Consider the following 133,969-nt stretch of genomic DNA (forward strand, 5'->3'; position numbering starts at 1 on the left):
AAAGCTCGTCCACAGAGCGCAGTCGTACGAGCACTCCATCTGCACCTGCCACTGTTGCACACGAGGTGTCCCCCTATCGAGCAGCTAGTGGAAAGCGTCAGCAAGCTGTGTTGCAGATGATGTGTTTGGGCGACAGACACACCGCCGAGGTGCTGGCCGAGTACTTGAAGCAACAAACTGAGTCATGGCTGGGCAGTGTACATCTTGAGGCAGGCAAGGTAGTTAGCGATAATGGCCGTAATTTTGTGGCAGCCATAGCCCTTTCAAAACTCAGCCACATACCTTGCTTGGCTCACACCTTGAACCTGGTGGTGCAGTGCTTCCTGAAAAATTATCCGGAGTTAACAGTCCTGCTCCAGAAGGTGCGAAGACTGTGCGCGCACATCCGCCGGTCGCCTGTACACTCTGTTCGTATGCTGAAGCTGCAGCGATTGCTCCACCTTCCCAACCACCGCCTCATTATCGACATTGCAACAAGGTGGAACTCCACCCTGCACATGGTGGAGCGGCTGTGCGAGCAGAGGCAGGCCATAATGCATTTGTGGGAGGATACACGGCCAGGCACTTTGAGAGCAGACATGGAGTTGACAGGTGTGCAGTGGTCGAAGCTGAAAGACCTCTGTAAAGTCCTTCAGTGTTTTGAGGAATGCACACGGCTGGTAAGAGCAGACGACGCCATCCTAAGCATGAGCATCCCACTTATGCGTCTGCTCATGCAAACTTTGACGCACCTTAAGGAGCAGGCGTCTGCAGCCAATGTTGACGAGGAGGAAGAGGTGGAGGGAATCCTTGATGACATTCAGCCATTGTCTGCTCAGGGACCTCTCCTGGACGAGTTAGAGGAAGAAGAGGAGGAGGAGGATGATGATGGGGATGATTACTTAGGGGAGGAGGATGCATCTCGTGGGGCAAGTGAAAATGTTGGCGTGGCAAGGTCTGGTACAGGGTTTGTGCGTGACTGGAGGGATGTGGATTTGCCAGAAAGTGCTCCTCCAACCAGCACTCGCAGTGCATCATTGACACCAGGAACATTGGCCCACATGTCAGATTATGCCTTGCGGATCCTAAAAAGAGACTCCCGCATTGCCAAAATGATGAACGATGACGACTACTGGTTGGCCAGCATCCTGGATCCACTCTATAAAGGCAAATTACAAAACATCATGCCACAGGAGAACTTTGACCTAATATTGGCTAATAAACAAGCAACTCTGGTAAATCGGTTGCTTGAGGCATTCCCAGCACATAGCAGCGGTGATGGTTCTCACACGAGCCGTACGGGCCGGGGGCAGATTGGCAGAGGTGTTCATGGTGCACACAGCAGAAGTGTCATTGGAGATAATGGTTTCATGATAATGTTGTGGACTGATTTTTCAAGTACCGCTCACACAACTGGTAATACAGCATCGATGGAAAGTGACAGGAGACAGCAGTTGTCAACTATGGTTACAAACTACTTTTCCTCCCATATTGATGTTCTCCCACACAGGTCATTCTCCTTTGACTATTGGGCCGCTAAACTGGACACCTGGCCTGAATTGGCACAATATGCCTTACAGCAGCTCGTTTGCTCAGCTGCAAGTGTGCTATCGTAAAGAGTCTTCAGTGCAGCTGGATCAATCCTGACAGAAAGAAGGACCCGTCTGTCAACCCAAAATGTGGATGATCTAACCTTCATTAAAATGAACCATGCATTGGTTTCCAAGGATTTTGTCCCACCTTCCCCTGATGACACATAGGGTGACAGAAAAATGGCTTGATTTGGTCCACCTCTTCCTGGGACTTGACCTATTTCGCCTTTTGCATCAGCTGAATGTCCAACATCAACATATGCCACTTTCTAAAACTCCCTAACTGTGCTGCCTCCCCCCCCCATGGCCGGGGACACCACCTAGCGCACGACACCGTGCGAGTGCCGTTGCCCTGGACAGGTGGGTAGGCCGACTCATGGGCACGGGCACTGGCACAGGGTCCCTCATAGTGCAATCAAGTGTCTCTGACGGTGGTGGTGCACACCCGCCGTCAGACACACTGCCGTTCTATGAGGGGCCCAGTGCCAGTACCGACGCCCATGAGTGGGCCCCCCTTGCTTGGGCAGGGCCCCAGCATTTGCAATCTTTACCTCTCCCTGCTCCTCCGCTGTGTAGTCTGGGCCGTCAAATCCATACTGTGCCTGACACCGTCTGAGCCTGCCTCCTGATGTATAGACATATATTTTGAATGTGTACGCTATCCATACATGTTATCGGGGGATACAGTACCCTTTCTCACCTTTGTGCAATCACGTGCAAGCCATACTGGGCCTAACACTGTCTGAGCCTGCCTCCTGATGTATAGACATATCTTTTGAATGTGTACGCTATCCATACATGTTATCCGGGGATACGGTACCCTTTCTCACCTTTGTGCAATCACGTGCAAGCCATACTGGGCCTAACACCGTCTGAGCCTGCCTCCTGATGTATAGACATATCTTTTGAATGTGTACGCTATCCATACATGTTGTCCGGGGATACGGTACCCTATCTCACCTTTGTGCAATCACTTGCAAGCCATACTGGGCCTTACACCGTCTGAGCCTGCCTCCTGATGTATAGACATATCTTTTGAATGTGTACGCTATCCATACATGTTATCCGGGGATACGGTACACTTTCTCACCTTTGTGCAATCACGTGCAAGCCATACTGGGCCTAACACCGTCTGAGCCTGCCTCCTGATATATAGACATATCTTTTGAATGTGTACGCTATCCATACATGTTATCCGGGGATACGGTGCCCTTTCTCACCTTTGTGCAATCACTTGCAAGCCATACTGGGCCTAACACCGTCTGAGCCTGCCTCCTGATGTATAGACATATCTTTTGAATGTATACGCTATCCATACTGTCATGGTCACGTGTGTCAGGACGCAGATGATGTTGCAAGGCGAACCCATAACACACGTGACCCTGGATACACCGCCTCCAGTGGGGCAAATTTAAATAATAAAGCATGCAGGTGGATACGCCGCCTCCACCTGGCGGATTTAGGTATTACACGCCATGCATACATATATCTGGAAACACCGCCTCCAGTAAGGCGCATTTAAATAATAAGGGGGAAACCTGGGAAACTTTAACAATGGTGGGCCCTGCAATAGGGAAAAGGGAATTGGAGACCTCCTGAGCTCCCCTGAGCCAGTGTCCCTGCACTCCTAACGTTCCCTATGCCGGTTTCGCACCGGGCGCCGCACGCGTACCTCAACGCCCTAGCTCGCCCTGACCCTAAACCCTCACTAGGGAATGGGTCAGTGCGGAGACTAATCCCACCACTGCACTAATAACACACATGAGGAAAGAGACAATACAGGGGAAACACCACTTAGCTTTGCTCTGTTGCGTGCGCTCCTAGCAACAGAGCCCACCACCTGCGTGCATCTTCTCCTCCACCCTGATCCATCACATAACTGGATCCGTCACCATCGTGCAGCCTGGGAGCAGAGTCCATCACCACTTGCAGCAGTCCAGTACACAGAGTCCCAAGATGAGTCCAGCCTCTGCCAAGAATCCAAGCATGCTCGAGCCCAGTTCTCAGCAACCAAGTCGAACATGCTGAGTGCAACTCTCTTCCTAGTCGCCACTCCTCTAAGCCATGCCCGCACTTCCCGCCGACACCACAAACTGCGACTCCACCAAGCCATGCCAGTCCTTCCTGCAGACACCATTAGCTGGCACTCATCCTCTCTGGCTGACTGCGCTGGACTCCTATCCCGCTCCATCCTTCCACCAGGCTCTCCAACAACTCAGAAAGAAATATCACCAGCGGTGAGTGAACCCCCTAAGCACACCTTTATAGGGAGTCACACCTGATCCCTAATTAAGTGAACATTAACCTAAACCTATGGTGCGATACCGCTAACCACCACCGGGGACAGTCAAAACACCTTTGAACTCAACCAAAGTAAAAAAAGTTCACTTTGTGCTTTTAATACCGCCAGATCCAACTCTGGATCATGACACATACATGTTATCCGGGGATACGGTACCCTTTCTCACCTTTGTGCAATCACTTGCAAGCCATACTGGGCCTAACACCGTCTGAGCCTGCCTCCTGATGTATAGACATATCTTTTGAATGTGTACGCTATCCATACATGTTATCCGGGGATACGGTACCCTTTCTCAGCTTTGTGCAATCACGTGTAATCCATACTGGGCGTGAGAACGGCTGGCGAGCTGTTAAGCAAGCTACAGCACCTGTGGTTTGCACACGTAAGTTTTTCATTTTTTCAGGAATGACGGTTAGGCCTAATTCCAGAACTGCGGTTGACCTGCACTTAGTGGGAAATCATCGTTCGCGAGTAATAATTGTAATCAGTGATCCCTATCACTAACGTTGTTCAGCGGGTTATCTGCACCTGTAAGCGACAAACGCTGGCATTTTCAGCGTAGCGCACATGCAGCCACGTACATGTGAGGGCATGACACACCAGTTATTGGCCAATCTCATGTGCCAGAGCCTCACATGTCCCTCTGGTAAGCCGGACTCGGACCGCGGGGCATGACGGAGTCTCGTTCGTAACGGAATTAAGCTTGCAATGTGTGCATCTGTTCTGTAGCTGGCATGGTTGAGGTTGCCCGTGTTGAGTCAAATTATGCCGTAGGCTCCACTCCTGGTGGTGCCCTTCTGGACATTCCTTTAAGGTTCAGCTTTGCAACCATACTGCCCACGTAAAACAAACACTTTGCCTTCATGAACGCTGTTTGGAGGGTCATGACTTGTGGGAATAACGCCGCCCAATCAGTTAACCTGCTAGAGAGATCGTTCGTTGCTCCCAAGCATGACATCACACTCCCTAGGAGGAAGGTAATGCCACTGTGTCGACCGTACTCCTGGGGGCGACACAAGTGCACTGATGCCCATCCACTGCTCGATGAATCTGCTGGTACATTGACCCAGACCACTACATTCCCCTCGCACGCTACACGGCCTGAATCTGACCCTGATGAAACTCAGGTTACCCTTCCCATATACAGTTCCATCTTACACGGTGACAAAGAGGAAGCTGCAGATGAAAGTGCAGGTTCGGCCCACCCGCCATCAGACACAACACCGGGGCCCTGTGCCAGTGCCGTCGCCAACGAGTGGGCCCCCCCTGCTTGCTCAGGATCACAGCACTTGCAAGGTTGAAATACTGTGCAGTGAGATGGAAGATGGGGACGACGAGGAGTCCAGACTAGTACAGGGATTCCCTAGCGAGGAGACTTATTTGATTGTTTTCAATGTTGGGACAGCAATTTTTGGGGAGCACTATACTCTGGAGAATGATAGATGGGGCCCACCATACACTGGAACATTCCAAAGGTGGACATCAGACACTGGAGCAGCATTTACAGGGCCCATTATACACTAGAGCATTAGAAATGGGGCCCATTATGTTTGGAGCATTATTTGGGCCCATAAGACAGTGGAGCTTCATCCATGGGGACCAACATATACTGTAGCATTATGTGGAGCTCATCATATACTGTTTCAAACATTATATGGGACCAATGATTCTGTATGGAGAAATAGATGGGCCTCATCATGAGATGTAAAAAGTGAAGTATTTTTCATTGTACTATACCGCTATTTCTCTGCCGTATCGGAGCATGATGAGTTGTGCTATGTGTTAAAGGGACGCTCTTTCGCCCAGGGCACATGAAAACCTGGAGCCAGCCCTACCCCCCACAACTTTAGCCAAATAACCCCCATTTTTCAGTGCGTAACTTGTATTATGAAGTTAATTAAGGTTGACAAGCTTAAGTAAGAAGAATTGATGCTTTTGGCATTCAAATGAGCACTGTAGGTGTGTTTCCTGTCCTCCTCTCACTGCCGACTTTTATTCCCCATTGACTTACTTTGGGTTTCGTGTTTCGGGACGACCCCGACTTTTCCCTATAATCGGCCGATCTTGCTCGACCTGACTTTTGGAAAAGTTGGGTTTCACGAAACGAAACTCGACCCTAAAAAAACCAAAAGTCGCTCAACTCTAATCATGAGTGATTGACCTACTTGGCCTTTTGGTGTTAAAGAACCACACACATAGCAGAATCTGTTCAGATGATTCATACACTGTCGGGGCATTTTTCTTCTTTAAATCAGATCAAACAGTAGAGAAAGCTGAGTTCAATGGTGGTGACAAACTAAAAAAATATGATGAGCCGACTGACTATATGTAGATATTTTACCAGAGCTGACAGAGGCAGCTTGTCTTTAGAACTGATTTTAGGTAATCTGGTAGATAACTGTATAAAGTTGTGAGGTAAACGGGTCAGCATATTCCTTACAGATGAACATTTGCAGACAGGCAGTTTCTCAGTGTGATATCGGTTGCTTTCAGCTTCTCTCTCTGTGGAGACCCTCACCCAGTTACACCTCAGTGGCTGAGCTGTTTTCTTCCATCTGAGGTGACTTGTCCTCCCAGAAATGCAATGAAAATCCTCTCACAGTGGCAGCTGTCTGCTGTCTTCCTTTATATCTCCCTGTGGCAGGGCTCAGATCTCTGTAGAGGCCTGTCTCCTGTCTGAGTCTCACATACCATTCCTTGCTGCCATCACCATCCTTTTCTGACTGACATCTTTCCGCCTCATAAGTTAGCTCCTCCCCATAGCATGTGACTTTCCGAAAAGCATTGATTGACTGCACTATCAATACTCCTTCCGAAAAAAACTCACCAAAATATTTACTGATGTCGCCCCTGTAAGAAAATTCACAATTAAGTAAGATAAGCAAAGAAATGGGAATCACATAGGAAAAACCAAAAACATTGAAAATGCAGAAATAACGTAATTAAAAAAAATACTTCTATCGCAGAAACTTTATGTGATAGAGCAAAACTAAGCATATTTTTGGAATCAGCACCTCTATCACCATAAAACAGACATATTACCTTTGATGATGATTTTTTTGTGTTGACCAGTGTAATAGTCTAATTTCAATAAATTTGGGTCAAACATATAAGGAAAAAAATCATCATTCTCAAAATAACTCTTCTTTTAAGAAATTGTTGCATAACAACACCATCCACATGTCCTATTGGGCTGTAAGATATTTTTGAATTTCTTCCCATACTTTGTTCACCTCTTCAGTAGTCACTTAAAGAACCACCAAGTATGAGTAGCCACCATGCTGGGAGGCCTGGCTATGCATTACATTCCTTTGTATGTGTGCTGCTTATTACTACAGATGTGGTCCTCTTGGCAGACGATTTCCACTCAATGATGAAGGACCACATTGTCCATGTAAAAACCTTCCCCTCAGTTGGCGTTGCTAAGCTTAGAAAACTTATTTTTATAACTTGCTTAGTGATTTTTGAGTTAATAGAGGGGTAATGTATCCATTTCTGGAGGACCAGTGTCCTGTCCTGCATTCCACAAATAAACTTTTGATCTTGTAATGCTTTATCTATCCTGCAATGGTGCTGTAGGGAAATGAAAAACCTACTGCAAAGTTTCACCAGATATTACAACTGTTCAATGACTAAGGAATTTTCTAACACGAAAAAACCTTTTATGAAGCCATGCATAGAAAGTCAACAGCCAATGGTCATTCGGCTAACAGCCATGTCTCCAGAATTGTCTAAGAATTTGTTTTTTTGACAATAAAGAGGTATAGATTACATCAATAAATCTTGTGGAATTGCAAAAGAAAAGTTCTAACAAGGAAAGATTTTATGAATTCCATAGGTTTGGTCTACTCATGGTCTTCCGCTGTCCCTATACGTGATACGGATATAGATAGTTATCTGCTGAACAAATATGCCTGCTTAACAGAGTGTCTAAGTGTTTTAAAATGGGAGCGAGCCGCTGCCAGACACCTATCGCTGAAAACAAAAGAATTGGACATTAAAATTCCAACAGTTTATTTTGCTTTATATTTTTGAAATTTTCCTAAAAACTAAACAATATTGTATTTCAGTAACTCAAAGCTACTGAACATGTTAGTGAAGTAATACTTTTACTTTTTGTAATACTTTTCGATATAGAGAAAAGAAATATGATGTCATTGGAATCACTGAAACTTGGTGGGACAATACACATGATTGGAATACAAGGCTAGAAGGAAACAACTTGGGATGAGCGATATTGCCCGATATCATATCAGAAATTCCGATTTCCGATATCAATGCAAGTCAATGGGAGAAAAAAATCGGAATTACAAAATGACCACTACAGTGCTATATAATGGATAAAATGGAGGGGAAACACCTCAGGATAATGGGGAAGGTGTTTGCAGAGGCAGAGGAGCAAAAAAATTGCTAGAAAAATGCACAGAGCGAAAGCTGTAGCAGGAAAACATCTTAACAGCGGTGTTTTTTCTTTGGGTTAGGATTAGTTGGGGTAGGGTTAGGGTTTATGGTTAGTAGGGTGAGGGTAAGGGTTAGGGGCTAGGGATAGTTAGGGTTAGTGATTTTACATTATTAAATTAAAACTGCCGGTGGTGGTGTCAATATGCCCTTTGACTGACATGTGTCCGCGTTCAGCTCACCTTGCTTTCCAGAGAGTTTCCAGGAGCACCACGTGGAGGAACGGATACACTCCCTTCAAACCATGCTTAGTCTTCTTCTTCTGATTATATTACTGTTATTCAGTAATTCTGCATATTGATATTCTGCTTTTGGTTCATGTACATCTGCTCCTACTGCTTCCTAAACCTCTGTCTATGGTTATCCTGCTATTGGCTGGTCACAGAATGTCCCAAACCCAGAGTAAATACGCAGAAGTAACAGTAGGCACAGGAACTTGAGAGAACTAGCTGGTGAGTCAGGATCCCATATAGGCAGCAGAAATCAGCATAAGAGCCAATGGAACTAACGGGCACCAGCTGATGTTACCGGAGGCCAATAACTAAGCAGGAGGTAACCTGTGCCAGAATGCACCACCAAGGACCAGCAGACGTTACTGGAACTCGGATACCACAAAGGAGGGACCTAAGCCATTGACTCTACTGGGAACCAGCTGACGTTACTGGAACCCTGATAAGCTAAAGAAGGTAAAAGTGCCAGTGGCTGTACTGGGCAACAGCTGACACAACTGTAGCCTGGATACCACAATGTAGTAGTGACATAAGCCAAAAGCACTGCTGAGAAGCCCAAAAAAACCCCACAAAGACGCAAGTTCAAGAGCAAAAACACAGGAGTCCGGGGACATCTCCATCTGTCTTCTTGTCTTGGATCTTCTGCATCTGTCTTCCTGTCTTGGGTCTTCTGCATATGTCTTCCTGTCTTGGGTCTTCTACCGGAGTAATGTCTTCTCGGCAGAAGGTGCAAGAGCCACATTTGCCCCGCAACCCGGACACAGTCTTCTTTACTCTGCAGTTGCAGCAGGGGAGGAGGAGGGCCTACTGGCACTGTCGAGACCAGCCTTGAGCGCCAGGTCCCGGAGTCCACGTAGGGGGCTCCTACACTGCTGACAGCACGAATAACAGCAAACTGAGCCGGAATGATGTACGGCGGGGCGTGGAACAGTGCAGCGGACACAACCGTGTAACAGCGAGCGTTGTCGAAACACGGTTTGGAGCAGGAGGTACCTGTGCCCTTGGGCACTCCCGAGAACCAGCTGGCGATGCTGGAACTCGGTTTACCCCTCGGAGCAGGCACCTGTGTCCGCACTTCACTGCCAGGAAACAGCCGGCGTGGCTGGATCCCGCATCTTGTGCTTCTGCCTATAGGTGTTTGGCATCTGTCGTCCTTTTTTTCCACTTTTGTCTAACGAGGTACAGCTGGCGTTACTGTTGCCCAGAAACACAGCATGCTGTGAAATTGGCAGTCACGGAAATGGGCACTAGCTGGCGGTATTAGAGCCCAGAAACACGGCATGCTGTGAAATCAGCAGTCACGGAAATGGGCACTTGCTGGCGGTACTAGAGACCAGAAACATGGCATTCTGTGAAATAAGCAGTCACAGAAATGGGCACTAGCTGGCGGTACTAGAGCCCAGAAACACGGGATGCTGTGAAATTAACAGTCACGGAAATGGGCACTTGCTGGCGGTACTAGAGCCCAGAAACATGGCATGCTGTGAAATAAGCAGTCACGGAAATGGGCACTAGCTGGCGGTACTAGAGCCCATGGAAAACAGTATGAGGTGAAAGAGTCAGTCACAGAACCAGGAGCTAGATGTTGGTAGTAGAGGCCAGAGCACTGGCATAACAGATGACGCTGTGTGCAACATAGGCACATGACAGAGCATGCATACTGCTACCAACCATGCATGTAACCTGTCTACTCTGGCCCAGGGCAGCAAAAGTCACCAGAAATCCAGGCCTGGTTCATTTTTAGGAATGTAAGCCGGTCCACATTTGCAGCGGATAGTCTGGTACGTTGGTCTGTTAGTACATTGCCAGCTGCACTAAAGACACGTTCAGAAATCACACTGGCACCAGGACAAGCCAGGACCTCCAAGGCATACTGGCTAAGCTCGGGCTATGCATCTAATTTGGAGACCCAAAACTTGAAGGGGGCAGATCAATCCTGAAGCACACTGACAGGGGTGGAGAGGTATTGTGCCACCATGTCACGGTAACGTTGCCCTCTAGTGCGTTGCACTGTCTGTGCTGATGGTGCCCGAACTGTTTGCGGGTTCAGAAACCGTTGGAACAGGTTGGGTATACTGAACCTGTCAGTAGCAGATGTACTGCTTCTGCTACCGGCTTCTGAACGGATTCCGCTGGGCCCAGGACGCACTGAGGTGCCTGCTAGTGCACTCGCATCACTGCTATGCGGTGGAAAAGAGTACATGAGTGAATTAACCAGTGCATCTTGGTACTCCTGCATTTTACGCGCCCGGTTCAATGGGGTAATTAGGCTTTGAAGGCTGTCCCGGTAACGTGGATCTAAGAGGGTGGCCACCCAGTAGTCATTTGTGTGGAGAATACGAGCCACGCGTGGGTTGTTTCTCAGACACTGCAGCATGAAGTCACTCATGTGCTGAAGGCTGCCAACTGGCCATGCATCGCTGTCACCAGCTGGAGGAATGTGCTCTGGCTGCTCTGCATCACCCCATCCACGCTCTATCTGGTGACTACTAGTAGAGCTCTGTGTACTTTCCTCCTCTGACTCATCCTCATAGTCCTCCTCATCCTCCTCGCTTGCTGTGTCCTGCCTGGACCTTTGTGAGGCACCCACAGAGCTTTGTACCAACCGGGCCGAAGAAGATTGCCTGGTTGGTCCAAGTGTCTCATCATACTCCTCCTCATCCAGAGAAACCTCATCCCTTAGTCCTTTAAGTGATGATTCTATAAGGCATATAAGGGGAATAGTCAGGCTGAGTAGGGCAACATCCACGCTCACCATCAGAGTGGAGTCCTCGAAGCACTTCAAAATGGTGCATATGTTCTTAATGGATGCCCACTCTGTGGTTGTAAAGTGGGAGGGCTGAGATGTGTGTCGCCTACTTTGCGCCTGCTGCAGCTGCAACTCCATAATTGCAGGTTGCTGCTCACACAACCTCCGCAGCATATGCAAAGTCGAATTCCACCTGGTGGGGAGGTCAACAATGATGCGGTGCTCGGGCAGGCCCAATCTGTGCTGCATGGCTGAAAGGCGCGATGCAGCCATGCTTGAACGCCGCAAATGAGAGCACTCGTATCTGACTTTGTGGAGCAGCTGCTCAAGGTCAGGATAGTTCCTAAGGAAACTCTACACCACCAAGTTTCGGACATGGGCAAGGCATGGAATGTGAGTCAGACCACCTAGGCCCAGAGCCGTGACCAGGTTTAGGTCCTTGTCACACATCACCATACTTGGCTGGAGGTTGAGCGGCGCAAGCCACATGTCGCTCTGCTCCTTGAGCGTGTTCCACAGCTCGGTTGCGGTGTGGCTAACATCACCCAGATAAACCAATTTCAACACGGCCTGTTGATGTTTGGCCGATGCAGTGCTGAAATTGGTTGTTGTGGTACGTCTGGGTGCAGGCAAGTCTGACAAGGAGTATGAGGAGGAGTCAATTTGTACAGAGGAGAGGCCTGCAATCCGTGGAGTTGGCAGGACCCGCGCACTTGCACTGTCTACTTTAGTTCCAGGCTCAACTACATTTACCCAATGGGCGGTGATGGAAATGTAGCGTCCCTGGCCATGCTGACTGGTCCACTCGTCGGTGGTCAGGTGGACCTTGCTACTAACTGCATTTTGTAGCGCATGCTTAATTTTACGCTCCACATGCTGTTGTAGGGCGGGGACGGCTTGCCTGCTGAAGTAGAAGCGGCTGGGAACGCTGTATTGTGGGATTGCAAACCCCAACATATCGATAAAGGCTGGCTTGCTCACCAGCCAGAAGGGTAGCATTTCCACTGCAAGCAGTTTGGCAATGCGAGAATTCATTCCCTGTGCTCGTGGGTGGTTTGCCGAGTACGGGCGCCGTTTCTCCCACTCCTGTGTGACACATGGCTGCACACTGGTTTGGGAGTGTGAGGATGCCAGCGATTGGGATGCTGATGCTGACGAAGTACAGACAGTGTGCCGCCGCACAACACTGCCTGCAGATGCACCCTGGCATTCTGGCGAGGAAGCGTGAGCAGCTGTTTGCGAGCTGCAGTAAGAGGTGGCCGCTGTGGCTGAAGAGGTGGAAGGTGGGGAACCAGCTGCCGGTGGCGAATCATCTTGGGTGTGATGCTGCCACTCCACAGGGTGCCCCTTCCTGACATGCGTCAACATATTGGTGATATTAAGGTTGCTGACGTTCTTCCCTCTCCGCACAGTTTGTCGACAAAGCTTGCATCTGACTACTGTAACGTCATCTGCAACTTGGTCAAAAAAGGCCCATGCACCACAACTCTTGGGCGCACCCCTTGTGTTTTTTAAAAGAGCCCTGCTCCTAACGGGTGCTGAAGTTGAGGGAGCCGACAACCAATTTTTCCCTCTTCCTCTCCCACGTGGACGGCCACGCTGCGCCACACCTGCAAGCTCTTCCTCTGAGCTATCCCCACTTGCTTGCTGCCCCTCAGCATGCCATGATGGGTCAAGGACCTCGTCATCCAATACACTTTCATCAGCAGAAACTGGCAGCTGAGTTTCATCATCTGCTGACTGGGGTCTGGTCACTGTGGGCACTCGCCCACCCTCCACTTCTTCCTCAGACGGACACAGTGGTTGCGCATCTGTGCACACTACCTCTTCTTCAGCTGCAGGAGTGCTGTCTGGATGGCACACAGATTCCAAGCCAACAGATTCTGAGAAGAGGATTAAGGTTGGCTCCTGACCCTCTGAATGTCTGGGCAATTTAGTGGGCGGTGAAGAGCAGATGGGTGCTGCTCTTCAGTGGCCTGACCCGATGTGGTGGAGAGGTCCTGGGAGGATGCTGTGCTCATTGAGGTGGATTCCTCAGCTGCCATCCAACCAACAATGGCTTCTACTTGATCCTCTCTTATCAGCCTATGGCCCTGCGCTCCTAACAAGCTGCGAATAAATGACTGCTGCCGGGTGAAAGTAGGTGCTGAGTGACTTGGGCCTGCTGCTTGCTCTGGATGTGCACCATGTCTAGCTGCTGATGCACCTCTTCCGCTGCCGCCGCAGGGACGTCCCTTACTCCCTGCCTTCTTCATCTCTATCGATGGATTCAGAACGGCAAGAAAGTAATTATTAGAAATTAGTGTGCTTATTCCTGTAGCACTACAAACAGGTATAAGAAACACTAATGGCACTGTATGATGATGGTGTGTCTGCTACACTTTATTTGAATCTAGTGTGGCCTACACAAAGAGTAACGTGTGTTTGTGGTATGGGTGTACACGTTACGGTCGGATGTCACAGCGCAGTAAATGACACTGCTGTGATACCAAAAGAAAAAAGGATTCTCCGGGACTGGGCCAGGTGCTCTTTGGCACCAGCCACAGAGGTTGTTTGGGTCCCTCACAGCACAATCCCTATATAGTGTTTAACTTTTAGGAAAAAATAGGGGAAGGGGATTTAAGGGATGAAAAGAAAAGGCAGTGAGACACACACCACACAGTGCTGCAGCAAGAGGAGCTGCAGCAGCTGCAGTGAATGTGTTCTGCACTGTCTCACTAAGCAACTCACTGAGAGCCTGCACAGCACAAAAAATGAAACTGAGCGGGGTCAGTGAGGAAAAAGACTGCTTCTGTAACACACTGGGGCTGCTACAGTTACTGAAAAACAATTTGTATCGCTATTAGATCCGAGATCTCTCCCTATGTCCAACAGCAACCTATCCCTATCTGCTTTCACAGTAGAGTGAGGCTAAAATGGCAGGCGCAGCCTTTTATACTGCCTGATCACACCATCCAGCTAGCCAATCACAGCGCAGCCCCTAGCTAGCAAGTTTGGACGCCTCCTACCAAGCTTAGGGGAGTTACACAACGTTGTCAGCTATTCTTCAGCTCCTGATTGGCTCCAAGGAGCGCTCAGAGGCTGAAGGATTATGGAATTTCCGATATGTAAAAAATATCGGAATCGGAAATCGAAATTCCGATATCACAAATATTGGGCCGATTTCCGATATTTCAATATCGGAAAGCTCATCCCTAGATACAACTTATTTGCAAGAAACAGACTTGATAAACGAGGAGGAGGTGTCGCATTGAATGTTAGAAACGCGTATATCTGCACAGAGATTGAACCTTCAGAGACTGGGAGTTCCGTGGAAACTGTTTGGGTAAGAATACAAGGACAGAACAATGGAAAGGACACCATTGTAGGCATTTACTACAGGCCGCCTGTGCAAGCTGAAGATATGGATGAACTCTTTATGCATCAAATGACCGAGTTCTCCAAAAATATGACAGTTGTCATGGGAGATTTCAACTATCCAGATATTTGTTGGGAATCTCTCTCAGGCAAAACTAACAGGTCAAGGAAATTCTTATCCTCTCTTGCTGACAACTTTATCTTCCAAAAGGTAGGGAAGAAAACAAGGGGAACTGCTACCTTGGATCTAAATCCTTATAAACAGGGAGGAAATGGTTGAGGAGGTAAAAGTGGCTGGGACCCTAGGAGGTAGCGACCATGCTATTTTAGAATTTTGGATAACTAGAGGAGGAAGACCTGTGAAGACTCAGACGTCAAAGTTAGATTTCAGAAAGGCAGATTTTAAGGGATTCAGAAAGAGAATTGGAGGGATTCAATGGCTGGATATCCTTAAGGACAAAAATGTCCAGGAAGGATGGGAAATCTTGAAAAATGAAATTCTCAAAGCACAATTATTAACAATTCCGAAAAAAGGGAAGAATAGGAAGCATTTAAGGAAACCAGGATGGATGAACACAGAACTTAAGCACATGCTAAAAAGGAAGAAAGAAATGTTTATAAAAATGGAAAAAGGGAGGCATATCTAAAGAAGAATATAATGCTGTCTGCAGAACATGCAGGGCACAAATCAGATTATCCAAAGCTGACAATGAATTGAGGCTTGCAAGACATGTCAAAAGCAATAATAAAGGATTTTGGGGATATGTCAAAAGTAAAAGAAAAGTCAAAGATAATATAGGATTTTTACAGGATGAAAATGATGAAATGGTAAGACAGGATGTTGAGAAGGCCGAACTTTTAAATTCCTATTTTGCATCTGTTTTCTCTCAGAAAGGAAAAGTAACATCAACTGTTCTTCACTGTCCTATTAAGGGAATAGAAGAATCCAGGATATCCATAAACAAAGATAGTGAAGAAACACTTAGCTAACCTAAATGAATTCAAGTCTCCAGGTCCAGATGAATTACACCCCAGAGTACTGAAGGAGATAGCAGAAGAAATTTTTGAACCCCTCTCAATAATCTTTGAAAATTCTTGGAGAACAGGAGAAGTCCCAAAGACTGGAGAAGAGCAAATGTTGTTCCTATCTTCAAAAAGTGGAAGAAGGCGGACCCAGGCTACTATAGGCCGGTGAGTCTGACTTCTATACCAGGAAAGACCTTTGAACAAATTATTAAACAACATGCATGTCAGTACCTGGATAAGAATGAAGTGATTAAACAGAGTCAGCATGGGTTTGTAACTAATAAGTCATGTCAGACTAACTTAATTTCCTTCTATGACAGAATCACTGATTGGGTGGATCAGGGAAATGCTGTAGATATAGTATATCTTGACTTCAGCAAAGCATTTGACAAAGTATCTCACGGAATCCTTATTGAAAAAAATGACTAAGTATGGAATGGACAAGGCAACTGTTAGGTGGATTCATAACTGGCTTAGTGATCGGACCCAAACAGTGGTCGTAAATGGCTGCACATCCAGTTGGAAGAATGTCTCAAGTGGGGTTCCACAGGGCTCTGTCCTGGGCCCTGTATTGTTCAACAACTTTATCAACTATTTAGATGAAGGAATTGAGGGTAAACTGATTAAATTTGCTGATGACACAAAGCTAGGAGGGATAGCTAATACTAGAGAAGAGAGAGAGGATTCAAGAAGATATAAATAAACTGGAGCAGTGGGCAGCAACTAACAGAATGGTTTTTTAACAGGGAGAAATGCAAAGTTCTACATCTGGGCAATAAAAATGAAAAAAGCATATACAGAATGGGAGGAATAGGGCTAAGCAACAGCACATGTGAAAAAGACTTGGGTATACTAATAGATCACAGACTGAATATGAGTCAACAGTGTGATGCAGCAGCAAAAAAGGCAAATGCAATTCTAGGATGTATTAACAGAAGCATACAGTCTAGATCACATGAAGTCATAATTGCCCTCTACTCCTCTTTGGTCAGACCTCATCTGGAATATTGTGTCCAGTTTTGGGCACCACATTTTAAAAAAGACATCAGCAAACTGGAGCAAGTTCAGAAAAGAGCGACCAGAATGGTGACCGGTCTGCAAACCATGTCTTATGAGGAAAGGTTGCAGGATTTGGGAATGTTTAGCTTGCAAAAGAGAAGACTGAGAGGAGACTTTTTAGCTGTCTACAAATATCTCAAGGGCTGTCACACTGAAGACGGATCATCTTTATTCTCATTTGCACAAGGAAAGACTAGAAGCAATGGGATGAAACTGAATGGGAGGAGGCACAGATTAGATATTAGAAAAAACTTTTTGACAGTTAGAGTGATCAATGAGTGGAACAGGCTGCCACGAGAGGTGGTGAGTTCTGCTTCAATAGAGGTCTTCAAACAGAGGCTGGACAGATATCTGTCTGGGATGATTTAGTGAATCCTGCTTTGAGCAGGGGGTTGGACCAGATGGCCAAGGAGGTCCCTTCCAACTCTACGGTTCTATGATTCTATGATTCTATGATCCCCAACCCTGAGCCAGATTACCAAAGTACCTGTTGCTTTAAGTAAAATTGTGGTTCTTATGGTAAACTGTAAGTATCTTTCTATGGAAAATACATTAAACTTATTCCAGTTTGGACTGTCTCCAATTGTTTTAATTCAACCCTGTAAAAGATTGTGTTAGTCAGCAATTTTACATTTAGCGTAATTATACAAGAGTTATTGTGGCGCCCCCAGGAGTATGGTCGCCACAGTGGCATTACCTTCCTCCTAGGGAGTGTGATGTCATGCCTGGAAGCAATGAAGGGTCTCTCTAGCAGTTAATCAATACACACAACACAGTTCCCACTCCAGGCCAGCAGAGGGAGCTCTGAACCAAAACTGGGGGAAGAGCTGCTCTCTGGGTGCCAGGAAGGGAAAAAAGTAGTTAGGTCTGTGAGGAGGGCGAAGTGTGTGGACGTGAGGAGAAGAGCGGGGAGATTGAGCAGAGAATTGAGGCTCATTCCCAGCTAGAGCGCATGAACTGGAGCCTGGTCTCCAAGGTTGTATGGATACTGACACCATAACTGGAGTTAGGCTTAATTCCATTAAAGGGGTTATTTGATGAAAACAAGTAATTAGCTTTCCACAGGTTAGGAAAGTGATAACTTACTGATCCGTGGAAACCAACCATTAGAAGCCATACCGATCAGAAGAAGGGGGAACTAATTTCCCTGACAGGGCATTTTTATTCTCATTTTCAAATGGAATGGCAGGTCATCTGATCTCAGCTCCATTACAGGGATAGCCAGTGATATTATACACAGGAGCGCTCTATATATTGTATAATGTACAGGTAATACAGGGATGACCAGTGCCATTGCAAGCAGGAGCTCTGTATATAGTGTCAGTGTACAGGTAATGTAGTGATCACTGTAGACGTTATACACGGGAACTCTGTATATAGTGTCAGTATACAGGAAATACATTAATCACCAGTGAAATTATACACAGAAGTTCTGCATATAGTGTCAGTGTACAGGTAATACAGGGATCACCAGTCACATTATATACAAGAGCTCTGTATATAGCATCAGTGTACAGGTAATACAGTGCTCACCGGTAACATTATACACAGGAGCTCTGTATATAGTGTCAGTGTACAGGTAATACAGGGATCACCAGTCACATTATATACAAGAGCTCTGTATATAGCATCAGTGTACAGGTAATACAGTGCTCACCGGTAACATTATACACAGGAGCTCTGTATATAGTGTCAGTGTGCAGGTAATACAGTGATCACCAGTGACATTATACACAGGAACTCTGCATATAGTGTCAGTGTACAGGTAATACAGGGATCACCAGTCACATTATACACAAGAGCTCTGTATATAGCGTCAGTGTACAGGTAATACAGTGCTCACCGGTGACATTATACACAGGAGCTCTGTATATAGTGTCAGTGTACAGGTAATACAGTGCTCACCGGTGACATTATTCACAGGAGCTCTGTATATAGTGTCAGTGTACAGGTAATACACTGATCACTGAAGACGTTATACTTGGGAACTCTGTATATAGTGTCAGTATACAGGAAATACAGTAATCACCAGTGAAATTATACACAGAAGCTCTGAGTATAGTATCAGTGTACAGGTAATACAGTGCTCACCGGTGACATTACATATAGTGTCAATGTAGGGGCAGCACGGCAGCTCAGTGGTTAGCATTGCAGGGCTCGAGTCTTGGGTTCACATCCCACCAAGGACAACATCTGCAAAGCGTTTGTTTGTTCTCCCCATATTTGCGTGGGTTTCATCCAGGTTCTGCAGTTTCCTCCCACATTCCAAAGTCATACTGATAGGGAATTTAGATTGTGAGCGCCATCAGGGACAGGGATGATAATGTCTGTAAAGCACTGTGGAATATGTTTGCGCTATATAAATTAACCCCTTAGTGATGGAGCCAAATTTTAAAAATCTGACCAGTGTCACTTTATGTGGTAATAACTCTGGAATACTTCGACAAATTCCAGTGATTTTGAGAATGTTTTTTCGTGACAAATTATACTTTTTGATAATGGTAAATTTAGGTCGATATGTTTTGTGTTTATTTATAAAGAATATCAGAAATTTGACAAAAATGTAAAAAAATAGCAATTTTCAAACTTTGAATGATTATCCCTTTAATCCAAATGGTCATACCATAGCAAAACAATAATAAATAATATTTCCCACATGTCTGCTTTACATCAGCACCATTTGTAAAATGTATTTTATTTTGTTAATAAAGTCCGTGGAACCTCATTTAAGAGTCTCAAACACAGGACTAGCCAGATCTTCCTCCAGGGAAGGACCCAGCCAAGGGGTGGCTCCTTTCGGAAACCACCATTACCACCATATTAAGTGGCCCTTTAAGTCAATATCCAGCTCTTTACGAGTTTACAGATATGACAAGGGAAATACCAAGGCTATCCATCCACAGACAGCTGTTTCGGGGTGTTGCCCCTCATCAGTGTGGAGTAGGATTCTGGCTAGGTTGGAGCAATGCCTAGTAGACCAACATCACGAAACAATCACTGACCTCAGGGAGACCAGTCAAAGAAAACACTGCGGCAGCCGGCAAAGGCGCTCAATCAGTGAAATCCTATGTGCAATGCTCCCTGGGAAATACGAATATGCAAATAAAGTCCGTGGAGCCTCATTTAAGAGTCTCAAACACGGGACTAGCCAGATCTTCCTCCAGGGAAGGACCCATCCAAGGGGTGGCTCCTTTCGGAAACCACCATTACCACCATATTAAGTGGCCCTTTAAGTCAATATCCAGCTCTTTACGAGTTTACAGATATGACAAGGGAAATACCAAGGCCAGGTATCCATCCACACACAGCTGTTTCGGGGTGTTGCCCCTCATCAGTGTGGAGTAGGATTCTGGCTAGGTTGGAGCAATTCCTAGTAGACCAACATCACGAAGCAATCACTGACCTCATGGAGACCAGTCAAAGAAAACACTGCGGCAGCCGGCAAAGGGAGCTCAATCAGTGAAATCCTAGGTGCAATGCTCCCTAATCCAAATGGTCATACCATAGCAAAACAATAATAAATAATATTTCCCACATGTCAGCTTTACATCAGCACCATTTGTAAAATGCTATTTTATTTTGTTAGCATTTTAGGAGGTTTAAAAATGTAGCAGCAATTTTTTTACTTTTTCAAAGAAATTTACAAAATTATTTTTTTAAGGACCTATCCAGGTTTGAAGTGACTTTAGGGGTCCTATGTATAGGAAAAACCCCAAAAGTGATACTATTTTAAAAACCGCATCCCCTGACATACTGAAAGGTAGTTTATTAACCCCTCAGGTGCTTTTCAGGAATTAAGACAAAGTGGCATTATAGGAAAGAAATAGTTGATTTTTACCATCTAAACGTCGCTGACTATTGAACATGCCGCTATAGCCGGAAGACTCTAAAGCCGCTATTTGCTCATGAATTGCCATGTCAAACATCAGGAACACATAATCATGATCTCAGGGTGCCAATGGGGATAAAGAGGGAGAAACCACACTGTTTTAAACATTTATATGATATAGTCACTATTGACATCAGAATCTAAGGGGTTAAACAGATATGGACGGTGACAACAATGATCGTTTGTGATACAGCAAGTTGTCAGCTATGGTGTACAGTCGACAGCTGCTGGATTGTCACCTGTATGGGGATGATATTCTCTTATATCTCAGGTCAGTTAAAAGACGTATTGACAGTCATTAAGAGGTTAAAAATTATTATTATAGTGTACAGATAATACAGGGATCCCCGGTGACATTATACACAGGAGCCATGTATATAGTGTCAGTGTACAGGTAATACAGTGATCAAAAGTGACACTATACACAGAAGCTTTTATTTTTGGTGTATAGTGTACAGGTTGTCATGATCCAGGACGGGATTTCGCTTTGACCCGTCCTGGTTAGACTATGGGTTAATTGTGCTGCCTCTCTCTGGCAGAAGGAGGCTATTTAGTGTTCACTGGACCTGGGTCCGGTGTCAGTTATACTCCTGCCCTCGGCTGAGTTAAGTGACCTCTTGTATACGTGTGCCTTGTGCCTGATATCTTGCTTGCTTGTTCGGTTGTGATCTGGTTCTGTCCCTGTTACGAGTTCTGCCTGACCCTCTTGTACTGCGCTACCTCTCGTGTATGACTCTCTGCTTGTCACCCGACTTCTCTCTGCTTGTCCCCTTGGTACCACGTCGCCCTCTTGTGTATGACCTTTGGCTTTGTCTGATTACCCGTCTGTTTGTCCCTCCTGTACCTCGTTTGCCCGTACTGCTGTGACCTCTGTTTTGCCTGACTCTGAGTTGTTGTATGGTGTCCTGTCATATCTGAAAGCAGGACGCTAAGCCCCGCCCCCTTGCAGTCACATGACCATAGGTCCCGTGCAGATTATTCAGTTTCAGTGTCCGCAGGTCCTGTGCTTCTTTACCTTCCAGCGCTGACTGGACCCTAACACTATTAGCCTGAAGCACGCATGGTCACCTCTGCTGCCCTGCTCCACAGGTATCTTTTAGCACTGCTTCTGTTCTCAGGACACGCGCACTGGCTCTATGAGCAAGTGCAGTGCGGTGTCTCTGACATTATACTGTAACTGACCCATACCATTTTTTTCTCTGCTCCCATTCACCTGTGTGTGTGATGGATCCTATGCATGCTCTTTCTGAGCAGGTTAAGCATCTGACGCAGATGTCTCAGAAACTCTTTGGAGAACAAAGAGTCCTGGCTCAGTCTCAGCAGCTGATCGCCGACACTGTGCAGGGGGTTCTTTCATTGGGGGCTCGGGATGTTACATTAATTTCCCCTGAGTCTCCAGTGAAGTTACCAGATACCTTTTCTGGAGATAAAAATGACTTCAGAGTTTTCAAGGAGGGCTGTAAGCTTTTTTTTTCCTTAAGACCACACTCTTCTGGGGATGAAAGTCAGAGAGTGGGGGTCATTATGTCTCTGTTAAGGGGAGCCCCCCAAGCTTAGGCTTTCTCCCTTCCTACCACGGCCCCTGAGCGTATGACTGTGGATGCATTTTTTGAGGCCCTGGGGCATATTTATGATGAGCCTGATCGGGTGCGTATGGCTGAGGACAGGCTGATGAATGTTTGCCAGGGGAAACACTCAGCCAAGTGGTTTTGCTCAGAGTTCAGACGCTGGGCTGCTGAGGTCTGCTGGAACGACGCCGTTCTCCGGGGGTTGTTCCGTAGAGGCCTGTCTGAGCATCTGAAAGACGCCTTGGCTCTCCACCCCCCACCTGATGCCCTGGAGGAAGCTATGACACAGGCCGTCCGAATGGATCGCAGGTTACGGGCAAGGGGAGTGATACAAACCGAGACATCATTATTCTCCCAAGGAAGGGGAGCCAGTTCTTCATTGAAAATCACGGAGATGGGAACCATCAACCTTAAGGAGGAAGAAAGGAGACAACGGCACGTGAGAAAATGCTGTGTTCCCAGTGGCGAGTCTGGACATTGGAAAAAGGATTGCCCCTCCCGGCCACTAACCAACAAGCGACTGAGCCCGGGTGATTATCGTGGAGGTCACCCAGGCTCTCAGGTACCCTTTTCTGCATTTTCTAAAATGTCATTGCAAGTGGAACTTTGTTGTGGGAGTGTCTCCACATCCACTTCTGCCTTCGTGGATTGCGGTTCATCACTGAACTTTATTGACTCTGACTTGGTGGCCAGGTGTAAGTTAGGGACAGTTAGGTTGGAGACTCCGATTCACCTTGTTGCTATTGACAAAACACCACTGGTTAAAAATGACATTGTGTTTTGTACTGAAGAGTTTCTCCTTAAAGTGAGTTCCTTACACCAGGAACGTATTTCATGTTTTGTAATGAACAACCTGCCTGCGGGACTGGTGTTGGGGTTCCCCTGGTTACATCTGCATAATCCTGTGATTAATTGGGAATCTCGGGATATTGTTAAATGGGGTCCCTATTGCTCTGAGAAATGTGTTGTTTCTGTGTCTGTGTCGTCCGTGGGTCTAGAAGGCATTCCGGAGTGCCTGATAGATTATACAGACGTTTTCTCCGAAAAAGAGGCTGAGGTTTTACCACCACACCGCCCATTTGATTGTGCCATTGACCTGGTTCCAGGTGCTAAATTGCCCAAAGCCCGCCTGTATAACCTCTCGGGTCCGGAACGGGCTGCGATGAAGGAATATATTCCCGAGAGCCTCCGTAAGGGACATATTCGTCCTTCTGTTTCTCCTGTGGCGGCAGGGTTCTTTTTTGTAAAAAAAAAAGACGGTGGTTTGCGCCCATGCCTCGATTTTCGTGAGTTAAATAAAATAACTGTGAGGAATACTTATCCCCTTCCACTTATTCCTGATTTATACAATCAGTTATCCGGAGCTAAGTGGTTTTCGAAATTAGATCTACGGGGAGCGTATAACCTTATCCGAGTCCAGGACGGAGATGAGTGGAAGACTGCTTTTCTCACTACTGAAGGGTTGTTTGAAAATTTGGTCATGCCCTTCGGCCTGACCAACGCTCCAGCAGTCTTCCAAAATTTCATAAATCATGTGTTCTCCGATTTGATTGGATGTTTTATGGTGGTGTATTTGGATGACATTTTAATCTACTGCCTGATAAACAGGCTCACATTGGTCATGTTCGGACAGTTCTCCAAAGGCTCAGGGAGAACTGTCTTTTTGCTAAACTTGAAAAATGTTTATTTTTCGTTCAGGAACTGTCCTTTCTGGGGTTCATCGTGTCTGCTGAAGGGTATCGCATGGATCCTAATAAGGTGCAGGCCATTCTCGAGTGGGTTCAACCGTGTGATTTGAAGGGTCTGCAACGTTTCCTAGGGTTCGCTAATTATTATTGGAAATTTATAAGGGGGTTCTCACAGGTGGTTAAACCCCTCACGGACATGACTCAGGGGCCGATATCAAGAATTGGTCAACCGCAGCGGTAGCGGCATTTCAGTTTTTGAAAAAATGTTTCATGTCGGCCCCGGTTCTTATTCAACCGGACCCCTCTGAACCATTTATTGTTGAGGTAGACGCCTCAGAGGTGGGGGTGGGGGCGGTATTGTCCCAGGGACCCGCCACTTTGACCAATTTAAGACCTTGCGCCTTTTTCTCAAAGAAGTTCTCCCCTGCGGAGAGAAACTATGATGTGGGGAATCGGGAACTTCTGGCCGTAAAGTTGGCCTTTGAAGAATGGAGGCATTTTTTGGAGGGGGCTGTTCATCCTATAACGGTAATCACGGACCACAAAAACCTAGCTTACATTGAGTCAGCTAAAAGGTTGACTCCCAGACAGGCTAGATGGTCACTTTTTTTTTCCCGATTCAACTTCTCGATCACTTTTCGACCAGGATCCAAGAATATCAGAGCGGATGCGTTGTCACTAGTGTTGAGCTTTCCGATACCGCAAGTATCGGGTATCGGCCGATATTTGCCGTATCGGAATTCCGATACCGAGTACCGATACTTTTTTCGTATCGGATACCGGAATCGGAAGTCCAAAATGCAATGAGCCACTTTTGTGGCTCTGATTGGCTGCCGAAATGACGTCATCATGATGCGCTGTCTGTGCGCATCATGATGTGCCGTCAGTTCGGGCCTTCGGGGGGGCTGTGCCGACTGTCCGGGGGTCTGTGCCAGCCTGCCGGTGGTCTGTGCAGGCTCCGGGGGTCTGTGCCGGCCTGCCGGGGGGATGTGCCGGCCTGCCGGTGGTCTGTGCAGGCTCCGGGGGTCTGTGCCGGCCTGCCGGGGGGCTGTGCCGGCCTGCCGGTGGTCTGTGCAGGCTCCGGGGGGCTGTGCCGGCCTGCCGGGGGGCAGTGCCGGCCTGCCAGTAGTCTGTGCAGGCTCCGGTGGTCTGTGCCGGCCTGCCGGAGGGCGGTGCAGGCATCGTCCGATGGGACTACAAGTCCCATCGGGCGATGCCTGCTACCATGGCAGTGATTGACACATTAGCCAATGATGGGACAGTAGAAGTCCCACCATCCGGCTAATGTGTTGAATGTAAAAAAAAAAAAAAATTACATGCTACATACATGCTACATACATGCTACATACATGCTACATACATACAACATGCATACTACATATATACTACATGTAACCTACATGCAACATGCATACTACATACATGCTACATACTACATGCATGCTACATACATGCTACATACATACTACATACATAACACATATATACTACATGCATGCAACATGCATACTACATATATACTATATATACTACATGTAACATACATACTACATATATACTACATGCTACATACATGCTACATACTACATACATGCTACATACTACATACATGCTACATACTACATACATAATACATATATACTACATGCATGCAACATACATACAACATATATACTACATGCATACTACATATATACTACATGCTACATACATGCAACATACACACTACATACATGCTACATACATACTACATACATAATACATATATACTACATGCATGCAACATACAACATATATACTACATGCATGCAGCATGCATACTACATATATACTATATATACTACATGTAACATACATACTACATATATACTACATGCTACATACATGCTACATACTACATACATGCTACATACTACATACATAATACATATATACTACATGCATGCAACATACATACAACATATATACTACATGCATACTACATATATACTATATATACTACATGTAACATACATACTACATATATACTACATGCTACATAAATGCAACATACATACTACATTCATGCTACATACATACAGCTCCAGGAATACAATGACGGAAGGTAGGTATCCTTCCGCACTGTATTCCTCCACCACTTTAAAAAAAAAAAAAAAAGTCCCTAGTCTCACTTTATGCCATTGCTGCGTGGGAATTTCCCACGCAGCAATAGCATAAAGTGAGACTAGGGACTTTTTTTTTTTTTTTAAAGTGGTGGAGGAATACAGTGCGGAAGGATACCTACCTTCCGTCGTTGTATTCCTGGAGCTGGTAGAGAACGGTAGCATCAGCTGATGCTGCTGTTCTCCACGCAAGATGGACGTGGGACCCTCGTGGACTTCTGCAGATCAGGGTAAGTATATTGGTGTTTTTTTATTTTGATATTTATTCCTCAAGGGGACAATGGCTTCGGGGATCAAAGTGACAAGTGACGGTGAGTATGTACGCTATGTTATATGTACTGTATGTCTATATGTATGTATTGTATGTAGTATATATGTATGTTGCATGCATGTAGTATATATGCAGTATATATGTAGTATGCATGTTGTATGCATGTGGTATATATGTAGTATGTATGTAGCATGCATGTAGTATGTAGCATGTATGTAGTATGTATGTTGCATGTATGTAGCATGTAGTGTGTATGTATGTAGCATGTATGTAGTATGTATGTTGCATGTATGTAGCATGTAGTGTGTATGTTGCATGTATGTAGCATGTAGTATATATGTAGTATGTATGTTACATGTAGTATATATGTAGTATGCATGTTGCATGCATGTAGTATATATGTTGTATGCATGTTGCATGCATGTAGTATATATGTATTATGTATGTAGTATGTATGTAGCATGTATGTAGTATGTATGTTGCATGTATGTAGCATGCAGTATATATGTAGTATGTATGTTACATGTAGTATATATAGTATATATGTAGTATGCATGTTGCATGCATGTAGTATATATGTTGTATGTATGTTGCATGCATGTAGTATATATGTATTATGTATGTAGTATGTATGTAGCATGTATGTAGTATGTATGTTGCATGTATGTAGCATGTAGTATATATGTAGTATGTATGTTACATGTAGTATATATAGTATATATGTAGTATGCATGTTGCATGCATGTAGTATATATGTTTTATGTATGTTGCATGCATGTAGTATATATGTATTATGTATGTAGTATGTACGTAGCATGTATGTAGTATGTATGTTGCATGTATGTAGCATGTAGTATATATGTAGTAAGTATGTTACATGTAGTATATATGTAGTATGCATGTTGCATGCATGTAGTATATATGTTGTATGTATGTTGCATGCATGTAGTATATATGCATTATGTATGTAGTATGTAGCATGTATGTAGCATGTAGTATATATGTAGTATGTATGTTACATGTAGTATATATAATATATATGTAGTATGCATGTTGCATGCATGTAGTATATATGTTGTATGTATGTTGCATGCATGTAGTATATATGTATTATGTATGTAGTATGTAGCATGTATGTAGCATGCATGTAGTATATAGCATGTATGTAGTATGCATGTTGCATGTAGTATATATGTAGTATGTATGTTACATGTAGTATATATGTAGTATGCATGTTGTATGTATGTAGCATGTAATTTTTATTTTTTTTTTTACATTCAACACATTAGCCGGATGATGGGACTACTACTGTCCCATCATTGGCTAATATGTCAATCACTGTCATGGTAGCAGGCATCGCCCGATGGGACTTGTAGTCCCATCAGACGATGCCTGCACAGACCCCCGGAGCCTGCACAGCCCACCGGCAGGCCGGCACAGCCCCCCGGCAGGCCGGCACAGACCACCGGAGCCTGCACAGCTCCCCGGCAGGCCGGCACAGCTTCCCGGCAGGCCGGCACAGACCCCTGGAGCCTGCACAGACCACCGGCAGGCCGGCACAGCCCCCCGGCAGGCTGGCACAGACCACCGGAGCTTGCACAGACCACCGGCAGGCCGGCACAGCCCCCCGGCAGGCCTGCACAGACCACCGGCAGGCCGGCACAGCCCACCGGGAGGCCTGCACAGACCACCGGAGCCTGCACAGACCACCGGCAGGCCTGCACAGACCACCGGAGCCTGCACAGACCCCCCGGCAGGCCGGCACAGCCCCCCGAAAGGCCCGTACAGACCCCAGAGAGGCTGTACAAGGCAAAAATAGGGTTTTTCTTATTCCGATACCGGAAGTCCCATAGACTTGAATGGGACTTCCGGTATCGGAATCGGCGATACCCGATATTTTTTTTAGATCGGCCGATACCATCCGATACGATACTTTTAAGTATCGGACGGTATCGCTCAACACTAGTTATCACACAGTCGAGATCCGGTGTCCCCCCCGGAACCTCCATCCTCCATTCTTCAGCCTGGGGTGGTGGTGGCAGAGGTTTCTAATGTGTTGGAACGGGAGATTCGAGAAGCCCAGGCTCTTGCACCTCCAGCTAAGCCGGTGGATAAACTTTTTGTGCCAGCTCAGTTTCGTCTCAAGGTCCTCCAGGAGTTCCATGACTCAGTTCTGGGTGGACATCCAGGGATCTCAGCGACCCGGAAGGCCATTGCTAGAATATTCTGGTGGTCTTCTTTAGCCTCTGATGTTGGGGAGTATGTGTCTGCGTGTGAGGTTTGTGCCCGTGCGAAAACTCCCCATAACCGGCCGGCCGGGGAATTGGTACCACTGCCAATTCCTGAGAGACCATGGACTCATCTGTCCATGGATTTCATCACCAACCTTCCCCCTTCCAAGGGTAATACCGTGGTCTGGGTCGTAGTGGACAGGTTTAGTAAGCAGGCACATTTTGTACCTTTGGCAGCTCTACCTAATGCGGAAATATTGTCCAGATTGTTTGTGGAGCATGTGGTGCGGTTGCATGGGGTACCCCTGAATGTGGTGTCTGATAGGGGAGTGCAATTTGTGTCCAGATTTTGGAGAGCTTTTTGTAGGAGGTTGGGTATTGGTCTGTCCTTTTCATCCGCCTACCATCCAGAGACTAATGGGCAGACTGAGCGGACCAATCAGTCTCTGGAGCAAATTCTGCGTTGTTTGACCTCCGCCCGACAGGATGACTGGTGTTCTGTGTTACCATTGGCTGAGTTTGCATTTAACAACTGCACTAACCAGTCTACGGGTACATCTCCATTTTTTTGCAATTATGGGTTTCATCCTCATTTTGCAGAATTTTCCCGCTTGAATTCTGGGTGTCCTGGGGTGGATGAGACGATCCAGCGGTTGGTGGTGGTATGGCGGGAGGTCCAGAATAATATTACGAAGGCCCAGGACAAATTTAAATTTTTTGCGGACAAAAAACGATCCGTGGGTCCAGTGTTTCAGGTTGGGGATAAGGTATGGTTATCCACCAAAAATATAAGGCTCAAGGTCCCCTCTGCGAAGCTTGGACCCAAGTTTATAGGTCCCTATGTAATTACCGAAGCAGTTAACCCGGTGGCTTTTCGGTTGAGTCTTCCGCCATCTCTAAGGATCCCTAATGTTTTTCATAAGGCCCTTTTGAAACCTGTGAGGTCCGGTGGGGAGGGATCATCATCTTCCCCGACACCAGTTTTGGTAGATGGGCAGGCTGAGTACGAGGTGGAACGAATTGTCGACTCCAGGTTGGTCCGTCGCGCCCTTCAGTATCTGATACATTGGAAGGGCTACGGTCCTGAGGAACGCTCGTGGGTTCCTACTCGATCATTTCATGCGGATCGGTTGATCCGAGCCTTTCACGCCAAGTACCCTGAGAGACCTGGGGGTCCGGTGGCCCCCCCATTGAGAGGAGGGTACTGTCATGATCCAGGACGGGATTTCGCTTTGACCCATCCTGGTTAGACTATGGGTTAATTGTGCTGCCTCTCTCTGGCAGAAGGAGGCTATTTAGTGCTCACTGGACCTGGGTCCGGTGTCAGTTATACTCCTGCCCTCGGCTGAGTTAAGTGACCTCTTGTATACGTGTGCCTTGTGCCTGATATCTTGCTTGCTTGTTCGGTTGTGATCTGGTTCTGTCCCTGTTACGAGTTCTGCCTGACCCTCTTGTACTGCGCTACCTCTTGTGTATGACCTTTGGCTTTGTCTGACTACCCGTCTGTTTGTCCCTCCTGTACCTCGTTTGCCCGTACTGCTGTGACCTCTGTTTTGCCTGACTCTGAGTTGTTGTGTGGTGTCCTGTCCTATCTGAAAACAGGATGCTAAGCCGCGCCCCCTTGCAGTCACATGACCATAGGTCCCGTGCCAGATTATTCAGTTTCACTGTCCGCAGGTCCCGTGCTTCTTTACCTTCCAGCACTGACTGGACCCTAACACTATTAGCCTGAAGCACGTATGGTCACCTCTGCTGCCCTGCTCCACAGGTATCTTTTAGCACTGCTTCTGTTCTCAGGACACACGCACTGGCTCTATGAGCAAGTGCAGTGCGGTGTCTCTGACATTGGTAATACGGTGATCACCAGTGACAATATACACAGGAGCTCTGTATATAGTGTCTGCATTCAGGTAATAAAGGGATCACCTGTGACATTATTCACAGGAGCTCTGTATATACTGTCAGTATACAGGTAATACAGTAATCACCAGTGAAATTATACTCGAAAGATCTGTATATAGTGTCAGTGTACAGGTAAAACACTGACTCACCAGTTGTTAGGGCTGGCGGAACGCAACAAATTATAAAATAATAGTAGGTGCGTTCGCAGCCCGGGGTCCACCGTGCAGAGGTGGTACACTGCTGCTAGGTAATGGTGGAAGAATAGAGCGTTGTAAAAACAGTCACACGTAGGTTACGTCACCCAATGTGAACAGGTGCGAACTCTGTTAATGCACAGAGTCGCACAACCGCTAAACATAGATGCCGGAGCCTGTTTAGCTCACAGAGCCCGGCCTAAAGAGCGCACAGTGTACGGCCACAGAACTCTACCCCAAGGACACGGGGTTAGAGTCCTTCTAGGCCCACTGAGCGCGCGGCGTCGCTGTCGCGAGCGCCGCTATAGATGCTGGCTATGAAGTGGAGCACGTGCACTGAGGCGTGCCGAGTCCCTGGTGAGGGCTGATGCCTGACTCAACCTCTGTCCTACCTACACCTAAGCCTGGATGCTAGCGGGCTAGGCTGCACAACACATGCGTACCAAGGGTAGGGGTTTCTTAATGAGTCATTCACCAGAGACATTCATAGATGCATTCATCACTCACTCCACATAGTCTGTAAATACAGTCTTATCCTAGCGCATGGCCGAGCGGCCATGCAAATCTTTTATAGCCTTGAGTGTCCGGGACCTTCCTTGCTTCTCGGATGGGCCAATCCGAACACGAGCAGGACCTGAGCACATGACCTTCAATCTCCAATGGGAGATCACTCCACGGGTATGCTCAGTGGCCTGACATGGGGACTTAGTCCCTGGAGAATCTTGCTGCTGAGCAGCATGTATTGCCATAGATGTGCCAGAGGTAGCAACAGCAAGCAAACCCATGGAGCTGGTCTGGGCAGAGCACCTGGACCGACGAGTTTGCTGAGCAACCTCCTCTTTGGCTGGAGAGGAATGGGAGACCGCTGGAAGTAAGGCTCGGGATTCTCGCTGTGCAGCGACAGAAATCTGACATCCTTCATCTTTGCTTTTCTTTTTAATCCAGCGCAGACTGCCATCACTCCTTTCAGCCAGGACTCATCTCTGCAGCATCTGACTTCTTTTACTCTTGCACTGATTAGAAGAACTTCACCTTCATATTAAATGGTGTAAATTTCATTTAGAAGTGGAAGGGTTAATGTGCTCAGTTGGGAGCTATTGGTAGCTTTCCTGCATCAGGGCTTTAAGCTGTGCACTGTTAGCCACTCCCATCTCCCAAATACAGTAATCTGGGATCTGGCTAGCACTCATTGCCAGAGGAGCTTTTGTTGCATGGCTGGAGGCTGTTAGCAGTTATTATTGGATACGATGTTTGGTGGATTTATCAGTGACTGTTGCTACGTTTTGAAAGTGTGTTAAATCCTTTTCTTCTCCTACTTTGATTTAACCCCAACCTCCACTTCCTGGTACATTCCTCTGTTGTATACAGTGGGGCAAAAAAGTATTTAGTCAGTCAGCAATAGTGCAAGTTCCACCACTTAAAAAGATGAGAGGCGTCTGTAATTTACATCATAGGTAGACCTCAACTATGGGAGACAAACTGAGAAAAAAAAATCCAGAAAATCACATTGTCTGTTTTTTTTTCATTTTATTTGCATATTATGGTGGAAAATAAGTATTTGGTCAGAAACAAAATTTCATCTCAATACTTTGTGATATATCCTTTGTTGGCAATGACAGAGGTCAAACGTTTTCTGTAAGTCTTCACAAGGTTGCCACACACTGTTGTTGGTATGTTGGCCCATTCCTCCATGCAGATCTCCTCTAGAGCAGTGATGTTTTTGGCTTTTCGCTTGGCAACACGGACTTTCAACTCCCTCCAAAGGTTTTCTATAGGGTTGAGATCTGGAGACTGGCTAGGCCACTCCAGGACCTTGAAATGCTTCTTACGAAGCCACTCCTTCGTTGCCCTGGCGGTGTGCTTTGGATCATTGTCATGTTGAAAGACCCAGCCACGTTTCATCTGCAATGCCCTTGCTGATGGAAGGAGGTTTGCACTCAAAATCTCATGATACATGGCCCCATTCATTCTTTCATGTACCCGGATCAGTCGTCCTGGCCCCTTTGCAGAGAAACAGCCCCAAAGCATGATGTTTCCACCACCATGCTTTACAGTAGGTATGGTGTTTGATGGATGCAACTCAGTATTCTTTTTCCTCCAAACACGACAAGTTGTGTTTCTACCAAACAGTTCCAGTTTGGTTTCATCAGACCATAGGACATTCTCCCAAAACTCCTCTGGATCATCCAAATGCTCTCTAGCAAACTGCAGACGGGCCCGGACATGTACAGGCTTAAGCAGTGGGACACGTCTGGCACTGCAGGATCTGAGTCCATGGTGGCATAGTGTGTTACTTATGGTAGGCCTTGTTACATTGGTCCCAGCTCTCTGCAGTTCATTCACTAGGTCCCCCCGCGTGATTCTGGGATTTTTGCTCACCGTTCTTGTGATCATTCTGACCCCACGGGGTGGGATTTTGCGTGGAGCACCAGATCGAGGGAGATTATCAGTGGTCTTGTATGTCTTCCATTTTCTAATTATTTCTCCCACAGTTGATTTCTTCACTCCAAGCTGGTTGGCTATTGCAGATTCAGTCTTCCCAGCCTGGTGCAGGGCTACAATTTTGTTTCTGGTGTCCTTTGACAGCTCTTTGGTCTTCACCATAGTGGAGTTTGGAGTCAGACTGTTTGAGGGTGTGCACAGGTGTCTTTTTATACTGATAACAAGTTTAAACAGGTGCCATTACTACAGGTAATGAGTGGAGGAAAGAGGAGACTCTTAAAGAAGAAGTTACAGGTCTGTGAGAGCCAGAAATCTTGATTGCTTGTTTCTGACCAAATACTTATTTTCCACCATAATATGCAAATAAAATGAAAAAAAAACAGACAATGTGATTTTCTGGATTTTTTTTTCTCAGTTTGTCTCCCATAGTTGAGGTCTACCTATGATGTAAATTACAGACGCCTCTCATCTTTTTAAGTGGTGGAACTTGCACTATTGCTGACTGACTAAATACTTTTTTGCCCCACTGTATGTGAGTATATTTGTATGTTTGATTTTTTTTTACCCCTGTTCATATTACCTTGTTAGTCTGGTTGGTGTATTACAGTACACTACTACTTTCTTCTTCCCTGGGTGGGGGAAGGGTACAGATTGAGGGAGGATTCAGCATCTAAGAAAAGGTACATCAGAAGTAATCCGGGTAACAGGGCAAGCTGAGCCACCCCTTATCATTAGGGAGAGCAAAGGAGACCCTGGTCCAGTGACATCCATCAACAGAGTCGTTACATTTACATTTAGAGTTTGTGACCGTTACCTCTGACTTTCGGTCGGTCATGTGATGCTTTGAATCTGCTTTGTTCACCCAGAAAGTTATAAAAGACAATATTGGTTGCAGCACTGGTACAGATGTAAAATAATGTGTGTTTGACATATTAAAATTTTACATCACTTGGACACAAATTAAACGTATGTTTTTTTTTTTGCTTTTTTATGATGTAGTATGGTGTTAGTGATTTGTCTCAAATGGATCAACTAATCAGATTCACAAACTTTGATGAGTTTTCTTTAAAAAATGCAGCAAATTTGACTTGGGTAGAATTTGTACATCTCTGTAACTTAGGTTAGTTCCTAACACATTTTGACAAACTACTGTAAAATATTTTATTGATTTATGTTACTTGCCCTGGATGTTTGCATTCCTCTCATGCCTATATGAGATGTGAGAGCTCAGCAGTAATTCTGCACTATGAGCTGCGGGGAGGGGTGAGCATAAGACAAATACAAAAGGACGGGTGAGCCGAGTTCTTCTTCTAAGGGAAAGGTGATATGAGTTTAGTGTCAGGTAATAACTATAGTTCCTTTGGTAAAGGTAAAACATTTACATAGCAGACACAAATCTAGGGGAATATGTACAGTATGAGGCTTACAGATTCGAAACCTACCACAGCCAAAATACCTTAGGGCTCTATAGGACGTCCTGCAGGATTGTAAGGATGCACTGTGTAGGTGTACTAACTTTTCATAATACTAGATGGAAATATTGCATCTATTGGAGTAAACATATTTTAGCGTGTAATTAGATTCAATTTTATTTTCAAGGATTCTTTGAAACAAGCAAATTTGAAAATCTGCGAATAGCGTGAATCTACAAAAATAGCCTACCTCATTTTACACATTCCAGAAGATTGCATTATCCAGAGATGGCTCACATATACTTCTCAATAATGCCCAGCAACTAGCATACTAGCCTCTGGACACTACACTGACAGACACAGCAAACCTTCTTGCCACAGCTTGCATTGATGTGCCATCCTGGATGAGCTGCACTACCTGAGACACTTGTGTGGGTTGTAGAGTCCGTCTCATGCTACAACGAGTGTGAAAGCACAACCAACATTCAAAAGTGACCAAAACATCAGTCAGAAAGCATTGGTACTGAGATGTGGTCTGTGATCCCCACCTGCAGAACCACTCCTTTATTGAGGGTGTCTTGATAATTGGCAATAATTTCCATCTGTTGTCTATTCCATTTGCATAACAGCATATGAAATTGATTGTCAATCAGTGTTGCTACCTAAGTGGACAGTTTGATTTCACAGAACCTTGATTTACTTGGAGTTATATTCTGTTGTTTAAGGCTATGTGCACATGTGTAGAATTCCTGCGGATTTTATGCATTTTTGCAGTGTTTTTTTGCTGTGATAACGCTGCCTGTGAAAATGCATAAAATAAGCAACCCATTGTATTCAATGGCATTCCGCACATGCTGTGCTAATGCTGCCTATTTTTCTGTGGCGGAATCACACCGCGGAAAAATACGGAACATGCTCATTCTTTTTGCTGAATTGCGGGAACTTCACACAAGTAGGAATGCATTTTTCCGCTTACTTTCCTCATGTGGCTATGCCCACCATGTGCAAAGTAAGCGGAAACGCTCCTCCAGGCCCTGGGTACCATACCCCTGTAAAAAGTAGAATTAAAATTAAAAATCGTGATATTCTCACCTTCCGGTGTCCCCCCTCAGCGTTCCCAGGCCTCAACGATGCTCCTGATCAGTCCCGTTCCCAGCGATGCCTTGCAACAATGACCTGTGATGACGCAGCAATCTCGCGAGATGCTATGTCATCTGGGGTCATTGTCGCAAGGCATCGCTGGGAACAGGACTTGCCGGGAGCTGCGTAGGTAGCCTAAATAGTAAAAAGTTGGTCACACTCGTCAAATACTATGTTTGACGAGTGTGACCAACCTGTCAATCAGTTTTCCAAGTGATGCTACAGATCGCTTGGAAAATGCTAGCATTCTGCAAGCTAATTATTCTTGGAAAACTCTAGTTTTTCATGGGAATTATGCATGCGGATTTCTCGTATTTCCCGCCGCAGGGAGTTGCGGAATTGCCGCGGAAATTTCCGCGGCAATTCCGCACGTGTGCGCATAGCATCAGTGGTCCCTTTATTTTTTTGAGCAGTGTATTTGGAAAAATTTGACAAAACTGGTAAATTCTAATATTTGCTCATCTCTAATATACATATTGCAATGAGTGAAAGCTTTGATTGTTCGGTAGTCGGCAAAGTAATTGGAGATGGGACAAAAATTGTGATTTTCCTAGTTCCAATTAAATGGAATGTGTCAACAGAAACTTATCTATAGTTTAAACCAGGTTTTTATGTTTATTCTTTTTATTTAATTGTATTAGTCTTTATTTAGTTCCTCATATTATATTTAATACAAAATCAGCAATATTGCAATTTTCACACTGGCCACTAAGCCTTAAGCTAGAATCTAGTAAATTTCCAGTTCTAATCAGCAGCCACATTCACATAGGCTGCAAAAGATTGGCCCTGTCTCCTTGAATTCTACAAAAAAGTTTCAAAATTATGCTCTAATCTGGCAAAAGTCAATGTGAATGAAGAAGCAGAAGGTGAGCTGTGAAATTACTGGTTGGGAATTGTGCATCTTATGTTATCTAATGTTTATCAGTCATTGTAGAGGAGGAAGGAGAGGAGGTGAGCTGTGACATCACCTGTTGTGCATGGCCGATATTTAGTTTTCTATGTTGGAATCTATTTCGTTTTGACCATCCGCCATCTTGTTGTGGTTTTCTGGCTGCTGGTCTTTTTCCTCTGGTGCTGGGTTTGTCTTGGGTCTGGTGATTGTATCATCCTTTATTACCCAGCACATGCCTCCCAGTCCTTGCTGGACAACAGCGTTAATCCGCTAGAGTTCTGGCTAGGAGCTTTGATGGCATTCTGTGTTTGATATCACGCAGTTCTGGGATCTCTAGTTCTGCCTGCTTTGTTTTTTTAGTTTTCCTTTCGTTTCTGCAGCTTCCTCTATTTTCCTACTAGGAGGTTTCCTGTTTTTTGTTCCCAGTCCCTAGTTCGTTTTAGGGATCCCCTTCCCCCCTACCTTTAGGTCTTCATTTGAGTTTAGCCTAGGAAACCACAAGGAATAGGTTGCCCCATCGTAGGGCTTCAGCCTAGTCCAAGTGCAGGGTCAGCTTCTCCCCCTTCTGTCCTAGTCCTGAGTTGCAGATCCATAACAATCTACTGTGTATAGATATGTTATCAGTCATTGATCAGGGGGTGGAGGTGAGCTGAGTCAGTGGCCTGAGTGAAAGTTGAAACATTCATCCATTGATAATCTTTTTATGACTATGGAAACATGTGATGGTGTCTCCGCGGCTCTTGATTTACATGTTTTTGCATATTTCCCATAAGGGATGGGGGCAATGCTCTAGCATCACTGCGTTGAGAAACATGTGATGGTGTCTCCGCAGTGTTGGATGTTGATCTCCATGAGTTCATTCATCCTCATTTTTCACAGTCTTCTACTAGGCATTGCTCCTACTAGCCAGTTTCCTACTCCACACTGATGAGGGGCAATACCCCGAAACATCTGTCTGTGGATGGATACCATGTTTTGGCATAGGTGGTTTCCTTCATTGGAGACTGCCCTTCCCGTGGTTGTTCCCTCCCGGGGAAATACCTGGCTAGTCATTGCTTGCGTTGAGAAACATGTGATGGTGTCTCCGCGGCTTCTGTTTTGCATATATTTACATATTTCCCATAAGGGTGGGGGCATTGCCCTAGAATCACTGCGTTGAGAAACGTGATGGTGTCTCCGCAGTGTTCGATGTTGATCTCCATGAGTTCATTCATCCTCATTTTTCACAGTCTTCTACTAGACATTGCTCCTACTAGCCAGTTTCCTACTCCACACTGATGAAGGGCAATACCCCAAAACAGCTGTCTGTGGATGGATACCATGTTTTGGCATAGGTGGTTTCCTTCATTGGAGACTGCCCTTCCCGTGGTTGTTCCTTCCCGGTGAAAGACCTGGCTTGTCATTGCTTGCGCTGAGAAACATGTGATGGTGTCTCCGCGGCTCTTGATTTACATGTTTTTGCATATTTCCCATAAGGGATGGGGGCATTGCTCTAGCATCACTGCGTTGAGAAACATGTGATGGTGTCTCCGCAGTGTTGGATGTTGATCTCCATGAGTTCACTCATCCTCATTTTTCACAGTCTTTTACTAGGCATTGCTCCTACTAGCCAGTTTCCTACTCCACACTGATGAGGGGCAATACCCCGAAACAGCTGTCTGTGGATGGATACCATGTTTTGGCATAGGTGGTTTCCTTCATTGGAAACTGTCCTTCCCGTGGTTGTTCCTTCCCGGTGAAAGACCTGGCTAGTCATTGCTTGCGTTGAGAAACATGTGATGGTGTCTCCGCGGCTCTTGATTTATATGGAATATTTCATGTTTGCGCTTTCATTTTTTTCATAACATTTATATTTTTCCTTTAAAAGATATAGGAGGGCTTCATTTTTTTTGTGGGCCGAGTTGTAGGTTTGAATTTCATTATTATTTTTACTATATAAGTTTTTGAAACAAGAGAACAAAATCCAAGTGGGATGAAATAGTGAAAAATCTGCAATTCCACCTTTGGTTTTTGTGTTTTCTTTTAATTGTCGTTCTTTGTGTGAGAAACATGACCTGGAAACGTGATTGTACTCATCAGTATGATTATGGCAATACCAAACATATATCAATTTTTTTATCACTAAAATGATGGAAAAAAATCTGAACATTGTAAAAAAAAAATGTTTTGCTTTTTGTCACCATTTTCCGAGACCCATAATATTTTTATTTTTCTGTTAATAAAAATGAGTAAGGGTGTGCTTTTTGCAAGGTGAGCACACCCTTACTCATATACATGCAATGAATGTTAACTTTTTTTCTTGCAATCACACAATATGACATGCAGAATGCAAAGTAGGGACTATATACAGATGAGTATGTGAACATAGCACCACACAAAAAAGCCCCGCCCACAGCCCCACCCACAGCCCCAACAACAGGCCGCCCTGGAGCACGAGAATCTCATTAACTGAAAACTGCAAATAAAGATTAAGCAGCAACCACAAGACGGATTCCATCAACCAAGGTATAATTTTAATCAGTATAACAGTGCCAACCAGACACTGCCTGTAGTTTACTCAGCACAATCATGCTCACAGGTTCCCTTTAAGCAACGATGTAAAGAAGAGTAGGCCAAAATTTCTCCAGAAGAATGTGAGAGACTGATAAAATCATGCAGAAAATCCTTACTTCCAACTATTGCATCTATAGGGTGTTTCTATAAGCTACTGATTCATAGAGTGTAATGAATTTTTCACAACCAACTTCTGCATTTTCTATTACTTTTTTTATTTTTACTAAATCATGACAGAGTGAATTTTGACATGTCTTGTTGTTGATCTAACACTGGATTTACCTATTTCTAAGACCTCCTAAGTACCAAATGCTTTTTTTGCTGTTATAACTTGGATATATTAAAATGTAAAATTCAGATGGAGTGTACTTAGTTTTTCTCATGACTGTATCATAGCGGGCAGCATTCTTAAATCCCTGTTCGTTATGTGTGGCGCCCTGTGTCTTTGCAGCCAAAAATGGTCAAATATGTACTCTGTTGTTTGGGTTTTGTAAATGATGGGAGTTATACTTTCTCTGCTGGAGACAATTGCACACACACAATTTTACCTCACTCCCTTACTTCCCTGAAGCTTAGAGCTTTGGAGACATACCATAACTGGGAGAGGGAGGAGCCGAGTTGTTGCTCTGTCAGGAAGACGGTGGAGAGAATATGGAGAACATTCCTGGAGAAGTAACACGTGCTCCCTCCAGGAACAATGCTGAGAGGAATCAGGGAATCAGCCCCTAGACCATCTATGCTTTTAGAGTCGGATGGTAAGCTGAGAGACTCTGAAGTTCATACAACCAACAGCAGAGTGTCTTCTCCCAGGAAGACTGCAGCAACCGAGGAGCAGTGAAGGATTGTGCAAGAAGAAACTTGTGCTTCACACAGGATTCAAGCTGCAAGTTGCCGGGGGAGAAACCACAGTGAGTAAGTGGCTGTACTGGAAGTTTCAGACTCCAGGAAGCCTTGGTCCCTGATGGGATTAGAACAGAAGGAAGTTTACACTGAGTCACAGCAGAGAGAAGGATAACTCCCATCTTGCAGAGCAGACTGTAACCCTGGTGGGAAAGTTGTATTTTATCCTCTGATTGCATCTGAACTTCAGTAAACGATTAAGTGACTTTCCTTGCCTCCTGCCTTATTACTCCGTGCCATCTACTTCCATCACAATCTCTGGGGGTCAGCCCTAGTTGGAAGGGGTTAAACACCTGCACTGCTATCACCATCTACCCTCCCAGGGATCATCTGCAGTGCCAGCTATCTTACAGTCGAACACTCCAAGTAGCGTCACAAAATCTTTTTAAAGTTTCTTTTATTTTTACTTTATTTTTCAACCTACATTTCACTGTCCCTGGAGCACAGGCACAGGGCATGGCTGCCACCCCCGTGACCTCCTGAATCTAACGCTGCCTGGCAACCTGAGTACCCCGCTCTGGGCGATACATATGCAACAAGACAATTTTGTGCTAAATCCATCTATACACAAGCACAAAAATTCTAATAAGAAAAACAATACATAGTGCCACAGATTTCATAAGGTTTGTATAGGTGAAGTGTGACTTTTTTTTCTAATGGGTTGTGATTTTCTGGAATACCCCTTTAATTTCTGCTGTTAAATATTTCTCACACAGGTTGAATGTTTCAGAGTGAGACTTTTTTATGGGTTGGACGATCACTGACTTGTGGGCGAGTCTCATCAGCTGCTCTCGGGATTATAGCTAGGTTTAAAGCTCACAGTTACCTGCGAGGACGGAAGAGACGAGTCCGAGCGGTGCATGGTGTCACCTCCACAATAACAACTCACTGCAGGAAGAAGGTATGTTCTCTATTCTATATACTATTTGCATTTCAGAGAGGGCTACATGTGTGTAGCAGAGTGATTACAAGCGGTAGGAACTTGCTTTGTAAAACTGCATGGATTGCAGCGAAATCACAGATGTTACACCAAATTACAGGAATATTCCCATCTCTTACACATAATTTATACATGTATGCACATTCACAGGATCTGCTATACAATGGATTGTTACTGTATACAATATATAATATACAGTACATCAGAAAAGTGAGTACACCCCTCACGTTTTTGCAAATATTTCATTAGATCTTTTCATGGGGCAACACTGAAGATCTGACACTTTAATATAATGTAAAGCATTCAGTGTACGGCTTGTATAACAGTGTAAATGTTGTTCGCTCACTAATACTGTTGAGCTTTCCGATACCGCAAGTATCGGGTATCGGCCGATATTTGCCGTATCGGAATTCCGATACCGAGTACAGATACTTTTTTCGTATCGGATACCGGAATCGGAAGTCCAAAATGCAATGAGCCACTTTTGTGGCTCTGATTGGCTGCCGAAATGACATCATCATGATGCGCCGTCAGTTTAGGCCTTCGGGGGGGCTGTGCCGACTGTCCAGGGGTCTGTACCGGCCTGCCGGTGGTCTGTGCAGGCTCCGGTGGTCTGTGCCGGCCTGCCGGGGGGCTGTGCCGGCCTGCCGGTGGTCTGTGCAGGCTCCGGTGGTCTGTGGCGGCCTGCCGGGGGGCTGTGCCGTCCTGCCGGTGGTCTGTGCAGGCTCCGGGGGTCTGTGCCGGCCTGCCGGTGGTCTGTGCAGGCTCCGGTGGTTTGTGCCGGCCTGCCGGGGGGCTGTGCCGGCCAGCCGGTGGTCTGTGCAGGCTCCGGTGGTCTGTGCCGGCCTGCCGGGGGGCTGTGCCGGCCTGCCGGTGGTCTGTGCAGGCTCCGGGGGTCTATGCAGGCATCGTCCGATGGGACTACAAGTCCCATCGGGCGATGCCTGCTACCATGAAAGTGATTGACACATTAGCCAATGATGGGACAGTAGTAGTCCCATCATCCGGCTAATGTGTTGAATGTAAAAAAATAAAAATAAAAAAAAAAAAAAAAAAAATTTACATGCTACATACATGCTACATACATATAACATGCATACTACATATATACTACATGTAACATACATACTACATACATGCTACATACATACTACATACATAATACATATATACTACATACATGCAACATACATACAACATATATACTACATGCATGCAACATGCATACTACATATATACTATATATACTACATGTAACATACATACTACATATATACTACATGCTACATACATGCAACATACACACTACATGCTACATACATGCAACATACATACTACATACATGCTACATACATACACACTACATGCTACATGCATGCAACATACATGCAACATACATACTACATACATGCTACATACTACATACATGCTACATACATACTACATATATACCACGCAGCAATGGCATAAAGTGAGACTAGGGACTTTTTTTTTTAAAGTGGTGGAGGAATACAGTGCGGAAGGATACCTACCTTCCGTCATTGTATTCCTGGAGCTGGTAGAGAACGGTAGCATCAGCTGATGCTGCTGTTCTCCACGCAAGATGGACGTGGGACCCTCGTGGACTTCTGCGGATCGGGGTAAGTATATTGGTGTTTTTTATTTTGATATTTATTCCTCTGGCGACAATGGCTTCGGGGATCAAAGTGACAAGTGACGGTGAGTATGTACTCTATGTTATATGTACTGTATGTTTATACGTATGTATTGTGTGTAGTATATATGTATGTTGCATGCATGTAGTATATATGCAGTATATATGTAGTATGCATGTTGCATGCATGTGGTATATATGTAGTATGCATGTTACATGTAGTATATATAGTATATATGTAGTATGCATGTTGCATGCGTGTAGTATATATGTTGTATGTATGTTGCATGCATGTATATATGTATTATGTATGTAGTATGTATGTAGCATGTATGTAGTATGTATGTAGTATATATGTAGTATGTATGTTACATGTAGTATATATAGTATATATGTAGTATGCATGTTGCATGCATGTAGTATATATGTTGTATGTATGTTGCATGCATGTAGTATGTATGTATGTAGCATGTATGTAGTATGTATGTAGTATGCATGTAGTATATATGTAGTATGTATGTTACATGTAGTATATATAGTATATATGTAGTATGCATGTTGCATGCATGTAGTATATATGTTGTATGTATGTTGCATGCATGTAGTATATATGTATTATGTATGTAGCATGTATGTAGTATGTAGCATGTATGTAGTATGTATGTTACATGTAGTATATATGTAGTATGCATGTTGTATGTATGTAGCATGTATGTAGTATGTATGTTACATGTAGTATATATGTAGTATGCATGTTGTATGTATGTAGCATGTATGTAGCATGTAATTTTTTTTTTTTATACATTCAACACATTAGCCGGATGGTGGGACTACTACTGTCCCATCATTGGCTAATGTGTCAATCACTGTCATGGTAGCAGGCATCGCCCGATGGGACTTGTAGTCCCATCGGACGATGCCTGCACAGACTACCGGAGCCTGCACAGACCACCGGCAGGCCGGCACAGCCCCCCGGCAGGCCGGCACAGACCACCGGAGCCTGCGCAGACCCCCCGGCAGGCCGGCACAGCCCCCCGGCAGGCCGGCACAGACCACCGGAGCCTGCACAGACCCCCGGCAGGCCGGCACAGCCCCCCGGCAGGCCGGCACAGACCACCGGAGCCTGCACAGACCCCCCGGCAGGCCGGTACAGCCCCCCGAAAGGCCCGTACAGACCCCAGAGAGGCTGTACAAGGCAAAAATAGGGTTTTTCTTATTCCAATACCGGAAGTCCCATAGACTTGAATGGGACTTCCGGTATCGGAATCGGCGATATCCGATATTTTTTTTAGTTCAGCCGATACCATCCGATCCGATACTTTTAAGTATCGGACGGTATCACTCAACACTACTCACTAAATAACTAAACAGACCTCCATTAATGTCTAAACCGCTGGCCACAAAAGTGAGTACACCTCTAAGTGAAAATGACCAAATTGCGTTCAAAGTGTCAACATTTTATATGGCCACCATTATTTTCAATCTCTGCCTTAACTCTATTGGACATAGAGATCAGTAGAGCTTCATCGGTGGGCACTGGAATCCTCTTTCACTCCTCGGTGACGACATCACCGAGATGTTGGATTTTAGAGACCTTACGCTCCTCCACCTTCTATTTGAAGATGCCCCACAGATGCTCAATAGGGTTTAAGTCTGGAGACATGCTTGGTTAGTCTAGCACCATTCTTATCAAAACAGTGGTCATCTTGGAGATGTGTTTGGGGTAGTTGGAATACTGCCCTGTGGTCCAGTTTCTGAAGGGAGGGGATCATCCTCTGCTTCAGTATTTCACAATACATGTTGGCATTCATGGTTCCATCCATGAGATATATCTCCCCACAGCCGGCAGCACTCATGCAGCCCCAAACCATGATACTTCCACCACCATGCTTGACTGTAGGCAAGACACACTTGTTTTTGTATTCCTCACCTGGCTGCCACCACACACGTTTGACACCATCTGAACCAAATACGTTTTTCTTGCTCTCATCAGACCAGAGGACATGGTTCCAGTAATCCATGCCCTTAGTCTGCTTCTTTTCAGCAAACTGTTTGCAGTTTTCTTGTGCATTATCTTTATAAGAAACTTTCTTCTGGAAAGACAGTCATGCACGCCAATTTAATGCAGCGTGCGGTGTGAGCACTAACAGACTGATCCCTCAACCTTGAACCTTTGCAACAATGATGACAGAACTCATTTATCTCTTTTGAAAAGACAACCTCTGGATATGACGATAAACACGTTCACTCAACTTCTTTTGTCGACTGTGGCGAGACCAGTTCTGAGTGGAGCCTTTCTTGTTAAACCACTGTATGGTCTTGGTCACAGTAATGCAACTCAGTTTCAGGGTATTGGCAAACTTCTTATAGCGTATGCCATCTTGAAGTAACGCAACATTTTTTTTTAGATCCTCAGAGGGTTTTTTGCCCTGAGGTGCCATGTTGAACTTCCAGTGAACAGTGTGAGAGAGTGTGAAAGTATTAACACCAAATTAACTACACCTCCTTCCCAATCACACCTGAGACCTTGTTATACTAATGAGTCAGGTAACACCTGGGAGAGAAAATGGTTAATTGGGCATCATTTGGCCATTTTCACCTGGAGGTGTGCTCACTTTTGTTGTCAGAGGGTTTTTTCTATTAATGGCTGGGTGTTGAGTTATTTAGACGGCACCAAATTTACACTCTTATACAAGCTATTTAAAAAAACACTACTTTAATGTCATTGAAGAAGTGATCAGTCTTCAAATTATTTGGAATTAAAAAACTCAGGATGCAATGCATATCACAACCTCTGGGTGGCTACACAAGCAAATCTTAGGCTTTAATCCTTGGCTGCAACACAATCCCAAAGCATGATTAATCTACCTCCATGCTTAATGGTTGGCGAGATGTTCTTTTTCTGAAATTCTGTGCCCTTTTTTCTCCATACATACCTTTGATCATTGTGGCCAAAGAGTTCGAATTTAATCTCATCGGTCCACGGGATTTGTTTACATACTCTTTTCAATACTTCTGAAGCTGAATTTTATAGTGAGGACCCAAGAGAGCTTTTCTTCTGATGACACTTCCATGAAGGCCATATTTGTGCAGGTGTCTCTGAATAGTAGAACTATGTACCATAACTCCAGAGTCTGCTAAACCTATCTGAAGGTCTTTTGCCATCAAACGGGGGTTCTGCTTGTCCTCTCTAGAAATCCTAAGAGCAAATCTCACTGAAATTTTGCTTGATCTTCCAGACCTTTTCTTGACCTCGACTGTTCATGTTAACTGCGATTACATAAATTACATTTTACATACTGAGGAAAGGGCAACTTGAAAACAGTTTGCTCTTTTCTTGTAGCCTTCTCTTGCTTTGTTGGCCTCCATCATTTTCAGAGTGCTAGGCAGCTGCTTAGAAGGACCCATAGCTCCTCTTTTTTAGCACAATGTTAAAGGAGGATGGGTATTTATAAAGCTAGGAAAATTGCATCACCAGTTCTTTCGTAATGGTGATAGTGAATAAGCCATAACCCTAAAAGTATAATTGAGGTGTGAAACCTTGGTCAAAGTTATCTGACCACACAAATCTCCAGCTATACCCAAACTTTTGTATCCACCTATTTTACTGTTTGCAATTTTTAAAATGTTAAAAATTACAATAATTTTTCTTTGCCTAAAATACAAAGGAAATGTGTCATCTCTAACTTTAACCCTTTTAGAGATCATTTTATTTTCAACTTGCGTAACTGCTCACAATAACAGTAACTTTGACCATGGGTGACCCAAATTTTTACAAGCCACTGAATGGCTGTCAGTGGTAATTGTCAGAAAGCTACTTACTGTTCTGTAATCTAAAGAAAGTAAACATCTAAAGCAAAAAATAGCTGAGCTGAAAAAATCAAGTAATAGAACATCAAAGGGTTAGCTGAAAACTCACACGCCCAATCGTGAACAGGTCAGTAAGTGGACCTTGCAGATGTGGTTCAATATACAGCTGTGTCTTTCCGTACTCTTCTTCTTGGCTCCACACAAGCACAAGAGATGTGTAGAGATGACTAGTTTTTAAAAGAAAATTTGAATTACCAATATTATGTTGGGAGATGTTTGTGATTGTTGTGTCTACATGTGACCACTCAAGCATTGTTTTGGAAATGTTGGTCTTTTGGAATTTATTTGTAATTAGAGTTGAGCGATACCGTCCGATACTTCAAAGTATCGTATCGGATGGTATCGGCCGATCTTTAAAAAAAGTATTGGTATCGCCGATTCCGATACCGGAAGTCCCATTCAAGTCTATGGGACTTCCGGTATCGGAATAAGAAAAACCCTTTCCTGCCCTTGTACAGCCTCTCTGGGGTCTGTACGGGCCTTTCGGGGGGCTGTGCCGGCCTGCCAGGGGGTCTGTGCAGGCTCCGGTGGTCTGTGCCGGCCTGCCGGTGTTCTGTGCAGGCTCCGGGGGGCTGTGCCGGCCTGCCGGGGGGCTGTGCCGGCCTGCCGGGGGGCTGTGCCGGCCTGCCGGGGGGCTGTGCAGGCTCCGGGGGGCTGTGCCGGCCTGCCGGGGGGCTGTGCCGGCCTGCCGGGGGGCTGTGCAGGCTCCGGGGGTCTGTGCAGGCATCGTCCGATGGGACTACAAGTCCCATCGGGCGATGCCTGCTACCATGACAGTGATTGACACATTAGCCAATGATGGGACAGTAGTAGTCCCATCATCCGGCTAATGTGTTAAATGTTAAAAAAATAATAAAAAAAAAAAAAATACTACATACATACTACATGCATGCTACATACATACTACATGCTACATACATACTACATATATACTACATACATACTACATACATGCTACATGCATACTACATACATGCTACATACATACTACATGCTACATACATACTACATGCATGCTACATACATACTACATATATACTACATACATGCTACATACATACTGCATGCTACATACATACTACATACATACTACATACATACTACATGCATGCTACATACATACTGCATGCTACATACATACTACATACATACTACATACATACTACATGCATGCTACATACATACTACATATATACTACATGCATGCTACATACATACTACATGCTACATACATACTACATATATACTACATACATACTACATACATGCTACATACATACTGCATGCTACATACATACTACATACATACTACATACATACTACATGCATGCTACATACATACTACATGCATGCTACATACATACTACATGCATGCTACATGCATGCTACATACATACTACATGCTACATACATACCACATACATACTACATACATACTACATACTACATATATACTACATGCATGCTACATACATACTACATGCTACATACATACCACATACATACTACATACATACTACATACATACTACATGCTACATACATACTACATATATACTACATGCATGCTACATACATACTACATGCATGCTACATACATACTACATGCATGCTACATGCATGCTACATACATACTACATGCTACATACATACCACATACATACTACATACATACTACATATATACTACATGCATGCTACATACATACTACATGCTACATACATACCACATACATACATACTACATACATACTACATGCTACATACATACTACATATATACTACATACATGCTACATACATACTACATGCTACATACATACCACATACATACTACATACATGCTACATATATACTACATGCATGCTACATACATACTACATGCATGCTACATACATACTACATGCTACATGCATGCTACATACATACTACATACATACTACATGCTACATACATACCACATATATACTACATACATACAATACATTCATACAATACATACATAGACATACAGTACATATAACATAGAGTAACATACTTACCAATACTTGTCACATTGTTCCCCGAAGCCATTGTCTTTTCCGGAATAAATATTAACATAACAAACCACAAAAATACTCACCCATGATCCGAAGCAGTCCACGAGTGTGTCCCACAACGATCTTGGGTAGAGAACTGCAGCATCAGATGATGCTGCCGTTCTCTACGGGCTGCAGGAATCCAATGACGGAAGGTAGGTATCCTTCCGCACTGTATTCCTCCGCCACTTAAAAAAAAAAAAGTCCCTAGTCTCACTTTATGCCATTGCTGTGTGGGAAATTCCCACACAGCAATGGCATAAAGTGAGACTAGGGACTTTTTTTTTTTTACGTGGCGGAGGAATACAGTGCGGAAGGATACCTACCTTCCGTCATTGGATTCCTGCAGCCCGTAGAGAACGGCAGCATCATCTGATGCTGCAGTTCTCTACCCAAGATCGTCGTGGGACACACTCGTGGACTGCTTCGGATCATGGGTGAGTATTTTTGTGGTTTGTTATGTTAATATTTATTCCGGAAAAGACAATGGCTTCGGGAAACAATGTGACAAGTATTGGTAAGTATGTTACTCTATGTTATATGTACTGTATGTCTATGTATGTATTGTATGAATGTATTGTATGTATGTAGTATATATGTGGTATGTATGTAGCATGTAGTATGTATGTAGTATGTATGTAGCATGCATGTAGCATGTAGTATGTATGTAGCATGCATGTAGTATATATGTAGTATGTATGTAGCATGCATGTAGTATATATGTAGCATGTATGTAGTATGTATGTAGCATGTAGTATGTATGTAGCATGTATGTAGTATATATGTAGTATGTATGTAGCATGTAGTATGTATGTAGTATGTATGTAGTATGTATGTGGTATGTATGTAGCATGTAGTATGTATGTAGCATGCATGTAGTATATATGTAGTATGTATGTAGCATGTAGTATGTATGTAGTATGTATGTAGTATGTATGTGGTATGTATGTAGCATGTAGTATGTATGTAGCATGCATGTAGTATATATGTAGTATGTAGTATGTATGTAGTATGTATGTGGTATGTATGTAGCATGTAGTATGTATGTAGCATGCATGTAGCATGCATGTAGCATGCATGTAGTATGTATGTAGCATGTAGTATGTATGTAGTATGTATGTAGTATGTATGTAGCATGCAGTATGTATGTAGCATGTATGTAGTATGTATGTAGTATATATGTAGTATGTATGTAGCATGTAGTATGTATGTAGCATGCATGTAGTATATATGTAGTATGTATGAAGCATGCATGTAGTATGTATGTAGTATGTATGTAGTATGTATGTAGCATGCAGTATGTATGTAGCATGTATGTAGTATATATGTAGTATGTATGTAACATGCATGTAGTATGTATGTAGCATGTATGTAGTATGTATGTAGTATATATGTAGTATGTATGTAGCATGTAGTATGTATGTAGCATGCATGTAGTATGTATGTAGTATGTATGTAGTATGTATGTAGCATGCAGTATTTATGTAGCATGTATGTAGTATATATGTAGTATGTATGTAGCATGCATGTAGTATGTATGTAGCATGCATGTAGTATGTATGTAGCATGTATGTAGTATGTATGTAGTATATATGTAGTATGTATGTAGCATGTAGTATGTATGTAGCATGCATGTAGTATGTATGTAGTATTTTTTTTTTTTTTTAACATTTAACACATTAGCCGGATGATGGGACTACTACTGTCCCATCATTGGCTAATGTGTCAATCACTGTCATGGTAGCAGGCATCGCCCGATGGGACTTGTAGTCCCATCGGACGATGCTTGCACAGACCCCCGGACATCAGCACAGCCCCCCGGCAGGCCGGCACAGCCCCCCGGCAGGCCGGTACAGACCCCCACAGGGTGCACAGACCACCGGCAGGCCGGCACAGCCCCCCGGCAGGCCGGTACAGACCCCGGGCAGTCCACACAGCCCCCCGGCAGGCCGGCACAGCCCCCCGGCAGGCCGGCAGAGACCCCCGGAAGGCCCGAAATGACGGCGCATCATGATGCGCACACACCGCGCATCATGATGACGTCAGGCCGTCAATCAACTGAACTTCCGATTCCGATGCCGAATTCCGATATTGAAAAAATATCGGAAGTCGGTATCGGAATTCCGATACAGCAAGTATCGGCCGATACCCGATACTTGCGGTATCGGAATGCTCAACACTATTTGTAATATGTAGAGATATTAAATTTGATTTGTATTATGGGAAGTTTACCTTTTTAAGGAAATTCACTGAAATCTACACCAGTTCCAGGACTGTCTCACGATGCATGGTTTGCTTACTTACAGAACATGGACCTGATCACTGTTCTTCTGGCCTTAGCTGTTGTCCTGTTTTTGGGCTTTGTCTTTAACAAAAACAACACCCGCTATAGCAATTTTCCCCCTGGACCAACCCCTCTACCAGTCATTGGAAATGCGCTGTCCCTTGACCTCTCAAAGCCTCACAGAGCTTTTTTGGAGGTAAGATAGAATCATTCTACAGCAAGGAAACACATATACTACAGATGACGGCTTCCATAAGAATCATTATGTAAGATGGGATTTTGACACTGGTCTCATTCCAGCACTAGATTTCAGCACAGGGGTTAGAGGTCATGATTTGTTATTTGTGCGTTTTTTAGGACACTTGTGTTCTTTTTTTATCTTCTCGTATTCACTGGCATTTTTAGAGCAAATGGTTAATGAATTTGGTACAAAGACAAAACTACTGTAAGTTTTTTTTCCCTGTGGTTTTATATTTTTGTGAATTTTTGAGCTAAAAGTTGCAATTTTTTCAAAATATCGTTAAAGATAGGACTTTCGTATTTTAGTGCAGAAAACCTCACCATGGGGTGAAGGTGCACCAAAATATTTTTGCGACAATGAGTTTTCTGACAATATTAGATCTAATGAATGACCCCATTCTTTTTTTCATAGCTGTCAAAGACGTACGGCACAGTCTTCAGCGTGCAGATCGGCTTTAGTAAGATAGTGGTCCTGTGTGGTTACGAAACCATCAAAGATGCTCTAGTCAACCACGCGGATGAATTCTCTGACCGACCAAAAATGGAACTCTTCGCTACAACGTCAAAGGATCACGGTAACTGTTGTATATTCTTCATAATAATATATGTTTTGTATTCTTTTAGAACATTTTTGACGCCATCTCAATTTCGTGGCCAATAAAAGGAGTTATCATGGACTGTGCTGATCAGTTATCCATCAATATTAGATCAATGGGGGTCCAACAATGGTCACCCCCAATGATCAGCTGTTAGGATGCCCACTCTAGCTGGATATACACAGAATACAGAACTGGGAGAGTGCAGCTCCATAGTGACCGTTCTAGGGCACTGAAGCTAAGCTCCAATTGAAATGAATGGGAGGTGAGCTGTATACCCCAATAATATAAAGTGTAAGGTAGTGCTGCAGTTATTCCATGTCTGCATGCACAAGACTGATCTGGTAGATAGGGACAGACCTGTCAATCAATTGCTGTCTTGTGGGGAGAAGCAAGGAAGGAGGGGCAACTGGATTATCTCTGTCTTTCCTTATTGTCCCCTCCTCTTCAATGATTCAGCCAGGCTCTGATTAAGGCTGGAGTCACACCATTGTATGGCATCCAATGTAATATGCTAATGACTCTCGGCTCCTGCTTTGTGCTTTGATGCTCTCACATTACAGGATCAGCGCACAGCTGTGGAGGAGATGGAGAAAGTAATTTCTCTGCCTCCTCTGCTGCCGTCGTCGGCGTGAATCGCACTGCACTCGGGTGATATCTGAGTGCAATGTGATGTCTCCCGCGCGCCCATAGACTTGTATGGGAGGGGGTGAGCCGAGTCTCTCTGTCAAATTGGCGTTAGAAAATCATCACAGATCTGAGCTGCTCCATAGGATAACACTGGGCCGAGTGCTGTAGGATGTTTTATCGCGTAGCACTCGGCCCTGTTATACGGTAGCGTGATCCCGGCCTTAGGCTGACCGTGAGCTGACTGACATGTTTCCTTTAAAAATATATATATAAAAAAAAATCAGGATGGTGTAAAGTAAAAAAAAAATACAGGCTCACCTATCAATCCCCATCTGCTCCTCTCCTAGTAATGCTAGGAGCTCTCAGCACATTCTGCTCCTGTCATACAATTATCTATCTATCTATCTATCTATCTATCTATCTATCTATCATCTATCTATCTATATATCTATTATCTATCTATCGATTATCTATTATCTATCTATCTATTTATCAGCTACCATCTATCTATCTATCTATCTATCTATCTATATATATATATCTGCTATCATCTATCTATCTATCTATCTATCTATCTATCTGTCTGTCTGTCTGTCTGTCTGTCTATCTATCTATCGATTATCTATTATCTATCTATCTATCTATTTATCAGCTACCATCTATCTATCTATCTATCTATCTATTTTCTATTCATCTATTAGCTATCATCTATCTATTATCTATCTATCTATCTATCTATCTATCTATTTTCTATTCATCTATTAGCTATCATCTATCTATCTATCTATCTATCTATCTATCTATCTATCTGCTATCATCTATCTATCTATCTATCTATCTATCTATCTATTTTCTATTCATCTATTAGCTATCATCTATCTATTATCTATCTATCATCGAACAGTGCCAATACTTTTGTCCACCCTCTTTTTTATGTTTGGTGTGGAATTATATCCAATTTGGCTTTAGGACAATTCATTTTGTGTTTTTTCATTTAAGACAAATTAAATGAAGATAATAATAACAAAGAATTTGTGTTTGCGATCATCTTCAGGAAGAAACTGAGTATTATCTGACAGAATTGCAGGGGTGTCAATACTTTTGGCCACAACTGTATCTATCTATTCATCTATTAGCTATCATCTATCTATTATCTATCTATCTATCGATCATCTGTCTATCGATTATCTATCATTCTATGTACAGCTCACACTGCTCTCTCTCGCTTTTTTCAGGCGTTATCTTTGCTAATGGAGAGAACTGGAAAGTGATGAGAAGGTTTACTCTTTCCACATTACGAGATTATGGAATGGGGAAGAAGGGCATAGAGCACAAGATCATGGACGAAGCAAGTAGTTTAGTTCAGACATTTAAAGCGTTTGAAGGTAAGAATCTAAGAGCCGTGCTCGAGCTTATGTGATCCTTATCAGTGGTGCAACCTTCCCAATGTGTAAAATGGTGGCGACCAATATAGGTAAATTTGGGGAGTTTGCCTGAATGTCTCTAAAAGCAGAATTCAGAAGAACCTCTGATGGGGCCACAGAGTGCAATGACACCAAGGAGTTCAAGTGAAAATCATTTGTCTTTTTCTGACAGCGTCGAATATATCAGAATCAGCACAGGAACGTAGCAGACATTAAAATGATGGACACTTCCAGAAAAAAGAGAAACGCACACGGCACACGGAGTTTGTGTCACTGCAGTTTATGGCCCCATCAGGAGATCATCTGAACTTCATCTTTAGATCAAAGCGAAGTGAAAAAATGAACAATGTTTGGCATATCTACTATTTCCAATGTGTCAAAACAAGACCAGGAATCCCAGACCGGGTGGAACTTTGTAAGGGCGGCAGACCATCGGCGAGTTACCTGTTAATATTTGTACTCGTCTGAACAACCCCTTTATTAAGGAAAACCATTGTTTCATTTCAGAAGTAGAAATTTGCAGTTCTTTTCCTTTGTTAACCATAAGTTATGATTTCTTTTTATTCCCTTTTTATTATTTTGTTTTAGGGAAACCCTTTGATAACTTGAAATTAATCAACACTGCGGTGGCCAATATCATCGTATCTACGGTCATTGGTGTTCGATTTGACTATGAAGATCCCACTATAACGAAGCTCGTCAGTCTAATTAATGAAAATATCAGACTATTAGGAAGTCCACTGGTCAGGGTGAGTGATTCTTATGGTGACTATCCAGTTCCTGGCCACATTCCCTGCTAATAACCAATCACGGTATTACTTAATTCACACTTTTTTTTTACCCATTTTCACTTGACCCAATGGGAGTTATATTTCTGATGTTTTTTTTTAATATTACTTGCTAGATTTTTTTAAGTGTTATTAATAAAAATGTTAGTTGAGAGCAGGTAAGATAAAGTACATTTTGTAAAGTTTGCCAGTGTAAACGTGATTCACTGAATGTAATTTAAGGTGTTTGACCCAATAAGGTTTCAGTGTATACATGTATTTATATATACAGTTTATATTTCTTTATATTTCATTTAATCATCTGTTAATTCTACTATAATGAGTCCAGTGGGTGGTCCTATATAGTGATTGGTGGCCATCCTTGGAGATACACAGCTTGAGAAAAGCCTGCATGACAAAATAGTGATATTTTGTACATCTATGCACTACGTGATACACATGATATCTATTCAGAAGGTAATATGATTGCCCACTGGACTCAAATGAAGAACAAACAGAGGTGTAACATAACTAAAGGGAACCTATCATGTCCCCAAGCACTAATAACCTGCAAATATAGGGTAAATCTGCAGACTAATGGCATTACATTGCTGTCTGGCCCCTGTATTGAAAGGACAGCTACTGGGAGAAAATTAACTTTATTCCAACTGGAAGCCACCAGCTTTCAGTCATAGAGGCATGCCCGAAGCTATTGTAGTCACCACTCAGAAGCTTTCATCACAGCAAGTACTTTGGTTGACAGTTTGCTCTTCAGCATAATTGTGAAAAGCGAACTGTGAATCAAAGTGCAAGAGAGGACTTACAGCCACTGTTCACATAGTATAGTGATCAGTGCTGTGAGCAATGACTGAAGCCCCTCTGGCACGCCTCTATAACTGAAAGCTGGCGGCTCCCAGTAGGCATTCATTTTCTCCTGTTAGCCACGCTTTCAGTAAAGCCAGTGTAATAATTATAATGGATGACTCAGGAGTCTGTTTGCGTGGAACAAGACAACTACAGGACACAGTTTATAGGTGGTAAAGTCTATATTATATCACACAGTGTTTCAAACAGGTGCAGGAAAAACATCAGAGTCTATAAGCACACAGTGTAGATATGGAATGCAATAAAGCAAAATCTGTAGGTAACCTCAGAGGAAAACGTAATCAACAGAGCAGTCTGTGTAGCACAATTACACTTGAGGATGCTTCAAAACAAGGAAGTCCTTGGATATATATAAGCCAGTCCAGATAATATATTAACTAGTCCAGGGAGGCCTGGGTAAAAAGTCTCAGATATTGCAGAGCAAAGCAACAATCAGCTTACGTGTCCAACAAATCCAGGTGAGAGCAACTCGAACAGCCAGAAGCAGGAGGAATACTGGAAACTGGAGTATGCAGCAGAAACTCTGAGAGTGGAGGAACAAATTATCCACACAGGTTCACAGGAGCAGGCAGAAAGCCTGGAAGCCACCAGAGGTCAGGAACTGAATACACAGGCAGAATACGCTAGCACAGAATAAAGGTTGGGATGGAGTTAAAAAGCAGGAAGACACGGGGCACATGAGACAAAAGATGCCATCTTGAAAGAGGGCAGGAATGCCCAAAAGGTAATCAAAATTGATCAGAGTCCTGTCTTTACTCCATCCTTAGAAGTGGCATCAGGATGATCCTGGACCCAGTTTCTCAGGGAATGTCTGATGAAAACGAGAAATCTTCTGTTGGGCATTGATGTTTTCCACAGATTCCCAAGAGTCTTCTTCAGGGGGGATACTCCTGTCATCTAATCAGATATTGGAGCTGAATCCTCTGAATCCTGGAATCAATAATTTTTTCCACCACAAATTGTTTTTGCCCATCAAGCACCACAGGCTGCGGAGGTGGCACAAAACGTCCCTGGAAGGTGTTAGGAGATACAGACTTTAGTAAGTAAGCATGGAAAACTGGGTGTACCTTCATAGTCCTAGGCAGCTTCAGACAGCAGGCCATAGGGCTCACAATACGTTTGATCTTGAAGGGGCCGATGAACTTCTGTCCAAGATTCTGTGAAGGAACCTTCAACTTCAGATTTTTAGTGGATAACCACATGGATCTCCTACCTTGAACATGGGTGCCAGTTTAAGGAATCTATCAGCCGATCTCCTGTAACGTTCTTGAGCTGTGCTCAGGGACTTCTTCAGAACCTCCAGATTTTGCCTCATTATTGTCTTTCCTCTACCGCCGGAACAGGAGCATTAATTGGAGACCTAGGTAAGAAACTCGGATGGTAGCGCAGATTGGCAAAGAAAGGTGTGAACTTAGTGGAGGCACTCTGAGAATTGTTATATGAGAATTCAGCTAATGGGAGTAACTCCAAGCAATCATTCTGAAGATAGCTGATGTAGCATCGTAGATATTGTTCCAAAATCTGGTTGGTACGCTCAGTCTGACCATTCGTCTGGGGGTGAAAAGCGGAAGAAAGACAGACATTAATATTGAGTGCAGGGCAAAACCCCTTCCAGAATCTTGAGGTGAACTGCACTCTATACTCAGAGATCTCATTCGGGACCCCATGCAGCCGAAAAACATTCAGCATAACCAAGTTCACAGTAGCCTTAGCTGAGGGGAGGCCGATGCATGGAACAAAATGAGCGGCCTTAGTCAGGTGATCCACCACTACCTGGATCGTATTCCTGTCCCCGATGTAGGAATCTCCACAATGAAGTCCATTGAGATAGACCCCCATGGGCGGGATGGAACAGGTAATGGCTGAAGAAGACCCGTAGGAGACACACGAGGAGTCATAACTAGCACATACCTCGCAAGAAAGAACATAGTCTTTAGTATCCTTCAGGCAATCAGAAAAATCGGCTTAGGAACTCTTGTGTCTTCTGTACCCCCGGTATCCAGTCAACTTGGAGTCGTGAACCAACTTGAGGATCTGCAAACGAACGGCCTCGGGGACGTAGATACGTCGATCTATGAACCACATGCCAAACCTAAGGACAAGATTGATATCAACAGATGAATTGGCCAGAAATACACCACCGTCATAAGCCTCCTTGAACTACCTCCACAAGTCCTTATCGTGGATAACTCTGATGAAGTTGACATCAGATAGAATGATCTTGGACATGGCTCCAGATACAGAATCCGCTGAATGGATTCGGAATAACGCATCAGCTTTCCCTTTATGAAAACCTGGATGAGATGATAAAGTTAAATTGATTTAAAAATAAACTCCAATGAGCCTAATGAGGAGAAAGACATCTAGCGGATCTAAGGAACTCTAAATTGCGAAGGTCAATCAGCACTATGATCTGTTGTGTGGCTCATGGCAGATTATGCCTCCATTCCTTGAAAGATGCAATAATAGCCACAGCCAAAAGCCTTGTCTCCCACATTGTAGTTTTTCTCTGCTGAGGTAAGTCTATGGGAAAAGAAAGCACAGGGATGTAGCAGACATTTCTCTCCAGTTCTTTGGGAGAGAATAGCCCCAAAGCATTATCAGAAGTGTCCACCTCCACAATGAAAGAATGTGCAGGATCTGGGTGGATCAACAGCGGTGCTGAGGTGAAACAGGCCTTAAGCCAGTCAAAAGCTTCTTGAGCCTGGGTTGACCACTTAAAGAGCCTCTCCTTCTTTGTGAAGGCAGTATTGGGACGGACAATGTCAGAAATATTTTGAATAAAACGTCTATAGAAATTCGCAAAACCGATAAAACATTGGACCTCTTTAATGTTCTTGGGTACCGGCCAGTCAAGGATAGCCTGAATCTTGCCAGATTCCATGTTCACCCCTGAGGAGATATGACATAGCCTAAAAACTGAATCAGAATGATGGAACTAGAACTTTTGCGGCCTGATATACAGATGGTTCTCTTTCAGACGTCTCTAAACTGATTTGACATGTTCTTCATGTTCCTACAGGTAGTCAGAAAAAATAAGAATACTGTCCAAATAGATCACCACAAATTGGTCCAATAAATCTCTAAAAATATCATTAGCAAGATGTTGAACTTTTGCAGGTGCATTACAAAGCTCGAAGCGCATCACGAGATATTCAGTGTCCATCCCTACATCTCAATACTCTCTTCCATTCATCACCGGAGCAAATTTGTACCAAATTATAAACCCCACGAAGATAAAGTTTAGAGAAAATCTTAGCATGACGGACTCTTTCCAATAATTCGGGAATCAAGGGTAAAGGAAAACGATTCTGCATGTACATTATTGAATTCCTGATAATATCGGTGCCCGTGCTGGTGAGGAAGCCTTCGACAAGATTTTCATCAATGTATTCCTTTAAGGCTTGAAGCTCAGGTGCTGCCAAAGGGTATATATCACCAAAAGGAATAGTTGTCCCAGGAAGCAACTCACTGGAACAGTCATAATGCCAATGTTGAGGAAGCTGGTCTGCCTTCTTCTTGTCACAGATGTCAGAGAATTCTTTGTATGCTGGAGTTAAAGTAAATACCTGTACACGAGATTCCGTATCCGTGAACTCAGGGATAGCTTCAGTGATCTCTGAGTTGCTCCTTGTTGGAAAGTTGATCTCCTTGGTCTCCCAGTTGATAGTTGGTTTCTGAGCACGCAACCAAGGGATGCTTCAAATCACAGGAAAATGTGGAGAAGAAATTCACAAGAAAGAAAGTTGCTCCTTATGATTAGGCTCTAACAAAATCTCAAGGGGCACAGTCTCCTGACCAACAGGGCCGGAGACTAAAGGCGACCCACCCACTGTTTCTAAGGTAGTAGGAGAGGCTCTTTTCTGAATCTCAATACCTTGTTATGCGGCAAATGTGATATCCTTAATGTTGTCCCCCGCGCCAGAGTCAATCATAGCTGTACTGTAAATCCACTGTCCTGAACACAGGATCTTAATAGGAAAAGAACAAGTGAAAGTTCCTTTCCTTCAGCTCCATGGGAGATGAAATCATAGAAAGTGAATGAAATACAGCATTTAATGGCAGGCTACATTCACAGATGTCAGATTCATCCTCACAGTTGTCGTACTCCCCTACCGCTGCCAGCACTTTGTTAGGCCGCTTGGGACACTTAGAGCAGTTGATTAGAAAGTAATCAGATTGGCCGCAGTAGAAACATAGACTTTCCCGAAGGCGATGCTCCCGGTGCTCATTACTCTCATGCCTCTGCATAAAAAAAATCAATTTGCATGGGCAAGTCCTCTATCTTCCGAGATGTTTTACCTGCAGACTCCGTAGAAGGAAGGGAGAAGTTAATAACACGGTTAATTTCAGCAAATATCTCCTACCTACATTCAGTAAGGTGAATGTCTACATGCACACAATGATGTTTAAATGTTTCAAGCTCTTGTGGTGACTCAGAGCTAGCTAATTCATCCTTTACAATGCTAGACAGACCCCTTAAAAATAGGTAATTGCGCATAACTGTCCCAATTATTATCTACCGCTAATCTCCTAAGTTCACAGAACATTTACCCTGGCGTAAAGAAAATAAAGCAGATTCAGCGGTTGTGCGGCCATTAGGATCATCAAACATTAATGCCATAGCAGCCAAGAAATTATATAACCATGGGACACGAGACTCAATCATAGGATTCGCCTAGGCGAGCATTCGTGAGGTCAGCAGCATTATTTCACACAATACTTTGGATTTATCATTAGGAAAGTTGTCAGCATGCATGTCAAAATATAGCATAAATTGATTTACAAAACCACAAAATTTGTCACGATCGCCATTAAATCTGAATGGGAGCAATTTAGGTGGGCTAGCTGGTGGCGGTTGCCAAGAGGGTAAAGTCACTTGTGCCACCATTTGCATACTGAAGTCCTGGAAAGCCCATCCATACTGGGACTCCACGCTAGCAAGTTTGTTTTCCTGGGCCACCATTCATGCTTAAGTCCTGTAAAGTTTGTCCAAACACTTGTTCATTGCGTTTAAAGCTTCCAAACTTCTTTTGCAGACCTTCCACATCTTTCTGCAAAGATCTAATTATGGCAAACACCTCCTCTAATTTGCTTTTTGCAGTCATTGTTCCAGCTGACTCCTTTATGGCTAGAGTATCCTGTAATAATTATAATGGATGACTCAGGAGTCTGTTAGCATGAGCTTCACACAGCCTATTACATATGCGGCATGAGCTCCACACAACCTCTCTATATACGGCATTAGCCCCACACAGCCGCCCTATATACAGTATGAGACCCACACAGCCTCCCCATGTACAGCATGAGCCCACACAGCCTCTACATGTACAGCATGAGCCCCACATAGCCTCCCCATGTACAGCATGAGCCCCACATAGCCTCCCTACATACAGCATGAGCCCCACACAGCCTCCTTATATACAGCATGAGCCCCACACAACTTCCCTACATACAGCATGAGCCCCACACAGCCTCCCTACATACAGCATGAGCCCCACACAGCCTCCCTATATACAGAATGAGCCCTACCCAGCCTCCTTATATACAGCATGAGCCCCACACAGCCTTCCTATATACAGCATGAGCCCCACACAGCCTCCCCATGTACAGCATGAGCCCCATATAGCCTCCCTATAGGCAGCATAAGCCCCACACAGCCTCCCTATTAACATCATGAGCCCTACACAGCCTCCTTATATACAGCATGAGCCCCACACAGCCTCCCCATGTACAGCATGAGCCCCACACAGACTAACCATGTACAGCATGTGCCCCACACAGCCTCCCCATGTACATCATGATCCCCACACAGCCACCCTATATACTGCATGAGCCCCAGTTTCCCCATGTACTGCATGAGGCCCCACACAGCCTCCCCATATACTGCATGAGCCCCACACAGCCTTATTATACACAGCATGAGCCCCACAGTCTCTCCACATACTGAATGAGGCCCCCCACAGCCTCCCTCCCCATATACTGATTGAGCCCCACACAGCCTTCCCATATAATGCATGACAGTATACAGCCTTCCCATAGCCTCACCATGTGCAGCATGTCACCCCCATAGTCTCACCATGTGCAGCATGACACCCCTATAGCCTTCCCATGTGCAGCATGACACCCCCATAGAATCCCCATGTGCTGCATGTCACCCCCATAGAGAATCCCCATGTGCTGCATGTCACCCCATAGAATCCTCATGTTCAGCCTTATAGAATCCCCATGTTCACCCCCATAGAATTCCCATGTTCAGCCCTATAGAATCCCCATGTTCACCCCAATAGAATCCCCATGTTCAGCCCCATAGAATCCCCATGTTCACCCCCATAGAATCCCTGTGTTCACCCCCCAAAGAATCGCCATGTTCATAGACATGAAGAAAAAAAAAGAACACCACATACTCACCTGGGTCTCATTCCCTGGTGCCCTGCCTGTTTCTGTCTCTGATGCACTGACTCTCTGGCGGTACACAGCTGATGCAATGAAATGATATCATCACATCAGGTGTTTCACACACTGATTGGTGGAAGAAGTGGCCGGAGGCCCCTCCTTCACCAATGCCCACTGTGCGAGACACCGGAGACAGCGAGTGGGCGCGGTGCGGCCCGTGGACCTCAGGTTTCCTGCCCCACAGCTGTCTCGGTCCGCAGGCCGGACTAAGACAGCCAGACAGCCGGATGTGGGCCTTGGGCCACACTTTGACCAGGTTTGCTCTGCTCTAGCACATACTAAAGGTTGGGGTAGAGTCATAAAGCAGAATACATGGGGCACATGAGACAAAATACGCCATCTTGAAAGAGGGCAGGAATGCCCAAAAGGTAATAAAAAATGTTCAGAGTCCTGACAGCCAGATGACTTGGTAATGCTATTAACCTGCAAATTAACCCTGTATCTGCAGTTTACTAGCAATTAGGGACATGAAAGGTTGCCTTAAGTTACTAGTTCTACTGAATATTTTCCATCAGCTATAAATGTACAATCTCCTCAGCTCTTATTGCCAATAGGACTACATTTTTAACTTTAAAAAGTTCACTAGGTTCAGCAAAGTTCCAAAAATTCAGCACCTACATTACTACAATCACACCTCAAAATGTTTACAAACCCCTGTTGTTTGGTATATTGAATATAGATATACTGCACTTTACATCTGTCAAGTAGAGGTGGTGCAAATTGATTCACAGGACCTGGTCCAGTGGTCATGTCAGTAATCTGTTGCCACCAGATGGAAGACCAGGATTCACTTGATGGGAGTAGCAGTTTTTCATTTGATTAGTCAAAAAAAAGTGTGTCAAGCCATGATGATGATGTTGTGCCATGCTGGTTAATTAAAGAGGAAGCGCATATGCCGTCCAGTAACAGGAGTTTTGCTGTGCTCCAGTCAGGCGGCCTGATGACTGGACTCTTATAGGTCTATTCCCACCATCTCTACCATCTTGCCTTTGCACAGTAAATATAGTCATAATTTTTTGCATATCCTCTAGCTCTCGTGTGAATAGTACATTTATGTAATACTTTTCTTTCTTTTTAAATAAAAATTGTATTCTGTCATATTTAAATTGACTGAAATTAAATTTCATGGAGTTCCATTCTTCTCATTTTCGATAAAGCTGTACAATAGTTATCCATATCTGATTCATTGGATGCCTGGACCACACAAGAAAGTATTTGTGAACATGAGGGAGATGCATGACTTCATAAGAGCAACATTTACAAAACAGAAGAAGGAGCTGGATGTCAATGACCAGAGGAACCTGGTTGACGCCTACCTTGCCAAGCAACAAGAGGTAAAAACTAGATTTCAACAGCTATAACCGATACTTGACAAAATCAAAATGTCCTAACTTCTGCCACCGATTTACCACCTCTAGATGAAAAAGAGGTTGACTCATTTTATGCCTTCACTGTCAGCCATATTTGCTTTATCAATCCTCCATTAATTTGGACTACCCCCGGAAGAGGTTAATTTTTAGTTTTCATGGTCAATACACTATGCAGTAGGGAGAGTGAGCCTGGAATTTAATATTGCTCTTTCTTTTCCATTGATGCTCGTTGTGCCAACACCTTGATAGAATTCTTCAAATTTTTTAAATTTAGCAAATAATGCAACCTAAATCTGTCTATTAAAAACACATGGGACATGCACAAAAATGAACAGGTACAGTAAGTAAGACAATGTTCACACCACCCAAAGACTGAAACAGAAAAAAACACAGTATGACAAGCGTGCATGAATACTATATGTAGCAATAAGCAGCAAGTGCTGGTAAAAGATGATAACAAAAACAGGGTATTTAGTTGAAACGTTTTTTGCAAAAAATGTATACAAAGCCACTCCACCGCGTCACGGTATACCCTTCTCGGAGCAGTCCTATCTAATGTATTTAAACCTGACCATGTGAACAATACCTACATGAGCAGGATTCAGAAAGGCGCTGCCCGTTATGGGCACGCTGGGCAAAATGGCTCTTTATTTACATGTCACACAAGAGAGACATGGGATATTACATATTGCACTGCTCAGGAGATTGGTGTCTCGGTCTTTGTGACACAGAATCTGTGTTACCTTTTTATGATATTTTTGAATATGTTTAGATTTACATTAAATAAAAAATATGTATTTTTTTTAATTTTCCTTACCCAGGTTGTGGTACACAGATCTCATGACTGCAACTTTTCTATTAGGACTAAGAAAAACCTTAATCTTCAAATTTACAAAATAAACAGAATAAAATTGCTGTCGGTGCTTCTCCGGCTTCATGGTCTTCTGCTCTTCTCACAGTCTTGAAGAAACTTAGTAAAGATCATAAAGGGCAAATTTCCTTTGTCTGCATTTCTTCCTGTATTTAGGTTTCTGCTATCTGATAAAGGAAAGGTAGGGATGAAGTTAAGGTTTTAGTGTACAAAGTCTTCTAAGCAGGGGGAGAAGTTGGGGCGTGCTTCTGCTGCAGACAGTTGTTTAACAGCCAGCCTGAAGCTAGGTTTATGAGAAGAAGAGTGGTCGGACCCTCTACGATCAAACATTGGTGAATGTTAACGTCCCACAATAACTCTTCTAAAATTTCAATTTCATTTAAAGAATGTGCTATTTATGGTTGTTTTTATTTTAGGGAAAGTCAGAATATGCACAGTATTTCCATGATGAGAACTTGATTGCACTTGTGGAAAATCTTTTCACTGCTGGAATGGAAACCACTTCAACTACACTGAGATGGGGTCTCCTGCTCATGATGAAATATCCAGAAATTCAAAGTAAGAATGATGAAGCAACACTTTATAGTTTTAAAATTGTCTCCTTGGTTGTTGATGAAGGCCATGAGCTGTTCATCAATATAGAAGAGTGAACCCGTGGATCTCAGTGTTTAGCTGGTTCGGGCGAACTTTTTTTTTTAAAGTCCAGTCCTTGGGTCGAACTTGTCCTGAACTTGACCCTGGCACCTTAACTCCATATATGAATGCTCTCACAAAATTAGAATATCATCAAAAAGTTAATTTATTTCAGTTTTTCAATACATAAAGGGAACCTCATATATTATATAAAGTCATTACAAACTGAGTGATCTATTTCAAGGGTTTATTTCTGTTAATGTTGATGATTACGGCTTACAGCCAATGAAAATGCAAAGCTCATTATCTCAGTAAATTAGAATACTTTACAACACCAGCTTGTAAGTTAATGTACGAGCTCACTGTAAAGGGATTGGTGGAGCCATGACCTGAGGAGAGCCTGGAGGGGTGTGACTAGGTGAGCACCTAAAAATATGTAGAAGGAACAGCATCCAATCCGGTTAAGGCAGAAATAGGAGCAGTTCGAGAGTAGAAAAGTGGAATGAATTGGTGGTAGTAGTCCTCAAATCTGAGAAACTGCTGGATAGGTTTCAGACCATTAGGACTGGGCCACTTCAAGACAGCAGACACCTTCTTGAGATCCATATTTATGTCGGTCTCAGAGATAATATACTCAAGAACAGAAGAGAAGTTTCCTCAAAGATGCACTTTTCGTACTTGGCATACAGACAATTCTCCCTTAATCTCTGCAGAACCTGGCGAACATACCTCTAGTGTGAAGGCAGATCTGGAGAAAACACCAAAATGTTTAAGTAGACTACCACACATGTGCAGAGAAGATTCAGGAAGAAGTCGTTCACCAGTTCTTGAAAACTGCAGGGGAATTCCAGAGTCTAAACGGCATTACACAATACTCATAATGGACATCACGGGTATTAAATTCGTCTTCTTGGTGTATTTGGATCAGGTTATATGCTCCTTGGAGTTCGAGTTTTGTAAAGACTATAAAACCTTTGAGATGACCCAACATCTCACAGATGAGAGACAGAGGATATTTCATTTTGATCATAATATGGTTGACACCCCTACAATCCAAATAGGAAGTAAGGGAACCATCATTTTTGTTTAAAAAGAAGAATCCTGCTCCAACCGGGGAGGAAGACTTCCAGATAAATTCCATGGAAAGATTCTCTTTTATATACTCTGCATACTCTGACATTGCTCTGGTCTCAGCTTGCGACAGGTGATAGATTCAAATTCAAGGAGGGGAAGCACCAGGAAGATCGGTAGTGCAGTCAGGGCAAATGGGAATTTGACAAGTCTTGTGACACTCCTTTCCCCAACAGAGTACTTCTCAGATTTCCTGTCCAAGACAAGATCATGTCTCTGCAGCCATGGCAGACATAGAAGCAGAGTGTGATACATACCCAACAGCACATAGAGAGGAATCTTCTCCAAATGTAGCATTCCTACCAGAAGTTCCACATGCTCATTAACGAAAAGGATGGTCTCGGAATGGATCCTGTAGACATTGAATTGGGATTTTACTGCTCCACTATGGCCTATTGGATGAGATTAGCTGTGGAACCAGTGTCTAGGAAGGCCGAATCGACAAAGCAGATGTTGCCATTGGAAACAGTTACCATCACAGTCAGCGATAGAGAGAAGTGACTCTAGCCCAGGATGGCCTCCCCCACAGAAACTGGCACTGGAGTTTGCTGGTATCTCTGGATAGGAGCAGATTATATGCTATTGACTGTCACAATAGAAGCACTTTCCCTAGGCATGATGGGTCTTCTGACGATGCTTGACTTTTATGACCTGGTTTATTTGCATGGACTCCGGGGAGGGTGCCAAAGCTGAGACTTGGGTGCCTTTGAAAGGTATGAGCCAGGTCTTCTCTCGTGGTTTTCTCTCTCCTTGGAAAACTTCTGAAACCTAATATCGATTCGAGTTACCAGAGATACCAGGTCACCCAGTGAGGTGGGTATATCATGACAGGCCAGCTCGTCCAGACGAGTTCAGATGACAGTATACAGAAAGGAACAGTGTTGTGGCCCACTGTGAGGATTCCCTGGCACAGTATGAGGAGAGAGTCCTTACAGAAGGCTCTAAGAAAGGGCTGGAGGTTCAACTTAAAAAGATCCCCTCTTTTCCATGGAGAATTGAGTCATGCCAGAAATTCGCCAGGATATAATGAAAGCCACTTTGGCACGATTTGAGACACTCTGATGAGCCAACAGCTCAAAGTGCAACTTGCACTTATTAATAAACTCCTGACATAGGACATAGTCAACACCATAATGTAGAAGAGCTGACAGACAGGGTCCAGAACTGGATGCATAGCTGGCGGGCTGATGGGTCACGGCCGAGGTGGCTGGAGTTTTCAGATGGGTGCTTACTGTCCCCAGGTAGGAAAGGATTTTATCCTGCTGGTTTTTATGGTGGCAAACCTCCTGGTACAGGTCAGGCATAGGGGCAACTTGAGAAGCATTAGGTTCCATGAGCTATGCAAACTGTAACGGGAGTGGTGGAACCACTGTGCCATGGTCAAGGAGAGCCTGGAGGGGCATGACTAGATGAACACCTAACTGTTCACTAGAGGCCTTGATGGTAGGGTTAGACTTGGCTCCCAATGGACACCAGGTGTTACTCCTGAACAGACCATGGATGCACAGCAGCTGGCCTCAAAGGAACAGGTAGCTGGAACGGCCCAGTAGGAGAGTATGGCTGATATACAGACCAGCACAGCCGGTGCATGCCACTTAACAGGTTGATATGCGATGTGCTGACACGGTGGAAATCTACTCTGCACATGTTGCAGCAACTGTGGCTGCAGCAATGAGCCCTGACACAATATGTCATATCGTATTGCCTGTTCCAACGTAATACGGATGTGGTGCGTATCAAGCTTACAGAGTGGGCACAGATTAAGAACCTCTGCACCCTTCTGCACAGTTTCAAATGGCTACTATGATAGCTAGCGCTGACTATGCCATCATCAGCATCACTATTCTGGTAATCTATATGCTGGAGCAGACTTTGAATAGACTGCGGGAGTAGATGGTGGTCGCAGCAGAAGAGGAGAAAGCAGAGGAGGATGGGGAAGGGATAACATTGTCTTTAAGTTCAAAACTGTCATCACACAGGTGGGTGTCAAGGGAGGGTGGATTACTGTGATTGAGGTGGGATGGTGATAACAGACAAATTGTTATCGAAGGTGCAAGATCTGAGGAACAGATGGAGGAGGAAGAGGTGATGGGAGAGCAACTGTCAGACGAAGAGGATAATCCTCCCCTCTCTGTTGTTCGTGGTTGGTGGGAGGGGGTTGAGGAAAGGAGCCTCATTATTACCCAGCCACCAACACAGCATGGGCTTGGACCTCATGGTAGAGCCCAACATATGAGTGCCTTCTTTCTGCACTATCTGCAACATGATCCCGGTATAGTTATGATTAGGAATAATGCTAACTACTAGGTTGCCACTTTGCTAGCTCAACATTATAAAACCAAATTTTGCCAGATGATTACCACCCTAGAAAGGGAACCGCGAGTGCTGGATTGTCGAGTCACGCTTTTACACAACCTTAAGAGAGCTTTTCCCCAAGACAGCAGTGAAGCACACAGTGTGCATCACAGCTGTAGACTTCCAACCCCCGGCACTTCAATTCTTCAATGCCAAAACATTAGCATCAGTGGCAGCAGTGGTGAAAGTGTAAGAAGCAATTTCTGTGAGTCCTTTGACAATTTTTTTTAGACCAACTTGTGCACCAGCACAGCAGAGTCCAAGTCTTACACGTGGTGAACTAAAGTAGAGGATGGTGCAGGAATATCTAGAGCTAAATATCAATACCATTAGGGAGGGTTTGGACCCTTTCACATTTTGATCTTCCAAAATTGATGAGTTGCCTGAGCTCGCCTCACATGCCTTGGAGGTTTTATCATGCCCGGCAGCCAGCGTTCTCTCAGAACATGTCTTCTGAGCTGCAGGTGGTGTCCTGAAGGATAAGCGCAGCCAGCTGTCCCCTGAAAGTTTAGACCACCTTTCATTAAGATGAACAAGTCATGGATCTCCAAGGACTTTTGCATCCCAATCGCAGACTGTACAGACTAGGTTTTATTGCATTTTTTAGTGTTATGCATTAATGCTACTTAACTGCACTCTGTGATATCTTTAGTGTAGCTTGTGTGCCTGCTGTGGCTGCTGTTGCTGATATTAACACAAATTTTTGGAAATGTCATGCTTGGTCTACATCTGCTGGGTTATCTGTAGTTGAAGATGTGTCGGTCCAAATTATACTATTTCTATTCTCGTGACAGTTATTCCACTTTGGTGGTGTCAGGCACTCATTTTTTAAAATGTGAACACTCCTGATTGGGTGTACATCTGCTTTATTTGGTGTAGTGGTAGACCTGTTGGTCCCTATTATACTATTTCTACTGTGGTGAAATTGATGCCACTTCTGTGGTTTAAGGCCCTCATTTCATTAAATGTGAACACTCCTATTTGGATGTCCATCTGCTGTATTCGGCGTAGTGGAAAAACTGTTGGTCCCTATTATACTATTTCTACCGTGATGAAATTGATGTCTCTTTTTTGGTGTCTGGCAGTAATTTTTGGAAATGTGAATACTCCTTGTTGGATGTCCATCTGCTGTATTGGGTGTAGTGAAAGAACTGTTGGTCCCTATTATACTATTTCAACTGTGGCGAAATTGATGCCACTTTTGTGATGTCTATCTGCCAATAATTTTTGGAAATGTGAGCACTCCTGGTTGGGTCTCCTTCATGCATGTTGCCTATAGCAGCAGGCTTCCAAGACTGTCAGGCCTCTACCTCTTTGGACTCAACTACCCTTGTTATTATCCTTAAAGCGTACCTGTCACCAGGTTTGGCCGATACGAGCTGCGGCCACCAACTTTCAGAGCTTATCTACAGCAAGCATTCTATATTGCTGTATATCTGCCCCCAATCTGACCTGCAAGAGAAGAAAAATAATTTTTTTTATACTCACCTGCAGGGTGGTCCGGTCCGAGGGGTGTCGCAGGTCTTGATCCGGCGCCTCCCATATTCTCCTGCTTGAGTCATGGCTCCTGGCATTGCACTACTGCGCAGGCGTTCCTCATGCCTGACTGATTGCTGTAGTTCCATGCTGCAATTTGTACTGTGGGTGAATTGAGGCCATTTTCCTGGTGTCTATCCCTCATTTGATGTGTTTTGGCAGCATTTGGGGCCGTTATAAGGTGTTGTGCATGCATTTGGTTTTGCCTCCCATTGACGTGAATGGTGTTCGATGTTTGGCGAATAGTGTTGAGCGATACCGTCCGATATGATGAAATATCGTATCGGATTGGATCGGACCGATACCCAAAAAGTATCGGATATTGCCGATTCTGATACCGGAAACCAATGCAGGTCAACGGGACAGAAATATTGGAATTAAAATAAACCCTTTCTTTCCTAGTACGTTAATTCTACATATAGGAAAACAGCTAAGAATAATGTAGAATGTATTGGGGGAGGTGGAGAAGACCTTAAAGGCATAGAGGTTTAGCCAAATCAAATGGAATAGCAGGAATTATTTTTTTTTTAAGACGTTCGGAGTTACAAAAATATTGACTATGTTAACCTTTTTTATGTTTTGTCAGATATGTATGTTTTACTACTTCCATGCTCTTCACTTTCTTTTTTACTTCTCCCGCACTTTCTCCTTCATGATCCTCAGCAGGAGCAGCATCTTTTTCATCAACTTCTTCTTCACCTTATTCATCTTCTTCTTCTTCACCTTCTTCCTATTATTCCTTTTTTTACATTCTTCATATTCTTCTTATTCAACTATAATTCTTCATATTCTACTACTTCATCTTCTTCATATTCTTCTTGCTCATCATATTCTTATTTGTGACAGGCATTCCTGTAGTTGTTATCTATAAAAGTTTGAAGATTACACCTTCCGTTCTGCCTGTCACAAAAGATTTACAACAGGATTTGTCCGCGTTCAGTTTGGCCTGCAGCAGCAGGCATTTTCCAGGGGCACCACAAGGAGGAACGGACTCACCCCCATACACTGCTTAGTCTTCTTCTGCTTATAATTTAGATATCTTTTGCTCTGATTTTTAGTCTTATGCATAATGTTATTCTGCTTTTTGTTCTTCTGCTTTTGTTCGTCTGCTCCTTGGTCTTCTGCTTCTTGGTCTTCTGTCTCTTGTTGTTCTGTATCTTGGTGGTTGTCTTCATGTTCTTTGTCCTCTTGGTCATCTTCTTCAAGGTCATCTTTTTGGTCTTCTTCGGGGTGGTCTTCCGGGTAGTCGTATTCAGGGTCATCATTTTCGGGGTCGTCGTCTTCTTCGGGGTGGTCTTCAGGGTCGTCGTCATCTTCAGGGTCGCCGTCAGTGAGATCCAGAGTGATTACCAAAAACCATTTCCAAAAGCTTGAACTTGGAAATGTAGCAGATGGTACAAGAAGGCTGAGGAACTGCTGAGAACCAGCTGACGGTACTGGAACCCGGATGGGTAGCAGAAGGAACAAGAGCCAATGGCACTACCGAGGACCAGCTGACGGTGCTGGGACCCGGATGGGTAGCAGAAGCTACAAGAGCCAATGGAACTACCGAGGACCAGCTGACGGTGCTGGAACCCGGAGGGGCAGCAGCAGGAACAAGAGCCAATGGCACTACCGAGGACCAGCTGACGGTGCTGGAACCCGGTTACTAAGCAGGAGGTACCTGTGCTAGAAAGCACTACCAAGGACCAGCAGACGTTGCTGGAACTCGGATACCGAGAAGGAGGCACCTAAGCCAAAGGCACTGCCGAGAACCAGCTAATGGTACTGGAACCTGGATGGTTAGCAGAAGGTACCCATGAAAAACAAAGTTGCAAGGCCGCGAGCCGGCCGCAGTTACCGAAACCCACAGTCCTACAGGGGGTGCTTGTTCTATTGGCACTACGGAACCAGCCTTTATTGCCAGATCCCGCAGCCCACATAGGAAGCACCTAAACTGCAGGCACCATAGAGTCGGCTAACCCAACCGCAGCACGACAGGACAAAGCTTTGGAGGCAAAGTGACGTTGACACTACCCGGAAACAGCTGGCGTGCTGGAACCAGGCTGGGCAGGAGGGAGTACCCGTGCCAAAGACACTGCCAAGAGAACCAGCTGACGGTGCCGGAATCCGGATGAGTAGCAGAAGCTACAAGAGCCAATGGAACTACCGAGGACCGGCTGACGGTGCTGGAACCAGGAGGGGCAGCAGAAGGTAGAAGAGCCAATGGCACTACTGAGGACCAGCCGATGGTGCTGGAACCTGGTTACTAAGCAGGAGGTACCTGTGCTAGAAAGCACTACCAAGGACCAGCAGACGTTGCTGGAACTCTGATACCGAGAAGGAGGAACCTAAGCCAAAGGCACTGCCAAGAACCAGCTGACGGTACTGGAGCCAGGATGGGTAGCAGAAGGTACCCATGAAAAACAAAGTTGCAAGGCTGTGAGCCGGCCACAGTTGCCGCAACCCACAGTCCTACAGGGGGTGCTTGTCCTTTTGGCATTACAAAGCCAGTCTTTATTGCCAGATCCCGCAGCCCACATAGGAAGCACCTAAACTGCAGGCACCATAGAGTCGGCTAACCCAACCGCAGCATGACAGGACAAAGTTTTGGAGGCAAAGTGACGTTAACACTACCCGGAAACAGCTGGTGTGCTGGAACCAGGCTGGGCAGGAGGGAGTCCCTGTGCCAAAGACACTTTTGGGAACCAGCTGGCGGTGCTGGAACCCAGGGAAAATACTAAAAACAGAGTGGAGACAGAGGCCTAATTGGAGCAAGTTTAAAATCTGTAGTTGTGTGAGTGTGGACAGAGCAGGAGAAATTGCCGGACACACAGCTGGGGATCAGCTGACATTTCTGAACCCCAATAACACTGGAGCATATGTTGACTGTGCAGACGGCACTTCTGAGCAGCAACTGGCAGTGTTGGAGCCCAGGGTCAATCAGGGTGTAGGCTGAGGCCTAATTTCAGCAAGTTTAATATCTGATGTAGTATGAATGTGGAGGGAGCAGGAGACATTGCCGGAAACACACAGCAGGGGAGCAGCTGGCGCTACTGAACCCCACGAACACAGGAGCTAGTGTTTTTCTCTGTGCAGACGGCACTTCTGAGCAACAACTGGCAGTGCTGAAGCCCAGGGTCAATCAGGGTTTAGGCTGAGGCCTAATTGGAGTAAATTTAATATCTTATGTAGTTTGAATGTGGAGGGAGCCAGAGATATTGCCGGACACACAGCAGGGGAGCAGCTGACGTTACTGAACCCCAGTAACACAGGAGCAAGTGTTGATTGTGCAGACGGCACTTCTGAGCAGTAACAGGCGGTGTTGGAGGCCAGGGTAAATGCTAGAGACAGAGTGGAGCCAGAGGCCTAATTGGAGCAAGTATGAAATCAGTAGTAGTGTGAATGTGGACGGAGCAGGAGACATTGCCGGGCACAAAGCAGGGGAGCAGCTGACGTTACTGAACCCCAATAACACAGGACCTAGTGTTTTTCTGTGCAGATTGCACTTCTGAGCAGCAACTGGCGGTGTTGGAGCACAGGGATTACAGTTCTGGTGGTAGAAACATGAACACAACAGGAGACCTGGATTCTGTTGCCAACCAATTATTTAATCTGGAAGAGGACTGGCAAATTCCGGCGAGATCCAGGCCTTATTCATTTTCAGAAAAGTAAGCCGGTCAACGTTATCGGAGGATAGTCTCATGCGACGGTCTGTTAGTACACCACCTGCGGCACTAAAGACGCGTTCCGATAATACACTAGCAGCAGGGCAAGCCAGTAGCTGCAATGCATACTGGCTAAGCTCTGGCCAGGTATCCAGCTTAGAGATCCAAAACTTGAAGGGTGAAGAGCCGTCTGGGAGTACACTGAGAGGGCAAGACATGTAGTCTGTCACCATCTGACGGAAACGTTGCCTCCTGCTGACTGTAGCCGTCTGTGATGGTGTAGACATTTGTGGTGGGTACACAAAACTTTTCCACATTTGGGCCATACTGGTCTTGCCTTGTGCTGAGGCACTGCTTCTCCTCCCTCTTTGGGCAGAGCTTCCTCCACTGCCTCGACGCACAGAGCTGCTTTGTAAAGCACTAGCAGCACTGCTCTCGGGTGTATTGGAGAACATGATGGAATGCACCAGTGTGTCTCGGTACTCCCGCATTTTACGTTCCCGGTTCAACGGTGTTATGAGGCTTTGTAAGTTGTCCCAGTAGCGAGGATCTAGGAGGGTGTACACCCAATTATCAGTCGTGTTGAGAATGTGGGCGATGCGGCGGTCGTTTCTCAGGCACTGCAGCATGAAATCAACCATGTGCTGCAGACTCCCAACTGCCCAAGAAACGCTGTCCCCTGCTTGAGGCGTCATCTCTGCCTGCTCTGCATCACCCCAAACTCGCTCTACATACTGACTACTAGAGCATTGTGTACCTCCCTCCTCTGGAGAGATGTCTTCCTCCTCCATTGACTCCTCCTCATCCTCCTCACAAAGTGTCCCCTGCCTAGCCCTTTGTGAGGAACCACATTGCGCAGACTGTCCAGAAGCAGATAGCATTTGTGACTCCTCATCCTCCACCTCTTCCACAACCTCCTCCCTTAGTGCTTGCAGTGTTTTTTCAAGCAGGCAGATAAGGGGGACAGTCATGCTGACTAGTGCATCATCTGCACTCGCCATCCGTGTGGAATCATCGAAGGCACGCAAAACGTGTCAGATGTCCATCATAGAGGCCCACTCAGTGGTGGTGAAGTGTGAACAGCGCACAGTGCGACTTGTTTGCGCCTGATGCAGCTGGTACTCCATTACTGCTGCCTGTTGCTCACACAACCGCTCCAGCATATGTAACGTTGAATTCCACCTGGTGGGTAGGTCACATATGATGCGATTTTACGGAAGGCGGAATCGGCGCTGCAGTGCGCGATCTTGCCATGCTGGAACGCCGCAAGTGAGCGCACTCTATGCGGACCTTGTGCAGCAGTGCATCAAGATCCGGATAGTCCCTCAAAAAACTCTGCACGACCAAGTTGAGCACATGTGCCAGACATGGGATGTGAGTGAGGTTGCCTAGGCCCAGAGCTGCCACCAGATTTTGGCCATTGTCACACACTACCAAGCCTGGCTGGAGATTCGCTGGCCCAAACCACACATCGCTCTCCCGCTTGATGGCATTCCAGAGCTCCTGCGCTGTGTGGCTTCGATTCCCCAGCAAAAATAATTTCAGTATGGCCTGTTGGCGTTTGGCCACGGCTGTGCTCATATAGGTCGTAACAGGTAAGCGTTCTCGGGTCCATGTGGAGGTAGACCGTGACGGCTCCTGCAGTGCTGATTCTGAGGAACTGGAGTATGAGGAGGAGTCAATGTGTACAGACTGGATTCCTGCAATCCTTGGAGATGGCAGAAAACGTACAGCGCCACTCTCAAGATCTGTACCCGGCTCCACAACATTTACCCAATGGGCAGTGAGGGAACGGTATCGTCCCTGTCCATGGTTACTGGTCCACGCATCGGTGGTCAGGTGGACCTTGCTACTGACGGCGTTTAGTAGCGCATGTTTAATTTTTCCCTCCACATGCTTTTGAAGGGCAGGGACCGCTTGCCTGCTGAAATAAAAGTGGCTGGGCACGTTGTATTGTGGGACTGCCAATACCATGAAGTCACGGAAGCTGTCAGTCTCCACCAGCCTGAATGAGAGCATTTCAAGGGCCAGTAGTTTTGCAATGCCAGCATTCAGAGCCTGTGCTCGGGGACGGTTTGCCGAGTATGGCCGTCTTTTCTCCCATGCCTGTGCTACTAATGGCTGTAGAGTGGCCTGGGAGTGTGAGGATGACAGGGAACGTGGTGCTGTGGGTGGAATTACACTGGGTTTCTCTACAACAGTGCCAGAGGTTCTTCCATGGCGATCCTGTGAGGAAGCCGAACCAGCTGTGTGTGAGCTGGAGGAAGAGGCTACAACACGAGCTGAAGAGGAGGTAGGTGGTGCTGTAGGTTGGCCTACGTCTTCAGTGTGTCTTTGTAACTCCAGCACGTGCTTGGTCCGCACATGTTTCCACATATTTGTGGTATTGAGGTTGCTGACACTTTTCCCTCTTTTGACTTTCTGATTACACAGCTTGCATTTGACAAAGCAAATGTTATCTGTAACTGTGTCAAAAAAGGACCACGCACTGCAAGTCCTGGGAGCGCCCGTTTTGGATTTTGGAAGAGGAATGCTCCTAATGGGTGCCAAAGTGGAGGCTACAGGCAACCAAGTCTGCCCCCTCCCTCTCCCTCCTGTTTTGGCCGTTCGGGGAATCTCTTCCTCAGAGCTGCTCCCACCACCTTCCTGTTCCTCACGCCATGATGGGTCAAGGACCTCATCATCTACACTACCCTCTTCAAACACCTGCTTCTCCTGGGTAGTCTCGCCAGCACAGTATGCACCAGAAAGTGGCACCTGAGTCTCATCATCAGATCATTACTGAGATGTGCAGACCATAGGCACGGGTCCACCCGCCTCTTCAGATTCAGAGAGACAAAGCTGTTGCGCATCACTGCATATTCCCTCTTCTTCACATTCTAGAATGCTGCTTGGCTGGCCCCCTGTTTCCAAGCCAAGAGATTCAGAGAACAGAAGTAGAGGTGGCTCCTGTCCAGGGCTCTCTGACTGCCTGGGCAATTTGGCAGGTGGTGAAGAGATAAATGGTTGCTCTTCAGTGCTCTGGACCTGAGAGGATCTGGAAGTAATTGAAGTTGATGTGTTAGCTGCCATCCATCCGACAACGGCTCCAATTTGTTCCTCCCGCAGCAGTGGTGTACGGCGAGCTCCTACAAAGCTGCGCATAAAGGACTGTTCCCTGGGAAAACTGGGGGATGCTGACTGACTGGTGCCTGCAGCAGGCACAGAATCCCCACGTCCTCTCCCTGCTGAAACTCCATGCCCACGACCACGTGCCTTACTCCCTGCCTTCTTCATCTTTGTAGACTGATAAAGATAGGCAAAAAAGTACTATGGGCTTAGTGTGCTTATTCATGAACAGCTGCTAACATGTATTAGAAACACTAATTTGATAAAGTGTGTACTACACTTTAATATGAGCTAATGTGGCCTACACAACTGTAAAGTGGAGTGTTTGGTGAACTTTATTTACGTGTTTTGTTTCACAAAATTAAAAAAAAGGATGTGACCAAAGATGTCAAAGCGATAGTATCACAAACTTTTTGTAGCTATTACAATGCAGTAAGGTAACCTACAATGCAATAGATGAGGCTACAAAAAATAAGCTAATACTAATCTGGCTGGGGTTGCAGGCCACAAGCCAGCAGAAAGGCTCCTCTATCTACTCCTATATAGTGTTTGCAACCAATCTAGCTGGATACGGATGGAAGCACCCTAATAGGAGAAATTCTGGAAAAATAAGCAGCACTACAGCAAAAAAGGACAATGTGTGAGGCAGTGATGCATGCTGAGCGGACTACAACCAGAGGTGGCTGCAGAACACACTAGAGCGTGAGCTGCACTCACACACAGAAACCTCACAGACAGCCATGAACAGTGCAGAGAACTTGGCACTAGCACTGAAAGGCTGCAGAAAGGCTCCGCTAGACCGCTATCTATTCCTATAGTGTTTGCAACCAACCAATGTAGATGGATAGGGATGGAAGCACACTAATAGGAGAAAAAATCAGGAAAAATGAGCTGCAATAAAACAAGAAAAGGACTATGTATGAGGCAGTGACACACGCTGAGTGGACTACAACCAGAGTTGGCTGCAGAACACACTACAGCGTGAGCTGCACTCACACACAGAGACCTCACAGACAGCTGTGAACAGTGCAGAGAACTGGGCACTAGCACTGAAAGGCTGCAGAAAGGCTCCGATATCTACTCCTATAGTGTTTGCAACCAACCAATGTAGATGGATACGGATGGAAACACACTAATAGGAGAAAAAATCAGGAAAAATGAGTAGCAATAAAACAAAAAAGGACTATGTTGTATGAGGCAGTGATGCACGCTGAGCGGACTACAACCAGAGGTGGCTGCAGAACACTACAGCGTGAGCTGCACTCACACACACAGACCTTGCAGACAGCTGTGAACAGTGCTGCAAGGCAAATCAAAGCTACAGGGGTTGATAATGTAGCCTTGGTAAAGCACAATATTATATAGCAAATTGCTATCTCTAACTTTCCCTCAGAGTCTTGAACAGCAGCCTGTCCCTAGCTGAATTCACAGCAGAGTGAACCCAAAACGGCGGTGTCGGCTTTTATAGTGCATCATGACATCATTTCAGCAGCCAATCACAGCCATGCCATTAGTTAACATGCCTACATGCCTAACAGGATGTGCCCACACTTCTGAGGATTCCTCATTGGCTGAATCAAATCAAACTGGCTCACAGCATTATGGGAACTTCCGATTCCGGTATTCGATATGCAAAAAGTATCGGAACTCAGTATCGGAATTCCGATACCGCGAATATCGGCCGATACCCGATATTTGCAGTATCGGAATGCTCAACACTATTGGCGAATATTTGATTAATTAATCAGTGAATATTGCAAATTCGGCGAACGTCATCGTAACTGAACAATGAAATATTTGCTCATTTCTACTCAGTAGAGATGAGCGACTTATCCTTTTTTCGGGTCGAGTCGGGTTTCATGAAACCCGACTTTCGCAAAAGTCGGGTCGAACGAAATCGGCTGACTATAGGGAAAAGTCAGCGGCCGACTGAAACACGAAACCCAATGCAAGTCAATGGGGAAGTAAAGTCGGCAGGGAGTGGAGGACAGGAAACACACCTACAGTGCCCATTTCAATGCCAAAAACATCAATTCTTATAACTGAAGCTTGTCAACCTTAATTTACTTCCTAATAATAGTTACGCATTGAAAACTGGGGATTATTTGGCTAAAGTTGTGGGGGGGTTGGGCTGGCTCCAGGTTTTCGTGTGCCCTGGGCCAAAGAGTGTCAGTGCGCCCCTTTAACACATACCAAAACTCATAATGCTCCGATATGCCACAGAAATATAGGTAGAGTACACATACTTCACTGCTTACATGACATGACTGATCTATTTTAAATTGTACAATAGCTCAAAAACAAGACAGTATACTACTCCATACAATGTTATGGCCACCACATTGTGCACCATACAGAATAATGAGCCCCATATATTTCTCCTTACCAAATAATTAGTCACATATAATGTTCCATACAGTATCTGATGAGCTCCACATAATGCTCCATATATAATGGGCCCCATTTGTAATGCTCAAGTGTATAATGTGCCCCTTAGATGCTGCTCCAGTGTCTGATCTGCCCCATTTACAATGCTCCAGTACATGATGGGCCTCATGGATGATGCTCCAGTGTATGATGGGCTCCAATAATGCTCAATATATAATGGGCCCCATTTGTAATGCTCCAGTGTATATTGTGCCCCTTAGATGCTGCTCCAGTGTCTGATCTGCCCCATTTACAATGCTCCAGTACATGATGGGCCTCATGGATGATGCTCCAGTGTATGATGGGCTCCAATAATGCTCCATATATAATGGGCCCCATTTGTAATGCTCCAGTTTATAATGTGCCCCTTAGATGCTGCTCCAGTGTCTGATCTGCCCCATTTACATTGCTCCAGTACATGATGGGCCCTATTTTTAATTAACCCAGGCATGGTATGTGAAAAGAGCTCCATGGAGTAATCTGAAGTGTGTGCTTCCACATCCTTCACTTTTGATGTGGGTGAAGGACACAAGGAAAGGGGTTGCTCCTGACCAGAAGTTTGCAGTTACGACTCAGTGCTTGCATTTTTTACAACTTCAGAAGAGGAGGCGATAGAGCTGGAGGCTGTTTCAGCAATAAAAGCCACAAACAGTTCCTGATAATCCAGCTTTAAAAGCAGTCTACCTACTTCCAGAAAAGGGAGCCTTACAGGCCTTCCAGAGCTACACCATGATGCTGGCTCAACACCTCCTGCCTTAGCTGCTATTGTGTTTTTGGCACTACCAGCAGATGCACCACCACCACCATCAGTACCAGGTGGCCCTCCACGCCCACATCCGCGTCTTCTTCCACCATACTTCCTCATGTTTTTGAAAATGGACCCAAAATACCAGCAGATATATGGTACTGTATCAGAAGCGTACAGTTCTATACAGTCGATGGATAACAGTAAATCTCCGTATATATAAGTTGAAAAAGGGTACAGTATCACCAGTTACAAGGTATATATAGTATAGTGTAAACATTCTGATTCTCCATATACATTTCAGGAGGCAGAGACAAACGCTCTCTGGCCCAGTATGGATTATACAAGAATATGAAAAGCTGTAAATGGGCTATGTAACACAAGTGTACAGCTGTATACAGTGTTGGGGTAATCTTAAAGTTCCAAATATATTGCCAGAGTAACAGACAGACGTTTGCAGCCTCATTATGGATTACACCAGAATCTAAATAGCTAAAAAAGTTACTATATGTGAAGCGTTCTTCTGTATACAGTGTTGGCCAAATTGAAAATATTGGTATATATTTCCGTAGTCACCCTCAGACGCTCACTCAGTTTGGTTTTGACCACAATAAGAAATGTTGTTGAAAAGGTCCTGGATAACAAAATAGCAAGTATACATTTTTTAGGGTACAATTGAAATCTCCATATAAATAGAGAGGTGCAGAGCAGTGTAGGTGTGAAACCGCTAAGATAAAGAGAAAGCGTGCAGTGTTAGCTTGCCCATTGGAGGGCAGTGGAGAGTGTAGGAGTAGGACTGAATAACTGCCATTGGTCAGAGAAACTGTTAGGTGATGGTGGGCGGAGTTACCAAAACTGGAAGTATAAAAGGCTGAGGGAAGGTTCTGGAAGAGTCAGTCAGCGAAGGGAGCACAGTAAAGAGGAAGTTCTGCTGAGGAAATAGAGACAGTGGAAAGGCTCCAGAGAGGACTGACAGTTGAGGCGGTCATGGGGGGGTGGCCCAGAGGACGGTAGCCGCAGACGAAGACGGCCTGGGGCTATCATACGGACGGTGTGCTCAGACTGGTGAAGCGCTGTGGTGGTTGGGCTTAGGCCAGCCACAGTGAAAGAGCCACAGAGGACGCCACAATTATAGTTACAAAGGAAGTGAAGGTACCGGGGCCTGTGTACAGAGAAGTGTGAAACAGCTGTGGTGAATTGCTGTTGTTGACAGAAGGATGGGCACTAAAGACGGACCTGTTCAATTCAAACTCTGTCTCAGTCTTGTGTTTGTCTGTGGCAAGAAGAGTTGGTTATCCTACAGATGATACCTTAAGACAAATTTTTGAAACAAGTTACTGTATCAGCACATACCAGGTGTGTCCAGTCTAGGATTAGATTTCCGTCTATACTTCCGGAGTCAGACACAGACACTCACAGGCTCACTGTGTATTTCACCAGAATTACAAAAGTAGAAAAATGGAATGGTATTCATAGCATACACCAGTATACAGTGTTGTGGTACTTTTAAATCTTCGTATATATTTCAATCTTGGCAAGCCAGTCAAGAATCTCCGCTCCTGGAAACTACATGGATACAAGTAGAGATGCAAAGTCGAGTGTTAGCAGAAATTTTGGAATTACTCATCGCGGGAAAACCTCCCGGTAGATGTTGCAGAGGCGATGCAGACCCTCAATTAGTGTGTCTGTGGAGAAAGCGAAAAAGGTTCTTTGTGAAGAAAGGATTGCTTTATCGCAGTAGCGTGGATCACATCACCGTTACTCGTCTCCATCAAATTGTGATCACAGGGAGAGATGTAGACATGGTCCTCACTGCCTATCATGATTAGAGTTGAGCGATACCGTCCGATACTTCAAAGTATCGTATCGGATGGTATCGGCCGATCTTTAAAAAAAGTATCGGTATCGCCGATTCCGATACCGGAAGTCCCATTCAAGTCTATGGGACTTCCGGTATCGGAATAAGAAAAACCCTTTCCTGCCCTTGTACAGCCTCTCTGGGGTCTGTACGGGCCTTTCGGGGGGCTGTGCCGGCCTGCCAGGGGGTCTGTGCAGGCTCCGGTGGTCTGTGCCGGCCTGCCGGGGGGCTGTGCAGGCTCCGGTGGGCTGTGCCGGCCTGCCGGGGGGCTGTGCAGGCTCCGGGGGGCTGTGCCGGCCTGCTGGGGGGCTGTGCCGGCCTGCCGGTGGTCTGTGCCAGCCTGCCGGTGGTCTGTGCAGGCTCCGGGGGGCTGTGCCGGCCTGCCGGTGGTCTGTGCAGGCTTCGGGGGTCTGTGCAGGCATCGTCCGATGGGACTACAAGTCCCATCGGGCGATGCCTGCTACCATGACAGTGATTGACACATTAGCCAATGATGGGACAGTAGTAGTCCCATCATCCGGCTAATGTGTTAAATGTAAAAAAAAAAAAAAAAAAAAAAAAATTACATGCTACATACATGCTACATTCATACAACATGCATACTACATACATGCTACATTCATACTACATACATGCTACATTCATACTACATGCAACATACATACTACATATATACTACATACATACTACATACTACATACATGCTACATTCATACTACATAAATACTACATGCAACATACATACTACATATATACTACATACATACTACATATATACTACATGCATGCTACATACATACTGCATGCTACATACATACCACATATATACTACATACATACTACATACATACTACATGCATGCTACATGCATGCTACATGCTACATACATAACACATATATACTACATGCATGCTACATACATACTACATGCATGCTACATACATACTACATGCTACATACTACATATATACTACATGCATGCTACATACATACTACATGCTACATACATACTACATATATACTACATGCATGCTACATACATACTACATACATACTACATGCTACATACATACTACATATATACTACATGCATACTACATACATACTACATGCTACATACATACTACATATATACTACATGCATGCTACATACATACTACATGCTACATACATACTACATGCTACATACATACTACATGCTACATACATACTACATATATACTACATGCATGCTACATACATACTACATACATACTACATGCTACATACATGCCACATATATACTACATACATACTACATACAATACATTCATACAATACATACATAGACATACAGTACATATAACATAGAGTAACATACTTACCAATACTTGTCACATTGTTCCCCGAAGCCATTGTCTTTTCCGGAATAAATATTAACATAACAAACCACAAAAATACTCACCCACGATCCGAAGCAGTCCACGAGTGTGTCCCACGACGATCTTGGGTAGAGAACTGCAGCATCAGATGATGCTGCCGTTCTCTACGGGCTGCAGGAATCCAATGACGGAAGGTAGGTATCCTTCCGCACTGTATTCCTCCGCCACTTAAAAAAAAAAAAAAAGTCCCTAGTCTCACTTTATGCCATTGCTGTGTGGGAATTTCCCACGCAGCAATGGCATAAAGTGAGACTAGGGACTTTTTTTTTTTAAGTGGCGGAGGAATACAGTGCGGAAGGATACCTACCTTCCGTCATTGGATTCCTGCAGCCCGTAGAGAACGGCAGCATCATCTGATGCTGCAGTTCTCTACCCAAGATCGTCGTGGGACACACTCGTGGACTGCTTCGGATCGTGGGTGAGTATTTTTGTGGTTTGTTATGTTAATATTTATTCCGGAAAAGACAATGGCTTCGGGGAACAATGTGACAAGTATTGGTAAGTATGTTACTCTATGTTATATGTACTGTATGTCTATGTATGTATTGTATGAATGTATTGTATGTATGTAGTATATATGTGGTATGTATGTAGCATGTAGTATGTATGTAGTATGTATGTGGTATGTATGTGGCATGTAGTGTGTATGTAGCATGCATGTAGTATGTATGTAGCATGCATGTAGTATGTATGTAGTATGTATGTAGTATGTAGCATGTATGTGGTATGTATGTGGTATGTATGTAGTATGCATGTAGTATATATGTAGTATGTAGCATGCATGTAGCATGCATGTAGTATGTATGTAGCATGCATGTAGTATGTATGTAGCATGCATGTAGTATGTATGTAGTATGTATGTAGTATGTATGTAGCATGCATGTAGTATGTATGTAGCATGCATGTAGTATGTATGTAGCATGTATGTGGTATGTATGTGGCATGTAGTATGTATGTAGCATGCATGTAGTATGTATGTAGCATGTATGTAGTATGTATGTAGTATGTAGCATGTATGTGGTATGTATGTGGTATGTATGTAGTATGCATGTAGTATATATGTAGTATGTAGCATGCATGTAGCATGCATGTAGTATGTATGTAGCATGCATGTAGTATGTATGTAGCATGCATGTAGTATGTATGTAGCATGCATGTAGTATGTATGTAGCATGCATGTAGTATGTATGTAGTATGTATGTAGTATGTATGTAGTATGTATGTAGCATGCAGTATGTATGTAGCATGTATGTAGTATATATGTAGTATGTATGTAGCATGTAGTATGTATGTAGCATGCATGTAGTATGTATGTAGTATATATGTAGTATGTATGTAGCATGTAGTATGTATGTAGTATGTATGTAGTATGTATGTAGCATGCAGTATGTATGTAGCATGTATGTAGTATATATGTAGTATGTATGTAGCATGTAGTATGTATGTAGCATGCATGTAGTATGTATGTAGTATATATGTAGTATGTATGTAGCATGTAGTATGTATGTAGTATATATGTAGTATGTATGTAGCATGTAGTATGTATGTAGCATGCATGTAGTATGTATGTAGCATGCATGTAGTATGCATGTAGCATGCATGTAGTATGTATGCAGCATGCATGTAGTATGTATGTAGTATGTATGTAGTATGTATGTAGCATGCAGTATGTATGTAGCATGCATGTAGTATGTATGTAGTATTTTTTTTTTTTTTTTTTTTTTTTTAACATTTAACACATTAGCCGGATGATGGGACTACTACTGTCCCATCATTGGCTAATGTGTCAATCACTGTCATGGTAGCAGGCATCGCCCGATGGGACTTGTAGTCCCATCGGACGATGCTTGCACAGACCCCCGGACATCAGCACAGCCCCCCGGCAGGCCGGCACAGCCCCCCGGCAGGCCGGTACAGACCCCCACAGGGTGCACAGACCACCGGCAGGCCGGCACAGCCCCCCGGCAGGCCGGTACAGACCCCCACAGGGTGCACAGCCCCCCGGCAGGCCGGCACAGCCCCCCGGCAGGCCGGTACAGACCCCGGGCAGTCCACACAGCCCCCCGGCAGGCCGGCACAGCCCCCCGGCAGGCCGGCAGAGACCCCCGGAAGGCCCGAAATGACGGCGCATCATGATGCGCACACACCGCGCATCATGATGACGTCAGTCTGTCAATCAACTTGGAACTTCCGATTCCGATGCCGAATTCCGATATTGAAAAAATATCGGAAGTCGGTATCGGAATTCCGATACAGCAAGTATCGGCCGATACCCGATACTTGCGGTATCGGAATGCTCAACACTAATCATGATGTGTCTGGTCATTTTGGAGTGCAAAAGACAGAAGCCACAGGCCGTAGGTGACTCTATTGGATTGGCATGAGAGGAGACATTGAAAAATGGTGGCAGGAATGTCACACGTCTGTGACTATCACATCTGTGAAGGTGATCATAAACCACCACTGCATCCGCTTGTAAGTTGACATCCATTTCAAATGGCAGCCATTGATCATCTGAAGGTAGAGGCCAGCAGGACAGGCCATAGCTACATCTTAACCATCATTGATCAATACACCAAATTTCTAGTGGCCGTCCCTGTGAAGGATTTAACTGCCCAGACTACACAGCTGTGGAGCAGTGAGAGGTAAGTATTGCAACTTGCAAGTGCTGTGGCCATGACCAAGCAGGTGGGGAACAATCGTGGTCGATGGTACTGGTACAGGGCCCCTCATAGTACGCTGGTGTGTCTGACGGTGAGTGGGCCCTCCCACCATCTGAGACAATGTATTGTACTATGAGGGGCCCTGTGCCATTGCCGTCGGCCATCAGTGGGCCCATCCACCTGATCAGAGCAACGTCACTTGCCCGGGTGCACCAGGTCTTGACCCCAGCTGGTGGGCTGAGGGGTGGGCAGCCCATTTAGGGAGGTTTAAAAATTGGCACATGTAGATGTGTTTGCTGGACAGTCAGCTGCTGCAAAGGGCGTAATTGGGCAAGTCCGAGGAAGAGGAGGAAAAAACCGAGGTACATTTCTGGTAACCTATATGTCATCAGGGGAAGGTGGGACAAAATCCTTTGAAACCCATGCATGGTTCATTTTAATGAAGGTTAGATCATCAACATTTTGGGTCGACAGATGGGTCCTTTTTTCTGTCAGGCTTGATCCAGCAGCACTGAAGACTCTTTCAGATAACACACTAGCAGCAGGGCAAGTGAGCTCCTGTAAGGCATATTGTGACAATTCAGGCCAGGCGTCCAGTTTAGAGGGCCAATAGTCAAAGGGGAATGATCTGTGAGGGAGAACATCGATATGGGAGGAAAAGTAGTTTGTAACCATAGTTGACAATTGCTGCCTCCTGTCACTTTTAATCGATGCAGTATTAGCAGTCGTGTGAGCGGTACTTGAGAAATCATTCCACAACATGGTCATGAAACCCCTGTCTCCAACGCCACTTCTGCTGTGTGCACCACGAACACCTCTTCCATTGTGCCCACTAGGGCTCATGGAAAAACCAGCCCTGCTGCTGTGTGCTGGGAAAGCCACAAACAAACGATTTACAAGAGTTGTTTGTTTGCAATATTATCTCTAGGTTCTCCTGTGGCATGATGTTGTGTAATTTGCCTTTGTAGCGTGGATCGAGGATGCTGGCCAGCGAGTAGTCGTCATCCCTCATCATTTTGGAAATGCAGGGGTCGCTTTTTAGGATCCGCAAGGCACAATCGCACATGTGGGCCAATGTTCCAGGTGTCAATGATGCACTGCCCATGGTGGGTGGAGGAGCAGTTTCTGGCAAATCCACATCCCTACAGCCATGCACAAACACTGTCCCTGACCTTGGAACGCCAAGAGATGGTACTGTATGAGGAGTGTCCTGCTGTGTAAGGTGTATTAAACAAATTAAATCAACGTGTATATTATGTTAGTCACAGACGCTCTCACAGTATGTATTGGACCGTAATCCAACAAGCAGATATACATAACAGTATCAGAAGTGTACAGCTGTATCTGATTTTTGTGCAATTAACAATCTCCGTATATGTATTTACGGACTGTCACACACAAACGCTGACTAGGTATAAAAGTGACTGTAATGTGAACGGCAGATATACAATACTGTTGGAGAATCGGACAGCTCTATACGATGTGTGTAAGGAAATTTGTCAAGCTCCGTGTATTTGTATACGGACGGACACACGCTGTCTCTGACTAGTTTTGACTGTAATCAAACAGCAGAAATACGAAACTGTTTGAAAAACGGAAACGACTCTAAGGTGTAGGTCTGGAAAAATGGACAAACTCCTCGGCTTTTTCTTCCAGAGTCACACCCAGATAGCTTCTATTTGTCCGTGATACCAGCCGGAATACACTGTAGTGTGTGAGGAGCGTACACCGCTAGACGATGTGTGAAAAAATGAATGCTCAGTAACTCACCAGGACAAAATAATAAAATTTGGAGTGCTTTGACAAAAGCAGTTTGAACAGCAGTGTGCACACAGCAATGCAGCTAGCAGGTAGCCTTAAAAGGCAGCCTAATCACCACCAGCGCTGCTGCACACAACAAAAATCCTCCCCTTGCACTGCACACTAACTGTACAGTGAAAAGTGCTATCAGCAGAAGCAGTTTTTTTTTTTTCTTCTTCCCTGCCTAACGCTCTCCCTGTTCAGAATCAGCAGCAGCACCTCTCCCTATTGTAAGATCGGCAGAAGTAAGATGGCGGTCGGCGTTCACAGCCTTTTATACCCCCTGTGACGCCACACAGAGCCAGCCAATCACTTCAATGCCCTTCTCTAAGATGGTGCTGGCTGCTGCCCATGTCATTGCATTGCCCACAGTGTGCGTCCTCCATCATTGGCTTCGAAAAGGCGCTGAAAGCATCATTTGAAACGTGACTTTGGCGCGCTGATCGGCGACCTCATGGCCAACCTCACGCTAGGGTCGGGTTTCGATCGGCGAAACCCGACTTTGGCGAAAGTCTGTGATTTTTGAATCTGACCGACCTGTTTTGCTCAAATCTACTACTCAGGATTAGTACAGGATCAGTAATGTAATGTATGTACACAGTGACTGCACCAGCAGAATAGTGAGTGCAGCTCTGGGGTATAATACAGGATGTAACTCAGGATCAGTAATGTAATGTATGTACACAGTGACTGCACCAGCAGAATAGTTAGCGCTGCTCTGGGGTATAATACAGGATGTAACTCAGTAAAAGATAAGTGATGCAATGTAATTAGTTCATTTAAGATTTTTATTTAAGTTAACTGCATACAAACTATAAGAAAAGTGATAAAAGTTGATTTTTTTATTATAACTAACCTTGGTTGTCATTAAAAATGAACAGTAAGGACAATAATCAATGTCAATTTTTTTTATTTTTTCAGGAAAAGTTCATGATGAAATTCAAGCAGTGATCGGATCTGCTCAGCCTCAGATAGAACATAGAAAACAAATGCCGTATACAGATGCCGTCATACATGAAATCCAAAGATTTGGTGATATTGTACCTGGAAGTGCTCCCCATGTCACCTCTCGCGATGTTACCTTCAGAGGTTATTCTATTCCTAAGGTAAGAATTAGGTTGATGTAACATCAAGTACAGAGAGTTCAAGTCTTTGATTTGAATTGCTAAGCCAGCATCTTTACAGTGTGCACTTTTTTATAATTTCCAGCAAGTTTACAGTGACTGGGGATGTGCACAGTGAGAGAGGGAGAGGACCCAGACATTGCAGACTGCACACTGAACAAGTAGTGTTATCAGCTTGTAACTTTGTCCATAAGTGATGGTATGGGGAATTCTGAAGCACTAGATTACAGTGAATGGATTGTCTGACCCATTGTTTCCCTGTAGCACACTGAGTCTATGTGTTGCCAGTGTCAACACCAGGACCAAATATTGACTGCAGTAGAGTGTCAGGGTAGTACATACTGGGTGAAATGAGAGGAATGCCGATAGGGATAAACTGTATGTGCAGGAAATTAACCAACTTGAGACTATTGGAGTCTCAGGATGGAGCTTGGTGGGAGTAGGAGTGATGTAGTTGTGAGACAGATAAAGCACTGCTTCTTGGACAATCCTCAGAGAATAGTATTGTACAATCAAATTAGTACATAAATTATCTGATGCATCATAGTACAAGTAAACCCCTATTATGAAGATCAAAGTTGCAATAAGAAAGTAAGGTATGTATAAGTGTGTGGTAAAAGAGGCACAATAAAGAAGCCTCCTGTATAAGCCAAATTAATGATAGCAGAGTAAAGTATGCATATTTGTCCATTGTGAAGGCATAATAAAGGTGCCTATATGTTAAACCAGGGACCAAGGAAGGTATAATCACCTGAGGATGAAACTCAGGGGACCCACCACACATGACTTGCATTTCACTTGTAAATGCTTCATCCAGGGAAATGTTGAATTAAGCATTTCCAAGCGAAACGCGCGTCGGGTTTTGTGGGTCCAACAGGTTTCAAACTCAGGTAATCATACTTTCCTTTGTACCTGGTTTACCATTTCTACCATTACACTGGGCATGTATAAATACTTTATTCTGCTATCATTAATTTGGTTTATACAGGAGGCTCCTTTATTGTGCCTCTCTTACCACACACCTATACATTCCTTACTTTCTTATTGCAAATTTGATCTTCATAATATGGGTTTACTTGGACTATGTTGTATGGTATTGTGGCTTCCTTTTACTATTTGCCTTTTGATGTATTCAGGATTTTTCCCTCCCTACTGTGTGATATCAAATATAATATTTTGTGTGCATAATGGAATATACTGTATATGCAACAGATAATTTTTATACAAATTTGTACAACACTATTCTGTGAGGATCATTAATTTTCCTGGGCATACCCTTCCAAATTTTTCTGTACCTGTTGTATCTGTCTAAATGTAAAAAAAAAATTATTTTATGAAGTTGTTTAATACAAATTACTATTTTAATTGATATGTGGCTGTGTGAAGGAATTTCAGGATGTATATAGTAACATGTCACAAGAATTACTGTAGGGGCTGAGAGGAGTAAAAAATTATAATTAAGGTAACAGGGAGTGTGGAGGCACCCAGATAATATTTTTTGTGATTGCCTAAATAACCCCTTTTACTGATCATTGTAGATGAATGCATAGGATATATTGACTTCTGAATATCTATTCTGTATTAATTCAAAGCTCTTTCACCCCCCAGGGCACAGTTGTCATCCCGTTACTGCACTCTGTGCTCAGAGATAAAGCTTACTTTGAGAAACCCACTGAGTTTTACCCTGAACACTTTCTGGACTCAGAAGGAAAGCTGAGAAAGATTGAGGCTTTCATACCATTCTCCATAGGTAACACTATTACTGAATGCTATAGTTTATAATGGATGTTTAGGTATTTATTCTTTGCACTTTTAAAGATGTTGCCTTAACACAGACAGTCATTTAATAATGGTCCAGCTCTGGAGACCCTCATCAAGTAACATTTTTGCAGGACCACCTATGTAGCAGGAGCTGCTATAGGGAGAATTTAGTAATAAATGGAAGTTGTTTAGATAAATGGTCATCCATGTTAAATATCATTGACCCAAATCTGGTATAGCAAAAGATTTCAACAAGGTAGGTGTTGGCAACAGCATACATCTAGATGGAGGTCTAGTTCCTGAATCCTTGGCTACGCGATTGATATTGGCTGGGACTCAGCTAATATCATCCATATTGCTAGAGATTCCAAAGCTGGACTTCAACCTACAGCTGGACCTTCAGTAATTGTCTAGATTTAATTTCAAACATAAAGCCCATGTGCCGTTCCCAGGGTAAATGTAGTGTAATATGGTCCATTTGGGTGGAAATTGCTCTTATTTTCTGTCTTTCCACTATTCTAGCATCGGATAGTTATTAGTTGATGCTCATGTTGTTGTGTCCTTTTCTACCAGGTAAAAGAAGTTGTGCAGGTGAGACGTTGGCCTTAATGGAGCTGTTCCTCTTCTTCACCACCCTGTTACAGAACTTCAATTTCCAGGCCCCACCTGGAGCAATATTGGACCTGAACCCTGCAATGGCATCGACAAATGGTCCTAAACAGTATGAAATCCGTGCTATACCCTGCAACTAGAACATGTTTTATTTTTTTATTACAGCCCGATCGAAAACATATGTGAAGATAATTTCTGATGTTGGCAAAAAATGAAATCTTGCTATTAAAATGTTTCCAATAATAGTCTAATTTTAATAAATATGTTAAAAGTTGTATAAATTGCCTGATGAAGGCTTTTTCTTTCTTCAAGCCGAAACGCATTGTTTTTACTTAGTATGTGAAGAATAAAAAACCTTTTTTTTTTAATAAACTAATACAGCACATTACATAATTTTCTGGAGCGCCGGCACTAGACTCGTTTGCCTGTATCTTTTCACTTTGACCTGCGGACAATTGAGGATCTCCTCGTGGACTAGGAGCCTTGCAGAAGACCGAGAATCTAGGGCCTAAGTTGGGATTCTCCACTTTATATTCTCTGTCCTCAGGGTATTATATGAATATTCAATAAACATGAGTCTATCCTATAAGGAAAAAAATCATCATTCTCAAAATAACTCTTCCTTTAAGAAATTGTTGTATAACAACTCCATCCACATGTCCTATTGGGCTGTAAGGATATTGATGAATTGCTTGCCATACTTTGTTCACCTCTTCAGTAAAGCATAAGACAATTTCTGTCAAAAATTGACATGAAAAAGATCTCACCAAAAACAATTAGATATGAATAAAGCAATAGGTGGAAAATAAAACATAACTTTTAATCTGTCAATTAAAAGACTACTAACATATGTCACCCAAATGTGAAATAAGATGCATAAAAAATGCCAATCTAATGGATGGGCCCTAAAAAAAGGGGGAGCCACCTAGATGCATTAAGGATATAAATTGTTACCTAATCATCTGTTTTACAGGAGAACAAAATATCTAGAGGGTACAGCAAACGATTCCACTCATGGATGCCATAACCTAATTGCACACATATAAATACAATGCAAAAAATGCCAAAGGGGTCTCTCAGGGCCACATGGATAGACAAACAGATGAGATAGTAATATAAAAGGAACAATCTCACCAAGTAAGATGATGGGTCGGGAGTCTCCAAGGATCCTCTGTTCGGTCCGAATGGAGGACAAAATAGGGGAAGACAATACCTTGTCACATTCCTAAGGGGCTAGCACTCAATGAATCCCCAAACTCCCGCCCTAACAAGGGCAGTCCACAGCTAACCCTAAATTGCACATGCCCTGCACTTTCCCTAAGGGGGTGTCCCAACGCATTTCATCCAAGTAAAATCTTCAGGGGACTTGACTTGTAAAGTGCCATAGTGCTATCAACAAGAGGAAACCAATCCTTCCACTCTCAATGCTGTCCGCAAGCAGTTGAGGAAAAGGGCATATTTATAGATACAGTAACTTCACTTCATGTGAGATCACACATAGTTGTTAACACCCGTCGCCATAATTAATTACCTTACATGCTGCATATGTTTTCCCCCATGCATGGGCCACTCATTACCGGCATCCCAGGTAAGCGCCATTAACCACGCCACTTTCGGGCCGTGGAACGCACGCCAACAGAAAACCAGGAACACCCATTGGGGGCTCGGCTCCACATCCAGCAACGCCAATGCACAATGTGCACCCTGGAGAACAGCCGACTTCTGGTCCGCGGGGAATATCCAGGGGCGGCGCAACACGCGCCTGCCTCCCTGGCTGGAGAATCCAGCTTCACCTCCAGCGGTGCCAAATACAATGCGCACAAATGTAAACATGACCTACTTCCGGTCCGCAGAGAAACATGCAGAAGCAGCATGATACATATCAGTCTCACTTCCGGTGGCCTCAGCCAGATGGGCGCACCAGTCAAATGCAACCCAATCCACTGAGGAATCAACCCGGCATATAAAGTGTAGCAGTAATAGGAGCACTGACCCCGACTAAAATTACCGGGCGGTGAACAATAGTTCCGCCCTATACAGCATATCACAATAGCGTCACTAACTAGGTGCCACTGACTGGATGCCGGGCGGTAAACAGTGGTCCGCCCTATGCAGCGCATCACGATAGCATCACAATCAGCGCCACTAATTAGGTGCCGCTGACTGGAGATCGGATCATAGAACATAATGATTGCCATAGGATATGTCAAATCAATTGTGGGGATACTAATTGCTGTTGCATACCACTTCTGATGTAAAAGAGTGCTCATTTATCAAAACATGTATTAGGAGGCAAAAAAACAACAAAATGAGGCCAAGAAATGTATTCCAACTAAATATATGTGCAAATCCTGACATAAGGTGACAAAAAAGAGATTATAGCATAATGTATACTACTTAGACACTGTAGGTGAAAAGCAAGCGACCAAAGAAGAATTCAAATAAAACACCCAAAATTAATCTGATCGTTAAGGCCTTTGGGTGTAACTGTGCCCAAATAAAAAATCCACTTAGCCTCTCATTGTAGAAGCAACTGATCCCAGTTGCCCCCCCTCTGTGGTTTAAAAACCTTGTCAATGGCCATAAACTTGTATTCGTCCATACCTCATGAGCATGGTCTGGAAGCGGTCAAATATTTTTTGAACATGAGAGGGTGTCAGTACCGAGAGCATAATCATTTTGTATTAAAGCTCCTTCGATTTTATCTAACACACAACTTTTTTACATTTAACCGTAAGTTCTACCACCAGTTGAGGGGGACCGCCATGGGGAGCCCCTGTGTGCCGGTTATGCAAATCTCCTCCTCGGTGGTGTTTGGGAGTGACCAACTGGATGGTTTGTCTATGTGCCGTGTCCCTGAAATATGGACACGGTACACAGATGATATATTCATTGTCTGGAATGACAAGATTTTACTTGGATGAAACACGTTGGGACACCCCCTTAGGGAAAGTGCAGGGCATGTGCAATTTAGGGTTATCTGTGGACTGCCCTTGTTAGGGCGGGAGTTTGGGGATTAGTTGAGTGCTAGCCCCTTAGGGATGTGACAGGGTAGAGGATCCTTGGAGACTCTTGACCCATCATCTTACTTGGTGAGATTGTTCCTTTTATATTACTATCTCATCTGTTTGTCTATCCATGAGGTCCTGAGAGACCCCTTTGGCATTTTTTGCATTGTATTTATATATGTGCAATTAGGTTATGGCATCCATGAGTGGAATCGTTTGCTGTACCCTCTAGATATTTTGTTCACCTGTAAAACAGATGATTAGGTGACAATTTATATCCTTAATGCATCTAGGTGGCTCCCCCTTTTTTTAGGGCCCACCCATTAGGTTGGCATTTTTTATGCATCTTATTTCACATTTGGGTGACACATGTTAGTAGTCTTTTAATTGACGGATTAAAAGTTATGTTTTATTTTACACCTATTGCTTTATTCAATCACCTCTTCAGTAGTCACTTAAAGAACCACCAAGTATGAGCAGCCACCATCCTGGCAGGCCTGGCTGTGCATTACATTCCTTTGTATGTGTGCTGTTTATTACTACACGTGGTCTTTTTGGCAGACGATTTCCACTCAAAAATGAAGGACCAGATAGTCAATGTAAAACCTCTTCCCCTCAGTTAGAGTTTTTCAGATTAGACATCTTATTGTTATATACACTTTTAGTAAATTTTGAGTTAATAGAGGGCACGCCCCTTACTTACAATTAATAGAGGGGTAATGTAGCTGTCTCCGTAGGACCAGTGTCCTGTCCTGCATTACAGTACACAAACAAACTTTTGATATTGCAATGCTTCATCTACCCTGCAATGGCGCTGTAGGGAAATGGAAAACCTACTGCAAGGTTTTGCCAGAGATTGCAACTGTTCACTGATTAAGGAATTTTCTAATATGAAGAAACCTTTTATGAAGCAATGTATGGAACGTTAACAGCTAATGGTCATTCGGCCAATAACCATTTCTCCAGAATTGTCTAAGCATGTATGTTTTTTTTTTTACAATAAAGAGGCATAAATTCTATCCATAAATCTTGTGGAATTGAAATAGAAAAGTTCTAACAACATAACATTTTAAGGATTCCATAGGTTTGGTCTACTTATGGCCTTGTGTACATGATACAGATATAGATTTGAATAATGAAACTTCAGCATACAGTTGTTTCTTCTGTTTCCTTCATACATATTTGTGCTAAACAGAGTGCCTAAGTGTTTTAAAATGGGAGCGAGCCGCTACCAGACACCTCTCGCTGAAAACAAAAGAATCGGACATTAACATTCCAACAGTTTATTTTGCTTTATATTTTTGAAATTTTCCTAAAAACTAAACAATATTGTATTGTATTTTAGTAATTCAAAGCTCCAGAACATGTTAGTGAAGTAATACTTCTCGATATAGAGAACCATCCCCAACCCCTAGCCGCATTACCAAAGTACCTGATGCTGCAAATAAAGTTGTGGTTCTTACTGTAAACTCTAAGTATCTCTTTATGAAAAATACATAATTAAACTTGCTCCAGTTTTTAATTCAACCCTGTAAAAGATTGTTTTAGTCAGCAATTGTACATTTAGCGCAATAACACAAGAGTATTCACCCAAGATGAAGATGCCGAGAAGGTGGTATTAAGGAGTCAAGATAGAGGTTTTGATCAAGTTACACCCAACAGGGGCAATTCGGGAAAATTAGATACTATTGAACGGCAGCCAGAGTGGAGCAATGCGGAAGTCTATTTCAATCTAATACAGATTTCTTAAATTAACCCTGAACAGAAAGTCTTGGAGTCTAACACATTTAGGATAAATTTGGAAAAGTGATGGAGAATTTGAACCTGTGGTGGAAAGTGTGAAAAGTCAAAAACATATCTTGTGGTTGAGTGTACAGAAAAATAGGGTTTTTATTTGAGGAGTGGAAGGACAGTAAGCATTACATTTACATCAGGCATTACTCTGTTAGTAAAAAAGATCAGTCTGCACAAGATCCAACACAATCAGTGGGACAAGTACATCCTGGATTTGCGCTCTCAAGGATGGAGGGCTGTAGGGGTAACAAAGGTCTTAGAGCCACTGAGACTGAACCTACTCTTGAACAAGAGGCAAAGGAACTGTAGTGTACGGTTAACCGTATATCCCGATGATGATCCTGACCCACCCTGTTAGGCGTTGGATTCCTGCAGTGACACTTCAGGAATCCAGAGCCTCACATGCTACTCAGCAGCAAGCCATTCCTGAGGCTAAGTTCCTCTGCCGCTCTACTGAGCATGCTCATGAGACGATCTCCCATTGGAGGTCGGGAGTCACATGCTCAGGTCCTTCTCCTGATCTGATTGGTCCATCTCAGAGATCTGGAAGGTCCCGGCAGCGCACGGCTATAAAAGGCCCGCATGGCCGCTCGGCCATGCGCTAGTATAGACTTTACTTGCTAGATGTGTGAATGGTGATGGATGTATGATTCTGGTGACTGACTTATTATGATTCCTCGCCCTCTTATATTACGCATGTGGTTAGGGAACTAGAGAAAGAGTCAGCGCCAGTCAGTGGCAAGCCATAGGCCACTGTGCACACCGCACCTCTACACTAGCGGCCGACTGTGTCAAGTCTCACGGCACTATCGTATAGCGGCTGTGTTTGCCACCGTGCTGCTTTCAGCAACACTTACCGGCGTCCACGGTAGCGATGCCGCACGCACGGTAGGTCTAGACGGACACCGACCTCAGCCTTGGGCCCGTGTCCTGTGACCGGATACCACGCATGCTATTTCGCTGAGATCTGTGAGTCTAACAGGCTCGGCGTTTATGTTTATGCTACAGCGCCTCTGTGAGCTAACAGAGTTCGCTCAGCGCACATCGGGTGGCGTTTAACCCGTGCGCGTTATACCGCCATATAGCGCATCTGCCATTATTCAGCAGCAGTGTTTACACCTTCTACACGGTAGACCCAGAGTGACAAACACTTTATTATTTGTTTATTTAGTGTGTTCCGCCGTTCCTAACATTATACTAGCGCCAGGGTCTGGCTAGTAATGGCGGACCAGCAGCAGCTACTGCAGTACATTTGGCAGCTGGAGGGCAGGTTGGTTACTCTCGAGAGTGCCACCTTAGCTACAAAGTTTACTGAGGCTGCTGTCCAGGCAGTCGCAGAGGCTGTCTTGCATGTGTCCACGTCCACACCTTCGCCGACAGTTTCCCGCCTCCCGTTACCCGATAAATTTTCTGGTGACAGCGCCTCCTGCAGGGGTTTCGTGAGCCAGTGCTCTATCCAGCTTGAGTTACTGGCCATGCGATTCCCTGTGGAATGGGCTAAGATGGGGTTTATCGTTTCCCTTCTGTCTGGCAGGGCGTTGGGGTGGGCCACGCCACTGTGGGAGCGTGGTGACCTAGAGGCTCGGACGGCTGCTCAGTTCTTAACATCCCTGAAGCAGGTCTTCTTAGGGCCATGGGTCACCCACAACACCTCTCTCCAGCTACTGGCGTTAACTCAGGGATCCCTCTCGGTCAGCCAGTATGCCGTCCGTTTCTGGACACTGGCTTCCGAGTTGGAACAGTCTCATAAAACCCTCATCCCTGTGTTCTGGAGAGGTTTGGCCGAGCATGTTAAGGATGCTCTATCTACCAGAGAGGTTCCCATAAGTCTGGAAGAGCTAATTGCCATTTCCACCCGCATCGATCTCCATTTTTCAGAGCGCGGGCTGGAGTGTGCTCAATCCAGACGGAAGGTTAGCTTGGCTCCCAACCTCTTTGAACCTCTAGGCCCATCCGAGCCATAGAGTTTACCTCCTGAGCCCATGGAGGTGTCCCGCACCAGTCTCAAGATGCGTCCGGCACAAAGCTCCACATGCTGTTACCAGTGTCAACAGTCTGGTCACCCGGCTAACAGGTATTCGCAGCAGCCGAAAAAACAATCGCGTCCACTGGTCATTGGTGGGGGTCTATTCGCTATGGAGACCTTCTCCCCCAAACCGGCACTCCAAGGGACGTTAGATAACGGTGATTCCTCTTGGGAAGTACGGGTCACGGTGGATTCTGGGGCAGAAGGGAACTTTATGTCTTCGTCCTTCGCCCAACAGCACGCTATCCCGTTGGTACCACTTTCTCGCCCAGTCCCCATCAGGGTGGTCAACGGGGCAACCTTATCATCCCAGATTACCCACCAAACAGCACCCCTTAGGTGCTCTATTTCACCATCTTACCATGAGACGCTTTCCCTGCTCATTATGCCAGAGGGCATTGATCAGGTGCTCCTTGGGGTTCCCTGGCTCCGTTGCCATTCCCCTCATGTAGAGTGGTCTTCAGGGAGAATACTGGGATGGAGCAAAAACTGTGTGGGAAGGTGCATGGGGGAAAGCATCCAAGTAGCTTCTGTGGAGGTGTCTGCGGATCTTTCTGCGCCCCCTACTGGAAATCTGAAGACCGTGGCTCCGGTCATCCTCGGGTCAGTGCCGCCAGGCAAGACCTTTGTCCCGCCTCTCCTGTGGTCCAAGGTTCTTGCGTGGGCACATGCGTCCAGTGTTGGTGGTCACTTTGGCTACAAGCAGACGACAAAACTCCTGGCAAGGTCTTATTGGTGGCCGCACAGGGCCCGGGACACTAAAAAATACATTCAGGCATGCGCCTCTTGTGCTCGGAGCAGCTCCTCTAAACAGAGGCCAGCTGGGTTACTGTATCCCTTGCCGGTGTCAGACCGGGCAATGGAGATTCGTGACAGTCTGGGTCGCACCCCGCATCATGTCACTCAAACCTCTACAATGCGAATAAAGACGCCCGCCGACACACATCGACGTCCCGCTCCAACTTCAGCTTCTTGTGACTTAGCCATCCCTGACGCCTTCCACGTGTCCCTTCTCAAACCTGTTCACATGTCCCAGTTTTCCGAGTCATCTGCCGGGGCATCAGACTTGTCTTCGGATGAGCCTGAGGCCTACGCCTCTGTGGGGCACAAGGTGGTACGTCCAAAAAACTTTATTTGGTGGATTGGAAGGCTCAGGAGGGAGGGGGCCCTAGGAGGGGGGTAATGTTAGGCATCGAATTCCTGCAGCAACATTTCAGGAATCCAGAGCCACACATGCTGCTCTGCAGCAAGCCATTCCTGAGGCTAAGTCCCTCTGCCGCTCCACTGAGCATGCTCACGAGACGATCTCCCATTGGAGGTCGGGAGTCACATGCTCAGGTCCTTCTCCTGATCTGATTGGTCCATCTCAGATATCTGGAAGGTCCCGACAGTGCACGGCAATAAAAGGCCTGCATGGCCGCTTGGCCATGCGCTAGTATAGACTTTACTTGGTAGAGGTGTGTTTGGTATTGGATGTATGATTCTGGTGACTGACTTATTATGATTCCCCTCCCTCTGATATTACACATGTGGATAGGGAACTAGAGAAAGAGTCGGCGCCTGTCAGTGGCAAGCCATAGGCCACTGTGCACACCACACCTCTATACTAGCGTCCGATTGTGTCACGTCTCACGGCACTATTGTATAGCAGCTGTGTTTGCCACCGTGCTGCTTTCAGCAGCACTTACCGGTGTCCACGGTAGCAGCGCCGCACGCACGGTAGGTCTAGACGGACACCGACCTCAGCCTTGGGCCCGTGTCCTGTGACCAGATACCGCGCGTGCTATTTCGCTGAGATCTGTGAGTCTAACAAGCTCGGCGTTTATGTTTATGTTGCAGCACTTCTGTGAGTTAACAAAGTTCGCTCAGCACACATCGGGTGGCATTTAACCACTTCACTACCAAGGGTGGTTTGCATGTTAACTCCCGGGTCAATTTTTACAATTCTGACCACTGTCTCTTTATGAGGTAATAACTCTGAAACGCTTCCATGGATCCCAGTGATTCTGACAAAGTTTTCTCGTGACATGTTGTACTTCATGTTAGTGGTAAAATTTCATTCAAATAACTTGCGTTTATTTGTGAAAAAAACGGACATTTGGCGAAAATTTTTAAAATTTCGCAATATTCCAAATTTGAATTTTTATGCCCTTAAATCACAGAGATATGGCACACAAAAAACTTGATAAGTAACATTTCCCACATGTTTACTTTACATCAGCACAATTTTGGAACCAAAATTTTTTTATGTTAGGAAGTTATAAGGGTTAAAAGTTGACCAGCGATTTCTCATTTTTGCAACACCATTTTATTTTTACGGACCACGTCACATTTGAAGCCACTTTGCGGGGTGTATATGATAGAAAATACCCAAAAGTAACACCATTCTAAAAACTGCACCGCTTAAGGTGCTCAAAACCACATACAAGAAGTTTATTAACCCTTTAGGTGCGTCACAGGAATTTTTTGAATATTTAAAAAAAAATTAACATTTAACTTTTTTTCACAAAAAAAATACTTCAGGTTCAATTTTTTTATTTTACCAAGGGTAACAGGAGAAATTGGACTGCAAAAGTTATTGTGCAATTTGTCTTGAGTACGCTGATACCTGATATGTGGAGGGAATCACTGTTTCGGTGCATGGCAGAGCTCAGAAGGGAAGGAGCGCCATTTGACTTTTTCAATGCAAAAGTGGCTGGAATTCAGATCGGACACCATGTTGCGTTTGGAGAGCCCTGATGTGCCTAAACAGTGGAAACCCCCCACAAGTGACCCCATTTTGGAAACTAGACCCCCCCAAGGAACTTATCTAGATATGTGGTGAGAACTTTGAACCCACAAGGGCTTCACAGAAGTTTATAACGTACAGCGGTACAATTAAAAAATAATATTTTTTCCACAAAAATGATCTTTTCACCCCCAATTTTCATTTTACCAAGGGTAACAGGACCCTAAATGTTATTGTGCAATTTGTCCTGAGTACGCTGATACCCCACATGTGGGGGTAAACCACTATTTGGGCGCATGGCAGAGCTCGGAAGGGAAGCAGCGCCATTTGACGTTTTTGGCTGGAATTGAGATCGGACACCATGTCGCGTTTGGAAAGCCCCTGATGTACCAAAACAGTGGACACCCCCCACAAATGACACCATTTTGGAAACTAGACCCCCCAAGGAACTTATCTAGATGTGTGGTGAGCACTTTGAACCCTCAAGGGCTTCACAGAAGTTTATAATGCCCGGGCATCAAAATAAAAAAATCGTATTTTTTCCACAAACATGATCAATTAGTCCCAAATTTTTTTATTTTCCCAAGGGTACCAGGAGAAATTGGACCCCAAAAGTTGTTGTCCAATTTGTCCTGAGTACGCTGATACCTCATATGGGGGAGAAAACTATAGTATGGGCACACGTCGGGGCTCGGAAGGGAAGTAGTGACGTCTTGGAATGTAGACTTTCATGGAATGGTCTGCGGGTGTCATGTTGCTTTTGGAGAGCCCCTAATGTACCTAAACAGTGGAAACCCCACACAAGTGACCCCATTTTGGAAACTAGACCCCCTAAGGAACTTATTTAGATGTGTGGTGAGCACTTTGAACCCCCAAGGGCTTCACAGAAGTTTAAACACATCCACAGGGAAATAAGATGTAACCAATATCCCAGAAAAATGAAGCGAACCAATAAATATTCTGTGATAAAATCACAATATTTTATTTCATGAAAAAAGAATAAAAAGACCACATGTCATTTTAAACATAATATACCCCTAGGGGAAAAAGTACACAGCCCAAAATTTTCATAATCCGATTGATCAATATATTCAATATATCATAGTTTAAGTGTCACAGGAGGTATAATCAAAAAAACGCTTCCTAATGTTAATTTTAAATATCATTATATAAAGTTAACAATTAAAATAATTAACTTTCTAATACACATCAATAAAGTCTATAAAATAGTCTCCATATATGCAGTAGTTTTATCCACAAGATATTATACCGTAATCCAAGCAGGAGATACCGAAAAGATATATATGTAAACTCAAAGCAGTTATTACACAGTATAAAATATAAGTATAAAGCTTAATTACCTTCTCTGCAATATGACCATAAATAGGAGCCGTGCAAAAGATCCCCGCGCGGGATATTTTATACTGTGTAATAACTGCTTCGAGATTACATATATATCTTTTCGGTATCTCCTGCTTGGATTACGGTGTATTAGAAAGTTAGATCAGCGATCTGTCACAGGCAGTCCAGAAGGCTTCCTCAGTGCCTGCGCTTTGCAGGCACTGAGGAAGCCAGCTTCCTGCAGGCCCCCGGAGGTCCCTGCCGCCATATTTGATCCGGGGACCTGCAGGAAAGGAGCCCCCCGCAGCAGTGCTGCACATTGCGCTGCCGTGGGGGGCTCAGGGAAGCACGGAGGGAGCCCCCTCCCTGCCGATGTTTCCCTTTAACCCCCGGTACACCGTGATCGTGTTTGATCACGGTGTGCAAGGGGTTAACGCGTCGGGGGCGGTCTGTGACCGCCCCTGACACATTGTGCCGGGAGTCAGCTGTGATAATCAGCTGACACCCGGCCGCGATCAGCGGCGCTCACCACGTGGGCGCCGCTGATCGCTGTGACGTAATATTCCGTCCATGGAAATTAGGTCCAGGGTCACATGGACAGAATATTATGTCCATTGTAGGTAAGGGGTTAACCCGTGCGCGTTATACCACCATATAGCGCGTCTGCCATTATTCAGCAACAGTGTTTACACCTTCTGCACGGTGGACCCCGAGCGGCGAACGCACTTTATTATTTATTTATTTAGTGCGTTCCACCTTTCCTAGCACACCCTTTGCTTATTTGCGTGAAGAAATATAAAGTGAAGTCCATTAGCTATGCCAAAATGAGGGGTTGAAATGAAGACATGGGGCCCGATTCATCATTTGCAATTTTTTAAGTCACTTTTCATTTGTTGTCTTGTGATAACAAATCATTGTCTTGTGAGAACAAAGTTCATCAAAAAGGCACACTTTATTCAAAAATTTTGTGTAAAATCAAAAGTGCTCTTTTTTGTCTTCAACCCATTTTGTGACTTTTTTTCCAAAACTTTGCAAACTTTCCCAACCTGTTTAAGCCAGAAATATAAAAGCTTTGCCGAATCTGGCCAACAGTCTTTTTCAAAGTATGTATTCTCTGAAATGCTACAGCCTACACAGCTGATATAGCATAGCTAGACTCTCGTTGACGCTTACTCCGATTCTGGTTCCCTTTGAAAAAAATAAGAATTTTGGTAAATTAGAAAAACACTCAAGATGTGAGAGCAGCAGCATTCTTGTTAGTACACATCATCCTAGAAGGGTGGAGGGTAATTTCGCATTGATTGTCTTCGTTGCTTTAGTTTCATGTTAGTGTTGGATTTTACATTGTTCTGTAGTATAAAAGTGAGTTCTCAGTAGACAGAGAGGTCAGACAGGTTTTGGAGGAGGAGGGAAGGTTGCATAATATAAACAACTATAGGTAAGGTGAACTGAGTTTTTCCTTTAGTAGAAAGGTAATAAATAATTGCACTTGTCCAGGTACAGATAAGCATTGACTATCTGGTAGAGGAAAGGTAAAGCAGTCATTGGTAGTGAAACGTAATGTAAACAGCTAAAAAAATATTACTAATAAAAAGGAACTAGCAATACAACAAATTATATATAGCATGTAAAATGGCTAGCTGAGTGAAGAAGCAATGGCTTTTCCATAAGCCTTTCAAAATATCTGCCCTAAGTTGGTAACTGTTTCATGTTTGGGTACCCTGGCCTCTAGATAGTAAGTTTCCCTTACAGTATAGCATTATAAAAGGAGTGGGCAGCCAGGAGATGAGGGTCTAACCTGACTGTTCCGTGGCAGCTGAAGAAGATGCACAGTAGAATGAACAGATGCGTCAGGCAAGAGGAAGTTTCATGGGGTCCTTCTCTGGTATCACACAATCAACAGAGCAAGCGAAGAGTGAACAATTCAGGCAAAAATACGAAAAAGGTCCATATTCAGTCCACCACACAAAGGATAAGATAGTCCAGAATAAGAATGCAGTCCAGTATCAGAATAAAATGTCCAGGGAAACGAGATTCCAAAACTCTAGCACCAGAGGATAAAATGGGTCCTTCTCTCTCTGAAGTGCTGTCTGTACTCGATCCTGTCCACACCGGAACTGACTTGTCCAGCTGCTGTTCTCCCCACCCCCTTCCTTGTCCAGGGGTAGTCAAACAAGTTGGGGCGGTTTCATGGCCTCCCAGAGGAGAACAAAGGGCCTTAGGGATTAATGCACTACAGGGGGTCATCAAGAGACAGATACAGTGAGGCTGTAGACTTACAATGTAATAAGAAAAACACTATGAAAATAACTAAAATAGAAAAATAGGAATATACAAAAAATGATATCCACATAACATATCACACCATCACAGGAAGTCTGCCAGTTGTAGGGCCAACAATGGCAACCATGTCAGCAGCAGTATAGTATAGCATTATAGAACATAGTGGCTCACCATAAATGTGACTGACATTGCTGGGCAGTGTCAGAAACTGCATTAAAGACAGCGATGATGGGGTAGTCATTGAGGTGGCCAACATATCTAACAGCAGCATACTACAAATTACAATACATAGTATAAATGACATGATGAACAGGGAGTAAATGCCTGGCTGAACAAGGCCCAATCCACTGGCAGCAGCAGCAGAATGGTATAGACAATAGACATTAAGGCAGGCCGATGATTTGGCCGATTTATCAGCATCAGTTGTACGTGAATGAAAGTCAGCAATGAGCTAAGTCACATTCAGATTTTCCGAGTTTGTCACATGCAACCTGGTCATCTTTGCTGTTACTGTCACAATATATTGTGTCCTGCTGAGAACTTTGTGGTATCTCAGATCAGAAGGTCACAGCGATTGGTAGATCACAGGTCCTATCTGGAGTCAGCTCGGCGATGAACTTGTGTGCATTGGGTCGATTTTCACTTAGTGGTGAAGGGGATAAGAATTCCTTTTTGATCCTGCTGGGATTCCATATAGTTCCATAATCTCAGCAGCTGTTGCATCTTTTAGCCACATCCTTCCATTATTTAAACTCACTCCTATCTCTCACCTATGCCAGTTATGGGTTTTTTTATGCTGACCTCCCTGGAGAAGTTGTTCCAGAAAGGGAGGAACTGGTTCCAGTTAAAGCTGTGGAGTTCCATTTGTTGTTTGATGTCTCCCTGTTTGTCTCCCTCCCTATATTTTCCTATTATAGTAGTGAGACTTGTGTCTTGTTGCCCTACTCATTTGCCAGGTTTAGCTCAGGGCTAACCTGTGCTTAGGCAGGTAATAGCATATGCGGTGAAGGACCCATCTAGGGATGATAAGGAGAGCAATGTTCAGTCTCGGGTGAGTGTAAAGTGGTCTCCCTGCATCCCTCTCCTTAAAATCGGGGCTCCCTTTTCCTGTCTCCTAGGGCTTTTCCCTATTTTGCGTCACACACTGGGTATTTCCTTCTCCAGTGTGACAGTAACAAAGCCACGGCCTACAATTAATCCCCTCTGTGACATTATTCTGGAGTCTGGACATGATAGGACATCTATAACAAACTGGGTCAGTTATTGCCACTCTTTCAATCTGCTGACCCAAAAGACTATGACATTGGAATTCAGGATATTCGAGTCTAGCTATGACTAAACCTGGCTACTCATCCAGTGTGTCTCCACTAATGTGCATCAGGTTGTTCCAAAATTCCCACATTTTGCTTTTATAACAATAATCTACAGCTTGCCATGTTCTCAAGAATGACCCTACTGGTCACTTTTTATCACTATGTTGTGTTGGGTAGCAATAATTGCTAGCATCATCATCATTTTCTCATGATTGTAAGCCTCATTCCTTGCCTGTGCCAACTCTTTGTCCCCTTCACATCCACCTGTTTTTGTGCCTCGTCTTCTTCCTCCAAATCTTGTAGAATTAAACATGGACCTTGAGAGTCCCCAACAGACACAGAATGGTGATAACCACATGCTGTTCCTTCTACTATCCATTTTATCCACTCATCAGATGCCAGTGACATATATCAAAGTAAACCACTCCCCAGTTCGAATGGTGCATGGTATATTCCATCACAACTTTACACTGCTGGTACAGATGCTCTAAAACCAACAGCATCGTATTCCAGCGAGTTGCGACACCACAAATCAGGTGCTGCTTTGGCAGACTATTCTGTTTCTGAAAGAAATGGTTTAAAATTAAATTCAGGCTATGTGCCATGCATAGAACATGCATTACTGTATTAGGCCAACCGTGCAGCAGCCAGAATAATCCTTGCATTTTTACAGCAGTTTCCAGTTGCATTTCATTAGGAGCTAGCCAGTGTGATCATTTTCTGTATGTTTTTTGTAACATGCTTTCAAGAGTGACAAAACTTCAACAGCGTTTGCAAAAATAGTGAGTTCAGTGTGTGGGATCCATGTTGTGCTCTGTGTCTGTTGGAATGGGGTCATGTCTGTTGAGTAGGTGTAAAAGGTGTAAAAGATAGGTTCCTGCCGCATGGTGCTGGAAATAGATGTAAATCTCAGTTGCAGAGATTCCAGTACCTGTCCCAATTGTGGTGGTGCATCTCTGCCATTCACACAGTGAGCTGTGAAATGCATGTATTTTCCCTGGACACAGTTGTTGCTCCATGCGCAGTGTATTTTCTCATTGGTATAGCACCAAACAAAAGTTCCAGCATCATCACCTTGCCCAAAGCAGATTCGTGATTCATCACGGAATATGACATTCATCCAGTCATCCACAGTCCACGATTGCTTTTCCTTAGCCCATTGTAACCTTGTTTTTTTCTGTTTAGGTGTTAATGATGGCTTTTGTTTAGCTTTTCTGCACTCATGTTGACTCCAGTTTTCTCCCATTCGTTCCTCATTTATTTTGTTGTGCATTTCCTGTTTTGGAGACATATTGTTTTAAGCTTCCAGTCTTGACGCTTTGATGTCTTCCTTGGTCTGCCAGTATGTTTGCCTTTAACAACCTTCTCATGTTGTTTGTATTTGGTCCAGATTTTAGACACAGCTGACTGTGAACAACCAACATCTTTTGCAATATTGCATGATGATTTATCCTCTTTTAAAAGTTTGATAATCCTCTCCTTTGTTTCAATCGAAATCTCTCATGTTGGAGCTATGATTCATGTCAGGCAACTTGGTGCAACAGCTCTCTAAGGTTTGATCTCTCCTTTTTAGATGCAGACTAAGGAGTAGATCTAATTTGATGCAGGTGTTAGTTTTGGGAATGAAAATTTACAGCGTGATTAAATAATTTTTTTTCCCACAGAATTGAGTGACCTCATAATTTTTCCCCTCTGCTTGGTCTAAAAAAGTTTCCATTACTCACTAAAACTTTTTTGATCTTGATTTATTTTAGTGTTTCTTAAAGCCAGAAAGTTGCCATTTGAAATGACATTAGTTTTGTGCCATGTCTGTGATCTGCTTTTTTTCTACAAAATTAAAAAACTGAATGAACATCCTCCAAGGCCAGTGATTCCATAATTTTTGCCAAGGGTTGTAGGTCTAATATTGGACTATTACAACGAGGCTTACTCTGTTTGATGAACCATTGTGTTTAAACTTCTGGATTGCGAAGATTTTTACTTTGCCTTAAAAGAAAAAAATGTTGGTTGGTCCACCTCACAATCCTTGGTTTCAAGTTCGATAGGAGTGAAATTAGAACAGAGAGGTATTAAACTGCTTTCGATGTTTGTGTGTAAAAAATAAAAAAAAAATTGTTATTGAGGTGCTGTTGACGCAATGCATAAGAGATCAATTGATTTACAGTCACTGATGATAATGATACAGCACCTACTTATATATCACTTGAATCTTAAGATAATTATTCACAGATTGAGACTATTACTTGGGTTTTATTGTGCTTAAAATTGCAGTAGTACTCTAAATCAGATTAAGGCTTTTTCTATCCCATCGTGGACGGGCTTTGCGCTCTGACCTCCTATCTATACTCCGTAAAATCCTTAAAATGGTGATGCTTGGCAGGAACTCAGTTGCAGTAGTGGTTGTGATATACTTCTCTTATTGGCTGTCTTCCATGTTTCTGTGTTTACCATCAGTGTGTATTCCATGATTCTGTGTTTATCATCAGTGTGTAGTCCATGTTTCTGTGTTTACCATCAGTGTGTATTCCATGCTTCTGTGTTTATCATCAGTGTGTATTCCATGTTTCTATGTTTACCATCAGTGTGTCTTCCATGTTTCTTTGTTTACCATTAGTGTGTCTTCCATGTTTCTGTGTTCTCCATCTGTGTGTATTCCATGTTTCTGTGTTTACCATCACTGTGTCTTCCATGTTTCTGTGTTTACCATCAGTGTGTATTCCATGTTTCTATGTTTACCATCAGTGTGCCTTCCATGTTTCTGCGTTTACCATCAGTTTGTCTTCCGTTTTTCATTGTTTACAATCAGTGTGTCTTCCATGTTTCTTTGTTTACCATTAGTGTGTCTTCCATGTTTCTTTGTTTACCATTAGTGTGTCTTCCATGTTTCTGTGTTCTCCATCTGTGTGTATTCCATGTTTCTTTGTTTACCATCACTGTGTCTTCCAAGTTTCTGCGTTTACCATCAGTTTGTCTTCCGTGTTTATGTGTTTACCATCAGTGTGTCTTCCGATTTTCTTTGTTTACAATCAGTTTGTCTTACATTTTCTTTGTTTACCATTAGTGTGTCTTCCATGTTTCTGTGTTCTCCATCTGTGTGTCTTCTGTGTTTCTGTGTTTACCATCAGTGTGTCTTCCATGTTTCTGTGTTTACCATCAGTCTGTCTTCCATTGTTCTGTGTTTACCATCAGTGTGTATTCCATATTACTGTGTTTACCATCAGTGTGTATTCCATATTTCTTTGTTTACCATCTGTGCGTCTTCCATGTTTCTGTGTTTACCATTAGTGTGTCTTCCATGTTTCTGTGTTCTCCATCTGTGTGTATTTCATGTTTCTGTGGTTACCATCACTGTGTTTTCCATGTTTCTGTGTTTACCATCAGTGTGTATTCCATGTTTCTATGTTTACCATCAGTGTGTATTCTATGTTTCTATGTTTACCATCACTGTGTTTTCCATGTTTCTGCGTTTACCATCAGTTTGTCTTCCATTTTTCTTTGTTTAAAATCAGTGTGTATTCCATGTTTCTTTGTTTACCATTAGTGTGTCTTCCATGTTTCTTTGTTTACCATTAGTGTGTCTTCCATGTTTCTTTGTTTACCATTAGTGTGTCTTCCATGTTTCTGTGTTCTCCATCTGTGTGTATTCCATGTTTCTGTGTTTACCATCACTGTGACTTCCATGTTTCTGTGTTTACCATCAGTGTGTATTCCATGTTTCTATGTTTACCATCAGTCTGTCTTCCATGTTTCTGCGTTTACCATCAGTTTGTCTTCCATTTTTCTTTGTTTACCATCAGTCTGTCTTCCATGTTTCTGTGTTTACCATCACTGTGTCTTCCATGTTTCTGTGTTTACCATCAGTGTGTATTCCATGCTTCTTTGTTTATCATCAGTGTGTATTCCATGTTTCTATGTTTACCATCAGTGTGTCTTCCATGTTTCTGCGTTTACCATCAGTTTGTCTTCCATGTGTCTGTGTTTACCATCAGTGTGTCTTCCGATTTTCTTTGTTTACAATCAGTTTGTCTTACATGTTTCTTTGTTTACCATTAGTGTGTCTTCCATGTTTCTGTGTTCTCCAACTGTGTGTCTTCCGTGTTTCTGTGTTTACCATCAGTGTGTCTTCCATGTTTCTGTGTTTACCATCAGTCTGTCTTCCATGTTTCTGTGTTTACCATCAGTGTGTATTCCATATTTCTGTGTTTACCATCAGTGTGTATTCCATATTTCTTTGTTTACCATCAGTGTGTCTTCCATGTTTCTGTGTTTACCTTTAGTGTGTCTTCCATGTTTCTGTGTTCTCCATCTGTGTGTATTCCATGTTTCTGTGTTCTCCATCGGTGTGTCTTCCATGTTTCTGTGTTCTCCATCTGTGTGTCTTCCATGTTTCTGTGTTCTCCATCGGTGTGTCTTCCATGTTTCTGTGTTCTCCATCTGTGTGTCTTCCATGTTTCTTTGTTTACCATTAGTGTGTCTTCCATGTTTCTGTGTTCTCCATCTGTGTGTATTCCATGTTTCTGTTTTTGCCATCACTGTGTCTTCCATGTTTCTGTGTTTATCATCAGTGTGTATTCCATGTTTCTATGTTTACCATCAGTGTGTCTTCCATGTTTCTGTGTTTACCATCAGTTTGTCTTCCGTGTGTCTGTGTTTACCATCAGTGTGTCTTCCGATTTTCTTTGTTTACAATCAGTTTGTCTTACATGTTTCTTTGTTTACCATTAGTGTGTCTTTCATGTTTCTGTGTTCTCCATCTGTGTGTCTTCTGTGTTTCTGTGTTTACCATCAGTTTGTCTTCCATGTTTCTGTGTTTATCATCAGTCTGTCTTCCATGTTTCTGTGTTTACCATCAGTGTGTATTCCATATTTCTGTGTTTACCATCAGTGTGTATTCCATATTTCTTTGTTTACCATCAGTGTGTCTTCCATGTTTCTGTGTTTACCATTAGTGTGTCTTCCATGTTTCTGTGTTCTCCATCTGTGTGTCTTCCATGTTTCTGTGTTCTCCATCTGTGTGTCTTCCTTGTTTCTGTGTTTACCATCAGTGTGTATTCCATGTTTCTGTGTTTATCATCAGTGTGGATTCCATGTTTCTATGTTTACCATCAGTGTGTATTCCATGTTTCTGTGTTGATCATCAGTGTGGATTCCATATTTCTACATTTACCATCAGTGTGTCTTCCATGTTTCTGTGTTTACCATCAGTGTGTCCTCCATGTTTCTGTGTTTACCATCAGTGTGCCATCCATGTTTGTGTGTTTTCCATCTGTATGTATTCCATGATTCTGTGTTTACCATTAGTGTGTCTTCGCATGTTTCACAAATAGAGGTTGAATTCTTGCATTTAAAGCTCTGCTCTATTGACTCATTTATATCTACTTCACTTTACCGAAAACCCACTGCTACCAACAGCTTGCTACATTTTTCCAGCTTTCATCCCCAACACCTTAGGAATAGCATTCCTAAGGGCCAGTTTTACCGTGTAAAGAGAAATTGCAGTACACAAGATGACTTTTTGGCACATGCACAGGATTTGACTTCAAAGTTCAGGAATAGAGGCTATCCTAGAAAGGTAATTTCACGGGCCTTTATGGCAGCAAGGGAAGTTGATAGGGATAGTCTTCCTGAAACTCGGATTAGGGGACCCCCTAGACCACTTGAGGTCATTACCACGTATAACAACCAGTGGCAAGATATCAGGGGCATTTTGTCCAAGCATTGGGGGATTCTTTTAAGTGAGCCTAGGTTGAAACCTCACATTTCTGTTTGACCGAGTCTGGTGGCAAGAAGGTCCAGAAATTTGAAGGATTGTCTGAGCCATAGTCATTTTAAACAACCGGTCACCAGACTAAATAGAGGTACACGACTGATTGGCACTTTCCCTTGTGGAAATTGTAATATATGTCCATTTACTGTGTGTGCCAGTGCTCTCATTTTGCCCTCTTTCCCATTCCAGATTACCACACGGAGTTACGTTAATTGTAAATCTCGTAATGTTGTGTATGCTCTGGTATGCCCGTGTCCGAAAATATATGATGGGCAAACAACACAGGAGTTAAGGAAACAAATTCAGCATCACTTTTCCTGTATTACGACAGCTAAGGCTGCTTTCACACATCCGTCTTTTTTAATCCGGCACGATGCGGCGAAAAGTGTGAAAACCGGATCCGGAATTGGATCCGGTTTTGTCACATAGAAAGTAATGATCGCCGCATCGTGCCGGATGTACATGCGGCGGCCCCGGTTCTTTCCGAATATGGCAAAAATGCGCCATCCGGCGTCTGCAAAAATCATTCCCTGCAACGTTTTTTGGCAGCGCCGGAACGGCTTTTAAAAGTGCGCATGCCCAGGCACTGTGTGATTTAACCCCACAGGTGCCCGGCAAGCGCAAGACTCTCTCTCCATACCTTTCTTTGTCTGACTCACTCGTCCACCCGCTCTCCAGATGGCTCTCATCGCTGTGGCTCCTGTCTCGATGCGCGGCTCCCGTCTCTACAGCTGGCTCTCGCCACCCGGTGCTGCGGCTCCTTTAAATTTTATCCAGGCCGCATCCGGCGACGCATCCACATCCGGTGTCACCGCTACAGGCCGGTTCCGGCAGCACGGCTTTTTGCCGCACGCCGCCGGAACCCTGAAACCGGATGTGTGAAAGAGGCCTAAGAAAGACACGGAGAAAGGAAAGACATTGACAACTGTTGCCTCACATTACCTGATGACACACAATTCCCAATGGAATGGCACTAACATTATGGGACTTGAAATTGTCCAGTTGGACATCAGAGGTGGTGATACTACCCTGGAACTTCTTAGACGGGAATCCAAGTGGATCTTTAACCTGAATAGCCTGGTACCTTCTGGCCTGAATGAGGACTTATTGTTCACTGGATTCTATAAACAGACATGAATTATGGCCTGGACTATAGGATAGGGTTTTTGATATTTAATTATTTTTTTTTTCCACTTGTCTTTACTAACATCACTTTAAAGTGGAACAAATTTGGTGTGAAGGCAAATGTCTGTGCCCTTGGGTTCATTTGATTTTTGCCTTTATCCATTTGGTTTATTCAATGAATCTGTTCCATTACTGAGACATTGACAATATCATCTCTTTATGTTCATGTGGGGCATATATGTATAAATAGCATACCATACATCTATATTTATAATCTTTTTGATGTGTTTTTTGGTGGGATGGTCTGTCTAGATTATCTATCATGTGCAGGTATATGTATACAATAAATGGACTTTGTTTAGATCTGGGCGTTAGATGTAATCTAAGGTGGGTGGCTATAACTGATTATCTATATTGTGACCATCTAGGCCACTTAACCATCGCTTGATGCTTTATTTACAGTGATTGGTATTCATTTAGGTTGAGATTATGGGACATAGTTCCTTTGCTCATTGTCATCACTATATGCTTCTTCAAGTGCAGCAACAAGAGTGTATTAGCCACATAACAACTTTCAGTAGGTTTGTTCACTATGGCCATCAATTACATACTTGGCTGTAGAGTCTCTGGTGTTTGATTGTGACAAATATACAGAGAGATAAAAATCTGCACTGTTCCAGATAATATATGCAGGTGTTATTTTGCGTCTAGCGCCTGTATGATGGTATCATCTAGTATGGCCCTTTGATCTTATACTGGGTCATGCGTTTCTAATTTTATGGACCCTAGAGTTTATGCATTTGACTAAATATATTTTGGATTCAGGGCTTTGCAAATATGCTATTTGTATCTTCTCGCCACTTCTGGGTATAATAGTAACGCATTTGCGCTACTCAATTATTAACGCTTATGTGGTGAGCATACTTTCTTCATTTTCATTCTCTTAGTATCTGCCATTGTTAGCTGGCACTTTGCATATGCACAATGGGTCTGGTTGGTTTGACTCTTTGAGTATACAGCGGGTCATTTGCTCCCGGGTTGTAGATAAAGGCGCTTGCGCAGTGGATTGAACACGTCTTAGATATAGGCCGGTCATGGCCGCTCTTTGACACATGCGCAGTGGCCATATTTTTATATGCCCATGTTATTGGCCATTACCGGCTGATATTCTGCGCAGGCGCAGTGGCTCTAATCGTTATGACCCTTTGACTGAATACTTCTGGGTTGTGTATGCCGGCGACTGCGCACTGGATCTAATTCACCTGCAATATGGATTGCTAAATGCGCAGGCGCAGTGGTTCTAATTGTCATGACCCTTGGTATCCCTTACCTTGGTATAAAGCTTACACACTCTCAAAATATCATAGAGGCGAACTATACTGCTTTATTCAGACAGATAAAGACTGAGCTGGACACCTTACATCTGTTCTAGAATTAATATTTTCAAGATGAAAATTCTCCCCAAGATATTATATTATTTCAGATGTCTCCCTTTGAGGGTCCCAAGCAAAATTATAACAAACCTTCAGCGCTTAACAAACAAATACATATGGGCCCACAAAACTCGTCGAGTGGCCAAGTCCCTTTTGTATTACCCTTATGATCTGGGGGGAATGGGATTGCCAAATTTGATGGCATATTATAAGGCCTCAGTGGTAGCGGGGCTGCGGGATTGGTGGCAGCTAGATAAGGATCATATATGGTTGCAAATCGAAAATTTCTATGCGACTAGAGGCTCCACCCGATTTATGTTAGAGGTTGAAGCCTTTGGGCCGCGGCCTTGTAACCTCCCTCTACCGACCATGTCTACTGCACTGCATTTTTGGAGACAGACGGTCCCGACTCTTATTAAAATCCCGTTAACTGAAGTGTCACTGAAGGCGCTAGAATTACATATCCCGTATATAGATTTACAGCCATGGGTACTGGCTGGGGTAAAATCACTTCATCAGCTGTGTGACGGCACAGCGATTAGGCCGTTTGACCGCCTAGTTGCAAAACACCCAGATATTCGACATAGATTTTATCAGTTTTTGCAACTAAGACATCTTATACACACTACACAACCGTAGTACTTCTTTAATTCTAACCTAGACTGTACAGTAAATGGCCTCTTCCTGGTGCCCGGACCTAGTACTCACAATGTATCTATCTTGTATAGAGCCCTGAATGATCCTGACCCAGAGGTTAAACTGCAATTCATGAGACAATGGGAGGATGACTTGCAGGTCACCCTTGTGCCTGATGGGTGGCGGGAGGCGGTGTTAGAGGTTCGGAGAGTTTCCTCTTGTTTAAGCCATCTGGAACAATTGAAAAAAGTCCACTTACGCTGGTACTATTACCCAGTTAAAGTTGCTCACTTTGGCCCTCAGTGCTTCCCATTGTGTTTATAGGCTGCGGTATGTTGGGGACACTTAGCCACATGTGGTGGTCGTGCCCGAAATTACTAAATTTTTGGGCTAGCCTAGAGGACGTGATAGCAGAGGTAACTGGGATCCGGATGGCCTTACAACCCAGTATGGTTTTATTGCATATCGGTTTGGATGAGATCCCGCATGTGTTGAGAGGAGTGTTCTCACATTTGTTTATAGCCGCTAGACTGGCAGTGGCATCCAAATGGAGAGTGGCCAGCGCTCCGACCATACATTTTGTGATTGACAGGATGAACCTTCATTGCCAATACGAAAGGGCTCTGGTATTATCTGCGTCATCTAAAAAGAAAAAGTCCCAGATTTGGGAACCATGGCTTGGTAGCCGGCTCTCCTTCAATCCACCGTGATGATGCTTGTGCTACTTCGATTCAGGGTCTGATATTCCCTGCCCGCGATGAACCCTGCTATGTGTATAGCTTATATGCCACTTTGATATTCAGGAACCTGCACTTTAGCAGGTCAGTTTCTGTTAAGACCTTTGATCTAAGTAATTGACAGTCGTATACTTAGGTGTACCTACCCCCTTTTCCCCCCTTATTCCTTGCCTCCTACGTTTGTATGTCTGTTTTCTTGATGTATTATTAATCTACTCTGCACTGTTTGCGGAACTGATGTGCTTTCATGTTTAACTATGTAAAATTTCAATAAATATGATTTTGGAAAAAAAAAGAAAAAAAAAAAAACTAATTGTCATGACCCTTTGACTGAACACTTCCAGGTTTGAGACGCCAGCGCTTGCGTATTGCATCTAATTTACCTGCGATATGGATTACTTACTGCCGCTTTGGGCCACACGTTATCTACACCTATCATCGCATCCCTGGTAAGCGTCAACGCAGCTGAGCTCTATTATTAATTAACTTACTATATTTAATGACACAAATGACGGGCAGATAGTACCCCTGACGAAGCCACAGCCAGTGGCGACACACGTCGGGTCTCTGCTCTCCCAGGCTCCACTCCATTTTACATATGGGCTCTTTGTATGGATACGTTAGGGACCTGTTCTATGTATTTTTTGCAGAGGTGGCTATTCTAGTCTGCACCATTCAATCCTGCATGTTTAGTAAGATCAGGCATTTTTAGGTGTCTATGAGAGGGCTTCCGTCCTCTCAGATTTCACCCAATTTACATAGGGGTTCATTATATTGATTATGCAGGGTTATGCTTTACTTTCTTACGGGTGGCTATTTTAGCCTTTATTATTCAACTCTGCATGCCCTGATTTGGTTGGCATGTGTGAGATGTGTATAGGAAAATGAGCCTTTATAGCTTTTATTACTTTATTAATTACCATCTTTTGATTTTCTATTTAAGCTTGTTCCTGTATATCTTTGTATAGCCCCCTGTAAAATTATCTTGGGGTTACATGTCTCAAACATTTTTGTCCATATGTATGCACCATATGCAATGTATGACTATGGTGATTGTGCTGTTTTGTTTCAGCCTCCATATTTATAACCTCTGTGCATCCATTGGAAATAACAGTTGAATTTGTATAATATTGTTTCATATATCTTTTGGTTGCCTCCTATATTTTGGTATGCTATTTACAATTTCTGTGCATCCAATTGAATTAATAGACAATTGTGCATGATACTCTTCTATATACCTTTTTGGGTCGCTTTTATACTATGGTATGCTATTTATATGGACATAGAGCTTTTCCATAAAATCATTTCTTTGGGGTATTTTGCCATTGGAGTTTGGCTCTATTATGAGCCTATTGATTCTTGCATGTCACATGAGTGACGAATTTTAATATTTTAAACTTTTTGTAAGTCTGTTTTTTGTGTCACAATAAAGATTAAAGTTATACACTTTTTGCTATATCATGCCTCAGGTGATCCGCTAATTGTGACCTATTCCTTTCTTTCTTTTTTGTTCTACACTTACTTGAGTATAGGTCTGGTTTGGATCCCTGTTTATACGTCAGTGGCGCCCCCGAGTGTTTTTCTGTTTCTGTGTTTATCATCAGTGTGTCTTCCATGTTTCTGTGTTCTCCATCTATGTGTCTTCCATGTTTCTGTGTTTATCATCAGTGTGTCTTCCATGCTTCTGTGTTTATCATCAATGTGTATTCCATCATTCTGTGTTTACAATCAGTGTGTCTTCCGTGCTTCTGTGTTCACCACCAGTGTGTCTTCAATGTTTCTGTGCTTACCATCAGTGTGTCTTCCATGTTTCTGTATTCACCATCTGTGTGAATTCCATGTTTCTAAGCTTACTATCAGTGTGTATTAAATGATTCTGTGTTTACCATCAGTGTGTCTTCCGTGTTTCTTTGTTTACCATCAATGTGTCTTCCATGATTCTGTGTTTACCATCAGTGTGTCTTCCGTGTTTCTGTGTTTAACATCAATGTGTCTTCCATGATTCTGTGTTTACCATCAGTGTGTCTTCCGTGTTTCTGTGTTTACCATCAGTGTGTCTTCCATGTTTCTGTGTTTACCATCAGAGTGTCTTCCATGCTTCTGTGTTTACCACCAGTGTGTATTCCATGTTTTTGTGTTTACCCTCAGTGTGTCTTCCATGTTTCTGTGTTTACAATCAGTGTGTCTTCCATGCTTCTGTTTCTCCCATCAGTATGCCTTCCGTGATTCTGTGTTTGCCATCAGTGTGTCTTCCATGTTTCTTTGTTTACCATCAGCGTGTCTTCCATGCTTCTATGTTTACCATTAGTGTGCCTTCCGTGGTTCTGTGTTTACCATCAGTGTGTCTTCAATGTTTCTGTGTTTACAATCAGCGTGTCTTCCATGCTTCTGTGTTTACCATCAGTGTGCCTTCCGTGGTTCTGTGTTTACCATCAGTGTGTCTTCCATGCTTCTGTGTTTACCATTAGTGTGTCTTCTGTGTTTCTGTGTTTGCCATCAGTGTGTCTTCCATGTTTCTTTGTTTACTACCAGTTTGTCTTCCATGTTTCTGTGTTTACCATCAGAGTGACTTCCATGCTTCTGTGTTTACCATCAGTGTGTCTTCCATGTTTCTGTGTTTAACACCAGTGTGTCTTCCATGTTTCTGTGTTTACCATCAGTGTGTCTTCCATGTTTCTGTGTTTACCATCAGCGTGTCTTCCATGCTTCTATGTTTACCATCAGTGTGCCTTCCGTGGTTCTGTGTTTACCATCAGTGTGTCTTCTGTGTTTCTGTGTTTGCCATCAGTGTGCCTTCCATGCTTCTGTGTTTACCATCAGTGTGTCTTCCATGTTTCTGTGTTTACCACCAGTGTGTCCTCCATGTTTCTGTGTTTACCATCAGAATGTCTTCCGTGTTTCTGTGTTTACCATCAGTGTGTCTTCCATGCTTCTGTGTTTACCACCAGTGTGTCTTCCATGTTTCTGTGTTTACCATCAGAGTGTCTTCCCTGTTTCTGTGTTTACCATCAGTGTGTCTTCCATGTTTCTTTGTTTACCACCAGTGTGTCTTCCATGTTTCTGTGTTTACCAACAGAGTGTCTTCCATGCTTCTATGTTTACAATCAGTGTGTATTCCATGTTTATGTGTTTACCATCAGTGTGTCTTCAGTGATTCTGTGTTTACAGTCAGTGTGTATTCCATGTTTCTGTGTTTACCATCAGTGTGTCTTCCATGTTTCTGTGTTTTCCATCAGAGAGTCTTCTGCTATGAATGAGTCACCATAGGAGGCAAAAACAGAAATACTAGCTAAGTCCAGAAAACCAGAGAAGTTGGCAGCTATCGGATTGCAGACCCCTGAACCTAACAACAACAACTAGCAGTAGCCGTGGTGGGTTCCTACGGTGCCCTAGACCCCTCGATCACAGCCGGAGAACTACATAGCCTAAAGACAGAAAGGAAATCTAAACTGCCCCAGAGCAGACCCCAAATCAAAAGGCAGCCCCCAACATATAATGACGGTGAAGCAAGATGAAAAAACACTCACACAGTTAGAAAGATAGGCTGAGCAAATGATGGGGCCCAAGCTAACTAAATAGGACAGAATAGAAAAGCTGCTGTCTGCAATCCGCCAAAACCCTCTCAAAAACAAGAGCCAACAGACTGATAGGGAAAAAAGCCCTGAAGACGCTAGGCTTCAAAAAGACTATATCAGTACTCAGGTATTATCTGAAGACAGAGCAAAAAGGAATTCAGCTCACCCAGCAGGGAAAGGCAGAAATCCAGAAAAACAAGGCAAAACAAAACCAAAACACAAATGCAAAAAGTAGAGCAGAAAACTTAGCTTTTGAGGAGCAGGAATCAGACTGGTCTCCAAGAATCCCTCAGAGTAATCACCCGCAAGGCAGAAGGGCGTCGGCTGCCTTATATCCAGTCAGCAATCCCAGTCACCCAGTCATCATCATTCTGCTCAGGTGCTTTGTAATCAGCCACACTACCTTCCTTCACCAGAAGAGGGAGTTCATCAGACCTCAATGGTGAAGGGGAAAATTAACTAACAACAGTACCTCCCCCTTGAGGAGGGGTCACCGAACCCTCATCCACGCCACCAGGGCAATCAGGGTGAGCCTGATGAAAGGCACGCACCAATCTTTTGGCATGAATATCAGAGGCAGAGACCCAGGAATTATCCTCCTGACCATAACCCTTCCACTTAACCAAATACTGGAGTCTCCGTCTAGCCAGACGGGAATCCAGTATCTTCTCTACCTCATATTCCATGTTACCTTCAACTAATACAGGGTCTGGAGGTGCCACCCCAGGAACAACTGGTTCAACAAACCTCTTCAACAAGGACTTATGAAACACATTATGAATTTTAAATGTGACAGGAAGAGCCAAACGAAAAGAGACCGGATTAATAATCTCCAAAATCTTGTAAGGTCCAATAAATCTAGGCTTAAACTTAGAAGAAGCCACCTTCATAGCGATATTTTTTGATGATAACCAAACCATATCACCAACCTTAAACTGGGGACCAATGGTCCTATGTCGGTTGGAAAACCGCTGGGCCTTTTCCTGGGAGAGAGATAACTTATCCACCACTTGGTCCCAGATCTGGTGCATTCTCTCCACTACAGTGTCAACACCTGGGCAGGCAGAAGGCTCCACCTGCCCTGAAGAAAATCGAGGATGAAACCCAAAGTTACAAAAAAAAGGTGACATCAAAGTGGCAGAACTAGTTCTATTATTTAAAGCAAATTCGGCCAAGGGCAAAAATGAAACCCAATCATCCTGATCGGCGGAAATAAAACATCTCAAATACGACTCCAAGGTCTGGTTTGTTCTCTCCGTCTGCCCATTGGTCTGAGGGTGAAAAGCAGAGGAGAAGGACAACTGAATTCCCAGCTTGGAACAGAAAGTCCTCCAAAATCTAGACACAAATTGAACTCCTCTGTCAGCTACAATGTTCTCAGGAATCCCGTGCAAGCGAACCACCTGTTGCAAAAACAAGGGCACCAACTCAGAGGAAGATGGCAACTTAGGGAGTGGTACAAGATGAACCATCTTAGAGAACCTATCACAAATCACCCAAATAACAGTCATTCTCTGAGAGACAGGCATATCAGAGATGAAATCCATTGAAATCTGGGTCCATGGCCACCTGGGGACCGGCAAAGGCATCAACAACCCACTAGAGCGAGAACAAGGTTTAGACCGGGAGCAAGTCCCACAGGACTGCACAAAATTCCTGACATCATGAGACAAGGTGGGCCACCAAAAAGACCGACTCACCAGATATCTAGTACCAAAAATACCTGGATGACCAGCTAATGCAGAGCAATGAAATTCAGACATCACTCTCTTCTTCCACTGGTCAGGAACATACAACTTTCCACTGGGACAACGCTCAGATTTGTCCTCCTTGGAACTCTTGCAGAGCACGTCTCAAATCGGGTGAGATGGCAGAAAGAACTACCCCTTCTCTTAAGATGGTAGCAGGCTTGGTCACCACAGGGGAAACAGCAAAGAAGCTCCTAGAGAGGGCATCTGCCTTGACATTCTTAGTGCCAGGAAGAAAAGAGACCACAAAATCAAAACGTGTAAAAAAACAAGGCCCACCTAGCCTGTCTAGGGTTCAAGTGTTTGGACGACTCCAGGTAAATCAAATTCTTGTGGTCAGTGAGGACCACAACTTGGTGTTTAGCTCCCTCCAACCAATGTCTCCACTCCTCAAATGCCCATTTCATGACTAACAGTTCCCGATTCCCCACATCATAGTTACGTTCAGATGGAGAGAGCTTTCGGGAAAAGAAAGCACAGGGATTCATTTTAGATGTTACAGGATCCTTTTGGGACAAAACAGCTCCTGCACCAATCTCAGAAGCGTCCACCTCTACCTGGAACGGGAGTGAGACATCAGGTTGCCGCAAAACCTGTGCCGAAGTGAATCTTCGCTTCAGCTTCTGAAAGGAATAAACAGCCTGCGGAGACCAATTCAACACATCAGCACCCATTTTAGTCAGATCAGTCAATGTCTTGGCAATGCTAGAAAATTTTGCTATAAATTTCCGATAAAAATTAGCAAAACCCAAAAACTTCTGGAGGGCCTTCAAAGAAGTGGGCTGAACCCAATCATAAATGGCCTGTACCTTGGCCGGGTCCATTTCAATAGTTGACGGAGACAAAATAAATCCCAAAAATGAAATCCTCTGTACTCCAAAAAGGCATTTCGATCCTTTGACATACAGGGAATTCTCCCTCAAGATCCGGAACACAGTCCGAACATGTTCCACATGAGAATCCCAATCCTTGGAGAAGATCAAAATATCATCCAGATAGATAATCAAAAATGTATCCACAAAGTCTCGGAAAATGTCGTTCATGAAGCACTGGAAGACAGAAGGGGCATTAGTGAGCCCAAAAGGCATTACCAGGTACTCAAAATGTCCCTCCGGAGTATTAAACGCTGTCTTCCGTTCATCCCCATGCTTAATGCGGATAAGATTATACGCCCCCCTGAGGTCAAGCTTGGTAAACCAGCAAGCACCTTTAACTCTGGAGAATAGATCCGAAATTAGGGTTAACGGATACTGATATTTAATAGTAATTTTGTTGAGGGCACGATAATCAATACAAGGCCTTAATGAACCATCCTTTTTGGCCACGAAAAAAAAAACGGCACCTAAGGGTGAAGAGGATGGTCGAATATGACCCTTCTCCAACGCCTCCTTAATATAGGATCGCATAGCCTCGTGCTCGGGTACAGATAAATTGAAGAGCCGACCCTTAGGAAATTTACACCCCGGGCTCAGTTCAATTGCACAGTCATAACTCCTATGAGGAGGCAAAGACGCAGACTCATTCTCACTAAATACACCATAAAAGTCCGCAAAATAGTCAGGAACATCATGCGACTGAGGAGAGGTGGAAAAAAACGGAGCCTCACTAAGGGCACACCGACAACCCCAACTCACCACAGACACAGATTTCCAATCCAAAACTGGATTATGAATTTGCAACCAGGGAAACCCCAGAACAATGGTATCATGCAAATTATGCAACACCAAAAATCTGCAATTTTCTTGATGGTCTGGGGCGACCCGCATTACCACCTGGGTCCAAAACTGTGGTTTATTTTTCGCCAAAGGAGTAGCATCAATCCCCCTCATAGGGATAGGCGTCCGCAGAGGTGTCATCGGAAATCCACAACGTTTAGCAAAATACAAGTCCATTAGATTCAGGGCTGCTCCCGAATCCACAAAAGCCTTAGCGGAAAATGTGGACAGGGAGCAGATCAGAGTAATTGCCAGTAGAAACTTATGTTGAACACCACCCACAGAAAACGTGTGTGCGAAACGTTTCTCTCGTTTAGGACAGACAGAAATAATATGTGAGGCATCTCCACAAAAAAAACACAGCTTATTACGCCTTCTGAACTCCTGACGTTGCTCCCTGGACAAAACTCTATCACATTGCATAGGTTCAGACACTCGTGCAGTCCTGCGTTCACGTAAACGCCGATCAACCTGAATGGCTAATGACATAGAATCGTCAAGACCAGAGGGAACAGGAAATCCCACCATAGTATCTTTTATGGCTTCTGACAAACCCTTCCGAAAGAGAGCAGCCAAGGCATTATCATTCCAGGTAGTAAGGACCTCCCATTTTCGGAATTTTTAACAGTACAATTCTGCAGAATCTCGACCCTGACTCAATGCCAACAGGATCTTTTCAGCCTGATCAATAGCATTAGGTTCGTCATTAGTGTTGAGCATTCCGATACCGCAAGTATCGGGTATCGGCCGATACTTGCTGTATCGGAATTCCGATACCGACTTCCGATATTTTTTCAATATCGGAATTCGGCATCGGAATCGGAAGTTCAGTTGATTGACGGCCTGACGTCATCATGATGCGCGGTGTGTGCGCATCATGATGCGCCGTCATTTCGGGCCTTCCGGGGGTCTCTGCCGGCCTGCCGGGGGGCTGTGCCGGCCTGCCGGGGGGCTATGTGGACTGCCCGGGGTCTGTACCGGCCTGCCGGGGGGCTGTGCCGGCCTGCCGGTGGTCTGTGCACCCTGTGGGGGTCTGTACCGGCCTGCCGGGGGGCTGTGCCGGCCTGCCGGTGGTCTGTGCACCCTGTGGGGGTCTGTACCGGCCTGCCAGGGGGCTGTGCCGGCCTGCCGGTGGTCTGTGCACCCTGTGGGGGTCTGTACCGGCGTGCCGGGGGGCTGTGCCGGCCTGCCGGGGGGCTGTGCTGATGTCCGGGGGTCTGTGCAAGCATCGTCCGATGGGACTACAAGTCCCATCGGGCGATGCCTGCTACCATGACAGTGATTGACACATTAGCCAATGATGGGACAGTAGTAGTCCCATCATCCGGCTAATGTGTTAAATGTTAAAAAAAAAAAATACTACATACATACTACATGCTATATACATACTACATATATACTACATACATACTACATACATGCTACATACATGCTACATACATGCTGCATGCTACATACATACTACATACATACTACATGCATGCTACATGCATGCTACATACATACATGCATGCTACATACATACTACATGCATGCTACATACATACTACATGCTACATACATACCACATACATACTACATACATACTACATACTACATATATACTACATGCATGCTACATACATACTACATGCTACATACATACCACATACATGCTACATACATACTACATATATACTACATACATACTACATGCATACTACATGCATACTACATACATACTACATGCATGCTACATACATACTACATGCATGCTACATACATACTACATGCTACATACATACCACATACATACTACATACATACTACATACTACATATATACTACATGCATGCTACATACATACTACATGCTACATACATACTACATGCTACATACATACCACATACATACTACATACATACTACATACATACTACATGCTACATACATACTACATATATACTACATGCATGCTACATACATACTACATGCTACATACATACCACATACATACCACATACATGCTACATACATACTACATGCATACTACATGCATACTACATACATACTACATGCATACTACATACATACTACATGCTACATACATACCACATACATACTACATACATACTACATACATACTACATGCTACATACATACTACATATATACTACATGCATGCTACATACATACTACATGCTACATACATACCACATACATACCACATACATGCTACATACATACTACATGCATACTACATGCATACTACATACATACTACATGCATGCTACATACATACTACATGCTACATACATACCACATACATACTACATACATACTACATACATACTACAAGCTACATACATACTACATATATACTACATGCATGCTACATACATACTACATGCTACATACATACCACATACATACTACATACATACTACATATATACTACATGCATGCTACATACATACTACATATATACTACATGCATGCTACATACATACTACATATATACTACATGCATGCTACATACATACTGCATGCTACATGCATGCTACATACATACTACATACATACTACATGCTACATACATACCACATACTGTATATACTACATACATACAATACATTCATACAATACATACATAGACATACAGTACATATAACATAGAGTAACATACTTACCAATACTTGTCACATTGTTCCCCGAAGCCATTGTCTTTTCCGGAATAAATATTAACATAACAAACCACAAAAATACTCACCCACGATCCGAAGCAGTCCACGAGTGTGTCCCACGACGATCTTGGGTAGAGAACTGCAGCATCAGATGATGCTGCCGTTCTCTACGGGCTGCAGGAATCCAATGACGGAAGGTAGGTATCCTTCCGCACTGTATTCCTCCGCCACTTAAAAAAAAAAAGTCCCTAGTCTCACTTTATGCCATTGCTGTCTGGGAATTTCCCACACAGCAATGGCATAAAGTGAGACTAGGGACTTTTTTTTTTTTAAGTGGCGGAGGAATACAGTGCGGAAGGATACCTACCTTCCGTCATTGGATTCCTGCAGCCCGTAGAGAACGGCAGCATCATCTGATGCTGCAGTTCTCTACCCAAGATCGTCGTGGGACACACTCGTGGACTGCTTCGGATCGTGGGGGAGTATTTTTGTGGTTTGTTATGTTAATATTTATTCCGGAAAAGACAATGGCTTCGGGGAACAATGTGACAAGTATTGGTAAGTATGTTACTCTATGTTATATGTACTGTATGTCTATGTATGTATTGTATGAATGTATTGTATGTATGTAGTATATATGTGGTATGTATGTAGCATGTAGTATGTATGTAGTATGTATGTAGCATGCATGTAGCATGCAGTATGTATGTAGCATGCATGTAGTATATATGTAGTATGTATGTAGCATGCATGTAGTATATATGTAGTATGTATGTAGCATGCATGTAGTATATATGTAGTATGTATGTAGTATGTATGTGGTATGTATGTAGCATGTAGTATGTATGTAGCATGCATGTAGTATATATGTAGTATGTATGTAGCATGTAGTATGTATGTAGTATGTATGTAGTATGTATGTGGTATGTATGTAGCATGTAGTATGTATGTAGCATGCATGTAGTATGTATGTAGTATGGGAAATTCCCAGACAGCAATGGCATAAAGTGAGACTAGGGACTTTTTTTTTTTAAGTGGCGGAGGAATACAGTGCGGAAGGATACCTACCTTCCGTCATTGGATTCCTGCAGCCCGTAGAGAACGGCAGCATCATCTGATGCTGCAGTTCTCTACCCAAGATCGTCGTGGGACACACTCGTGGACTGCTTCGGATCGTGGGTGAGTATTTTTGTGGTTTGTTATGTTAATATTTATTCCGGAAAAGACAATGGCTTCGGGGAACAATGTGACAAGTATTGGTAAGTATGTTACTCTATGTTATATGTACTGTATGTCTATGTATGTATTGTATGAATGTATTGTATGTATGTAGTATATATGTGGTATGTATGTAGCATGCATGTAGTATATATGTATGAATGTATGTAGCATGTAGTATGTATGTAGTATGTATGTGGTATGTATGTAGCATGTAGTATGTATGTAGTATGTATGTAGCATGCATGTAGTATGTATGTAGTATATATGTAGTATGTATGTAGCATGTAGTATGTATGTAGCATGCATGTAGTATATATGTAGTATATATGTAGCATGTAGCATGTATGTAGTATGTATGTGGTATGTATGTAGCATGTAGTATGTATGTAGCATGCATGTAGTATATACGTAGTATGTATGTAGCATGTAGTATGTATGTAGCATGCATGTAGTATATATGTAGTATGTATGTAGCATGTAGTATGTATGTAGCATGCATGTAGTATATATGTAGTATGTATGTAGCATGTAGTATGTATGTAGCATGCATGTAGTATATATGTAGTATGTAGCATGTAGTATGTATGTAGCATGCATGTAGTATATATGTAGTATGTAGCATGTAGTATGTATGTAGCATGCATGTAGCATGTACTATGTATGTAGCATGCATGTAGTATATATGTGTTATGTATGTAGCATGTAGCATGCATGTAGTATGCATGTAGTATGTATGTAGTATGTATGTAGTATATATGTGGTATGTATGTAGCATGTAGTATGTATGTAGCATGTAGTATGTATGTAGCATGCAGTATGTATGTAGCATGCATGTAGTATATATGTAGTATGTATGTAGTATATATGTAGTATGTATGTTGCATGTAGTATTTATGTAGTATGAATGTAGCATGTATGTAGCATGTATGTAGCATGTATGTAGTATGTAGTATGAATGTAGCATGTATGTAATATGCATGTTGTATGTATGTAGCATGTAATTTTTTTTTTTTTTTTTTACATTCAACACATTAGCCGGATGATAGGACTATTACTGTCCCATCATTGGCTAATGTGTCAATCACTGTCATGGTAGCAGGCATCGCCCGATGGGACTTGTAGTCCCATCGGACGATGCCTGCACAGACCCCCGAAGCCTGCACAGACCACCGGCAGGCCGGCACAGCCCCCCGGCAGGCCGGCACAGCCCCCCGGAGCCTGCACAGACCACCGGCAGGCCGGCACAGCCCCCCGGCAGGCCGGCACAGCCCCCCGGAGCCTGCACAGCCCCCCGGCAGGCCGGCACAGCCCCCCGGCAGGCCGGCACAGCCCACTGGAGCCTGCACAGACCACCGGCAGGCCGGCACAGCCCCCCGGCAGGCCGGCACAGACCACCGGAGCCTGCACAGACCCCCTGGCAGGCCGGCACAGCCCCCCGAAAGGCCCGTACAGACCCCAGAGAGGCTGTACAAGGGCAGGAAAGGGTTTTTCTTATTCCGATACCGGAAGTCCCATAGACTTGAATGGGACTTCCGGTATCGGAATCGGCGATACCGATACTTTTTTTAAAGATCGGCCGATACCATCCGATACGATACTTTGAAGTATCGGACGGTATCGCTCAACTCTATTCGTCATACAACAATCCCAAGGCTTGAAAAAATGCGTTCACATTAGTCAGAATAGGATCATCTGGTTTCAAAGAAAACGCCCATTCCTGGGGATCGCCACGCAGCAAAGAGATGACAATTTTAACCTGCTGCGCGGAGCTCCCTGACGAGTTAGGCTTCAAGGCAAAAAATAATTTACAATTATTTTTGAAATTCAAAAATTTAGACCGATCCCCAAAAAACACATCAGGAGTAGGGATGTTTGGTTCAGCAGCATGTGAATGAGCAAGGTAGGCAGAAATTCCCCACACTTCCTCAGCAAGCTGCTCCACACGATCAGACAATTGCTTTATCTCCATTGAGAGAAAAAAAAAATTCCCCCTACGGCCTCAGAGATATAGAGGAAAAAATATACACACTTATTTATTTATTTTTTTTTAACAATTCTTTCCTGCTATTGAGTACCCTAGGATCTGCGGTATGGCAGGTGATTCTGGTATGAATGAGTTACCGTAGGAGGCAAAAATAGAAATACTAGCTAAGTCCAGAAAACCAGAGAAGTTGGCAGCTATCGGATTGCAGATCCCTGAACCTAACAACAACAACTAGCAGTAGCCGTGGGGGGTTCCTAAGGTGCCCTAGACCCCTCGATCACAGCCGGAGAACTACATAGCCTAAAGACAGAAAGGGAAATCTAAACTGCCCCAGAGCAGACCCCAAAGCAATCGGCAGCCCCCAACATATAATGACGGTGAAGCAAGTTGAAAAAACACTCACACAGATAGAAAGATAGGCTGAGCAAATGATGGGGCCCAAGCTAACTAAATAGGACAGAATAGAAAAGCTGCTGTCTGCAATCCGCCAAAACCCTCTCAAAAACAAGAGCCAACAGACTGATAGGGAAAAAAGCCCTGAAGACGCTAGGCTTCAAAAAGACTATATCAGTACTCAGGTATTATCTGAAGACAGAGCAAAAAGGAATTCAGTTCACCCAGCAGGGAAAGGCAGAAATCCAGAAAAACAAGGCAAAACAAAACCAAAACACAAATGCAAAAAGTAGAGCAGAAAACTTAGCTTTTGAGGAGCAGGAATCAGACTGGTCTCCAAGAATCCCTCAGAGTAATCACCCACAAGGCAGAAGGGCGTCGGCTGCCTTATATCCAGTCAGCAATCCCAGTCACCCAGTCATCATCATTCTGCTCAGGTGCTTTGTAATCAGCCTCACTACCTTCCTTCACCAGAAGAGGGAGTTCATCAGACCTCAATGGTGAAGGGGAAAATTAACTCACAACAGTCTTCCTGTTTCTGTGTTTGCCACCAGTGTGTCTTCCATGTTTCTGTTTTTACCACCAGTGTGTCTTCCATGTTTCTGTGTTACCATCAGAGTGTCTTCCATGTTTCTGTGTTTACCATTAGAGTGTCTTCCTTGTTTCTGTGTTGACCATCAGTGTGTCTTCCATGTTTCTTTGTTTACCACCAGTGTGTCTTCCATGTTTCTGTGTTTACCATCAGTGTGTCTTCCATGTTTCTGTGTTTACCATCAGAGTGTCTTCCGTGTTCCTGTGTTTACAATCAGTGTGTCTTCCATGTTTCTGTGTTTACAATCAGTGTGTGTTCCATGTTTCTGTGTTTACCATCAGTGTGTCTTCCATGTTTCTTTGTTTACAATCAGTGTGTCTTCCATGCTTCTGTGTCTACCATCAGTGTGCCTTCCATGTTTCTGTGTTTACCATCAGTGTGTATTTCATGTTTCTGTGTTTACCATCAGTGTGTATTCCATGTTTCTTTGTTTACCACCAGTGTGTCTTCCATGTTTCTGTGTTTACCATTAGAGTGTCTTCCTTGTTTCTGTGTTTACCATCAGAGTGTCTTCCATGTTTCTGTGTTTACCATCAGTGTGTCTTCCGGGATTCTGTGTTTACCATCAGTGTGTCTTCCATGTCTCTGTGTTTACCATTAGTGTTTCTTCCTTGTTTCAGTTTTTACTATTAGTGTGTCATCAATGTTTTTCTGATATTGATAAAGAAGTAAATAAATTGTGTTGTTTCTCCTATACTTTGCAATAGCCATCATGGATACCATGTGTGTGCTGTACGTGCTTTTCGCAACCCTATAGACTTGTATGAGCCCTTGCAGTTCGTGCTGCTGGAATAAAACAGACATGTCTACTTGTGTTTTACATGGAACCACAGTCTGTGCAAAAACACCGACATAGGCTAGAATGGGTATGTGTGGTGTCTGAGAAAAAAATACACCACATGTCCTGGAAACACAGACGAGTGAAGTATGCCTAATACTCATTTGGAGCACTATGGCTGGTACTTACCAAGTGACATCATGGTTTACACATATGAATATGTGTGTCATTGCGATATAGGGCATACAGGCAAGGGTTCAGTGTCAGGGATTTTTGTAGATAAAAAAATAAATTATATATATTATGTAACCAAGAAGTTCCATTTCTCCATTCGTAGATTGACATACTAAGAATGCCGAGATGAGGAGACTTAAAGGGAATCTGTCACCCCATTTTTCGAGTATCAGCTGCCAGCACCGCCATCAGGGTCTTAACCACAACATTCTGTAATGCTGTAGATAAGCCCCCGATGTAACCTGAAAGAGAAGAAAAATGAGTTAAAAGTATTATACTCACCCAGGGGTGTTCCGGGTCTAATTTTGGTTCGCTGGGTGTCGCGGTCCGGCGCCTCCCTTCTTTTAGCGGTGACTTCCTCTTCTTTGTTGCCTGTCGTGGCTCCTGCACAGGCGTGCTGCTCTCCCTGTTGAGGGCAGAGCAGGGTCCAGCAGTGCGCAGGCGCCAGGAGAGGTCTGGCGCCTGCTCACTGCAGTATTCTGCTCTGCCGTCAACAGGGCAGAGCAGTGCGCCTGCGCCAGATCCACGACAGGCAGCAAAGAAGAGGACATCACCGTTAGAAGATGGGAGGCGCCGGACCGCAACACCCATTGGACCAAGACCGAACTGCCCCCCGGTGAGTATAATATAACTCTTTTTTCTTATCTTTCAGGTTACATTGGGGGCTTATCTACAGCATTACATAATGCTGTAGATGAGCCCCTGATGGTGGTGCCGGCAGCTGATGCTCGAAAAATGGGGTGACAGATTCCCTTTAAAGCCACAATGCTCCTCTGGGAAATATGCAAATTGTCTCTTAAGAGAAGAAGAGGACTAGAAGTCTAGTGCCAACTAAGGGAAGTAGCAATTCTAAAAGTCAATGTTGACCCTTTAACGAGCATTGTCATATACCATACTGGTACCTTATTCATGCTGAATGTATGTTTGTTGATCAGTTCCAAACATATTTAGTCATTTCCACTCCCATTGAATGACGTTCGGCTGTGATCGACGAAAGCTGCAAAAACAATATTTGCTACTGATCATATTCGGAACTGAATTCATATAAATTCGCTCAACTTTACTTTTATATGAAGGCCAGATGATTTCCTCAGCACACATAACATGGTGGGCTATAGTTAAATTAGTGACAAAAAATGTGCAATTGGTGGAGAAAGGTTGAACTTGATGGACCTAGGTCTTTTCTTCAACCTATGTAACTATATATGTAAAAAAATGTTAATAAGTTGACAGATGATAAAGAGTAATCTAACCATAGACATACATTTCTTATCTGTAGACTATGATACAAATGTCTGTGATCCATAAAGATTGGGAAAAAAAATTATGTCAGGAATGAGACAGTAAATGAGAGATGAAGGAGTGGAAAAGTGCTTTAGACTAATTGGTGATGAACTCATTTTACTTTTTATTTCCATGTGACACAGTAAAAAAAAAAAAAAGTTTATTTTCATAAAATAATTTATGGGTGACATTTCTTAGCTGCGTGATATGACTCAGATTTCAAATGGTTTGTGGGAATTTGTAGACTCCAGAGCAGGAGTAACTTCCAGTTTAGCTCCGGTGGAGCCTTAAAGGGGTATTTGAATGAATAAAGTTCATTTTCTTAAAGATTTTAATCAATAGATTATTGAATAATAGTAACTTCCACAATTGGATGTGTTTCAAAAAAATATTCCTGTGCTAAGATAATCTAATAAATGTGTCAGTGTAAAGGTCGTGTCCGACCATACTGGAACAAGATCTTTTCACACCACAGCTCCTGGGCAGGGGAGGAAGCAAAAGAGTATACAGACAGAACAGCATGGGATCACAAATGATTCCTTTTTTGTGGTAAAATATTGCTTAATAACAGGCAGTGAAATGTTTTGCCTCAAAAAAAGACCCCATGCTGTCCTGTCTGCATCTTCTCTTTTTCTTCCTCCTCTTCCAAGGAGCTGTGATATGATCAAACCATGTTCCTGCATAATCAGACACGGCCAATACACAGCACACAGCAGGGGCACATTTATAAGATTATCTCAGCACAGGAATATTTTAATCAAACACATACAATTATTATTCAAAGATCTATTGATTAAAATGTACTTTATTCATGGGGGATAAGCTTTTTAAATGGAAAATGTTGCAAAAGTGAAGTGAAAAATAGAAAGATTTCCATTTTGGCAAAAGTCTTGATAGCATAGCTTTTTTTTACTTAAAAACAAAAACGCATGAAATTATCAATAAATAAAAGTAAAAACAAGAATATAAAATAGCGCTCAATGCTAGTGCCTGCTTGATAACATTCAATGCATTTCAGTGATGTTTGGGTATTTATCTGGTATAACTTAGCCCTTACGGTATATATATGCCCTAAAATCGCCATTAAGATTAGCATAACGCACAGCCATGTAAAAACGACACTGCTGTGCACATGTTTAATCTTTTATTTTTTTACTTATTTTAAGTTTTATACAGTATATCACTAGCTGAAGAGCCCGGCGCTGCCCGAGCATAGTAACTAACTACGGATAGTCATAACAAATTATAATGACTATATCTATATATATAAAACTGAATGTAGAGCCCCGCCCACTCCGCATAGCCACATTCACTATAATATCCCACACAATCCCATCAACCAGAGCTACCAGGCTACCACCCCTAATATTCCAAATCGTCCCGTCAAAGCCACCGGACTACTACCCCTAAATCCCACATCATCCCATCAGCCATAGCCACCGGACAACTACCGCTAATATCCCACATCATCCCGTCACAGCCGCCGGAATACTACCCCTAATATCCCACATCATCCCGTCAGCCAGAGCCACTGGACTACTACCCCGAATAGCGCACATCATCCCATCAGCCAGAGCCACCGGACTACTACCCCTAATATCCCACATCATCCCGTCAGCCAGAGCCACCGGACTACTCTCCCTAATATCCCACATCATCCTGTCAGCCAGAGCCACCGGACTACTACCCCTAATATCCCACATCATCCCATTAGCCTGGGGTCAGAATCAGAACGCTGAGTGGAATGGCCCTAACTTCCATACCGGGGATCCCTTTAAAGGGAACCCGTCACCCCCCCAGGCATTTTTAAGTAAAAGAGCCACATTGTGCAGCACTAATGCTGCATTCTGTCAAGGTGGCTCTTTTATTTAGCATCCCTTCCACCGCCGAAATAATCGTTTTTAAAATTGGTCAGACATACCTGCTATTTGACAGGGGTGCAGGTCTTATCCCCCTGGACACAGACGCCTCACATACGTCAGTCATGTCCAGCTTTTGAATTTGGTGCCGCCTCCTCAGCGTTTTCTTTTTCTCGCTGTAATATTCTTTCAGTGGAGCAGCAGGACCTGTGATGACGTCAGCATCATGTGATCAGTAGGGGCGGAGCTCACCAGAGCAGTGGTGCACCAGGACCTGTGATGACGTCAGCACCATGTGACCAGTAGGGGTGGAGCTCACCAGAGCAGTGGGGCAGCAGGACCTGTGATGACGTCAGCACCATGTGACCCGTAGGGAATATACAACAATCAAGACTTAAATGACAAACTACATGAGATGAGATGCATACCATATGGCCAATGTATGAGCACATCCGTACTTACTGAGTTCAGGTGTCCCATCTACATTCATTGCAAATATGTGCTTGAAATAAAGATCAAAGTCACGTAATCTCCGTAGACAAATATGGATAGTAGTAGTGGCTAGAACAAACAGTTCAATTTTGGAACAAATCATGCCAGACATTTCACACTAAAGCAAGGATCACCAAGCTGTGACTTCTATTTTGGACACATCATATGAAGAAAGTAATTACTGGAGAAGGACATCATGGTTGGAAGAATAAAAGGAACAAGGTGAAGAGGAAGACCAGCAAACTAATGGCTTGATACCATCAAACTAATGGTGGAGAAGACCATAGTGGACCTCACTAGACTTACAAAAGATCTATCTTCCTACAGAGTAGTGATGAGCGAGCATCAAAATGCTCGGGTGC

At 43.9% G+C, this 133,969-nt stretch overlaps 1 protein-coding gene across 1 annotated transcript; it reads left to right on the plus strand.

Annotated features, from left to right (window-relative positions):
• The first annotated feature begins 21,668 nt into the window (after positions 1-21,668).
• On the plus strand, positions 21,669-91,160 carry LOC141098556 (cytochrome P450 2B5-like). The gene is made up of 11 exons (XM_073586446.1): positions 21,669-21,730; positions 40,713-40,897; positions 50,842-51,015; positions 51,472-51,634; positions 53,521-53,670; positions 54,298-54,458; positions 62,975-63,151; positions 64,475-64,616; positions 88,304-88,488; positions 90,115-90,256; positions 90,841-91,160. Exons 2-11 carry the CDS (start codon positions 40,718-40,720, stop codon positions 91,017-91,019), a joined length of 1,653 nt encoding a protein of 550 aa, XP_073442547.1. The 5' UTR covers positions 21,669-21,730; positions 40,713-40,717; the 3' UTR covers positions 91,020-91,160.
• The last annotated feature ends 42,809 nt before the right edge of the window (positions 91,161-133,969 follow it).

This window comes from Dendrobates tinctorius, unplaced genomic scaffold (assembly GCF_039654945.1).
Source record: "Dendrobates tinctorius isolate UK_male_01 unplaced genomic scaffold, ASM3965494v1 ptg000093l, whole genome shotgun sequence".
In the NCBI taxonomy this organism is placed as follows: domain Eukaryota; kingdom Metazoa; phylum Chordata; class Amphibia; order Anura; family Dendrobatidae; genus Dendrobates; species Dendrobates tinctorius.

Coding starts and splice junctions, on each gene's coding strand:
- LOC141098556 (XM_073586446.1), top strand. CDS start 40,718: ATGTTTCAGAGTGAGACTTTTTTATGGGTTGGACGATCACTGACTTGT. Junction 64,617..88,303: donor GAAATATCCAGAAATTCAAA/GTAAGAATGATG, acceptor TTATTTTTTCAG/GAAAAGTTCATGATGAAATT. Junction 90,257..90,840: donor TTTCATACCATTCTCCATAG/GTAACACTATTA, acceptor CTTTTCTACCAG/GTAAAAGAAGTTGTGCAGGT.